Here is a 129,181-nt window from a genome sequence, read left to right as displayed (position 1 = left end):
TCCATAGTACAGGAGTAATTATTGCATGGTCTTGGGCACCGCAGCAACAATATTTTCTACCACATATTCTTGCACGGTCTATACACTTGATATTGGACTTCACCGAGGTGAATAAGATTGTTTGACCTGGATAAAATATAAAAAGACAAAAAAAGAAAAGAATAAGGCCCCATCCCATTCTAGAAACTTTCTTAAAAAATAAGCAGCTTATTTTATATTTTCAAATTCAAAAATAAAGTAAATGAAAAATAATTTTTCAAATTTTTTTTGCATCGTATAAAAGATCTCATCGAGATCTTCCAGAAAAGCTAAATATTGCATATTTTTAGATTTCAATAGGCCCATAATATTTGAGTTTGAAATTACCTTCTCAAAAAATAAGAACTTTTTTAGGTTCCGGAACGGAGCCTAAGAGTGTTGGACACCGCCACAGGATATCATGTGGCGATGCCCTAAAATCACAAATAATTTTTCCTTCCTCAAACCTTTTGAGAAGCACAACTAAAATCACAAATAGTTTTTCCTCCGTTGGACCTTTTGAGAAGCACAATTGTATGGGGATATTTTAGAGTACTGCTATGAGTACTGCCCGACCAGCCGTTCGGTGGCAGGAGACTACCCGGCGTGGCCGATCGGTACGATTTTCCTCCCCTGCCGTCGGTACCTATATCATTAGCGGATATTTTAACATCAAAGCTATTATGGGAATGGGTGATTACAATGTCTGTTTGAACTACTAAAAGAATTATTTCAAAATATTGTGGTGTCCCGTGTTATGTTCAATTCCCATTTTGTAGAATTGTCTCTGTCTCGTATCCATGTCCCTCATTGTAGATGGACTGAGGGACTGTGCTGCGTAGCGTGCTGTGTGGGACGAATCGTTGCCGCTCCGGTCTCAGTTTGATGATTGAAAACGTTCATTTCGTAGAGCTCGTCGAGCAGAACAAGTGTACCAAAAATCAGCTCATTCAAATATCATTAAGTGCTTTATCCGAACATTATTATCTTGAAATTATTAATGCCTTGTTCTCTTTACAATTCAAAAAGCATTTTTCAAATTTTTTTTCCTAAATTCCTCTTACTTTCAACATTTCTCTCTCTATCTCTCTCCACTTATTACTCCTACTATATCTATGATAACTAAATTCTCATCGAGGATCAAGAATTAGCTAATCCCTTTGCAAAGACAAGAATATACTCTCATAAACATAGAGGGAAAATAATACTATACCTGAGGACAAAATGAGGCCACACATGAAGCCTAACAGAGAATATGGTTCACTCATTTTCTGAAGGTAAGATCACAGACAAGTGATTCCATGGAAGGTATAAGACGAAACATGTTGAGGTGAACATAATAAAATGGATTAAACCAGGAAATCAATTAACCATATATAGTTATATATTTGTCAGCATGTCACACGTCTTACCTTTTCATCCAATTTTATGGATAGCAATCCAATTTTGACATCATCCCAAAGGGAAAAAGTTTATTACTTTACCAAACATTTATCTACACAAATCTATGAGTAAAGCTGCAATTTCTGTTATAAATATCAAAGGGTATGAATAATTCTAAACTCAATTCAAATCGCAATAATCCAGTACCTTCGTTAACTCATGAAGCTTCTCTTGAAAAATCCTTTGATCTGCTACCACTCAAAGGAGAAAGATGAAACAAAAACAAAGAGAGAAGATCCAATTACTAGCATCAGTACTACCACCATCAATCAGAACTAGAACCAAGGTGAGTCGTAACAAAAACAAGAAATAGATAGACTTAGTACGATACAAAGTATCGAGTAGATGAGGAATCTTTCCTAGTAATTGGTTTCTCGTATTTCCTCTACACGTCCTCCATTTCCATTCTTGTGCAGAGAGAAGCGAACAAATAAATTTCCACCGTCACATTTCATCAAACACTTCATGTGCGTGAACAAGTATACTCTCAAGTTAATTCAATAATTCAAATGCAGTAAAAGACGGTTGTGTGCGAATTAACGATTCCACACAACTCACACTAACATGACTTCCATCTCCGCCTTGTTTTCCTGATCAATCACATCGAGAAACACAGGATCAACCACCACATGACTATCAACGTGCACCTTAAACTTATGGTCCCACCACAAAACCTTAGCCGCCCCCAGAATATCCACCGCCGCGTCCAGAACCATCTCCCGCTGCCTAACGTCCGCGACAAACTTCGCGGCGTGGTGGGCCAGCTCGAGGCCGCTGAGCCTAGCCGGGAGCCGGAGGATCCGGCCGGACTTGGCCGGCTGGGAGCCGGCGTCGACGTGGGCGGAGCCGAGGAGGGAGCCGTCGTAGAAGATGGACATCTCGGTGGAGGAGTAGCGGATGGGAACGATGTTGGGGTTGGTGATGTGGATGGTCAGGATTAGCTCGGCGTCGAGGACGGGGAAATTGAGCTTGAGGGAGTTGAGAGTGATGGAGATTACGTGGAAAGTGGGGTCTCTTGGCTTGGCCGAGATTATCGCCGCCGCGGCTGTGGCGGATGCTGCTCCGACGAGGGCGGAGGTCCAGCTCCACATGATAATTACGCGATTATTGTGGGGGAGAGACAAGGAGAGAGAGAGAGAGGGTTAGCTGGATCCTCGCTCCAGCTTTTCTCTCTCCACATCGTCTGGAGCTTTTAACTTCAGAGTGCCACGACATTGATGACTTCATCTAAAGGCTGAGAATATGCCACCACAGAAATCAGTAGTAAATCTTACACGTGGAACGACGTCGATTTGTGTTCACACGAATCACACCGAAACTAGCCCGCCCTTTGACGTCAACGGAGGCTAGAAACATCCAATTGGACCACTTCTGCTACGAAACTGACCGTGGCCTTGCGTGCTGTCAGTAAGCACGATCGGTCTTCTCCGGTCGGCTTCTTTAGGCTATGTTTGGAAAAGAAAGAAAAATTAAAAAAAAAATTCTTCTACTATTTGGTTGGAAGAAAAGAGAGAAGAAAATAAAAATTTTAGGTTTAGTGAATAGTAATTTTTCCCTTCTATTTTCCACCATTTTTCTTTTCATTTTCTTTATTTTCCATATGTTCCAAATAGATCCTTAGATTTTTCGAAAAACATTCCTTCTTCCTCATTTTGCTCTCTCTATTTCTTTCCCTGATTTGGTGTGTGGATGTAAACATCAAGAATTCGTGACTTTATTGAGAGAGAATACAAGACGACTCATTCAAGCCCTAATCGTCATTTTCATAACCTAGAAGAAAAAGCAAATCCGGTGATAAATGGCAGGACTAATGCTAAATTAAGGACATAATCTTAACACAAGTAATTCTGTAATTGGATGAATCTATGCAAAGATTATGCATACTGTATTATGTATAATATATGTGTGTCCTATATTTTGTAAAATTAATTCTTCACGTAACAGATAAATCCTCTATCAATTGTTGCATTTCAAATATCGAAAACGATTTTTCAAGCACATAAGTACTTCATAACCCAGTACCATATCTAATCTGATCTACTCTCGAAGGCCCTATACGAGTGTTCCTGCATATGCCCTAAAATGGTATCCACACCCACCTTTTAGCACAAATTATCATGACCTGCAAAATATTAGTACTTGCTTGAGAGAAAATGAGAGTGACTTTCTTTACCAAGTGCATTAATTTATCTAGCTAGGAGAAACTTACCTCTGGTCCATTAATTAATACTCCCTCCATCCCAATTTACTTGTCTCAGTTATATTCTAACTGGATTAAAAAACTAATTATATCTTTAAAGTGGTAGTGAATTTTATATTCAATATGGATCTTGTTTGATAGATCTCGAATTGTTTTATAATTCAATGTTTTCAAAATCACCTAAAACATTATAAATTACAAAATATAATTAATTAAAAAGTGGCACAAACTCCAAAAAATGACAAGCAAATTGAGACGGAGGGAGAGTGTGAATTTCTAGGTTCTTGTACCGACCAATTATTGCATTCAACTGAAACGTTGAGATCCTTGTGAGGAGATCATGAAGAAAGATATGACAAGGGTGATATTGGTACGTAGGTATTCAATGTGGTGCAGTGAGGCAGGAAGGAGACCATCTACCTTCACGCATATAAATTTAATGTAGTAGTACTACTTTGGAATTGTATTTGGTCTTTTGGATTATTTTGTACACTACATAGTTGTACAAATCTTGATAAGGAGAGCTTGTGGTTGGGAGCTAATCTGCAACTCATGAATCTCTCTCTCTCTCTCTCTCTCTCTCTCTCTCTCTCATCAACTTCAGTTTGGTACTATTAGACTTTCCAACTACAGCTAGATAGTGCAAGTTTTGTGCCCAGAAATGGCTTGATCAGTACGTTCTTGATTTCTTTCGTTCACCAACCATTCGAGATTGGATTAAATGGCCTCAACAATAAGCTGCGGCTGGATCTACATTGTCATGAATACCGCAATTAAAAGTTGGGAAAGGCTACTTTACAAGTGCACACACCGCGTGATTTGTTTTTGTAACTGCACCGCAATAGTTCGTAATAGATCAACATATATATGATCAGCTTACCAAACACGTCCCAAAAACTCATTTTGCTTACCGGCCACAAAGTCTACTACAAAATCACTTCATAAGACCGCTTTAAAAATAAACTTGCGGGATATGCGCAACATTCAGTGTCATAAAAGACTCAAATATTGAAATCATTCAAAATGGTACTTGATTTTAGGATCTAGAGATGGTCATGAAACTTGCATGCTTCATCCTACAAGAGCTAGTTAGCATGACACAAATGGGTTGCTCTCTATGCACTCAGGAAGGCTCTTATCACTCAATTTACAGGAAAACAAACGTCTAAGAATACAATATCTACAGGTAAGGATGTGCAGTACGTATGAATCTTCGTACTGATATTCCCTGTTTTCTGCCAATTGATATTAGTAACTCAAGTGGTATAGATAGTTCTATGGTTGTCTAGACTATAGATTTAATTTATTCTCATAAAATAGAAAAATGAAAATGAAACCATAGTGGGAGGAGCAGTGGCAGATACAAAATTTCCAACTTGGGAGGGCCAAACCACGTGTATTTTACGAGTTTCTGACTTGGAGGGCCAGCCCACTCGTATTTACGAAATTCTGACAATAAAATTCTCATCCTTATGTATATTAGGCAAAAACAAGTAGACGTGTATATCATGAGGTAACAATAAACTGCAAATGATCATACTCAGCGATTATAGAAATGGACTGTACTTGTGGGTATATAAATGCTACTAGGTTGAGAGACATGCCCACTCGTCATGAACCCTACCTGCCCCGACGCATTAGACAATGGACGCTTTTCATTTATTCCGATTCTTTTCACTTATATATCTTTTGCCGCGGTTTGTGTTTTTTTTTAAACTACATGTAAGAACACCAGATAAATTAAACAATTTATATACAGTAGTGGGTGGTTGGGATTGAAACCTACCTGATCATGAATAGAATGTGAAGTTCCCTTTCTGCTGGAACACCCAGGTGATCAATTCAAGTCTCACCAAGGAGGAGCAAAAGATGGCAACAAAACCATGAACTCTAACGTGGGGTTGATAGCAAAATTCACATGGTGTCACTGGTTATAACCAAGTATATATGTGTGCTAGGGCAGACCCTGTCTTTCATCCAATTCGCGATTACCACCCGTCCCTTTAAAATCTTGCCATAAATGAATAGTGACACACATGTTACCTATGCATATATGGGGAGCTTTGAGAACTTTGAGATGCCAATACCAGGCGGTGCCAGAAATATTATTTTTTAGAACATCCCCATTGTAATAAGTAAATGAGTATGGATAAGCAAATTTAACAACAATGCTCAAAAAATATCTCACATTGTAATAAGTAAAGTTACAAGTCTTTTAGCAAATAACCAAATTTTACTAATTCCATAACCAAACTTAACAACTTTTACCAATAACCAAAACTCAATAATCAAACTCAATAACTCAAAAACACCCTACATTGGAATCGTCTTATCGAGACACATAATTTGGTGTGGCCGGGTGCGTGATTGAAACTCGTTTACGATTGGACAAATGTGCATTATGTATTGTGGGGGTTTTTTTTGGGTTAGGAATGCAAAAATAACCAATGTGGAGGTAGAGGTTGTTAAATTTGACTATGAACTAAATAGATAATCAAATGCTGACGTGACACATTTTGGTTATTGATTTTGATTAATTATTACCATTGCAGATGCTCACTCCTATGAAATTGTTGAAGCTTTTAAGTCCTCCCTCATTACGGGCTCTCAACAGGCATGCCTAACTCTTGGTCTAACCCAACTACAGGGAACATCAAGCTTAATACGGATGGCTGTTGGTATATACTCTATTCGTCCGAATTTAATTGTCCCTTATTCTATTCTAATCGACTAAAAAACTTGCTATATCTTTAAATTTGTAATGAATTTCATATCGAATATGACTCTTGTTTGATAGATCTTGTTTAGTTCTTTCATACAGTGTTTTCGAAATCACATAAAATATTATAAATTACAAGATATAATTAATAAAAAAATAACAAAAACTCCCAAAAAGGACCATTTCATTGGGACGGAGGGAGTATGAGGTTAATGAGAGAGGAGAATTTGGAGGCTTGTTCAGAGATCACAAGGGTGACTGGATTATGGGTTTTTACAGTATGAGAACATTTACCTCAAGATTGGAAGCGTACATGGGAGCATTTACAAGGGACTCAAAATCATTTTGGAAAGGAAGCTAGCCAATGTGACAATCGAATCGGACTCCCTTACAGTAGTAAACTTGATTACGGAAGGCAACCCAAGTTATCATCCACAAAGTGTGTAGATAAATGGAGCCCACCACATGCATCATGGCTCGGACCAACACCTTGATTGGCCTTACCTACCGTTCGGCCAACCAATGTGTAGATCACCTTGCCAAAATGGAAGTTGAACACACTGATGAGCTTGTGCATGTTATGGACATGACAATGCTATGAGAGAGTTTGTTATAAGGGATTAGCCTGAACATCAGGCAAGTGCTAGGTTTTATTATATCTTTGTAAGACTAATGATTATGTGTATACTTTTTATGTGGTACTCTGTTTTGTAATCTTTAATGAATTTTCATTTGACCGAAAAATATATATATAGGGGAGTCCGAATAGCACACCAACCAGGTCTACGAGCTAGTTTTGGACTCGCGAAGTCTGATTCAATTGGGTTTGCGCTTCTCTGAGGTTTCAAGGTTTGAGATATATGCTCGGTGAAATGGGGCCATGGGGGGGGCATGGTGAGGCAGCTTCGAAAGCTAAACAGAATAAATGTAATTGGCAAATTAAGTTAACCATAGAATATAAATACTTACGTACACGTAGGAGCTGATGTAATTTTCTCTTTGTTAATTCGAAAAAATAGTGGAAACTGGTGTCAAACACGGATGTACTAAACGAGTTGTTGTGTAACCACGTAAAAATCTCAGTGTCTTGCGCGCGTGCTTCTTTACGGTTTTTAATCGTTCTTCGTAATCGTGTATTTGTTAGTTTAACGATATTTCGCAGCAGCGACAACCACTGTCATTAATCTGTGTTAGTGAAATTCCATTTAATTTGATGCACATGGAACTCCTTAGATGCTCTACAGTTAAAACATTAACTGTTAGCAGTAGAACGTGGTAAATAAAACCTGTATATGTACCTGTGCAGGCTTTAATTCAATGATCAACAGCACCAACTACCAATTTCAGGCTTGTGGGGCCTTTCATTAACTGTATCCATACTACCACAATATTTCCCAATATTTATATCCCATTGCTTTGCCATCTTCTCTTCTCAACTCATAACTGTGTCTCTCTTTCCACTGGAATATTTGGCTTGATCCAATGGCGATTCATCATCTCCATCAGGTTGTCACAGCTCTTCTCCTGCTTGCTTTGGTTTTTGCAAGGGTTGAGTTCTCGGCATGCCATGTCTTGAAAGGCTCTGTCACCTGCCTTGACTGCAACTCCCTCTCCGATCTTTCTGGTTTTTTCCTAACTCTTCTTTTCTTTTGTCTGGACCAGGGACACGGGGATCCTGTAATGCGGGGTGCACTAGAGATGTAGTGCAACATCCCATCTGTCCATCCCTGTAATTAATGATTTAGATTTTAAAAAGTTTGTTACATGTAAAATATTTTTTTTTATCTGGACCATTGAAATTACGTTCAAACGGTTGAGATGGTGGATTACACCCCTGCACTACAGAGTCCCTGAATCCATGGACCAGTACTTTAGTCCTAGTTCGTCTTTCCCTTTTGCCTTTTTCTAGGTAATATATGATTTTTTGGGCTAGCTTACGCGCACTCGAACTAATCCCTACAGTCTCTCCATAGACGTTTCACATGCTTATTCGTGGGGTGGAGTGGCTCCAAGGGTTGCCTCTTGTCTTTTTGTTCGTTTATTTTCTCTTTTAGAAAAATAAGAAATCGAAAAAAAAAAGAGCAGCTTTTCTTTCATATCTTACCATTTTAGGTAAGGGAATAGGCTAATGTTTTGTGAACAGAAGTGCACATGATTTTCATACAGTATTCTATGGCTTTTTTAGGTCCTCTCATTTCTGACCATAGCACCTGTTATTGGCTAATTAAGTTTAAAAATGTACAACCGATTAATTGTTTTAGATGTAAAACTTTTCTGGATGCAAGTTTTGTTGGTAATTATTTTCCCAAGTACTTATGGTTAAAACTTTGTCTGTACAATTTCCAAATAGAATTCCTAAGATGTGGTCGGGTGGTTTTGACTTGAGACTTAGGAGTTTATTTCCTCTTGAGATCTGACCAGGTTCGATTCTTTCCGCCAGTAACTCTTAGACTTACCTCATCTCCACGCGTAAGCATGAGAAACGGATGTGGGATGGGTGGTAGGAATTAGTCTGAGGTCTGTGCAAGTTGGCTCGGAACACCATGCATTGCAAAAAAAAAAGAGAAGAAGAAGTCAATATTATTATAAATAGAGATAAGTACTGGGTACTTTATGTTTGAGGAAGAACGTAACCATATCTGCCCATACATATATAAATAGTGATTGATGTATCATGTAGAGTGGCTACTGTCAAAGACTTCATATTTTCTGACGGATAAATGCAAACAAGCCTAGCTCGGTCATTCCAAATTCAATTGTAGCATACCTCGATCTCTCTATAGTGTAACAATTAATACTAAACAGGCAAAAACAATTTCAACATTTTAAAGAAGCTATATATGGACTAGATCATTCCGGGTATGACTCACGTGTCACGTCAGCCAATTTCGACTTTCTTGGTGACGTAAAGAGTTCACGGTTATTGGATGCATAACTAGGAAGTACATGGTAACTACCTCGCGATTCCTTCTAATTTCTTCATCACATTTTGGCTTCAGACATCAAGGTTCTAGTGAAGTGCAGCCAAGTGAAAAAGCTGGCTGTGGCAACCACAACAGAAGATGGAGCCTTCGAGACCGAGCTTCCCTCGGACACTGCTACAGCAACTTCTCCTCCTCTCAATTGCCAAACCAAAATCCTCGGTGGTCCAACCCAGCTCTACGCCTCAAGAAAAAACATGGTCTCCGAAACTGCGAAAGCCCACGACTCTGCAGATTCCTACACCATCTCCGCTCCTCTGAGTTTCTACACATCGTGCCCCGTGTCAGGTCAGAAGGAGGACGCGAAGTGTGGGGCCCACAACGCGGACCTCGGCTCGTCCAAGACCGTCGACCTGCCTCTGCCGCGGGAGTGGGGCCTGGCCCCGTCGAGCTTCTATGTTCCGTTTATGCCCATCATCGGAATACCTTAGTTAATTAAGTACTGCATGTTGTTGCTAAGTTTAGTGGCATGTTGCGATGGGGGTTTGTTAAGTAAGTAAGTAAGTTGTGTGCTGAGTGCCAGGAAGAGAAGATGATGTTTAGTCTTGCTCTTATATATACTATGTATATGGTTTTGTTTGTAGGTTTGTTGTGTGGAACTGGGTTATTTTCCTTTATATATATATATGCTACGTCGTACCTTGGTTTGTTATGGTAAGTTGAGGTATCTCTACGTAATTGCTTATGCCGATAGAAAAAGCACCCATTCCTTCAGTAAAAGTAGTAATTACGTTTCTTCACGGCATGTTTTTCTTTAATTTCTTTCATTATTTCATGATCTTCGTAGTTAATTTCAATAGCTAAAATGAACATATACTGGGACACATTAGTTGCGTACGTGCATCATTGTAGTGCTTGCAATACATATGTATTCTGGACCAAGTGTCAGACGTACGGTCCAAAACACATCTGTATCCGGTTGCATTTGCATCAGGTAACCCCTTGACCTAAATATAGGATTAAAGAAGAGATATGATCGCAATACTCGATCTAATCTGCCTCCAAACTTATTTCGGTCATCGAAATATTCAAAAATCGCTCTAAACCATTGATTTTAGATTAAACAATTAAGAGTATATATTCAATTCGAAACCTTAATTATTTTACTATCAGAAATGCTCTGCGTACAAATCAGTTTGTGCGCATAGTTTTTTGTTTTATAATATAGTTTGTGCAACTAGTATTTGACAAGAATTGCCGATAATTAAAAAAAAAATAGAGTACTATTTTGACTAGAATATATTAATTTGTATTTTGAAACAAGAAACTCACGAGTTTACTTAACAATTAAGCCAGTTTTCCCCATTGGGCCATTACTCCTAAGACTATTGGCAGAAGAATAATCTAATTGCAGATTAGATCATCCCATTATATATTTACTTCGAAGACCATATATACAATGTTTTAAAACAAAACTGTGTATCTTTCGTCTGGATCAAGCTTACCATTGCATTAGATCGAATATATCTTTTATTTTGCTCCTAATTTTTTCCCCCTCTCTCCTCCACCCAAAGAGAAGCAAAGAAAAAAGACTAAAAGAAAGCTAATTAGTTTCTGACCAAAAAACTCCCAAGGTTGAAAGTATTGACAAAAGTAGCACCCTATCCAGGGAGGATAAGGTTTTTGGGATAATGAAGAAGAAAAGATAATAGGTTAATATTATTACATTGGAGCTGTAGTTAAAAAAGAGGGCTTTAATTAAGAAATGGCTTGTTTGGTAGTTGAAATGAACAGATAAAAGTGAGAAGATAAGGAGATAATGTAAGAGTTTACTTAGTTTTTCCTTGTAACAAAAATGCAAAAAGGGTTTGAAAAGATTTGAGAGGTGCACCAATTAATTATTTTGCCCACCCAGATAAGCTTATCCTTGGGGTGGGATGGGTTTTATATAAGAACCCTAACAAGGTTTTTGCTTATCTATGAATAAGCAGTTCGAGTGCAATGATGAGAACCAAACCAGATTAGAGAGGGTTCGGATTAAGTTATCTCCGAGGCCCTTATCCTCCTCTCTTTTCTGCATTTTACACGGACCGTAAGATTTCTGACAAATATACATTGTGAGAGCTCAAAAGTTCTAAAATACTATTGAACTTAGGTATAGACTTTCATGACACTTGCCCACGAATCAAACATTTGTTTAGAGAAAAAAATTTGGTGATATCATTAAATGTAAAAACGAAATGTTAAATTTTTAATTGTATGATGAATATTCTATTGGTGAGGACATTAGGCAATTTTACAATGCCTGTTGTAATATCTAATCATTAGGACTTTAATGAAATTATCATAATCCCAAGGGAAGGTGGTCGTAAATTACACAAATATCACGAAAAACTCAACGTCCTAAATTATCGTGGACTTCCCGGTCACATAGCGGCCTTTGCCGTCTCTTCTCTTCCCCACCACCCCCCCCCCCCCCCCCCCCCCCCCCCCCCCCCCCCCACACCCCGCTCTCTCTCTTCGATCAGTTCGATAAACATCATCTCTCTGTACAAAACCCTGCATAGACATCGAGAAACCCCAAAATTGACCACGATCCCTTCATGTCTACCCCTCGTCGATCAAACTAGAGAGGGATAGAGATAGAGCAATCTGAGAATCGCGAGGGAATGGCGATTCTATACGCGGTGGTGGCGAGGGGGACGACGGTGCTGGCGGAGTTCAGCGCCGTGTCGGGGAACACCGGCGCCGTGGCGCGGAGGATACTGGAGAAGCTGCCGTCGGAGGCCGATTCGAGGCTCTGTTTCTCCCAGGACCGGTACATATTCCACATACTCAGATCCGACGGCCTCACCTTCCTCTGTATGGCCAACGACACCTTTGGAAGTCCGTAATTCTCTCCGTCTTCCTCACTCCATATGTATCTGTACGCGTATGTCTGTCTGTCTGTCTGTCTGTATCTATGCGCTGACATGTCTTTCACGTTATGTATGTTTGTGTTTTATGTTCCCATCTTGTGATCGTATGACCTAGGGCTGCAAACAAGCCGAGCTCTTTGCGAGTAGATTGAGGCTTGGCTCGTTAGTAAATGAGTTGAGCTCGAGTTTTAAGCTTGTTTGGTGAACGGGACGAGCTCCAGTTTTAAGCTCATTTGGTAAACAAGTTGATCTTGAGTTAGTTGTACCTCTGCTCGTCTGTAGAGGCTCATGTAGTAGACGGATTGGGCTCGAACATGTTGATAATGAACGAGCCGAGCTCAAACAGATAAAAACTCTACTCGTTTGCAACCCTGATGAGTATCTAGCTACTATATATCTCTGCTTGTGAGGGCCGACGGGTAATGTTGAATTTTGAGGATGGTTGTAAACTAAGCCTAGGTTTTGTTAGAATTAGAAAAGTGAACACAGTTGAATTGAGTAGTTTCTAAGGTCGAAGTGATTCAGGAGTATGTTTCATGTCTTTCCAGTTTATGGGTTATGGAGGGGATATTTGAGATAGACAGATAGTTGGTTTTGATGGTATGTTTTGCATGTCAAATGCTTCTTGATGAGGTTATTGGGTTTGTGGCCCTCTACTTGAGGGCTTGGGAAGTCCAATTATGATTGTTGCAGGTAAGAATGGAGTTTCTTCGTGTATGGAAAAACCTAGTGCTATTTACAGTTGAAAAACTTGGAGTAGTTTAGATCCTAGATTTTGTGTGAGTACATGCTGATACATGGAAATCTGAGCTTCATGTATTGAATGGTATGTTTTGCTACTAGATCTTGGATGATGCACGATCAGTTGGTGACTGTCTTCTGGATGGTGGTGTTAAAGTTTTGGGAAGTGTCTTCAAAACTTAGTGAAAATGGGAAAAGGCGCTTGGCAAAAGAATGGCCGAGGAAGATCCAGTTGGATTACAATTTGGTCATTTCCACCAAACTACTGCTTTAGCAAAAGTATTCCTAAAATTCATGGAAGGTATAATGAAAAACCACTCAAAAGGTACTTCATAACCGAGAGCTAAAGTCTCTTTTATTGGGGTTGCATTGGAGAATAATTCGTAGTTGAAAGGTTTGCCTACTTGGTTTCACAATATGCTCTTTCCACTTGGCATTGGCAGTGACTCCACATTTTTATTAGATCCATATTATTAGAACGTCTATTTGATCTTGAGATCTATGAATGGTGGCAATAACAATAATTTAAAACCACCTAATGGCATCACAAAAGCTGATGTTATCAACTGGGATGGTGATGTCTGTAGGCTATGATATTCCAATCTTTCTCCATCCATTCTCCGACCAAGAATTCTCATTTTTGGTGACTTGCAGCAGATTTGACAAATACTAAGGTTGCCACACTGGAGAAGAACCAATCAGCTCTAATGAGTAATGAGTCATGATTGTGTTGCATCGTCCTCCTTTTTCTTTGAGCTGTTTTCAACAACTCAAGTAGATAGAATGTTTAGTTGCAGATGATTTTCTACTTGTTTACTGGGTTTGAGAATGGAGTTCACCACATCCGCCTCTATTGTGGTTGGTTTGTTTCTTTATCTGGGATATCCTCCTGTTTTGTCTTTATTCATGTAGTCTTTCTAGTCTATATCATATTCTCCCCAACATATAGTAATAATTACTTCTTGCTTTGCTCATAACTAGGCTAGCACTCGATTTCTAGCTCTCATTTGCTGGACTGCTAATTGTTCTTTTGATTGCATAACCAGGGAGAATCCCATTTTCATACTTGGAGGATATTCATATGAGGTTCATGAAAAACTATGGCAAAGTGGCACCCTATGCTCCTGCTTATGCCATGAATGATGAATTTTCTAGGGTCTTGCATCAGCAAATGGAATTTTTCTCCAGTAACCCAAGTGCTGATACTCTCAATCGTGTGAGAGGTGAAGTTAATGAGGTAGTGTCTGGTTCTTCATTTACTGGAAGTTTGGAACTGTCTTCTGTAGTAGTTTCTCCTAGTTTTTTCTTTTTACCTTGGATTACCCTATTTTTATCGTCTTATGGTGACATGAGAGGATGCATGAATGACCAAGATACTTATGACTAAGTTCCAAAATCCGAATTGGTTCTTATCTCAATATAAATGATGACACTTTTGGTCCTTTCATATGTTTCTGACCTTACCGCTTGTGTTCTTATTTTAGCTAATTTGCAATTGGAATTCTGTCTGGGCTTTACGGAACAATCATTCTAGGTATCAGGAAAACTTGATATTAGAAATTATCATTCTGATGCTATGAAGCAATGGGCATGTCTGAAACCGTATCATTTCCGGTAGTAGTTGTTTGCATAATTCTTCTGCCTATGTACATATGATTTTCCATCTCAACATGTCCCATCTTACCTGTACCCTTAATCATACCTATACACTTGCTCTGAAGTTCTGATGTTTCTGGATATTGGCCCATGTAACTAAATTTCCTTAAGCAGTTATATCAATAATGAACTGAACAGGTTCTTGATCCTGTTTCTGTTTTTTAGTGCCATGCATAGAAACTGTCATCCGAAAAATGCATCAAAGGGAGTGCTACTCTTTTTGCTTATGGTTAAACACCTGAGATTCTGGAAAGATGGCAATTTGTAACCATTTTCTAGATTTTTTTTTCTTTCAAGTCTTTTTGTTTCCCTTTATGTTAGTCATTATGTTTGTTTTATGATCACAACTGGTAAAATTAAATGCAGGTACGCACTATCATGGTGGATAACATTGAGAAGATACTGGAAAGGGGTGACCGAATTGAGCTTCTTGTCGACAAAACTGCAACAATGCAAGATGGTGCTTTTCATTTTAAGAAACAGTCTAAGCGTCTCAGACGTGCTCTTTGGATGAAAAATGCCAAACTCTTGTAAGTCCTAGTCTCCTGCTATAAAGTTATATTGCTATCTTGTTAAATTTGTCATTCCTGTTCCTTGAACTGCAGAAAGGTGAAAAATGTGAGGGAGGTTTCCTAGGGTGAATGAGTTACAGAGTTTGTAATAGAAATTCTCACATTAGAATCAATTTTGAAGCAAATACTTGGCATGATTAAAATATTAAAGTCCGTTCGTAAATAATGCAACTAGAGCAAATTCATTTTATTTGATTGAAGTTTAAAAGCAACAAGGGCAAGAGGATTTCCCTAGCATCCGCCTGCCTCTGGTAGCATTTGCGTCTGTGTATTGTTGGGTTTTTCAATGGAAATGCATATGTGATATGTAGATGGTATAGCATTAGATGGAGTTGAAGCAAAATAGGGGAAAACTTACATTTAAGCTCTGGGTGCAAATAGTCCTATCGAGCTGAATTTGCTTAAGATGCATGAGCACGACATATACTGTGTATTTAATTTTGTTTTTTAGTTAGTCTGTTAACCATGTAGTTGTCTGAATGAATTACGCCATATTCCCAATCTCGAAGCAGTTAAAATTTGGAAGCCTGGGCTTTTTCTTATTTCATGTGGAGAAACTTTAGCCTTTGTTTTATGACAGGGCCGTGTTGACATGCGTGATTGTCGTGCTTCTGTACATAATAATTGCTGCTTGTTGTGGGGGAATCACTCTACCATCCTGCCGATCATGATTTCCAACTTTGCCACTGTTCATTTCTGCTGAGACATGCACGTTGGACTTGGAAAATGATTTGCGCCTGATTATTGTGTCCCTTGGCTGTCTCATGGTCCAAGGTGTGTTTGATCTATATTCTTTCCATCTTTCAAAGGTCCCCTTAGGTTATTTCGTCGATTTTCTTATTCTTGTTGCAGTAGTTGGGCGGTTATTGTGGGAAGTCCGATGAGTGTTTATGATAGTATCGTACATCATCTCTGTATTCTGTAGGTACTAGAATTTTTCTTTTTGTTTTATTGATTGTGGTCTAAGCTCAGATTCTGCCTTCTGTAATATGATATCATATGTATGGCCATATAAGAGCAGCGATAATATCAAGATTTGATTCAATTTGTTGCCAACTCAATCTGTTCCATCTGTGTGATACGCAGGTGCATGAAAGCTTCTCTGGTTTCTATACTATTTTCCAAACATGTCTTCGTTACTCGCACTCCTTTTTGTCATTTGTTGATAATCCTTTCTGGTTGAACATAGATTGAAGGGCATAATTTTAGGGGTGTAATTGATTCTGGTCGGAATCGAAGATTGGACTTGTGTAGATTTCCGAACGAGCTGCATAGTTTCCTGATTATGTAGATGAGACCTCTATGTTTGCTGTGAGCCCTCCACTGATAAAAATAGTTTTTTTGTGTAGATTTGCAAAATTTAAAACCAAAGCAAATGAGACCAATAGAACACAAAAACAAGATTATGAAAGAACTGAATACTGTAGTCGTTATACTAGGATGAATTTCGAGAACCTAAACGATTAGGTCAATAGTGAGATCGGTTCGAGTTATCAAAAATAACAAAGGACGAATTTGCAAACATGAATAAAAAAACTTCCTTGCCTGAAAAATATGTTGAACTAAACAATTGCGAGCATGAATATTACTTCAACAATGTAAACTTACAACCCATAGATTCTGGGCAAACTGAACAGTCTATTCAACTGTACTAAGACAAATTTGGCAATACGTTCAAAAAATTCGCATTGAGCACCAACTTATGATATGGTCTGGAACGCCATCACCTGATATAGTCCTAAGTTAATTGCTATAAATCTTGATCATAGCAATCTAGTCTTCTCGAATTCTTCATGGACACAGCAGCTCTTCTCATCGTTCAAGATCGCTTCGAACTTGCTTGTCGGGCATGAAGGTATGGTTAACGGCCCCGCTGCTTGGATTTCCTCCTCGTACTCTTCAAGCAATCCCTTGAAATTTAACGACGAGGACAAAGCTATTGGAACTACATACTTCTTGTGTTCTTCACCCACGTACACGAAAAAAGAACCCTTGGGGGCTCTCTCGTCAGCTATATTATGCATGGCTTTCTTTGTGCGGCTGCTCTTGCAAATCTTGTTTAGGAGCGAGGGAATTAGTTTTCTTCCCGATACCGCCATCTTACTAGAGAAGCTAAAAGCTAGGGTTTGGGGGGAAACCTTCGAGTGCGAATGGGAAATTGACCACGATACAATAAGGCCGGAGAACAATGAAGGTTTCTGATTTTGGGTGTTGTTTGAAGACGAGACGTGAAAGAGGCTAGGGTTTGGAAAAAGCTTATGAGAGGATCTCTTTGATGAATGAACGATTAATGAAGAGACAGATTACGAGATTTATAATCCATTAGTACTTGTAATCCAAGGAAGTTAACTCAGGGATATCCAAAAATCCCAGAAAGCCTAGGAAACCATGTTGTTTTGAGATAACACAAATCCGTGTTTTGATCGTATTTTATTACACTTAGAAAATACGAGTTGTTTGTTAAACTACTTAGAAAGTGGTGGATGTTACTCAACACGTTGGATCTCACCTTGACGATCGGAGTCGTTTATTTTATATTGTTAGTATTTTTTAAACTATGTGTGCAGAAACTAGGTTCGATTGGATATCAACAAATGTTTGATTGAATGATGGAATTCTTTGTTCAAGATTTTTTTTTTATACCAAAATTATGAAGCACGACAAGTGTTATTCGATCAAATACTTGCCCATTATGAAAGTAGGTTGGTAGGGTAGAAGTAGGAATTTTATATGTTTTGGTTGAGAACTTACAGGGAATTAATGTGGTAATCTAAATAGAAGGATTTAGGATTATTGTCTTTATTAAAAAAAAAGTTTTGTTTTGGGCATTACTTTTTCCTTTTTGGATTTCTTTTGTCGAGACGAATTAATGATCATTAAAAAATTGACTAAAAATTAACAAAAACAAAAATAAAAATAAAAATAACCCACAAGAATTATTAAGCCAAATCACCCCTAACCTGGGAGGAGTTCGGGCTGGTTGAACTATGAAGACACCTACCCCATGGGTCTGGGTCTGCCCTTCATTTTGGAGGATTCAAAGTTCGGACACACTAATAGTCTTCCCTCAACATAGCAATCCATTTTCCACAACTATTTTTTTTTGTTATTACAAGCGAACTGGACACAAGTCTATAATCACATTAAGCCAAATTGGTAGCCCCATTAAGGACGACCAATAGGAAAAACTTTCAGTGATGGGTGGGTACCACGTGGTGCCCGCTCGGCACATCCGAGCCGTCCATTGCATTTTTAGACGGCTCGGATTTGGAGAGAGAAAAAAGAAAGAAAGTGTTGGGGGTGAGAGGAGAGAGAGGGTTTCAATCCGATCCGTCCAAAAGTGAAGTGGACGGACCGGATGTGCCGAACGGGTAGCACGTGGGATATACCCACCCGGTACCGAAAAATTTCTCGGACCAATAAGTATACAAAGAACTCTCATTTGGGAGAATGAAAATTTTAGACCTCTAAGTTAATAGGGAAAATGACGGCTAAGGACGTATTTAGATAATTAATACCTTCCAAGGACAAGCTAAGAACATTTGTTAATGCTGAAAATGTCCTTGGCGGGTATTAATTATCCAAACACGTCATAGGCCGTCATTTTCCCAAGTTAATAAATGTACAATGGTGATCAACTGAGCTAATCCTGTCAGTTTATTCCCACAGCCTTGGCATATGTAAATGGAGCAATTTCTATGGGCCCTGGTTTCATATAAATAGTGGGAAGATGACAGTCCATGACGTGTTTTGATAATTAATACCGCCAAGGACATTTTCAGCATTAACAAATGTTCTTAGCATGTCTTTTGCGGGTATTAATTATCAAAACACGTATTTGACTATAATTTTCCCTATAAATAGGACACATAGGCTTATCATAGTTAGGGTGTTCGGATAAATAAGCCAAAGTGGCTTATTTTTTGTCCTTATTCAAATTTTTTTCGTATCACATGGCTTATCCTCATTTTTTTGGGGATTATTGCATCTTCATGACGAAAGGAATCTAAAAAGTATAAAATTTTGATCGAAATCCAATATTTTTTGAATAAAGACGAAAAAAGTGACTTATTGGCTTATTTTTATTTTTATGTGGGTTTGTTTGGCTTTTTTTTAGCCGAACAAGCCCACGGGCCTGTGGCCCAATATGATACCCTTAGCCAGTAGACCATTAGAATCACCTGCAAGGTTTCCTAATAATTAGACCTCTATGTCAACTGGGAGCCCTAAGCTAATAAGAACGGTTTTTGTGGGGGTTTGGAATTGAATTGTGGACTTGTGTAGATTTACAATTAAAAAAAAACGATAATTTTTTTTTTTAATCGGCAGAGACGATGTAAGGATTAGGAGTTGGATTCTCTCCTGGCCACTTGATGCACGTTTCTCTTTTGAACCATTTATAGGCAACCTTCTCAAGTCCGATCGATGATTGAAATAGTTTAGTTTTGTTGAGTGCCAACCATAATGTTTGATTTGATTCCAGAACACACATTATATTGATTTATAAACGTGTTCCAATTTAGTATTGCAACCATTTTCTTACATATGTTCAGAAATTAGATCATACGATATCTGATGTCTTTAACATGATACATGTACTCAAAGAGCTTAAAAAAAAAAAAAAAAAAAAACCGAATAGTTCAGATCATCAAAGTCATAGAAATATCCATGCCGGAAAAAATATGTTGATCACAAAGCACCAATATCCGAATTGAAATCCAGAGCACCACCGTATATACTGTCTGCAAGTCATCATCTTATGCAGTTCCAATCAATCTTGATCACAAAGCAAACTCATCTTCTCAAACTCTTCATGGACACAGCAGCCTCTCTCAGCCTTCAAGATCGCTTCGAACTCGCTTGTCGAGCATGAAGGGAGCGTTAACGGCCCCGCAGCTTGGATTTCCTCCTCGTACTCTTCGAGCAATCCCTTGAAATTCGAGGAAGATGACAAGGTTACCGGAACCACGTACTTCTTGTGTTCTTCGCCCACGTATACGAAGAAAGAACCCTTTGGGGCTCTCTTGTCGTCGGCTGTATGCATCACAATATTCTTTGCGTTGCGCTTGCAAAACTTGTTTATGAGTGAGGGAAGCTTTCTTCCTGATACTGCCATCGATCGTAGTAGAGAAACTAAAAGGTGGGGACTATGGTTTGGGAAATTAGTTCTTTGAGAGGGAATGGAAAACTGATCACCGAGATCGATCGAATAAGGCCAGAGATCGAACAATGAAGGTTTCTGGTCTTGTATGGATGTTGTTTGAAGACGATCGAGAGGTATAGTAGGCTAGGGTTTGGACTACTTTAAGAGAGAGAGAGAGAGAGAGAGAGAGAGAGAGAGAGAGATGATGATGATGAATGAACAAGAAGAGACTATTACGAAATTTATGTATCTATTTGTAAGGGTAGTCCAAAGGAAAGGGGCGGTTGAACTCAAGGTTATCCAGAAGAAAAGCTTTGGTTTTCGCAAATTAGAAACCCCAGAAAGCCTAGGAAACCATGTTGGTTTGAGGAGAATTTTTGGATGCTGAGTGGGTGTCACGTGGTGGTCTCTGTCGGCGATCTCAACCGTTCAAACGTATTTTGAATAGCTTAAATCTATTCCCTCTCTCTTTCCTCATCCCACCACTCTTTCTTCTTTTTCTCTCTCTAAAATTCGAACCGTCCAAAACATGTTTGGACTACTGGAGTTGCAGACGGGGACCACATGTGTGGTACCCGCCCGACACCCAAAAAAACAAATCCGTGTGTTGATCTTATTATTACTGCAAGTGAAAAAATATGAATTGTTGTTTTGTGGAAACACCTAAAATGTTTATTTGCTTTGCATGGGGATCTACATGGAATCCGACTTTGATGATGAGCGCCGTTTATTTAATTTATTTAAAAAGTATTTGATCCAATAATTCAATTCTTAATTGTTACATATTTTATTCAAAAAGATACTTAGTACTTAAAATGATTTCATGGAAACGATCAAACAAAACAATTACCAAAAAAAGTAGTAAAATTTACAACCCGAATGCTTTGTGTGGAACGGACCCGGGGACCCTGCAGAGCAGCACCCCTGCCAAGCGGGTGCCGAGCAGCTAATCCGGCCGTTCATTTCGGAATCAACGGCCCGGATCGAAACATCTTTTTCCTTTTTTTTTTTTTTTTAAATCCGTTCGATACCTTTACATCTGGGCCATCCAAAACACTTTTGGACTGCCGAGATGTGCTCGGCACCCCTGCCAAGCACCCCTTCTTGGCAGGGTCTCCAGGTCCGTGTGGAACACGTGGAAAGGAAGGAAAATGAAGAGAAAGTTTAAATTTTTTCCCTAACTTTGTTTGGTTTGAGATGAAAGATGAGAGAAAAGAGCAAAATAATGTTCTAAGGATAATAAACATTTCCCCCTTCTTTTTCTCCCATTTTCCTTCTTAATTATTTTCTCTTCTCTTTTTTCACTTTCCACAAATTCCAAATTGAGAAAAGATTCTAAAGATATTTTGTCAATGTACACTAATGGTGAGTTTGGCTTAAATTAGCTAAGTATCTTTTTATTTGTTTTTATTTTTGAATATTTGTTACATTCACGTTTAAAGATTTTTTAATTTTTGAATTCACCACTTGCCTTAATGTGAAGAATCTATAAAATAAAAAATTATGACTAAAAAAAGGGATCTAGGGGCCCTGTAGGTTGTAGTCAACTATCCAAGCCGTACGTTTGTATTCATCACTTGCCTTTGTAAATTTGAGCCCGTTTGTTTTCAAGTTGAAATCTGAATCATTGATTGCCGAGACAGACAACTCGGATGATGCACTACAGCCCTAGTGCAACCATACTCCCCAAATCAATCAAAAATATGTTGAAACGAAGTATGTCATTAACATTAAGCTAGTTATTAACATAGGATCGATCTCAATATTAATATTTCACTAAAGTAATAAAGATTACAACCCAAAAGATTTTGAGCAACTTGGTTGGATAGTGTAATCACTATATTACTACTGTACAAATTAAAATCCGAAGCACCAACTTATATAGCCATACGGCCCATACGTTGCCAATTAATAATCTTGATAATTACAGTAATAAATTAGCAAACCCACCATCTTCTCAATTTCTTCACGGACACCGTTCTTCTGATCATTAGCCTTCACGCAGTTGGATCAATATCGCCTCGAACTCGCTTGTCGAGCACGAAGGTAGGGTTAACGGCCCCGTCGACGCTTGGATTTCCTCCTCGTGCTCTTCGAGCAATCCCTTGAAGCTTAACGATGATGACAACGATATCGGAACCACGTACCTCTTGTGTTCTTCGCCCACGTACACAAAGAAAGAACCCTTGGGAGCTATTTTATGCATGGTTTTCTTTGTGCGGCGCCTGCTGATCTTCCAAATCTTGTTCAGGAGTGAGGAAATTAGTTTTCTTCCTAGTACTGCCATTTAGAGAAACTATAAAAGGTAGGGTTTGGGCAAAAGATTATGATAGTGAGGGAGTTGATGAACAAATTAAATAATGATCAAGAGACCGATTACGAGGTTTATATGTATTTGTAAAGAGTAATCCAGAACTTGGTAGTGTATTAAGGAGATTACTAGCGCTATAAGGCACGCGCGATGTGTATGCAGACGGTCAGAGAACATTTGGAGTTAAAAGCAACACCGATATATCTATATTGAACAATTCAATTGCCTAAAAGGTTAGAAAAAGGAATCTTTGCATACAAATTCCAACCTCATACCTCTTCAACTTTATCCACAGAAATTATTGGGGGGCATATATAGAAGACCAGTTCAATTGCCTAAAAAAGTGAGCAAAAGAGAAAATGAAAGAACCAGAGCAATAGTATCGAATACATTGACATAAATTGCAGAATAATGCAGATCGCGGAAGTACTTTGAACGTGGGCGATCGATGAGATCGCTTATCTTGCTCCCGTACGTGCAGTTATTCGTATCGTGTCTCGATTATTAAACTTTATAGGGTCAGTTTCGGGAATCAGAAATGTATATATATACACAATCTCGATTTTAAAGGACGCCCAAAAAAGGGTAGCCTCTTTCTATATTAGAATGGGTAAGTCTCACAATTCAAAACCCAGAAAGCCTAGCTAGGAAACCATCATGTTTTTTGAGAGATTACAATAGGTAACAAAGTGATGGATATGATCTTAATTACAGTAGTTTACACGAGAGATAAGGATGACAACACTTGATTACTACTTGTTATTATCTGAACAAATAATAACAAATCCGGGTTTTGATGTTATCTAAAAAATAAGTTATTACCTTACCCAAAAAAAAAAAAAAAAAAAGTTATTTCGGAAACCATGTCGTTTTTAGTAACTTCGCCTTAAGTATTTAATATGATTTCATTAGTATAGTCATTTTCAAATAAGGAGGTCCTTATTTTAACTAAAATAAAGATCTTTCCATTTCTCCCATTTTCCGTTCAAATTTTGATAATCCGAGCCGCTCAATGTGTTCAAAACGTGATTTTGGATCAATCAAAACGGGATGAGTTAAGTTGGAAATGGGCTTCTGACAATTGTTTTTCAGTAAAATCAGTCTTCATAAATGGGAGCAATTGGGCTTCGCTAGCAACTGGGTTTTGGGATCGATTTGGAAGAATATTAGCCCCCCGAAGGTGGAAATTTTCTCGTGGTTGGCTCTTCAGGATAGAGTGGCTTCGAGAATGGTACTTCTCTATAGAAACTTGATTTCTGAGGGGCAATCGGCTCTGTGCCCTCGCTGCTCATTACACTTGGAATCGCCGGAGCACCTATTCTTACATTGCCAATTTTCTTGGGACGTTTGGTCTTTGATTTTGGATTGGTGGCATGTCCAGTGGGTGTGCCCTGCCTCCCTATTAGATTTGTTTACTTGGTGGCTCGGTATGGGTTTTAAAAATCTAGAGAAGTTTTTATGGGAAACAACCTTCCACGCCACGACTTGGTTGTTATGGTTGGTAAGGAATGATATTGTATTCAACAATGCGTCATGGCGGGTGGAGGATTTTGGGGAGTTAATTAAAACCAGGGTAGCAATGTGGGTTAAGGTGAAGTTTGATATTACGGTATACTCGGTGGAGGATTTTAAGGGTTATCTTGATAGTATGAGGAATGTCAAAGTGTAATTGATTTTGTGTGGGTGCTGTGGTTCAACTTTCGGTTGGACAGTTTCTTTGTTTTCTCCTTGTTCTAAGCTTGAGTGCTTAGCGAGTTTTCCTCGATGTACCCCTTTCGAGTTAATAAAATCTTCTTTTGCCGAGCAAAAAAAAAGAGTATTCTTAAGGAATCAGCAAAAAAAATGACTGCGAAGAGGTTCATCCGAGCAGTTTTTATTTGAATAGTTCGATAAAAAATCATCAAAAACTGCTCGGATGAAGCCTTTTCGATCATTTTTTTTTTCTGATTTTTTTGCAGGTACCCTTAAAATCACGTTCTGAACACATTGAGCGGCTTGGATCATCGAAATTCTTTCGGGAAATGGAAGTCTTCATTTTATTAAGTTAAGATAGTCCTTAGGAGAAGGGAACTCTTCATTAGTATATATAGATCGAGAAACTTTTGGTTGCAAATTGGGTGCCACGTGGTACCTTATTAGCGCATCTGAGCCGTTCAAGCTGAGCAACAAAAGGTCCCGATCGAAACAGTCTTTTCATTTTCTTTTTCCTTTTTTTTTAAAAATCCATTCGGTACCTTTGCATCCGGACCGTCGGTTGTATTTTTGGACGATCCGAATGTGTTGCACGGGTACCATGTCAGTAATACCCCATTTGCACCCAAAATTTCTTGTAAAGATCAGGCGATCAATAACTTAGAAAAACTTCATCATTTAATTCAGAAAAGAAAATCGCCATTTAATACGATTTCAACAATGAAAAAAACTTCCACTCTGGAAAAAAAATTCGATCTACACTTGGAGCGGGACGGGGGATGGTGCTGCATGTGAACATTTGGGTCGTCCATCATGGCAATCAATGGTCAGGATTGTCGAGACGGTTGGACGGTTGAAATTACGCACATCACCTAGCAGTCCGAACTATATTAATTGTCGAGACGGACGGTCTGGATGTGCACATCACCATCCCTCATTCGGACCATTCACATAGTTTTGTTTTGACTTTAATTGGAAGCCCTGCTAATGTATAATGAGATTAATCGCTCAAAATTAAGCGAGTTGCATGTAAGCTAGCCCGACACCTCAATTATCAAATAATGTAGTCACATAGATGATCAGTCGTTTATTTTGAAGACGATAAAATTAGTTCAATTAATTAGATAGATTCCGTTGAATGCTTGATTAGATTATTCAGTTTTTTTGCTAGAAATCTAAACTGCGCATTCTGATTAATAAATTGCTCAACCCCTTACGGCTAAATTAATTTTTAACAAAAGATTTTTGAACAAAAATATTATAAAATGAATAACTCCGATTATTTGTATGAGACTTAAGGTGGTGGGCCCACTCTCAACCTACGTACAACTTTGGTAGCCCAAATTCTTTACCCTTTAATTAGTTAGTCCAAAGAGTGTATGCAAATAATAATGAGTGCAATTTTATACATCGGCCTAAAATGATCGTGTTTTTTTTTTATCGAAATTTTTTTATATTAAAAATGGGGTGATGGGAAAAGAAAATCTAACCAAAAATTGGATAATACACAAAATGAGCCGAAGCCCAAACACCTGAGGTTTAACATGGGAGCCCTAAAAATAATCAATCAAGCATAGCCCAAAACCCAAATAAATAAATAAGCCCAAACAAAAACAAACGGGCCCAAAAAGGACCCGTCCAGCAGAACCAACACTCAAACCCTAACTACGTTTTCTAGCCGCTGCCGCAAAAATCACTGGAGACATCACCGCCCAAACAAGCACCACCACCCAACCAGCCTCGCCGTTAAGCAGATCCAACCACTCTCAAATGTAGCGACCGGCGGCAGGAAGGACCCCAATAAACCCACCAAGATGATGCAACCGGCCTACGACGAAAGAGAGGAAACACAGAGAAGGCCATGGGAATGGAGAAACACCCGCCAAAAACACCCGCCTCTCCAAAGACGCCTCAACCACCAAGACCACGATTGAAAACAACATCTGGAACCACTACCGCCAAGTCAACCCTTCGTCCGATCTACACCTCTGAGCGATCACTGGCCGAACACAGCACGCAAAGATGACCAGAAAATGCAAACCATTGGGGTCGCATACCCTTCACGACCATGCTTCAAAACTGCCGCCAACAACTGCAATCAACCTTCTGCCGATCGAGATGAAAGAACCTGCAGAAAACAAAAAGAAAACAAGAAAAAATCCCACCACCACACCTCCACACCCACGGATCAAAACAAACCTCAGCCGGCTTCCACCACAGGACAGAGCAGCACCAGCGGCGTGCGTCGCCGCGACCGCGACCCTACAAAGCCGCCAACACCACCCACAAACCACCACACCAAGCAAAATCAGAAACCTCCTTGCCGCCACTAGACATCACCCAAATCCTCATCACTAGGAACTGGAAGCCCATGCTGGCCGCCCTCCCCTCGCCATTAAGCAGAACCGACTACTCCAAGGAAGATGTAGCCGACGTGGAGGAGTGAACCTCGACAACTGATCGGGTCGTTTCCGTACCAAAAATAATTAATAACACGAAACAATTACTACTACTCAAATGAATAGTGATAAGTATTCCGAGTATCGCTCCACAGGGATTATAAGGTTGAGTTGCAGTTATTTCAATTAATTTCTATATTAATCCAAGAAAAAGATTGATTGTTGATTTCTTAGAACTATTGAACTGAAATTAAAGACGATAGAAAAGCAGGGAAAGAATTGATGGGAAAAAGTTCTAGGGTTTCGAATCCACTCTTCCCTTTCGTAACCTAAATATGTTTCGATTGTAGGTCATGTATTCGAATCAATCAGGATATCGTAGGATTGCAAGCCCTAGCGATATCTCCTAAAAATAATTTATGAATCACCAATCGGCATGGACTATCTCCGCCTAGCACGAATCGTCTTACTAGCACGACCCGTCTCAAATTAAAATTAAAGTACGGATCGTCTCATCGGCACGACGCGTCTTACGTAGTATAATCCATCCAATCGGTTATCATAAAACAATTAAAACTATTGTATGAACGTGTATAAAACCTAGGATTTCATACACAAGATTTGCTGGAAAGAAGTAATAGCATAAATAAATCCTTAAAAGTCATACAACAATGATTCGAATAATAAAACCTAAATCAAAACATAAAAGGGTTATTCAGAGTTCAAGTTTCATCTATACCCTAGAAAAAGGAGTTAGGTGGCCATCGAAGTGGAAGAGATCAAAGTTCTTGTCCTCTGTTCTTTGGACATGCCCGTCGTCGTCGTCCAATTTCCAAACCCTGTTCCGCAGCTGACTGCCGAAGTCAGTCAATTTCCATTATATAGGGTTTCAAGTATTAATTACATATAGGCCCTTAAACTTCGTGCTTTAATAGATTAGCAATTCAACTTTGAAGCTCTTTACACTTTGACCCCAAACTTCCATTAAACTCTTCGTTTTATCCAATATATTGGACAACGAGCTCGAGCAACCTATAAACAAAATAGAAGCAAAATAAATATCAAATAACAAATATAAATGACTAACAAGTATAATTTGGAGAACCAAAATATCAATATTTCGGCACTTATCAACAACCCAGCCGCCAACACCCTAGCCGTTAGGCGAAAACCAGGTATACTTGGGAGCAATACCAGCGGGTGACGGCAAGCCGATGGGATGTTGAAGATAGAGGGGGAATGAAAAGAGAATGAGGAAAAACGAAAGGGAAGGGGATCGGAGTCGGAAGAGATGCCCGGGGGAGGAGGAGGCCTCCTCCCCAAGCAAAAAAACCCTAGCCATTGTAACCAGAAGAGAGAGAGAGATAGGTAGAGAGAGAGAGAGTTAGCCGAGCGAGAAATTTTTATGTATACCGGGTATACCAAGGGAGTTTTTTTTTTTTTTGCTCGGCATATACTAAGGGAGTTGGTATCCCTCCGATCCGTTTCATATTTTTCGGCTATTTTCCAATCACATTTTGATGATCGGTTACATTCATTTTGTAGAGTTTGATGAGAACTTTATTCATACCAAAAATCATGTTCATTATACTTTATTTGATACATGATTGGCACACGTGAAAATTGCCAAAAAACCAAAACTGGGTTCTGATTCAGTGTGTTTTTGGACCTAATTTTGGTTTTCTTCAATTTTTACGTGTGCCGATCGTATATTAAATAAAGTTTGATGAACACGATTTTTGGTATGATTAAGATTTTTACCGAACTCTATAAAATGAAAGTAGCTGATCATCAAAATGTGATCGAAAAATGGCCGAAAAATGTAAAACGGACTGAATGGGATACATAAAAGTTTCTCTATGGAAGCTTATGGTCGTTTTTCCGGACTTGATTTCGTTGACAAACATGGTTTATCAGCTGAGAAATCATAGTTTTCCAAAATAATTTAAATGCAAAAATGGACAAAATTTTGCAGCTTAGATTATCAGTGTGGGACTCATGATAGGCCAACGGGAGTAGTCTCCAAGGTGCAGCCTACTTTGATGGGCTGGGCAAAATTGATTTTTTTATTTTTTTACCCGCTAATGGTGAAGGGCTTGAAATGTAGGAGGTTGCTAGTTCTTTCTCTTAATTTTAATTAAGTTCTTAGTTCGAAATCTCATTGGTGTTTTCAGTAAAGGTTTCAGTTGACATCTTACCTTCTTTTGAGGTTGATTTTTGAGTGGCTTTTTGCCTTCCATTTAATTTTTTTATCGTTTCCAAAGATTAATAAAATCTTTTTGCTTAGCAAGGAAAAAAAAATAGAGGTGTCAAACAAGCCAGGCTGGCACAGGCACGACACATTTAAATGTGGCACAACATAGGCCAGGCATCGGCATGATACGGTTCTAGACGGGCACGAAAGCGCATAACACAACAAATATTAAGTTGTTTGACACCTCTAGTAGTTATCAATTTCTTTGGGGCCAGTCCATACAAAGTTTTACTTCACTTCAAATTTAATTCGACACCCCACAAGTCGGCGATGAAATTGAACCGATCCTGGAATTAATTGAGGTATGCGTAAGCTGACCGAACACTTGAATTATCCAAAGAATATATATATTTTTTGTCCTTGGATCTATTAAAGTCAAGATGGATTCGGTAATCATATTTGAGAGCACATAACAACAAAACAGAAACAAAATATAGGTAATGCTCTTCCTTTGGAGTATTCAAATTGTAAAATTCCATTTTCCGCCAAGTGGAGCAAGACAACAACTCCTCTCTTCTATCCAGAGCAATAGAGAAGCATGCACCAACTCCTCTCTCTCTCTCTCTCTCTCTCTCTCTCTCTCTCTCTCTCTCTCTCTCTAACCCCTATATAAATATAAATAACCACCACCCCACATTGTCAATCCACAACAAGCTATACCTCACTTTTCTTCAAACAGTTCCATATTCTCTCCTTCCCATCCCCTCTCTCTCCTAAAAAATTCCCATGGACCATCCCAAGGACAGCGATGAAACACCAATCCTGAGGCAGGAGTCGAAATCCGGTAGCTCCAAAGCGGCAGCCGCCGCTCCTGTGGCTATAGCAGCCACCACAAGAGCTGCCCGATACGCAAGAGGAGGGTGGAAGAGGGGCGTCGCGATTTTCGACTTCATTCTCAGGCTGTGTGCCATTGTTGCTGCTTTAGCTGCCACCACTACCATGGGAACCACTAACCAAACCCTTCCTTTTTTCACTCAGTTCTTCCAGTTCCAAGCTAACTATGATGATCTCCCTGCTTTTACGTGCGTCATTAAATCTTACTATTACTAATTATTTATCTTTCTACTAATGGGCTAGTGTACAGGATTAATTAAGAACGTGCTCATTAAATTGTTAAGTTGCTAACTAGCTATCAGCTCATCTAAAACTTTCAATTGTTCCAAAAAACGAGAATTCCATCATTTATATCCGCGACATGCATATTTCACGTGTTACCAGGCTCTTTTTTATTAATAAAAAAAAACTAATCACATGCAGATAGTTCAATTATTAGGTAGGCTCTCTTTCAAATTTTTTTTTTTTGCCGAGCAAAAAAAATTGAATGCGGAATATTCTTTTGTATAGTATGATACAACATCATATTGTTAACTACCAATTCATCTACTTATAAAAGTTTAAAGGTTAGATCTACAGTGTGATATTGTTTGATATATATGCATACATGGATGGCAGATTCTTTGTGATAGCAAATGCAATAGCAAGTGGGTACCTGGTCCTCTCCTTGCCCTTTTCCATAGTCTGCATCGTTCGACCCCATGCAGTTGCGATCAGGCTCCTCCTCCTCGTCTTAGACACTGTGAGCTCTCTCTCTCTCTCTCTCTCTCTCTCTCTCTCTCTCTCTCTCTCTCTACATTCATCCACATACATGAGAATGATTTCCCTCCCATTGGCTGACTTATAGTATTTGTTACGGGAAAGGAAAATGAAATTATTTATGCACGAAATCTTGTATAGGCTGTATAGCCATTATACCCTAATCAAGAACGGATCGACGGGTGAATCAGCTCAGACGACGATGATTGCCCTATATATCCACTTTTTCAAATTCCATTTAAAATCATATTAGTTTCTATGATAAAAAATTTTAAAATTGTAGAACGTTAGTCCGTCCAACGTGTTTTTAAAATGTCTAATACTTGCCTGTCCGATTTGTTCTTGGAAAATTCCTAAGTTCCCTCCTATTTGTTTTACAAAAAATTCACTCTGCTATCTTGTACTATATATTATTTTTAGCGATATAGTATTATGTTAAGCAATACACTATTTTTTCCTTTTGAAGTAGAATTACAAGGGACCAACCTCAAATTGGAACGAGGCCCCAATTTTCTAAATCTCCTAAAGGGTAACGATTTTGCACTTCACTTTGCTATAAATGCACTCTCAAATTTGTCTTTTAGTGCAGTTATAAAAGAGTAGAGTGCAAGTTCAAAAATCTGCATAGGATGATCGAAAATATTTGTCACTATCGTCTATCTAAATAGCCATATACTATTTGTACGTAACATGACAAGTTAAGCATGCAACAAAGTAAAGTTATAGAACGTACTTCATTTTTACGAGGAAAAAAAAAAAAAAACCACAAGAGAACTTACCAATATAACGATGCGGTAAGCTGGCCGGTCCGAACGCCTGAGTTATAAAAAAACAAAATTGATACAACGATGTGTGAAAAATACATGCAGGTGATGGTAGCGGTAACCACATCAGCTGCTTCGGCGGCGGCTGCGATCGTGTACTTGGCACACAACGGAAATTCCAACACAAATTGGTTGGCCATTTGTCAACAGTTCAACGACTTTTGCCAACGTGTCAGCGGAGCAGTGGTGGCTTCCTTCATTGGTGCACTCATCTTCATGTTTCTGGTTGTGTTTTCTTCTGTGGCTCTTCGACGTTGAATGCATTTCTACAAAAGGCCCAATGCTGTATCGGGGCCAGGATTCTCGGTGCCGAAAATTTATGTGCTTTTGTGTCAAGGGGTTCTTCGGCCGTTTGATTTAAAACATAAAAAAAAAAAAAATCACACAATCCAACAGCTGAAAAGCCCGTCGCGGTACAAAAACACAAGGGTGTTCAGGACAGAGGAGATCGGACCCCAGCTATATCCGGCTTCCTTTGGCTGCCGCCAAACAGGGCGTTACCGTATTTGATTTGTTCCATCACAATTATGCTTTTTTATTTTTATTTTTATTTTTTATGTTGGGGTTTTGGGCCTTAATTTGGGTGTGCATAGCAATGGTACCAATTATGTCATTTGGTTTGTACTTTGAGGTATGTCGTAAATGTAATGAAAATTAGTGAATTTGTTTTGTTGCGTCTTAAGCTATCCTTTTTGGGGGAGGCGGGGGGCTGCTGCCCCAAGGGGGCAGCAGCGTGCTGCTGTCCCGGCTTTTCGGGCCCGCTCCGGTCTCGCTCTGATGATCTGAAACGTTCACTTTATAGAACTCGTCGAGTAGAATAACTATGTAAAAAATCAGCTTAATTGGATATCATTAAATGCCTGATCGGAATCTTTTTATCTTAAAAAGAATGAATCCGAAACACTGAATCAAATCCATTGTAACCCGTGGACCGAGAGTTATATGGGCTCCGATCAGTCACTTAATGATATTCAACTAAGCTGATTTTTTGCATAGTTATTCTACTCGACGAGCTCTACAAAATGAACGTTTCAGATCATCGGAGCGAGACCGGAGCCGGCCCGGAAAGCCGGGACAGCAGCACGCTGCTGCCCCCTTGGGGCAGCAGCCCCCCCGCCTCCTCCTTTTTGTTGGGTCAAAATTAATGTTACCATCGTTGTTTCGCTTTGATGAGAGAGAGAGAGAGAGGAATTAATTAATGTTACCATCGTTGTTTCGCTTTGATGAGAGAGAGAGAGAGAGAGAGAGGAATTAATAAGTTTTTGATCGACAGGAATTAATAAGTTGGAGACATTTTGAAGTGAATTGGCAAGACTCAAATCTTGAGGAAGATTACAAAAATAATCATCTCCCATAGGAAAATTTGGGGTGGCTGTCATGAACGCCCTTAGGTTTTCTACTTCCACAGTTAGCTGGGCCATCTCATCCTCCTCCTGAATGTTGGGAGAGTTATGATTTCGGTCTGGGGTGGGAATCAGAGGCTGGTTATCCATATCCCTATAATGTGAGTAATATGGTTCGCTCCTGATGTCAAAGCCCGGTATACTTTCTAGTATGTTACGGATTTCCCTCTTGAGATTAGCCCTTCTCCATGGGTTTGGATGTTGAGCCGTGTATACCTCTCTCTGGTTTGGCGAATTCACCCTCAGCTGCTGATACTGGCCGTACATAATAGGGAACTCAGCTGGTACGTAAGGGTCTTGAAAAGAGAAATCGAATCCTACAGTGTTTTCCAAGAAGTCTTGCAATCTGCTCCATTCATCGGCTAGTTGGTCTGCAAACGTGGGGTCCATTTAAAAAAGAAAATTATATTTATCGTTAGGTTTCGGTATATTTCAAACAGTGTCATTTTAAACTTGTAGTGAAATACTCAATCTGATGTGATCTACCCAAACTACCCAAGGCCGAGGGTTGAACCTAAGGCTCTGATACCAAGTTGTAACGCCCCGATTTTCGAAAATAAAATCGGAGGTTTTAAATATTGATTTCTAAAAATTTATTGAATTAAGATTTAAAATCCAAATCGGATAATTCACCCTAGAGTTTCGTTTATTACAAATTATTATAGAAATACTGAAAATAGTCTTTGTGATAATAAACTAAACAAAATAACAGAGTCATCTTCTAAGTTTGATACGGATCCCAAGCATACTCTGGCTCAGCCTCTGCCTCTGCCTCTGGATCCTTCTCACTATAATACTGCTCACCTTCGAGATTCTGCGCCTCTTCTGGATTTTCTGCAAAATCTGGCACGGAAGCCAGGCAATCCGTACATGAGTGAAAGAGTTCACCCCGTAGTATAATCCAACCCAACTACTCCTCTTACTTTACAGTTAGCAAGCAGCAGGATAATAGTAGTGCGAAAAAGCAAGACAGAATTTGTTCCACATAAACCAGTTTATTACTATCCATTAACTTGTTGTGTAATCTAAGATCTCATCCGCGGGATCTTTCCTCCCCAACCACTAGCCATGCTCGGTCCCATGAGATCACTTCCCTTTGCTGTCGCAGATGCACCTAAGTTATGTACCGAGTATACATCCCAATAACTACAACAAGAGGAAAGCTTATCATGCCTGAATCACGACTAGGGTTCGCTTATCTTATGTACCACTTCACAAACCACATCACAATCACCACTGGACACCCGCCAGTATTAATTCATCACTGGACACCCGCCAGTCTATCAATTTATCACTGGACACCCGCCAGTTTCATTTTCATCACATCTCAAAATCACGCCTGCATGCAATCTAAAAATAAAAACTTTCCAGTTTATCCATTATCTAGCATCGTCTAGATGAATTTTATTTCGCAATACCACCCCATGTCTCTAGGGTCCAATTTAGCATTTAAATCAAGTATCGGCACAATATGCAACTAATCAATAATAATTAAAATAATTAATAAATAATGAAATCACGCAACTTTTTATGGATGGGCCGTTGCCCTTAATCTTGTATGGTCACAATGTCAATAATAAAGTAAGAGTTTTAAATTAATTTAAAAGAAAGATTTTCTGGGCTCTTATTAATTAATTCTAAGATAATAGATTAATTAAAAACTAATTAAATACATTAATTAAATAAAAATATTAGAATATTTATCATGACCTTAATAAGAGTCCTAAAGGTCCTATACAACCAGTTGAGTGTCAAAAGTTGGGTTCGGAGGGCCCCGAGATTATTTTAAATAAAAAGATTAATAAAAGTTGTCAAAAGAAAAATAAATGGATAATAAATTATTTAATAAATAAGATAGGTCGAGGTTAACAACGTTTCATCTTTGGAAGGTAAGGAGTCTAAATAAAATTAGTCGAGAATTTATAATAAGGTTTATAAGGTCGTAAGGTAATTTTAATTGGAAACATTGTAAAAATAATAATAAATAGTAAATTAAATAAAAAAGTATGAAATTAACAAGATATCATCTTTGAGGTGTGAGGAATTTAGGAAAAATAGTTTGGGTGTTAAAAATATTATTTGGAAGGTCGCAAATATTTTTCGTTTACAAAATCTTGAAAGATAACGAATAAATAATTGATAAATATCTAAATAAATAAATAAATTATGAAATTAACAAGGTATGATCTTTGAGGTGTGAAAAGTCTAGGAAAAATAGTTCAGGGGTCAAAAACGATGTTCGGAAGGTCGAAAAGTCGTTTCGAACCAAAACAGAACCTGCCGCAAGGTTTGACCGAGTCAACCTTGCGGCTGAGCAGAGAACCGCAAACTCGAGCCTGGTTCTTGCGGCCCGAAGGTTGCGGCCGCAAGGTCGCGTCCAGAATCCGTTTTTTTGTCTTTTCGTTATGGTTTCGATGCATGGGTTCGTTCGGGCTATTGGGTTACGCATAAAAACACTTAATAAACGTAAAGAAGTGTTTGGAATGGATTATAATACCTTGGTTTGGATCGAATTGATTTTAAAACGAATCTTGAGTTTTTGGAGAAGACAACTTCGGTTTTGGCGATTGGGGGACCTTGGGCTCGAATTGAATGATGCTTGGGGTTGAGGGAAGTGATTGGTATGATCAATTCGGGTCTCGGTTGGTCGTGGCTATGAAACCCACTTTTCTCTCTCTTTCCTTCTCTCTAAAACTCTATGGATTGGAGCTTCGTTTTCTCCGAATTCTCTCTCTCTTCTGGACTGGTGGGATGTGGGGAGTGGCGTGGTGTGCCCTAGGGTCGGAGTTATGGGGTATATATAAGAGAATTTTTTTGATAAGGGTGATAAAATTGTGTTTTAATGGAATTCTAATTCTTGGCTTTAAGATGGACGGAATATGGACGAAAAATAGGGTTAGGGAGAAGGTAGAGACTCAGTAGGAGAGGGTGAGGTGGAAGGAAATTCGTAATTATGCATGCATGTAATTTGTAACGAAAGAAATAAAATAAAAATAAGGTAATTAGGATAAATTAATTATAATTGTATATATTTAATTATAATTGTATATATTTAATAATAAAGAGAATTTTATTATTAAGAATAAAGCTTTTCAAATACTATTATTATTGTTAAAAATTACGAGTTGTTATAGAGAACATAAAGAAGAAAAATGTGAAAATCATATGAACGATGTATAAAAAGTTTTATTTTCTGTGATTTCCATGATGTACGTTTGATTGCCTAGAAATAGGAAAAGAGGATGTTTCGGATACCAACCCAAGTACACAAATAGTACGTACCGACCATTCACGGGCCCACTCCGAACCCGTATGGATGATTCGAGTCGTTTAATAATTTTAAAATAAAAACCAAGTGGGCATTTGAAAATCAGCTCCATCCGTATGTATAAGTGCTCAATCCAATTTTCTCATTTTCATCTAATCTTTCCAATTTTTTTTCTTGATTTTTCAAAAATGGGAAGATTTGATAAGCACTTACACATATCGGATGTAGCTGATTTTTCATGGGCCCACTTGTTGTTTTTTTAAATTATTGAATGGGTCGGATCATCCGTGCGGGGCCACGAGTGGGTACCGTGTACCATCGATGGCCATGGTCGGTGTGCTCGGGTCGGTATCCATACAGTTTTTGAATAGGAAAAGGAATGTTGACTTTGATTTCGGTTTTGTACAAAGATTATATATGATTTTGGTTTTCATTTGAATAACGCCTTAAGGCCTTGATTGGATGCGGTATCCGTTGGGTGTATGAGGCAATTCGGGTGTATTGGCTCTTGATTGAACAGGTTTTGCTTTGTTTGGGATCATCTTTTCCTCCTGTATATCTTTATCCCCTTCTTCACTAACACCAGCTTCTGGGTACTAAATTATTGCGACCTCCGGAGATAGCAATAACTAATCCGGCGCAATACATGTGAAATCTTGCCATTTTTTCCCTCCTTAATGCCCCTCTTTATAACGACCCTGATTTTTGGTAAATAAAAATTTTGTTAAAAATTTGAATTTTATTTTTAATTACTTGGATTGCTTTTAAAATTTCTTTTTAATTTCTAATAATCCGTCATAATTAGATTTTAGTCCTTAAAATTTATATTTCTTGGCTAGAAGCCTACTTGGCTAGTAAAATTAGTTTCCAACCGATTACTTAGAAGAACCGGACTACCAATTCACCTAATTACATTTCTCTAACCTTAATTGGACTTTTTTTTAACCTTATGAACCCATCCAAATCCTAATTGAACCTTTTGGACTAAAGGATGTAATCATTGCACTTTCTTGACTAGTCAATTCTTGACTTTATTCTTCATCATTACATCTTCCTAGTGTAACTTTTCTCTTTACCAATTGAACGATAGTTGTTAAGGTAATTCTTATCTTTTGGGTAAAAGGTTTTGTTTCCAACCACTAGTTAGGCCAACCTAAGTACCAATTGACTTAGTTACATTTTCCTAGCATTTAAGAACCATTAGACAAATATAGCAATCATAATACTACCAAAAGTAGCACTCATAACCTACTTTAATCATGACTACTTGGCCATAGACTTACTTTTTAGGAAATGGTTAACCATTGGTCCATAATTGTTAGGAAAATCTTTATCCCTTGGATAATGGAAGCTAGACTTGCCAATGAATAGAAAGATTTGACAAGACAAATCATAGTCATCATTTTGCTTCCAAAAGTAGTTAACCTAGCCTTGCCATGCATGCAAACCTAGGATTGTAGCCTTAAACCTAACTATTCTAGGGTTACTTTCCTAGATATATACATATATGTACTTATATATATGAACGGGGCGGTTCAATGGACAACTATTTAGACACCTAAAAAAACACCCCAAATCTCAATCACATAGTTCCCGATCAAATTTTTACGATCCGAACCGTTCAATATGTGCAAAATATGATTTTAAGGGTGCCAGCGAGAAATTAGCCGAAAAAAATGATCGAAAGTGCTCGTTTTAAACAGTTTTTAATTGAACCATTCATTAAATTTAAGCTAAAAATACTTAGATCAAGCCCTTTTCGGTCTTTTTTTTTTTTACTGATTTCTCGCGGGTACCCTTAAAATCACGTTCTGATCACATTGAGCGGCTCGGATCATCAAAATTTGATCAGAAACTATGAGGTGTTTTTTTAGGTGTCTAAATAGTTGTCCATTGAACCGCCCCGATATATGAATATATATATATACATATATATATATATATATTTGTACATTGTACTAGGGAGAGAGAAGGAAAGAGAGAGGCCGAGGGAGGAGAGAGGCCGAGAGAGAGAGAGAGAAAAGTGCACGTGTGTGCTTTGAGGTTTGTACACTTGCACAAGCTACCTCTTTAGCCCTATTTTAGCCTTAGTCCAATTGACTTGACAACTCACTCTAGTCTTTTTCAAGTATAGAATCCTAGCCTTAGTCATCATAGATTTGCTTCCAAACTAGTCTTTAATCATCCTAGAAATTGACTACAATCTAGACCTATGAATGACTAAACATGAAAGACTACTCTTTAGCTTAATCAAACCCTACCCTAAACTTGTAAGACCTAGGCTATAATCACCTAGATTCATCTAGAAAGCCTAAGATCCTAGTTAGTTTATAGCCTTAAGCCTAAAAGGATTGGATAAGACAAGTCATGGAAGGCTTTCAAGCATGATTTGACATGACCATGGAGCAAATTCATGAGAGAAAAAGAGAGAGAGATATGGCCGGCCAAGAAGAGAGAGGAGAAGCCAAGAATTTTGCTATAAATAGGACCCCTCACTTGCCATTTCAACCCACACCTTCATCCTCCAACTTCTCTCTCTAGAATTCTTGCATTTGTTCTTTGTTCTTCTTTGTTCTTGAGTGTTCTTGGAGTTCTTCCTAAGTTCTTCAAAAAACTCATCCTAAAACCACCCTTTCGATCCATAAAGTTGAGTAGTTTTAGTCACAAAGTAGTTTCGAGAGAAACCTTTTTCTTTCAAAGTTACCGAAAGCCAACCGTAGGAAGTTACTTCGCCCGATCGCCAACTTACTTTCCGTAGTCGTCACTACCGCCAAGAAGAAAGGTAGAGTCCCATATATGCTATCTTTAAGTATATGTAGAGTCCCTTATTCACTAAACTCAACGTATAACGTAGAACCGTATGTTGGAAGTATAAGTAGATTCTCTGTAGATAAGGTCATCTATTACTTATGATGTTTTGAAATGCATGATAGTTAATAATTTATTTTCGCTAATTGAAGTATGAACATGTTGGAATAATCGACTTTTACCATAATAAACACATGTGTTGTTTTGAATTTCCCACAAAAGAAGAAAGAACGGTTTTGCAAAAAATGAGACATTATTGTTGATGAAAGTATTCGTATTTTGATCTTTAGATGGTTATGAGCATGTGTTATGAATTGTTTGCATTACTTGTCTTGTTGCAAAGCATAAGTGATTTTCACTCCAAAGGCGTCCGTACATGTGGCGTTACGCTTTAAGTTGTGATTTAAACATGATTAGTAATATAGAGTTGGATGATCTTGCTAGTTTAGTTTCAAGATTACAATGAATGATTTATGATTTCGTATGTGAAAAGTCCTACCATGGAGTCGTTGCATGAAAACGTGACACGGAAATCGATGAGGTAGAAACATGACACTTAGGGTGTGTTAAAGGCAATGTGTGAATTTGAAACCTCAACGAGGCCGGACTTGCCCATTGTGTGGTATGTGTGTAAATGAATGATTTTGAAAACCCAATGGGAACCCGGAGCGGCGGAACCATTGTGGTATACTCGAAAATCCGGAGCGGCAGAACCGAGGGATGAATTGTGTTTTTCGAAAACCCAAATGGGAACCCGGAGCGGCGGAACCATTGTGAGAATACTCGGGAACCCGGAGCGGCGAAACCGAGGGTTTGAATTGTGGATTGGTTATCCGTGGAGAGGAGCCAATGCCAAATTTCATATTTTTGTGTGCCAATATGAACCCGGCGCAACGGAATCATTGTGAGGATACTCGGGAGACCGGCGCGGCGGAACCGAGGTTGGGTGTGTAAAATGACGATTTTGAAAATGTTGATTTGGTAAATGAAAGGTGAAACCAGTGACATAGTCTACGAGATGTCGCGTAGGAGAAACTCAAAAAATCACGGACACCAACGTTAATGGATAGTGAATGTGGATGTGCCATTGTTAACTATTTTATCAAATATGTAGGAACTGTGTGCAAATCATTAAATTTATGATTGTTTGTTCATAAGTGTAAGGGGTAGAGGGTATGGGTTACTCTATTGAACCTTTGTAGCTCACGGTGTTACCTTTGGTGACTCTGACATATTATATTGGTGGCGACGCCGGTATAATGTGTCAGATCTTATAAATGAACAGGGTGAACTCTACACCTTGAAAGCCTTTGGAGCCGAAGAGCTAGTCAGGATGGAGGAAGAAGCAGAGCAGTAGATAGGAGCCCTAGTTTCCTTCCCTTTTGTAATGAAAGTACTCTTATGGAGATTGTGTTGTAATAATGAGTCAGACTCTATTTTGAAATTCAATAAAAATGTCCTTTTAACGTTCCCAAAATTCGGGGCGTTACACTCTTCATCTCATTTTTGCTTTATCTCCTCTTTACTGTACAAAAACACAGAAAACTCATGGGTTGTGTGGTGCAATTCTGGTGCGATCCGTTGAATGCATCCTTGCGCAATTCTGGTATGATTTACACTTTGTCTTAATTTCGATTTACACTACCATCTGGTGCGATCTGTTATTTATGATTTCTGGTTAGGATTTTGATTTTAATTTGCGGTTAGGGCTTCGATTTAAGTTCAATTTGTTTGTAATTGAATTTTAAACCCAGAAAAGAGCAACTTTTAACCCAAAAAATAACATGCAAATCAGAAAACAGAAGATCAATGGTATTTTTTGGTTATGGTTAATTTCTCGATATATGGTTAGGATTTCCAGAAAAGTTTCTTTTACTAGTATTGGATTTCATAGATATATCTATATGCCTGAAGAGTCTTAATTTCAAGATTTTGATTTTGTATAGAGGAAAGTAGGATAAAATCATAAAATGATTTGGTTATTGGACTTGCAAACTAGGGAAATAATGACTTGTTAAAAATCCGGAGATGTTACTAAAAATGCAAAGCAATTTACTTGATAAACCTCAAAGTGAAGAGGCAATGGTTGGAAGCATCTGGTTTATGCTGGAAAAACAATTTGAACAAATTACAGAGAACTAGATTTTGGTGGATAAGCCCCGTGGTCATTATGATCCAGGATACCCAATGAACTTGCATTAATATGTCCACGTTTCAGATGCTCAAACTGTGGATATGGTTTCTTTTTTTTATTCGCTATTGTGGATATGTTCATTAGATTTTTTTTGGACAACTATTGTTTGTGTCTTGAAGTTACATTGACAAAATTCTCAATGAGACAACTTCTATTGTGATGCCGATAGCACGTGTCTTCTGGATTATACTGGACTTCACCTTCTTAGCTCTATAATGGAGGACACAATAGAGGGTAAATAAGAAACTAGAGCTATTTCCGTTTGACCAAATAAAGAAATTAGATGGCTAGTTGTAGCATGATTATTGAACACCACATGGCATAAGAACTTTGTAATGGTTAAGTAATTGACAACTATGGAGTAATGTTGTAAGTAAGAACTTTGTGATGGTTGATGATGACATTGTCATGTATTCCTACTTTACTTTTGTTCACCCAATTTATGGCAAATATGGTTAAGTAATTACAATTATGTTGAATGACAGGTTATGGGTGATTCGATACCCCTAAAAGAGCGATGATGAAACAATTACAATTTAAATGAAGGTAGTGCCTTGGCCGGGTAACTTTTGTTGCAGCCATGAGTACCCTCATGTTTTTCCTAATACTTTTCTGAGTCCATTGGACAACATGCTAAGTTGCACTCCAAACTATAGTTTTGGACTTGGTTTTCTGTGCAGCTTTACTGTAGTTGAATGAATGGCTGCTACTATATTTGTGTGTGTTTAAATGTAGTGTGTGCTGCTGTGTTCCCTCAATCTATATGTGTTTAATTTAGGCAAGTTTTGCTGCCCATTGGAGAGCATGCTAAACTGCAGAAAATAGCATGCCAGACAGCAAGGGGTTGTGTGTGTGTGTGTGACCTGTTGGTGCAAGTTTGTGACTAAAATGCAGGTGCGTGTGTTTAATGGATTGAGCAAGCATTGTGTGTGTGCGTGTTTTTTTGAGAGAAAACTGAGTGTGTTTGGAAAACAGCATGAAAATCTGGACTTTGGTGGAAAAACATAACTGTGTGTGTTTGGAATATGCAGTGGTGTTTATTTATGGGCAACGATGAATCAATTTTATTATTAATTAAGGTAGATACATTGGCGGGGTATCGATTACAAATTTTGCACTGCATAAGGGCAAATGAATCATTTGACAACTTTTTACATTATACACCCTTCCTTATATGCCCAATTTATCCTCTATCCAAACTAAGTATTATTTTATCCCCTTTCTCTAATATATCATCCAAACCATCTACTTTTTAATACACTATTTATAAATGTCACATCAATGTGGGTTCTCCCTTCTTAACTAATACTCCGTACTATTTTATCCCCCCTTCATAAATAATACATCCAAAACACATACGGCATCCAATCGGGGCCTAATGGGAGTAATTTATGGGAAGAGAGAGAGAGCGCTTCATTTCTTTGATCCAACGGCTATAACCATATTACTAAGTACGATCGAACGATTGTAGATGCATCTATGTTTGTATATCTAGACATTTTTAAAGAAAATCGTTCTGTTTTATAATATAGATTACGATTCTCAACCTCCTCCATGGTAATTGTAGACTTTGGCCTGTACTTTTTACAAGGAATAGAAAATTGTAATATCAATAAAAATTTAAGCCCTAAAAATGATTTTTTTTGTGGGTATAGATTTATGGAGCAATCAAAATGTTTTAATAGGACGTGCATCAAATACCATCCAGCGAAACCACAACCATAGAAACGAGCTTGGCAAATCAGCAGGGGAAACAAAACATTGTTGAGCAATTTTAATCAGTTACTTTCATTGGTGTTTGGACTAATTAAGGTCCAAAATAAGAACTAGTGTGTTCCACTTGATTGTGTAACTAGACAAATTCGCAGTGTCCATTAATATGTTGGTCAAAAGATTTATATATCGATTCTATAAATTCATGAAAGCATGGCCTAATGATCCTTTAGACCGTAACATTAGAATGTTTTTTTTTTCCCGAAGGGGAGTGATTTTCACACTCAGCATTTTTGGATATCCATGCTCCCCTTTTGTTTTTTAGTGTTAAAAGCGTATGAATTTCCCTTTTTGAACTAGAAAATAGTTTTTGGATCTATGTAATTGAATTCTTTTTTTTTCTTCCTAAGAATATGGCAATTTGAAAAAGATTAGGGAAATGGATGCGAGATTAAAATCATCAAATGCAGGGTTTTTAGTTGCAAGACTTTACAATTTATTACTTGGTCGGCCATAAAAGTCAAACCCTAGAATCTTTTTGTGTATGTCTCCCAAAATTAACTAATTTAACATGTCCAAATACCATTATTGTTATTTTCTCATCACTCCAAATACCATTATTAACACCCCAACGAGTGAAGCTGAAATTCCAAAAAATCAAATAAAACATTGTTTGGAGCTTGAGGAAAGTGGGAGAAAGGAAGAGAATTAAAATTACTTCTCTCCTATTGTTTAGTTTGGAGAGAAAGAGGAGAGAAAACACTCCATCTGTTTTCAAATTGAGAGTCCGTTATTTTATTTGGGAAAATACGATCCAGGACGTGTTTTGATAATTAATACCCGTCAAAGACATTTTCAGCATTAACAAATGTTCTCAGTATGTCCTTGACGGATATTAATTATCAAAACAGGTCATGGGCCATCATTTTCCCATTTTATTTTGGGTTATTCCAAAATGATGGTCCTTTCCAAAAATGGAAAGAAAAATTTGGTGATTTTACAAAAATGTCATTCACAAATGAATATAAGTGTTATAAAATAGGTAGAATATAAGGAGTAATGATGAAAATAATAGGCATTGTAGGTGTAATCATTGCATGTCTCCTTAAATAGTTGAAATCCCCAAAATGGACTGTCAATTTGGAACGGAGAGAGTAGAAAAATCTAGAAGTGTGAATAGTAGAATTTTCCTCTCATTTTTCTTGGGCCTTCTTTCGCTAACCTTCCTTCACTTCCAAACAAAGCCTAAATGTTAAAAACTATAAATACGAGATGGTTCAATGCAAAAATCAATCTCACGCAATGGTTCAATGCAAAAATTAATCTTCTCTCTCTCTCTCTCTCTCTCTCTCTCTCTCTCCCGATATAAACACAGAGGAAGCCCATCCACGCGATAGCTTGTGAACCAGGAGCCTCTTTTTCCACTTAAACACGAGAGACACTCCTGAGATAACCTCAAATTCTAGGGTTTCTTTTCTCTCTCTAGAGCTTTTCGTGCGTAGAATAGAATGGCTCAAAATGGGAAATTGATACCGAATCTGGACCAGCAGAGCACCAAGCTCCTCAATTTGATCGTCCTTCAGCGCATTGATCCATTCGTTGAAAAAATCCTCATCACTACTGCAAGCCAAGGCATGATCTTGTGATTATTGGTTGGGGTACCAGTTAAGATGGGGTCCATTACTGGAATGCCCATAATTCTTGGGGTATCTAGTTTGGAGAGGGTGTGTTTGCGCAAATAATGCGAACGGGAATGCCTGTGAGCCACCATTGGTGGCCCCCCGAGGGCTGTTATGTCTGTGCATGCGTTCCAGTTGTTTATTAGGTGTCACTCTGCTACAAGAACTTGATTTGTCTAATGCCTCAATGATGGAAGCTTATATTTTCTGCGTATGTTAGATTGCTAGCTAGCTTATATATTAGGAGTTTGTTCCTAGTTCTTCTCCAACTTCACTAACTCAGTGTTCTACTTTTTCTAATTCTTCACCTACTTCTTTATATTTACATGTTTGATAGATGACTTGTATTTTCAGGTGCCAGCTATGCATATGGGGCAACCACCGCGGTCGAGTATATTCATCAGATAAGAAAGAAGGAATTTGTTGAGGTGTTAGTCAAATAAATTCTAGATGCGGGTGCAGGTGTGGTTGTGGGCTCTGGCGATGATGGGAAAGGAGGAAAATCATTCCTAATATTGGACTGGATTAGACAACTTTTGCGTGAGCCAATAGATGATGATGATCAGGTATACGAAGTGAAAAAATTTGTTTATTAGAGCAAACCAACTAATTATATTTAAACAAATAGGAACTGAAAAGTGGATTTCTCTGGCAGGTTGGCAACATTGTCAATTGCTTTGGATTGAAGTCAGATCTTCATCTCCAAAAAATCATTTTGGAATGTTGTCCGATAGTGGTTCAGTTTTCTGCCACTGACTATTTCTCCGAGAACAAAGGGGAAATCTATTACACTACAGAGAAGAACCTGCTAGATCACGATCTTGTTTTCACAGGATGGGGTACAAGTGCAGATGGGATCCATTATTGGAATGCCCAAAACTCTTAGGGTATAGAGTTTGGGGATGCTGGTTTTGCGCGGATAATGCAGATAGGCAGCCTTTGGTGGAGGCCTGAGCACTCCCCTGTCCGTGCATGTGTTCCAGTGATATATTAGGTGTCACTCTTGAACTTGATTTGTCCACAGTAATCACATGTGGAGAAGACAATGATGGTTTTGATGGCCAGATATACCCCTATAGTACTCTTATTTTTTTACTATGGAGTAATTACTATCAGATGCAAGGATCATTTATTTTTTTACGTTTGGATCTTTTTGTCTTATCTCAGATGTAAAATTTGGAAAACAAAAAATTGAACGTGTAGTTTAAAGCTATAGTCATAAAAATTCATTAACCAAGAGTTACTTGCAATCAGGTTAATTTCTCATTTCCTCAAAAAGAATACCGGTTGGTTTGGATTGAAGAGCTTCGTAATTTATTTTTTTGGTTTTATTTAAATTTTTTTGCATTTGTTTGTTTTGCGTCAAACTTTTGTGACTTATTGATTCGTTTCAACGAGAAGAATCAAATAAATAAATTTTTTTTTATCGAAACTCATAATTTTTTAAATAAAGACAACTCATTTAACTTTTTTTCTATAAATTCATGAAAGCGTGGCCTAACGATCCTTTAAACCGTAACATTAGAATGGTTTTTTTTTTTTTTTGAAGGGGAGTGATTTTCACACTCAGTATTTTTGGATATCCACACTCCCTTCTTGTTTTTTAGTGTTAAAAGCGTATGAATTTCCCTTTTTGAACTAGAAAACAGTTTTTGGATATATGTAATTGAATTCTTCTTTTTCCCCCTAAGATTATGGCAATTTGAAAAAGATTAGGGAAATGGACGCGAGATTGAAATCATCAAATGCAGGGTTTTTAGTTGCAAGACTTTCAAATTTAGAACTTGGTCTGCCATAAAAGTCCAACCCTAGAATCTTTTTGTGTAAGTCTCCCAAAATTAACTAATTTAACATGTCCAAATACCATTATTATTATTTTCTCACCACTCCAAATACCATTATTAACACCCAAACGAGTGAAGCTGAAATTACAAAAAATAAAATAAAACATTGTTTGGAACTTGAGGAAAGTGGGAGAAATGAAGAGAAAATTAAAATTATTTCTCTCCCATTATTTGGTTTGAAGAGAAAGAGGAGAGAAAACACTCCATCTGTTCCAAATTGAGAGTCCATTATTTCATTTTGAGTTATTCCAAAATGATGGTCCTTTTCCAAAAATGGAAAGAAAAATTTGGTGATTTTTCAAAAATGTCATTCACAAGTGAATATAAATGTTATAAAATAGGTAGAATATAATGGGTAATGGTAAAAATAATAGGCATTGTAGGTGTAATCATTTCATATCTCTTAAATAGTTGAAATCTCTAAAAGGGACTGTCAATTTGGAACGGAGGGAGTAGAAAAATCTAGAAGTGTGAATAGTAGAATTTTCCTCTCATTTTTCTTCCATTTTCCTTTCTCTTTTCTCTAACTCTTTTTTTTTTGGATAGGCCTTCTTTCTCTGGCCTTCCTTAACTTCTAAACAAAGCCTAAATGCTAGAAACTATAAATACACAATGGTTCAATGCAAAAATCAATCTCTCTCTCTCTCTCTCTCTCTCTCTCTCTCTCTCCGCGATATAAACAGAGGAAGCCCATCCATGCGAAAGCTCGTGAACCAAGAGCCTCTTTTCCCACTTAAACAAGAGCGACACTCCTGAGATAACCTCAAATTCTAGGGTTTCTTTTCCCTCTAGAGCTTTTCGTGTGTAGAATAGAATGGCTCAGAATGGGAAATTGATACCGAATCTGGACCAACAGAGCACCAAACTCCTCAATTTGATCGTCCTTTAGTGCATTGATCCCTTCGTTGAAGAAATCCTAATCACTGCTATGAGCCAAGGCATGATCTTGTGATTACTGGTTTGGGTACCAGTTAAGATGGGGTCCATTACTGGAATGCCCATAATTCTTGGGGTATCCAGTTTGGAGAGGGTGGGTTCGCGCGAATAATGCGAACAGGAATGCCTATGAGCCGCCATTGGTGACCCCCGAGGGCTGTTATGTTCATTCATGCGTTCGGTCATTTATTAGGTGACCCCCGAGGGCTGTTATGTTCGTGCATGCGTTCCGGTCGTTTATTAGGTGTCACTCTGCTACAAGAACTTGATTTGTCTAATGCCTCAATGATGGAAGCTTATATTTTCTGCCTATGTTAGATTGCTAGCTAGCTTATATATTAGGAGTTTGTTCCTAGTTCTTCTCCAACTTCACTAACTCAGTGTTCTACTTTTTCTAATTCTTCACCTACTTCTTTATATTTACATGTTTCAGGTGCCTGCTATGCGTATGTAGCAACCACTGTGGTTGAGTATATTCATCAGATAAGAAGGAATGAATTTGTTGAGGTGTTGGTCAAAAAAATTCTAGATGCGGGTATGGGGTGTGGGCTCTGGCAATGATGGGGAAGGAGGAAAATCATTCCTAGTATTGGATTGGATTGCAGACAACGACATTTTGCCTGAGCCAATGGATGATGATGATCAGGTATACGAAGTGAAAAAATTTGTTTAATAGAGCAAACCAACTAATTATATTTAAACAGATAGGAATTGAAAAGTGGATTTCTTTGGCAGGTTGGCTAACATTGTCACAATTGACAATGTCGAGTGCTTTGGATTGAAGTCAGATCTTCAACTCCAAAAAATCATTTTGGAATGTTGTCTGGTAGTGGTTTAGTTTTCTGCCACTGACTATTTCTCCGAGAACAAAGGGGAAATCTACTACACTACGGAGAAGAGCCCGCTAGATCTCGATCTTGTTTTCACGGGATGGGGTACAAGTGAAGATGGGATCCATTATTGGAATGCCCAAAACTCTTGGGGTTTAGAGTTTGGGGATGCTGGTTTTGCATTGATAATGCAGATGGGTAGCCTTTGGTGGGGGCTTGAGCGCTCCTCTGTCTGTGCATGTGTTCTAGTGATATATTAGGTGTCCCTCTCGAACTTGATTTGTCTTTTCTTTCTCACGTCTAATATTAGGTGTCACTCTCAAACTTGATTTGTCTTTGCTTTCTCACATCTATGTCTAATTAGTTGTTGGATATTGGAAGGACAAAATATTTACCTCACCTGTTGTTGTTAATTAAAGTATAGAATACCTAAAATCGTGGCTCCACTCTGTGAAATTTCACTACTCCTAAACTTCACCAACTCCTCCTTTATTGTTATTAGTGAAACTTGTGAAATATAAATCCCACAAAGATGACCAAACCCAAAAAAGGAGCAAAATGATTTTCCGTGGAGTCAAAAATACAAAATACCACTTATATTCAACCTGTCAATTATATACGAGAGGCGGCCCTACGTGTATGAAAGAGTGGTCACTTGACAACAGCAACAAAGTTTTTTGGCTTATAGTTTATAATACATGTCAAATTTTAGATTAGTCCTTTTTTAACATCCATTACAAATATGATTGAACACCCAGGTTCGGAATATGAATGAACATCCACCCAAAAAAATGTCCATAAATAAATCTACTCTGAATAAGCCAATAAAGCCCATTACAACCCAAAATAGCCCATAAAAAAATAAAAAAAAGTAAAGAGACAAAATGGAAAAAGGGAGTAATCGACTGCCTATGGTATAAATGTCCATATCCAGTGCCGATGGTATAAATGTACTAAAATACTAATATAAAATCTGTCGGGCCCGGAATTTACCCTCGGCCGGGTCTCGCCCGTTTCCCTCCCGGGGGGAAGGAGCAAGAAGGGGCTAGATAAGTGATTCGTTTCCCTCCATGTGATTTAGGGAAATGACCCTTTTTAGAAAGGGGAACGGTGGACTGTGCCTTGGTCAAAAGGTTGCCTAGGTATTTTCAGAGCGGGATAATTCAGGTCCGCGTAGTTCTGGGTCTCTTGTTTAATAGATCTCAATGAAATCTATCAAATTCTGTAAAAAAAAAAAATTTCATAAAACCATTATTTTTAAGTTCAAAAATAAATTCTTACTTTGTAAATACTTATTTTAGAATGTGAAAGAGGGCCCAAAACTACGACAGGAACAAGGTTTCAACAATGAGGAAACTCAAGTATGTTACTGTAAGGTAGTCAAATATAGAAATAGTCAATGTGAAAACTTGCTTAATTCAGAGAACCTGGCCATGCGCAAACCATGAATTGAATGGCAATTAGTATAATGCAAATGACAAGGCATCAATTATGATTCTCAAGTCGCAACCTCCTCCCTGGTAATCGTAGATTGAGCAATCAAAACGTTTAAACAGGACACACATCAAATGGAGTCCCTTTCTACTATCCAACGAAACCACAACCATGTATGGAAACGAGTTTTGCAAATCGGGAAAGAAAACATTGTTGAGCTTAATCAGTTGCTTCCATTGGTGTTTGGACTAATTAAGGTCCAAAGCAAGAACAAGTGGGTTCCACTTGATTGTGTAACTAGCTAGACAAATTCGCAATGTCCATTAATATGTTAGTAAGAAAGACTTATATATCAATTCTATAAATTCATGAAAGCGTGGCCTAACGATCCTTTAGACCATAACATTAGAATGTTTTTATTCTCTCTTTTTTTTTTCAAGGGGAGTGAAAATCATTTCCCTTTTTGAACTAGAAAACAGTTTTTGGATCCCTGTGGTTGTAATTGGCTCCATTTACACTATATACTTTCTATTTTGTTCTAACTTGGTCCAATTACTAACCGCCGTTAGTCCTTTTAATTGCAAAATCAAATGGCCCCTTTTTTGGGGTTTAAAATAGTAATTCTCTCATTCCCCTCTTGCCCTAATATTAGGGGTGTGCATGGGTCGGGCGGTCTGGTTTGACCCCCGAACTCGACCCCGACCCAACATGGCAGGTAACAAATATTTTAGGCTCGTAAACCGAACCGAAAAGGGGTAAGAACCGTCCCCAAGCCTGATTCTTTATGTCGGGTCGGGTCCGACTAAAAACCAAATTAATCTTTATGAATTGGTCGGGTCGGGTAAGAAACGCACCAACCCGGACCCCGAACCAAAATCTGATTTTTAACAGAAAATGAACCCGTACCTGTCTGAAGCACATGTTCAATCCCACCCGGGATCCTTCGGGTCGGGTCCGCGGGTGGACGGTTTTTTTGTACAAACCTACCAAAACATAGCTTATTCTTCCATTCTCCATTGATAAGGAGGCACCTGAGATGAAATTTGGTTATAGTTTTTTGCAAAAAGTTGCCCTCTAATTCAACATTTTCATGATCAGCCATGAGGCAACATAACCTCTGGTATTGTTTACTTGTTCAACTTGTGAACAAATACTGAGATGCCTTATTTTTTTTGCATAGTACTGAAAATGCATATAGAACCATGTCCAAAAGTCACAACATGATATAGATTCAAAAGTCACAACATGATAACGAACCATTTCCAAAAGTTAGAATATTACATAAACTTAGGGGTTGTTCGGCTAAATAAGCCAAGTGGCTTATTTTTTTGTCTATATTCAATTTTTTTTTACGCATTTGTTAGTTTTTTTTGTCAATTTTTTCGGGATTATTGCTTCGTCATGACGAAAGGAACTTAAAAAGTAAAAAATTACCATCGAAATCCAATTTTTTTGAATAAAGACGAAAAAATTGGCTTATTGGTTTAGTTTTGTCTTTATTGGCTTATTTTTATCTTTATTTAAAAGGATTAACGGCGGACTAACGACAGTTAGCAATTGGAACAAAAGGGAAAGTACATAATATAAATCGAGCCAATTACAACTATAGGGACCAAACTGACACAAATATTTAACTACATGGACCATTTCGGTTTTTTTCCTTTTCTTTTTTTTTTCCCTACGATTATGGCAATTTGAAAAAGATTAGGGAAATGGGCGCGAGATTGAAATCATCAAATGCAGGGTTTAGTTGCAGGACTTTCAAATTTAGAATAAATGTCCAACCCCAGAATCTTTTTGTGTAGTTCTCCTAAAATTAACTAATTAATTTGACATGTCCAAATATCATTATTATTATTTTCTTATCATTCCAAATACGATTATTAACACCCAAACCACTAAAATAAGTACTTAATAGTAAATAATTAGTTTTTTTAATTAAAGATAATTTATTGTGAAAAAATAACTTATTTTATAAAATAAAAAATAAATACTTAAATAATAAGAACCTTAACGAAACGGGACATGAAGCGGGAATTCCAACAAAAAATTCAAAAAAACAATAAAACAAATAAATGCTGGAAACTATAAAGGCGCAATCGTTCAATCCAAAAATCAATCAATCAATCTCTCTCTCTCTCCGATATAAACAGAGGAAGCCCATCCACGCGACAGCTCGTGAACCAGGAGCCTCTTTTCCCACTTAAACACCTGAGATAACCTCAAATTCTAGGGTTTCTTTTCTCTCTATAGAGCTCTTCGTGGGTAGGATAGGATGGCTCAGAACGGGAAATTGATGCCGAATCTGGACCAGCAGAGCACCAAGCTCCTCAATTTGACCGTCCTTCAGCGCATCGATCCCTTCGTTGAAGAAATCCTCATCACTGCTGCTCACGTCACCTTCTACGAGTTCAACATCGACCTCAGCCAATGGGTATGCTATGCATATTTACGTGTATCTGTATGTTTACTTATGTGTATATATAAAGATTGCTGATGTTTGTTTTTTGTTCATTCGATTGTAGAGTCGCAAGGATGTAGAAGGATCTCTATTCGTTGTTAAGAGGTGAGATTTAGGTGGGGGTGGTTTCGAAAGCTTTTTTTAGTCTTTATGTAGCATAGTGTTAACATCCATTGTGGAATTTTGTTCTGAAATGTTTGTTGATCACTTCAGGAATGCTCAACCCCGTTTCCAGTTTATTGTTATGAACCGGCGGAATACGGGTTAGTAGATTTGTTTTATATTGTTGTTATTATACTGTTGATGCTCAATTTTGTAGGTGAATAAATGCAAGTTTGATTCTCTCTCAGTAGCTTATTCAACTTATATGTTATTTTAGATCAGCATGGACTTTAGCTCGATGTTACAAGTTATTAAGTTTCCTAAAACAGTATGGTAGACTGAAATATGGTGACCAGAGACAAATAACTCAACCCGTTGCCCTGAATTATTATAGATATAGTGGGCTAGGAGGAAGCCAGCACCGGAGAATAGGACGTAAAAGGTACTAAAATTGATCTTTTGATGGACATTACATGACAGAACTTATAGCAAGTTTATTATTGATTAACTGGGAGAACGTAGATTTCACTAGTTGTAGTATGCTTGTTCTTTTTTCTTTTTCTTTTTTGATTGGGGGTGTTTACGTTTTTTTTTTCCTTCAGTATTATGTTTCTCTCAAGCAATATTATGAAATTCGGTTCTTGAGTTTGTGACCATTGCAAAGGTCGTATGAATGAACTGTGAAACATTTATGAGCAGAGAATTTGGTGGAGAATCTCTTGGAAGATTTTGAATATGAAGTCCAAGGCCCATATTTGTTATATCGGAATGCTGCCCAAGAAGTAAATGGTATATGGTTTTATAATCGACGGGAATGCGAGGACATTGCTAATCTTTTTAGCAGGTATTGTCGTTTCCTTTGAAGTGCACGTATATGGAATGTTACTTTTAAATGCCTTGTACTCATGGTATTTATTCCTAGTACATTTTGAGTGCGCGTGGTTTATTTATTCTTGAGCTGCATTTTTTATTATTGGCGAGCTTCATATGCTCAGACGTGGGGTCCTAGACATAAATTCGTCAATCTCACTCATAATTATGCACACGCAAGTTCTGAGAGTGAAAATTCTTTGGGCCTAAATTTTGTCATGTTGGTTGGTTGACTAGAGGGGGAATAGCCTAAAGTCGGTTGCTTATGTTACTACCCTGCTTCCATCTCTATAAGGCAAGAGAAAGTTCAAAGAACCTTCATATCTACGAGAATCTTCAGGTCCCAATAGCCCCCAATCCCATGCTTGGTTGATCTTTGTGATTCATTCAGTTGGTCATCTATGTTCTGTGGAGTGCTTAGTCGTTTTCCAAAAATCTAGTTTTCTTTCACTGTACCTAAGAACTATTTTTTGGTCCTTACAGCATTTCTACATCTTATAATTTATAGGAGAGCCATTTTTTGTCTAGTCTAGTAGAGGTTTCTTGTTCAGCAAAGGAGGTTTCTGTTACGCATTCCTTTGTCCCTTGAGTACTCACCTACAAATTAAGACTTAAATGTCTTTGGGGGCATTTGAGTTGAGCGACTATCAAATAATATCTTTATTTTGGTAATTGACCATTTTATTGGAAACCAAAAGAAAGAATCCTTAAGAGGTACAAAGAATCCAACACATGAGCCTATACCAGAACTGATTAAACTAAAGCCTATCAAAGAGAAACAACTATAGAGAAATGTGCCAATTCTGGCCGAGCTGAGAGGATAAAGTGGTAGGCTTCATATTCCTCCTTTGGGAATCTTTTATCCTGACTTCAAAGCTGACCTGCCCAATACAGCTGAAAGAGACTTGTGAATTCCTCTAAAAATTCTTCCATTCCTCTCTTGCCATACAAAATAAACTGCAGCAGTTAAAGCAAGCCTCCTTAGAAGATTAGGGAAACCCTTCCCTTTGAAATTAGAGCAGAACTAGGCAATCTTACTCTTTGTGCTTGTGCTTGTGCATGTGCAGGATACTGAATGCATACTCCAAGGTGCCTCCAAAGTCGAAGATACCATCAGCGAAAAGGTAATGATCTCCACTGTTGCTCTGCGATTCTTCTCCTTTTGAGGTGATTATTCTTTGACTTCGTTTTTTGTTAGTGCTTCATTGGAATTCACCCAATTCCACTGAATTCGTCGGCCTAGTTCATTAGATTGTCTGGGACCAGGTCTCGCTGTTTGAAAGCTACTCTTTTTCTCGTAAAATTATGCCTTAACTCTGTGCTGTCATCTGCTTGAATTTCAATGTCTTCTATGACGTACTTTGCTCTGTGGCTGTAGCCATGACAATCTTACCTTCATTTTGACATGTGGCAAAATTTTAATATGCAATTGCTGTTTACCCTTTATTTATTTCCATTAATCCCTTGCTGCAGTGAGTTTGAAGAACTGGAAGCAGTCCCCACTATGGCGGTAATGGATGGTCCTCTAGAGCCATCTTCGTCAACTACATCCAACGTCACAGATGTTCCTGACGACCCTTCGTTTGTGAACTTCTTCAGTGTATGCAGTTGCTCTCTTCTTAGTTACATAACTAAGACCCATCAATTCTCCTTTTTCTTAAAATGGTGAATACTAGTTATAGGCATTGTTTTGGTCATGCATAACTTATAAGAGCACAATTTCTCGATAAAAATGTATTCTTCTCACTTTGGGCAGCTTCAAATGAAGATCATTGACGTCCCTATCTGTGTATGAGTGTATCTTACACTGTCTGGATCTTACAATTATGTGTTTGCAGGCAGCTATGACTATAACAACTGCTTCAAATGCCACCATGACTGCACAACCCTACCAGAATTCTGCAGCAACCCTCCCCTCACATCCACCCAGTGTTCCTCTGTCTGTACCAACCATCCAGATGGCAGCTGCTCCTAAGTCAACAACCATTTCTTTAATGCCGCTCCTTGATGGCCCTGAAATCAGCAACAATAACAATCAGGCCACAAATCTCGTAAAGCCATCTTCGTTTTTCAGTTCTCCTCCTTCCTCTTCTGCATTGGTGATGCCATCAGTCCCTTCATCTATGCCTGCTTCTGCTCCTCCACTTAACCCTTCAGGGAGTCTACAACGCCCCTACGGTGCTCCTTTGCTTGCTGCTCCTCCACTTAACCCTTCTGGGAGTCTACAACGCCCCTACGGTGCTCCTTTGCTTCAGCCATTTCCTCCACCCACTCCCCCACCGTCCCTCACTCCAACTTCTGTCCCCGTCCCACACTATGGTCCTGTTATTAGCAGAGACAAAGTCCGCGATGCCCTTCTGGTGCTTGTTCAGGTATGTCTCTTCTGACCTTCATAATTACTTTTGGCGGTGCAATTGTTTATAAGTATTTCTTCTTGCATCAAGGCAGGACAGTTTTTCCGGCACAATTTGTTATAGTATTTTTTTCTGCAATTAGGCATGACAGAGAGGCAAATTGTTTGTTAGAAGTTGATTTCTCGTCTATGGACTGGGAGATAAGTACACTTATTGGACGTTATGATCATATATGGTCAGTAAATGCTTTTCTGACGATAAAAGAAAAATGCTTCTGCTGGTATGCTTTGTGTTTTGTCAAAACAACCATTGGCTAAGAATGAGATGTTGCCATATTGTACAACACGGAGATTTAGAGATGGCTTCCTAAGTAACTAGTGAGAAGCTGATCTCCACTCTAAGTTAGTATAACTCAGACATGTTGAAGCATGCATCTAACAACAGTCCACAGTTTTCTTGGAAAAAAAATAATTTCTACGGATTATGACAGTTCAGTTGGAAATCAAACATTATGCACAAGGTCTTCCTTCTTATCCTAGGATTTTAGCTGGAAAAAGAAGTAAGACATGATGGACAGGACACAGCATGTAAGTAAAAGGGCATTTTGGAGTTGGATGTCTTGGGGATCAGTTCTTTGTTATCTATTGATCCTATAACGCGAATCTCTGTCGTTTGGGGCATTAATTGTCGTACTAGAATGGTTAGAGCTCATGAAGCTTTTCTTGATAGCTAGAATAAAGAAACAAACACTAGAATCAGATTATTTGAATGTCTTGACTCAATCTTATTACCAGTCCGCAGTTTTCTTTAATGCGCATTGTATTGTTCTGATTGATCATCAGGTAAGGAATGCGGAAGTTTGGTGTAGATCGCTAAGCGTAAACATGTTTTCATGGTGGTAATCAATCCTCACTTTTCGTATTTCTCCAATCTAATTAGCTGTCTTTTATGTGGTAGGACAATCAATTCATTGACATGGTTTACCGGGCACTGCTGAATGCTCATCACTCCTGAAGACCTTGCAGTATCTATTTATTTGTTTGATTTTCTTCCGGAGAAGGGGAAAGTGGTTTTGTATTGTGTAGTTTTTGAACAAACTTTCTTAGTAGCTATTAGTTTGTATATGGTTTCACTCACTATCATTGGCTTGGATGATGGGGAAATACCCATTTCTCACATATATAGTTTTGTTGGAATTAATTTGTGGAGCTGGAAAATGCAATTGCTTTAGTTCTGCCTGTCTACTCGTCAGTTGTTTTGTAGCTCCTCATTCTGCTGCATTCAGGTTACATCTAATACTGAAGATGTAGGCCATCTTGTTTCGATTTCATTGACCTTAAAATTTGTAATTTTCATCTACTCAGTTAATGCTTTGTTCGTTTGGAATTCCCAAAACCAACCCCCTCTTTATCAACACGGTTTCCAAAATCTCACTCCACTTGTTACTTTCATCTCTCTGTTTCTCTCTCTACACTCGTTATCTAAAAAATCCCGTCCAAAACATTTACCAAACAACCGTTGTTCCTTACAATTAACAGGAAAAGTAAACTTTCTGCAATTTGACAAGGCATACTTCTTCCTCCAAGAAATCACAATTAAAGTACCACGAAGCTAGATTTCATGCATCTGATGTACATACCGAATTGGAAAAACATTTGAAGCCTCAACGTCCAGTTGTTTCAGACTACCTGAACTTTCTGCATTGGATTGCCAGTATTCTACTACAAAGCATTAGGCCGACATATGTAAACTGGTGTTACTGCATACAACGATGGACAAGTAAATGCTCATACACAACGAAGATTACAATGCCAGCCAAAAAAAGGAGGGCACAAAATTACAACGCTAATGAAAGAAATATCTCAACAAAATTTTCCCGGGCAGCTTAATTGTTCTCTTTCCAGGAATGCAATAGAATATCTTCCTAAGGTGAAACACCAAAATAAAAACTCGTGAGAATAAATTAACCTGCAGAAGGTAAGAGGGCACGAGGAACTCAGCCAAATACTATCCCAGTATAAGCTACATGGGATATAAACAGCACTATCGGAACAAGAAAAGGCCTAAATATCCAGCACGGCAACCATCAAGTGCTTTTTACTTTACGCGAGTGAGGGCGGCGGAATAGACTGATAAGATCATCAAGACCCTGTTGAGCAACATGAGCATGTTTATTTTATGTGCACAGAATTGGGGGCCAAAAAATTAGTGATTGAACCTGGCAATTTGAAAAATAAAGAAACAACTAATAATATGCTAGCAAGGTCAGAAGTCGTACCCTGGTTGTGATAACAAGAAAACTGAAGAGGATTATCAAGTACGATCCCAACACTAGTAGCAAAAGCAGGTCAAATGTAACACTGGCAACCTGCAACACACATACAAACAATCAACTCCTTTTACCATGGACTGTTGTCTACTTACTTTCTTCCAGTTTTATAGCAATATTACCACGGGTGGCTCTAACGCCACAACATTCTTTAGGGCCACGACATCTTCAGCTGGAGGACATTTTTACCATCTATGCAGGTGTTCTTCACTTTCTCTGTCCCTATCTACATTTTTTCTCTCTTCCTTCACACGCTCCACTTTCTCTCCATCGTTCTCTCTCCACCTTGTTGACATAAACTACCATTTTCTCTTTCTAATCCCTTCCACTTCTCTCTCGTCTAATTACCATTTGGTGGAGACAACTAGAAAAGCCTAGGATCGGGTCTAGTTACCATTTCATTAGGTGGAGACTTCTAGAAAAGCCAAGGATCGGGTCTGTTCTTAGGGCCTGGTTTAACTTTCATGACTATATCCGCGTCGCCGATATTAGTCACAACAGTGACGGTGCTATACTCCATTAAAATCCAAGACCTGATCAATCAATCTTCTTTTATTTGAATCTGGATGTCACTCACATGAAAATGGGGACCTTGCAAAGAGGAAAAGAAAATTAAGATAGAAATGAGTTGTGGTGATGGTGGATTTAGTGGAACTTTATCATTGGAAGAGGTTTGTCTGTCCCAAAATTGAAAAGAGAAATGAGGTTTGCATCTGTCTTTGAGTGTGGATGAATAGATTGTGGTTGAAGAGAAATGGATTGTTGGATGGGTAGCTATGTCCGTCTGCATGACATCTCTGCATCCCGCGAAGTCTTGTCTCACTATCACGCCTTTCCCTCTTTTCGCCAGGACTCCATTATCAATCAGTAGCAAGTTGACTTCATCCCAGGCCGCGCCAACCATGTACAGTGCACACAAGAGTTGTTGCCCACTCTGAAACAAGACCTCAAGGTGCCAGCTGCATCGTAACACAAGTCCTCCCACCAGGCCACAATTCATTTGACGGTCTAAACTCTTGACCATACCCTAATCATAGATTCTCTGGTCTAAATGGGACGATGATGACATATTGGAGAGAGAGAGAGAGAGAGAGAGAGAGATGCTCTCATTGAGGAGGAAATGGGTTGCTCAGTAGTAGCCGTAACAATAGCGAGAGAAAACAGAGAGAACAGGAAAGCAAATTTGGGGAGCATGACATGAGGGTAGCATTGTCAGATTGCATAAATTGTCGTGGCAGGACAAAATTAACTCATGGCATTATCATTAACCTATTTCCAAAGATACCCTATGCAGCTAACTATGACACTTCGGTTTTCATTTTCTGAATGGATGGGTTAATGCCCCATCAGATGAGAGTAAGTTGAATTGTAAATGGGCGGCATTCCCTTAATGCCTTGTTGGTAATATAATCTTTTACTTATCAAAAAAAAAAGAAAAAAAGAGAGTGAGTTGTGGAGGGGTTTGGGGGTTACATAAATAGGAGAACATCTGGATGATTTGGGTAAAATAAACTGAAAAAGTGACTGTTGTCTAGCTCAAGATTTTAAGTTCACAGAATTAAAAATCCAAGAAAGCCAGTTTTGACTTGGATCAGCAAGTTTTGCCTCAGAAAACTGGAAGAGATTAATCTTCCACAACAAAATAAGATGTGCTAAACCAGCCAACATTCTTCAATCGACTATACTCAACTATGACAGAACTGTAGACATTATGTCCGTACATCTAGAGAAGAAAGAAGACACAGGAGAAAACAGCAACAGATAATAGAGTATCATTGGCACCTGATAGATGTTAAGCCTGCCTCTTGTTGAATCGTAAAACGTGAACATCCCATCAAGCATCTCATTCTGTAAACTCACCTCAACTGTATGTTCGGCTAATTCCTGCCAACAGATTGATCAAACCGTGTCAAAATAATACTACTTTATTCATTTTAACCTTTCAACTTTTGTCTTTTTGTCATATAAGTTTTCGCCTGTGTAGATACCACTATTACACAATCATAAAATAATGTTTTAAGGGTCTCTTGGGGCTCACAAATAATTTCATCCTGCAATTGTTATGTGAGCTAACAAAGTATGTCATTCATGGAAAATTTTGAAAAGTCTCATGGATGCTCTAATAAGCATGAATGTGTGTCAGTTGCCAGTGTAAAGCAACACTCTCGGATACTCCTAAAACCTTGCCCGACACTTATTCGACTTCTTTTTATCAAACCATCAATTTCACAAGGAAATATTATTTGACAAATATCAGCAAACAATGAATTTCAAGCATGTCACAGGCACATCGTGCCTGCCGATTTCAAAAATGCTTTGTAGGTGTGTTTGTGTAGTGTTATGTGTCGGCTACTAGGATAAAAACTAATTGATCAAGAAAAGAATTGGATGGGCTGCTCCTCTTGGCACTTGGTGAGGTAAGAAATACAGAGTGCTCCCCTGGGCCCTTTTTTGGATTTCCTGATGAAAGAATTGACACCATTTAAGTTATTTTGAAAGTTTTCATCACATAAGTTGAATGTACCAAGGCTGCACCTTCCAAAACCAATCCCGTGGTTGTCTTCGAAAACAAGTGAAAAAACCAACATAAAAGTACCAAGAAATACCCGAAGGAGGACATGACAGTTTGCCCAAATATCCAACGGATCCATCAAATCCATGAGAAAAGAGTGTACAAAAATACCATAACCTTTTCAGTGCGATGATAGTTGTGCCATGCAGAAATACAAAATATGAGCAGCATACAAATCACTAGTAACAACTAGCACAAATGATCATTCCACAGAATAAACAAGATAGAGGAAACATACAAACACCAGTACCTTTTTCAATGCCGTGATTATTGGGTCATTCTTTGACAAAAATGGTGCCACTCGAGGAGTTCGTGACAAAAGATCCAACCAAGATGTTATGTAAGAAGGATTGATAGCATAACTACTGTCGTCAGCAAATATCTTGAAATTCTTTCCTTGGTGGCCATAGATGTGCCTCTACACATAAGAAAGTGACGGGCGCATAAGAAAGTGATACTAACATAAGACAGTAGCATTTGCAAAATTCTAATGGGGATATCTGGCAACAAGTTTTCAGATGCCCGCAAATTCATGCTTGTCAAACATCAAAGTTCTGCTTACTATTTACATTTGTGTATGTGGTGCAGCAAATATAGGCACAGAAGTATTCGTGACAATTTCTTTGTAAATGAAAAAGAAAATGGGTGTGATATCAGGAATAATGACATTTCAGAAGGGGTCTAACAGCACAACTTCATCAAATGCTAGCCTTGTCATGTCCTACCAAGGCTATTACTACTTTCAATGCTAATAAGTATCATAGATTCTTATCCGACAACTAAAAAGCAAATTCGAATTTTTCTAAAACTAAAAAGAAGACACATTAATAATGGATTCAAACTTCCAGATGACATGGAGAAAAAAAAACAGCAGCCAAAGAAAGTGTCAAGATCCACAATCCTAAAGAGATCCATATGGACAAGCATGTGCATAATTCTTTCGGCCTTGTGAAGTGTGAACGGAAAAAAATTAATAAATAAAAAGAAGCAAAAAGTCATGAGAATTTCTGCCTCAACAAGATGTCAGAGTAGAACCCTTACCGCTAGACTCTCTGCAACCAACTTGACAGTTCTAGTAATCGCAGCTTCGTTCACAAAATGTCTGTAAAAAAAAAAAAGAAAAGAAAAGCAAAGTTCATAAAAACTAGAGAACTGGCAAAAAAGAAGCTCGAGAAGGTCGTGTAGTTCCAAATAATTGACCTGTTATCGAACAGACCACCAGTGCTTTCTAGCAATTCAGGTGCAACAGACAGTTCAGAAAGGGTAGCTGCAGTAACTCTCAGCCTTGAGAACTGTTCATGCTCCCAGGCTACCTACAGCAGGTTAACATATTTAGCATCTCAGCTAAAGAGCTGAATTTCAATGCACAAATTTTTTTTTATGGGCTTATAACTACAGAAAAGGTGGCATTTTATATTCATAATTACAATGGTCGTTACAAGCAAAATGAAATAGGCCATGGTTGATAAATTTATAGAAAGGACGTGCGTCGTCTTCCTATATTAATAGTACCAACAATGGAGGAAAACGCCAACCAACCAATAGCAATCTCTTGGTTATCTCCCATGCCAAACAGACCGAATATCAGACAAACTTTTTTTTTTCTCGAGATAAATATACAGAGAACATGAACTCCAGTTAATGGACCAAGCATTTAGATAGTAGAGGTTTAATAGTTTATGTTTTGCACAAGTTCCTCCAGAATCCATACCTATATATATATATATATATATATATACACACACAAACAAAGAATGCCATTAGACATGAAAAGCCGAGAAGGGTGCAACGGCCAAAAGTAGGATAAGACCAAATGACCAATTTATCTGCAACGTTTATGGCTAATTTTTAATTGTTTTAGTGTTAGAATGACGCAAATTTATGTCATTGTGATGATTTACACACTCTATACTTCCACGCATATCTCCTTACTCGAGGGTTAGAAATATTTATTTTCTTGTGCTTGAGACCAACTTTAAGCCCCAATTCTTCTGCTACATTTGAGAAACCCTGCACAAAATTCCATCTGTTACAACAGAAAACACTGCATTGCAACTTCATAAAATTGAGTACTGCCGCTATTTCTATGTGAAAACAAAATGTGATTACTTCAAATATCTGTTTTATGTAGGCATTTTCCGGAGGCTTAGACACATGAATCCACAAGTCCTTATCCAATGAGCCGACACTATTCAAGCAGATGGCATAATCAATACTCTCACGTAAACGTTGATCGAAACTTCGAAGCCACTGCACAAGGCAAAGCAATCAACTGAGTGGATGGGACAAAAAATCCAAAAAAAAAAAAAAAACGGAAATAAAGGTGAAAATTCTAGTTCAACGAAGAAGCTAGCACCTTATGAGTTCCATTATAGTTGTAAGGCCCACCAGATGTAAGACCAAAAAGCAAATTGTATCTTCCTCTTGTCTTAGGATTCGAGTATAGAAGGGAAAATAACCTAGCAATTTCAAGAAGCACCACAACACCACTTCCATTGCTATCGCTTCCCACTGATAAAGCCTGAAAACATTTGAAATTAAAAGAAAAACTCAGATATCTCCACACAAAAAACAAAAATTAGTTTGATATTGAAATAATCGACTTGGATACCGGTGCCGCCCCGAAGGTGTCATATGATGCCACTATGGCAATGGTTGGTAGTTGAGTAGAATCTCCATCTGTTTTCGACCCTGGCAACCATCCCTATCAGCACAACAGGAAAAATTATTAAACATACAAATAAATTCCAAGCCACAATTACTATCATTAATTCTTCCAAAGCAGCATGTGTATCAGTATCCATGCCACCAATCCCCTAATGTACTTAACGGCGGCTAATGCGAAGAAATGCATTCTTGAGCTAAAATTGAGGATTCCACAATTAAAACAGAAAAAATGAGCTAAAAACAACAGTAATGTGTTCCTAACAACAAAAATTCAACAATTCCTCAACATGCATATTTTTGGTGAAAGTTTATCGATGAGAAACCAACTCAAATACTCTGGACAACTTAACAGGAGACTTGCTGCAAAGAGGCAGTATAACTTAAGTTCTAAAGAACATGATGATAAAATCGCACAACTGTTGACAAAGAACAAAGAGAACATGTCTATTAAATGCTAAATGAACTTTCAGGTGAACAAAGATAAACTTCTTCACTAAAATTCTAATCACTTTGTGTATGTGTGTGGGTGGTGGTTGTGGTGGCGGTGGAATGAGAAGAGCACACCTGAATATTTGTGATTGTCGGAGATGCAAGTTTCCTTGGTTCCGGTGCTGAAACAACAAGCTTGTATCTGCATCATTTTAAGAGCAAAGAAATGTCAGAGTGCAACCATCAATAACGATGACCCACGACCCTAACATCTCCACGGGGGAAAACAGACACACAAATTCACAACAAAAAAGTATGATGAGTAGGAAGACATCTACATACATGTTTTTTTGGGGTAAGTAGGCAAGTATATCAATATAAAAGATAAACAAGTGCAGCCATACAAGGATCATTCCAAAGGCGACTACAACGAAGGACTGAGACCATCTTAATCAAGGATAGATACGAGGCATCCTCACCACCAAATATCTATGTAATGATAATTGCACAAAAAAAAAGGGTAATAATTTGAATACACATCAATAATAGATTAATAGCCATACGACAAAGCAATAATCCTGCTAAGAACTTAAAAAAGAAACCCTATTTTTTTTAAAAGAAAACCAGCTGCTGTTAGTGAAGAACATCACCACAAGCTAACCCCCTGATAGCCAATCTCTACTAAGGTTTCATAATTTCCATAAAATTCATAAAAATTTCAAGTCAGTCCAACTAGTTAAACTTCTTTGAAAACTCTCAATAGAAGTGGTTCAAATAGGGAAGATTCCAAAAAAAAATCAGCAAAACTAAGATCCATAATTTGAAAAGAACAGGCCTCAACATCTATTACTAGTTTGAACGTAAATTCAGCTTACTGAAGTCAGTTGGAATACATGGATACAGTTATAGTGTTTTTCGTTTTCGGGGTGGGGGTTGTTTGTGACATTCAGGAATATTCAACCAGACTTTAAAAAGCTTAAAGCTTCATAATTTTAAGTTTGGCTGCAAGCAGAAAAATGGGATCACAGATCCAGTTGGCAGTCGTAATCAACTGAAACCTGTGAGTTAAGTACTTAGAAGTCACAAGACTCACAACACTAGGAAACAAATTACTATAAATTCCACACAAATCATTCCCTACAGTAGCACCATATACATAGCTTACCGATTTCTTCAAGTTTCTTCTCACTTCTATACTTCATAAACTTTGATAACTCCAGCAATACTTTTACTCTGCCCCATTGCCCAAACAAGATAGACAAGCTATCAAATTAGGAAATGAACCAGACACTCAAACACCTTAGGACAAATTCCCTATTGTTGATACTTAAGTTCGACTAAAAGTTATTTGTCAAAAAGGAACACCAAGATGGGGCATTTTGGAGACTAGGTAGAATGGTAGTATGGTACTTTCTGGGGCAGATTCAGATACTTTTATCTCCAACAATGGGCGACATGTACGACTACTAGTTTAATGAAGATATGTGCATCCGAAACTCTCATCCATCCCGAAAAATGTGAAAATGGAATCAAATAAAGAGGAGGCAGACAGACATATAAAATGGAACTTGAGATTTGATCCCTTCGAAAAAGAATAAACTAGGCAAGGAGGCAAGACAAACCTCCAATTCACAGGAGACATGTCCTACAAATGGTAAACTGGCCGAAATGGAAAAGATTTGAATGAAAGGCTATATTTCCACAAGGACAGAGACCTTCACCTTTACGAATTTGCTCTCAACGGAAGAGGCTTAGGCAAATGTGAGACTATGTGACTCTGGCAACAAAAGTACAAGGGCCCCGTTTTTAATTGAATGATCATGTCAGGAATATGCCATGTTCCCTTGATAAAGTTCGTGTTACCCCACTTTGATGAAACAAGCCAAGATAAGTTGTAATGGAATCACTGAGATATTGCCAAGCTGGAAATTTAAGTTCCATAAAACCAGTACATGAACATACATCTTCCATGCGTGGTTGATGATAATGCCCAATCTCTGTCAGACACCATATAGCTTCATAGAATATGAAACATAGGAGAACTAAATATTTGGTATCAAAATAATCATCATACTGCATCAAGCTAGCAGATCCTTGTTTTAGATTACTCTAACATGCTGATAATACTAACCCTCCAGTGGTTGCAGTGGCAGGCTGACCAGTAACATCATTCCTCTTGACATCAGCTAACACAGCGTTGATATTGTCATCCTCGAAAGCGAAATACACAGGATACTGTGACCAAAGATAGCATCATCAAGATGGTTTCCAATACAATCTCTAGAAATATAGAAAGTTCACAAAATAATTTGCCACATTTCCAAAAGAAAAATTCATAATTTTCGGCATGAAAAATATTGACTAATGAGTAGAACAACAAATTGGTACATGAGAGAAAGTTGAATGTGTCCTAGATAGGGGTGGCAAATGGGCAGGTTTGGGCCAAATTGGGTAAGTTATAAGTGGGTTGGGTCTCTAATGGGTCATTGACCCATTTAGAACCCGTTAGTTATGGGCTCAATTACCCATACCCAATCCGACCCATTTATTTAAAATTAAACCCAACCCACCCATTAACCCAATTACATATACATTAAAATTTAAAATGACTAAAATACCCAAGTACATTGAAATGACCATATTACCCTTTGTACATCTAAATGACTAAAATACCCATGTACACTAAAATTACCATAACCCCTAGGTTCGGGAGTATGTAGCTCAGACCTCAGTGGTTTTGTATTTTAATGCAAATGCTTGAATCCTGGACTTGAGAAAGGAAACAATCAAATTAATGCAAGGAAAATATATTTACATGAATTTTTGAACGACATGATTGGTGCAGGTTCATTGTTACATTAGTCTGTTGGTTGTGTTCTCCAGAAAAGAATTACAGTAATATAATTCAACAACTGCTTGGATTTTATTGAAGTCTTTCTTCGTTACTTTTCCGGAGACCATCCTCTGCTAGTTCTTCGTTTGCAGTATCTTTCAAGAAAGTTGCAATGTCTCAAAAGAAGCCATGAGTATTTATTGGCTCAAGCTGAAGACATACGAGCAGACCAAAGAAAGAAGTTGGAGTTTGGCTCAGAGATGTGGAACTGTTGAAGGCTGATGTGCAAAGACTTAAGCAAGAACGAGACCCAATTAACAGAAGTCAGATGTGTGTGTGTGTGTGTGTGTGTGTGTGTGTGTGTGAGAGAGAGAGAGAGAGAGAGAGAGAGAGAGAGAGAGAGACCCAATTCACTGGGCGAGAGAGGGAGGAGAATCAGCAGATACTTATGAATGGTTTATTTTAGTGGGTTATGTTCATGACTTATTGGGTCATTTAAGTTGACCCATTAAAGACCCAATTAATAAATGGGTTAGGTGGGTTGGACCCATTCTAACCCAATTAATAAATGGGCTGGGTTGGGTCTATTTTCTAGCAGGTGGGTTTGGGTTTATTAATGGATTTGGGTTCAATTTGCCACCCCTAGTCCTCGACAAGCAATGGATTCCAAGAAGGCTAGAGCTATGTAACAAATGTCTCCGGAAGGCATCTGGAAGCCAGGAACAAACACAAGAATTTGACGTTGACATTCCGAATTTTTTTCCAAATATGCTTTTGAGATCAAAATGAGGTATCAACCACATACTAATCATTCATTCACAATTATGCAATCCAAGAGTGACAAATTAGATATTCAAGTCAGTGGAAAGAATTTGCGCTAGAGGGTGTTTCTTTCTCTTCAACACCACAAAGACAATCTGTACCCTTGGAACTTGAAGACTTGTCCTCTCCATTGTGGAATATTAGGAAACACAAACTCAAGATTTGACATGCTTCAATCAAATAAAAAATTAATAGAAATTATTTGGAGAAAAAACGAAGAAGAGAAAAACAAGTAAACAAAAACACCAGCAAAAAGAAACTACTGAAGTTCTATGAAAACAAATTTATGCAGTCAGCTAGGACGCCAAGGAGAAAAGTTTTTAGAAAGTAATGATATCATGGTTTTCATAGACATCACTTTTACTCGGTCAAGAGACAGGAAAGAAGGAAAGTAAGGAATTGTAAAGCAGTTAGTGCTAGTGTTAAAGAGTGACAAATTCGGAATTACCAATCATAACAAATTAATAAACCAATACGAACCAGTAACAGCAGTGGTACAGCATGGGATCTGAAATGGATGGGTTGTTAGGTGGATTACTGGATTGGTTCTTACTATTGACTCAATGAAAACAAAAATGGACAAACAGAAAATAAAGGGGAAAAAAAACAAGTAAAGTCCAGATGCAAAAACAGAGAACTAGATGACGGGAAAGGCATAACCAAAAGAGTTCAGAGTAAAAAGACTAATCTTTACTCACAGGAATGTTGGCATATAAAAGAAACCGCTCCAGTTCCACTAATATGTTCTTCATCAGCTCTTTACCAGGATCTTCATCACCTCCATACTTAACGTCCTTGTTTTCAGGACTAAACATCCGAGGGAGTAAAAATATTAAGCCCCCTAATGGCTGTTTCTGTTCAATATACTCTGCAATACCATTGCCACATGCATCAAAATCCTGATCAGGTGCTAAAGAATAACAATAAAACTTAAGGTAGACAGAAAATGGGACGTAGTGAAGGAGGATTAGAAGACAATAGGCGCACCCATGTGAGCCAAGTGTTATGAACACCGAAGAGTGAAAGAAGAACATAAAATGGCTGTATCATGTGCTCACATCCCTGGAAAATGTCATCAGCTAAGAAAGTTTTATGCCATGAACTCTTTTTCTCCGGCTCACATGGGAAGGAGGAGAAAGAAAACATTGTATATCCTTAGATGAATCGAGGATTCGAGTTATTCTACTCCCTCCGTTCCAAAATGAGTGACCTTTTTGGGAAAGCGTGTCATGTTCAATTGCTTATATCTTTCAATACGAATGTTAAAAAATATGCAATATTGATCTTGTTTGATAGATTTTAATTAGTTCTATTAATCAAAGTTTTCAAAATCACATAAAACTTCATAAATCGAAAGATATAAGTATTTAAAATTACACGGAGTCCCAAAAAGGTCACTCATTTTGGAACGGAGGGAGTAATCAAGTACAGCAATGAAAGAAAGCATATTAAGTTTGCAAAACACTATCTAAAACTAATATCAATATTTTACCTTTCTAAGTAACAGTGTGCCATAATTTACCACACATACTCAACATCAAAGATCTATGTCAAAACTCTCTTCCTGGTGTGGGTCTTGAGAGCATCTCTTGCCCTTACCCTTTTTATTTACTAAAACTCAAAATCTGAGTAAAAACCCTCTTAAAATCCACTCCACTCCTCCACTCCAAACCTCTACGGCTATACCAAATTGAGGTTTACTCAATCAAGGGAGACCCAAATTTTCATTCAAATTTCACACAAGGCTAGTTTTTCCCTTCCAATATATATATATTTTTTGTCAATCGATAGGAGAGATCATTTACATCATGCATGAATATCAAGTGCGATAGTACACGAGATAACCAAGCCCAACAACTCGACCAATACAAGAAATAAGCCCATCATAGGAAGAAAGAAAGAAAGAGCCCCTTTAAAGGAAGAACACCCACACGTTGGTAGGGAGATTCGAACTCCTAATCTCCTAGTGAGATGCAAGAGTCCAGGCCATTAATGGAGGTTTTACCCAAATTTGTGCTTAGATTTAGGTTTGCCCATTGGAGTCATTCATACCATATAAAACTTTGCTTTGTTTGGAACCAAAGGAAAAGAAAGGAAAGGAAAATTAACAATTCCTCTCCATTGTTTGGTTTGGAGAGAGAAAAAGAAGAAAATAACAACTTCAAGTTTTGTGAATAGTAACTTTTCCTCACATTTTCTTTTCTTTTCTCCCATTTTCCCTAACTTCCAAACCTATTACTCAAATTTGAGTAAAATAAGAAAAAGACTAATGTAAGCTCAATGGCATGGTACCCGTTGCCATTTCAATGCTCGCCTATTCCGCGTCATCTTTCTCTCAATTGCAGTTTTGGTGTCGTATGCCGGTTGTGCCTAGCTGACAGGCAGGTATGGGGCCAAAGTAGAGGTACGGGACGGGAAATCAAGGTATAGGTGCGAGTGAAAGTCAGATATGAACGAATGGGCTTTCAAGTATGAAAGGTGAAGGTCCAGAGTCAACTCACGTGGCAAGCTACTTCCTCGTAAGGTTACTACACCAGCTTTCTATGAAAAGAGAGTCGTTCTACAAAGGTATCAGAAGATATTGAGCGTAAATGTCTTTCCCACCCCATTCAAGGAATACTTCTCAATTCTTGCGTACCTACACATGGACATATGCCCCTTGTAACTACAGAAAATCTACCACGTATTCTTCAGTCAGGCATCTCATCCCTTACTCAAACTAAATTCCATAAAACTAACTTCATATATCAGATTGAGTTATTGTCAAAATGGAAGTATACCTCGAATGAAAGTGATGTTGAGTTCAGTAACAGGAATCATGACGACAGTGCGGGAGAGATCGGCGCCGGGAGTGAAGAGAGAGGAGCCGGCGTGGTGGTTGAGGGAGGCGAGGCGAGATCCGAAGGGGACGCCCCCGATGTCGTACTGTATGAGGCGGTAGACATCGACGACGGCGACGGCGTCGCAGAGCTCGACGCAGGTCACCAGTATGAACAACAGCGCCATCGCCGAGTACACCGACTCGTTCGTCGGAATCGCCATGGAAGCGAGAGTGAGCGAGTAAGAGAGAGAGAGAGAGAGAGAGGTGATCTCTAGGGTTTTTGCTGGTAGTTGATTTGATCTTGAATATGATTATTATATTATTATGGAATTAAGATATGGTTTATGTGATGCAGTTTGTTTTTATCATCATCGTGATTGTGATGCCGTTTGTCGGACGGAGAGCTTCTGCAGCGTTTTGAATTTCCATCCTTTTTCCTCGCTCCACTAAACCAATACTGTTAATCTTACTGTAATCAATTAATCATTTTCTATCTACTCTCTGATTTGGAGTATTTAAGTGTATTCTACCGATTAAAATATGGAGTACTTATTTTTTAAATAAGTACTTATTTTTTTACTTAAAGCAAAAAATAAATACTTAAAGAATAAAAACCTTAACGGAACATGACCTTTCGCAGCCTCTCCTCTCTTTTTTATGACTCATGACCGATTTACGGACCAACTAAACTAATTTAATGTGGAGTCCAAGGTCGCTTTAGAATATTTTTTAATCACTAAGAAAATAGTAGAATAAATTTAAAAGAAATTGTCATCTTATTATTAATTACTACCACTACTATATAATTTGATGAAACGGGGTAATTATATAAACGAATAAGCTGAGGTTAATTTAACCCTCATTTTCCTACTCCTATATTAGGGAAAGTAGAAACATGCGGATAGCTTCATATATTAGGGTAAAGTCTTCACGCACATATTTGTATGCATATATTCGAACACAGACTAATGAGTGGCCCCGCAAACTAACGAGGGGCTCAAGTGATTGTATAATCCCAGAAATCTCTAATACTGTAAATCTGCATACGAAGCATTGCTCTTTACATTATTAAATCATCTCTCACAAGTAATAATAGAACCCACGTTTCTTTAGTAAAAATGTTTGCACAATTCACAGCCATGACATAACAGCCCTTGATGAGAAAAAATCACATGCTCAAATCAAGCAAGAGGAGTGGCCAAAGTGCACACCAGCTTAATCTTGTCAGTGGAACACCAATAGGGTTTAAAACACACCTGGAAATTGTTTTCTCCGAACTAACCGTACTTTGCAAAAAAATTATTTCATGATCGAACCGAAGAATTTTCTAGCTGATAACAAACCAAGCACATCTTCTTTGTCGCAAGGACGAGGTTCAACTCTACGGCATGGCAAATGTGAGGCTATTGTTATTCACCGTACATTAGAGTAGATTATAGCAGGCTAACAGAATTGGAGAGACTTGGATCTTGTTTAACGCTGAGAAACAGGCACACGGTCTGGACTATGGCATGAAATTGGAGTTCTTCGCCTTTTGCCACCCAAGACTTGAATTCTTATTTCGGTTCAGCATTCTATTCTGCTCCTGCAAAAAGAACAAACCTCTAGTGAAGTAGACGATATCAGGACATTATGAAAACCCAAGCCTAAAATCAATTAGATTTTTCGTGTTTGAGTTATTTAGATTGGTCTCTCCACTCGTAACAGCTCAAGTATGCCCAATCAGAGAAAAAGAAAGTTGAATGTATGACCTAAAGGACGAGTACTCTTCTGGGGGAACATCCACTTCCCCATTTTTGAGGTCAAAAAACCAAATGAATCAAATTTGAGTAATTCTAAAATCGACCCTTCAGTCACTTGATTCTTCCCCATTGTCCGGGAAAATCAGTCGCAGGTCTTCATTGTCTCTATAAACCTGCACCAAAGCAGCAGCTTTGTAGGCAAACATCCCAACCATTGCTGGCACAAGCTGCAAAGAACAAAAACAGAAACACATAAGTGACAAGAAGGAAAAAGTTAGTTTCTATTCGTAATGATTTTGCATGAGATTTTCAAAATAGTTTTGAGAAAATGGGCTACCAGATAACCAGAATATGACAATTATCTTCTTGATGTGCTTTTAAAATTTGATTCACTTAAATGGAAGACCGTGTTGATCTCTGTTGGACAGGCGTTGGAGAGAACTGAACAGACAAGTTTCGAAAACCGTCAGCCAAATAAGTTTTCAATGCTTTTTTGGAAAATGAATCCAGAAAACAGATTCTGAAAACTACTATGTTCCAATCTCCCTACCACCTCTAAGAATTTGTACTTTCAAGACAGAATATAGCACCACCTGGAAATCAAAAAAATCACTGGCAAAGTGTTGAGAAAGGCCCCAACATCCATATATTGCAGCTGGGATTACAAGCCTTGGAGATGAAAGAGCAATACCAGAACCTTGGACCAATCTTTCAAACGCATCCTCCAGGTCTTGGCTCCTTGTACCAATTCTGATTTTGAGAAAATGGAGGCCACTTTTCAGAACGAGAAAATATTAAATTCATAGATTCAAAACTGGAACACACAAATTAGAGAAAATATTTGGAAGTACTTCTTTGACTTCTTTTGCCTGAAAATCTGTGGAACTCTTTCCTTGGAGAGGTTGTCCGCATGTTTGTACAAGAGCTGAACGTACAAGCAACTACATTGGGAACAAAAAAGAATGCCACAAAAGCAGTTTCAGCATCAACCAAAGGAGGTTTCAAAGAGAAAAAGTCAAGTCCCTACCCCTAACCCATGACCATTACTAAGGCCTTAGTTAATGATAACGCATCCAGGTGATGCATGTTTCACCAAGTGAAGAACTAACAATTTTGTGACTTCAATATATGAGGAATGGAAATCATAAACTAACCTGAAAAGAACTCCTGCCGCATAACTCAAAGCAGCCTATGCAGTTCATAAGCTATGTCAGTCACCAAGTACATGAGCAAGTTACTTCCAGAAACATCTCTAACTCAAGTGGGGAAAAAAAGAAGTGACATTTTCACACTACCTTACTTCATGAAAAAAAAAAAAAAGCCTGATGAGTTGGGTTGAACAGAAGAGAGCGAAAAAGAAAAGTACCTTAAGGTTTTGTGATTATTCTAAATTCACAATATTCAGTCCGATAATGAATTGTGCGTAGTGTAAAACAAAGACATCCTGATAAAGGCTGCCACTGGTATTTTTGTTGTTTGAGTTGTTTCTATGTTCTCTTTTCTTTCTAATTTCCCTGGCAATAAGCTTTCTCTTTGGACATGAAACAGTACATAGAGTTGAATCTTTTCCTTGTTTTTGTACAGAGTGACAAAAGCAAAAAGAAAAAGATACAAAAGGCCTGAAAGAAAATTTACGGCCCTCGGTTTTCCATATATGACTGATCAAAAGGGCTATAATAGTTTCTATGATATACCTGTACAGAGAAAACTACCAAACAGTATCCACTGCATACAGTTCCAATGCCTGCTGTTAGAAGCATCATTTCCCTCTTGAGCTGCAAGTGGAAGAATAGAATGATACAATTGAAAGTCTGATAGACAAAAATGGTTTATTGCAGTTTCCCTCTTAAGTTTTGTCATATTGTAAAATCAAAAGTTGCGCCTTCATCAAAGTATACTATTTTTTTTTTTTAAAAAAGTTCATCATAGTATACTAGGTAATCCTTTTTCTAATACCTTCCAAATTGTTTTGATTTTAGCATTAATGGCCAGTATCAGATGCTTAGTATTTCGACAACAAAATTAATGTACTTATGCATTTGAATTCATTTCATACAAGCTAATACTTTAGAAAAAAAAAAATCCACAAACTATCATTTCATACTAACTACTTTCTTGGTTTTTGTTATATCATAGTAGCCATACGATACATTATCTGTAGTCCGGATCCCAATCCATGCTTCGTCGCTCCTATCTATATCCCTTTCTCCCTATTTTATCAACTTTTTTAATGTAGTTGGATACATGAATAGCAAAATTGAAGTTAATCCACCCACAATGAACATTCAGCAACACAAGTCAAAATGATATTCTGTCACTTCAAGCGCCTAAGTTACATGTCCATTCAAAATAATAGTAACAATCAACTATTAAGAGGAATCAAAACCGATGAAAGCAAATGAGTCACCAGTCTAACAAGGAGGTATCATACAGCTTCATATCTAAGAAGGTTCAGCATTTTCGTTCTTTCTCTGTCATTTTGCAATTCCTGTCATTAGACGAATGAATAATTAAAGCTCATGCAAAGTATCATCTCCTAAAGATTTCCTTTTCTCGTCATTTATAAAGAGAAGCAAATGAGTGGATAGAGTAGCAAAAAATTAGGATCAAACTTGATGAAAGAAAATAGAATGGGGATGGCCAAGCAAGGCATACCATAGCAGTCATTTTCTTATTAACGGGTGCGGAGTTGTCACCTGCAATCCACTCAAGGGTCCTTGTCAGTTTCAGAAACCCACCCTCATTTTCATCTTCCAAGACCTATCAAAGATTATAATTATCCACTAAATTGACAATTTTAATAGAATAAAAGGTTACTAGTATCTTCTCCACAAAAATTAAAACCAAAACCACTGAAAACATTTACTGATTTTATACCGTCAAACCAGCATGATTGCTCAACCAGTTCAACAAGAAAGAGAGAGCCAACATCTATTTGTTGCACTAGTGACCTTAACATAACTGGGACAGAAACAAATATGCACCTAGTTAGTGTAGTAATTCCTAACTCTTTTTTGGGTAGTCACAAACTCACAAGCATCTTCTATTCATTTGCTGGTCTCATAATGCCTGTTTCTGAACCCAAAATTTGCAGCTGGTGATGCCAACAATCAGATTCCAATTCGCATCATTCAAAACAAAAGTGCTCTTTGCAAGAAAAGAACTACAGAATATACCTGATTACGAAGTTCCTTTGACCTTTCAAACGTGACCCTGATCATTTTCTTATACCAAAAGTATATACAAACTACTTTTTGTCGCAATAGACACATGTAGGTACAACCATACAAGGTCCAATCGGTGGCCTATGTCCACTCACAAGCCATTACGGTATACATTTTCTCCTTGATTGTTGCTTAATTTGTTTGCAACAATGACACCCATCTATGCTTTGGATACAGTACATCCGACATTTCTACAGCTGATTAAGGGCTAGAGATGTGGATTCAGGAAGACCAAGAATTTGACATTCCTAGATAATATAATAAACTCGTTCCAATACATTTCTGAATAAGTAAAACTAAAGAATTTGGTTAGTTTGTGTTTAGAGTCTTTAGACAGTACCTTTCAATTATTCTCTGAAGTTCACCAAAATACTTCGATTTAGGATAAAGGGTTTTAGTTCCTAAATACTAGGAGCCATTACATTCAACCATCAATGAAACCCACATAATTAGGGGTTTGGAATCCAACTCTTTTGAAACAAATTCGGATCTGCATGTTCAACATCTCAAAGAATAGAAATCGCTTCTGCCCTTTGTGCCTTCTGAAGAGATGAAAATAAGTAATCCAACAAAAAGAAGAAAACATAGATGGTTTTGGGGAGGCTAACTCATAAGTTAACTTCTGAAGATTTGAACTGTTACAGTTCTAATAAAGTCAAAAACTGATAGGCAAAAAGAAAAAATATATATAAATATTAGTAAATAAAGACAATGATGCATATTAAGTTCAAATCTTGATACCTCTTGTGGTTGTTGAGTAACATCAGCCTCTGCATCATCAAGTCTAATAGCATTCCTCAACCAAAGTATGTCAGAAACTTTCGATATGATGTCTCCATCCAACTCTCTCTCCTTCAAAAATGTTTGAAGAATATCCTCTTCTGCAAGTTCACTCACTGGGCAACGTAAAAGAAAAAGAACGATAGACTATCAGCCAACAATTTCTGAAGCTTCAGTAACATTTGCGTAGACAGATTATGTTTGAATTCTCTGATATATTGGCAATGGATAAAAATGTTAAGGACTCACGCATCATAGAAGAGTGATATATACAGGGGATATAAAAAAAAAAATGGCATTTTCAACAAAGGTTCAAATGGAACTTTTACACAAGTACATGAATAGTACCATGATGAAGCACATTGGCACATCACCTAAGTGGGAGTGTGTGTATAAAACGCAAGGCCAACTAAAACATTGGGATGCATGACAGAGGAAAGGATGAGAGTGAATTTGCCTCTTGTACACCAGCTCAAAACTAGTCCGAAAGCAAACCTTTACTCGCATTTGATTCCTAAATTTTAATCCAAGTACCATGCTCAAGCCAATCTTAATTTAGTTTCACTATCAAAATGGGTTCTATAAACACCTCGGTGAAGTTAAATGAATTCTATTACTTCGCATATTTTACATCTCTGGCTTGGACAAGACAACTTAATCTCCTTTACAACAAATCTTTCTGGCATTCCTTCAAAAAAGCTTTCCGCAAATCCGTCCTTACCATTTCCTAACAAGTATTAACTCAATTCATTTCGTTAATTAACTCCCAAATTCGAACTCATATCATTCAATACCTTCCCAATTCCAAACAAATGCCACTGTGCTTTTTACTCCAATTTTCGACCCATTACAATAAATCCTGAAATTCTTCAAAACCCTCTAAAATATGACAGTTAATTAACCAAATTTTAATGAGCAATGCCATGGTGACCACCATTTTTTATACCATGTGACTGTGTCATCACTGCATAGGTAGAGTACTTGACAACTGATTTATAATGGGGGCATCTAAGGGTTTCCCATCATACTTCTATTGGGAATGGGAACCAAACGAAGAAGCTCACCTGGAGGAGGGCTTCTCAAGGCCGAGGCCACCGCTGTAGGGATTCTGGGATAAGGGTGTTGAGCACGACGACGTACTGGGAAGATTTTTGTGGGCAAAAGTAGGCAGTGATTGGGAGAGAATTGGAAACTGCTACAAGTAGCGAGCCACCATCGGATTGCTCTGGGTGAAGAACCCATTTCCAAAAATCTTTCAACTTTTTGCTCCTCCTTCAATCCTCTCTCTCTCTCTCTCTCTCTGTGATTCGCGAAGAGTGGTGTGAAGTAGGCGGATAAATAATGAAATATCTCTGGTTTCCCTGGTTGATTTTCGGTTGAAACGAATAGGATCAGGCTTCCCTGCAATGGAACTGCAGTGGAGCCTTTTTTTACCCTCTCAAGTCTCATCCCATCTGTTCAATTCAGCCAGTATTTAATCGTTCAAAAAAACCTATAATATAAAAAATAAAAAAAATAAAAACACCCTCACGTAAAGAAACATTCTTCTCACAAAGAGCCTTTCCACAAATTCTAATCATTAAATTTTGGGTAAACTATAGTTAACCCCCTCTAACTAAGCCACACGAGCACTTTGTCCCTTCTAACTTTTTTTTTGACACTCAACCCCCTCTAACTAACTGAAATTCAAATGGTCATAACTTCAAACGGTCATAACTTCTTTGTCTAAAATCGAAAACCTGCAAATTATATATCAATTTCGAGGTCTTGAAGTCAGTTTTCTAATGACACCAAAATCACCTTGTAGAGAATCTTTAACAATCTTTTTTGAAAGTTTGTGTCATTTTTTAATTAATTATATATTATAATTTATTATGCTTTATAGTATGATTTTGAAAACATTATTTTACAGAATTAATCAATATATATCAAATAACATCTATATTGGATAAATCATTCCTGATTTAAAGATTAGAAAATTAGAAGTCGCCCCTGTTTTTTAGGTTTGGTTTGAATCCAACCCTGAAATATTTTACCGAAGCTGAAAGGCTCGGATATATTGCATACTGACTTTTGTGCCCCTCACCCTCACACACTCTCTATTGTACTCCTTTCAACCCACCTTGTAGAGAGAGAGAGACGTGAAAGCAGTGGACTTCAAGCCGCAGGACGAGTCGGACGACGATCTAATGGACGAGGACGGCGCCGTCGACGCGCTCTCTCTCTCTCTCTCTAAACCACTCCGAGCAACTTTCTGATTGACGGATGTCCACGGCCACAACAGTCGTTTTTTCCGGCGACGACCGCGACCGGTGTATCAGATCACCAGTCATACCTTTCTTCTCCGGCAGATCACCTCCTCTGTCATCACTCTCTCCTGCCATTCGACGATGACGAGCTCCACCTCAATATACTCTCTCTCTCGGCTTTCAACCTTCTCGCCAACACCGACATTAGATCCACTGGTCCGTTCCTTGACGACGTCCACTTCATCCATGTCACCAACATCGTCCTCTTAATGTGGCCTCCCACAAAAACCATGGTGATTCGTTTGAAGATCTCTGATGCTTTTAAATTTGTTTTTCCCTGCTCGAGTTAGATGGATCTATTACGATTGGTAGGACTGATAGATACAAGTTTGAATCTATGTGTCTGTTTGTGTGTATAGTTTGTTACAGTTTTGGTTGAATCTAGTTATTGACTACGGCAATATCAAACTCCATGACGGCGAAATCGATCTCGACGACGACAACGAAAAAATCGAACTTGAGTGCCATGGAATATTCGAACTGCTAGATGACGACAAAATCGAACTCAACGACGATGAAATCAAACTTGATGATGATGAAATCGAACTCAACGACGGTAGAAACAAGCTCCGATTTCAGTGCTGAGAATCAATCTCAGATGCCGTTACCACCGATGCTGTGGTTGTTTCTTTGAGAATCAATCTTAGGTGCCTTTATCGAGTTTTTTCCTTTGATTTTTCTTTTATGTTTTCATTTTATTTTTTGTGATGGTAAAGTATATATATAAGTGGATTTTGGAAATTGGAATATCTTTTTGTGATCGTAAAGTTGTTTTGGTGTGGAGTGAGACTATGTGAATCGTATATTTTTGTTTATGTGAACTGTATAATGAGCTATGTCGACTATGTATTGTGGAGTTATGTGAACTATGTATTTTTTTATGAGAATTGTGTATTTTTCTATGAGAATTGTTTATGAGGATTGTGTATTTTCTATGAAAATTGTGTATTTTATATAAAAACTGTGTATTTTCTATGAGAACTGTGTATTGTCCATGTGAACTGTTTATGAGAACTATGTTTTTTCTATGGAAACTGTGTATTTTTCTATGAGAATTGTATATTTTTCTATGAGAACTGTGTTTTTTCCATAGGAATTGTATATTTTCTATGAGAACTGTGTATTTTCTATGAGAACTGTGTATTTTTCTATGAGAATTGTGTATTTTATGTGAAAACTGTCTATGAGAACTGTGTATTTTTCTATGAGAACTACGTATTTTTTATGAAAACTGTTTATTTTAATGTATGGTAAGACTATGTGAACTATGTGATCTGTGTATTTTTCAATTCTCCTAGTTCAGTTCTCAAAACCAGTTCACAAAGCCAGTTCTCATAGAGAACTGTCATTTCTCATAGTCAGTTCTATAAAACTGACAGTTCTCATAGAACTGATTATGAGAATTGGCAGTTTACATAGCCAGTTCTCATAGCTTAATTCACTTTTCATAGCCAATTCTCATAACCAATTCTTCTCATAGCTTAATTCACATAGTCACTTCTCATAGTCAATTCTATAAGAATTAACTACGAAAATTGACAGTTCTCATAGAACTGACTATGAGAATTGACAGTTCACATAGCTAGTTCTCATGGCTTAAAATACACAGTTGTCATAGTGGCTCATAGCTTAAAATACACAGTTGTCATAAAACTGACTATGAGAATTGTGTATTTTATGTGAAAACTGTCTATGAGAATTGTATATTTTCTATGAGAACCGTGTATTTTCTATGAGAACTATGTATTTTTTATGAGAATTGTGTATTTTATGTGAAAACTGTTTATGAGAACTGCATATTTTTCTATGAGAACTGCATATTTTTTATGAGAACTGTGTATTGTTCATGAAAACTATCTATTAGAACCGTGTATTTCCTATGAGAACTATATATTTTTTATGAGAACTGTGTATTTTACATAGTTCACATAGCTAGTTCACGTAGTTCAATTCTCATAACCAGTTCAGTTCTCTATAAGAATAATCACTTCTCATAGCCAATTCTCATAGAACTGACTATGAAAACTAGCAGTTCTCATAGAACTGACTATGAGAATTGACAGTTCACATAGCCAATTCTCATAGCTCAGTTCACATAACAAGTTCTCTATGAGAACTGAGCGGTTCTCATAAAATTGACTATGAGACTCGGCAGTTCTCATAGCCATTTCACATAGCCGAGGGTATTTTTCTCCAAAATAATATGATTCAGGAATTGATTCTAAAAATATAGCTCTCATAGCCCCAGTTCTCATAGCCATAGTTCAGGGGTATTTTTGTCCAAAATAATATGTTAACTTGGGCTATGTGAACTGGCGGGGATATTTTTGTCTGAAATATTATATTAACTAGCTATGAGAATTGGCAGTTCTCATAGTTAGTTCACATAGCCAAGGATATTTTTGTCTGAAATAATATGTGTCAGGAGTTGATTCTAAAAATATAAATTTTACTAAAAAATGGACATGTACACAAAAAATTAAGAAGAATGGGCAAAATAGTAAAAATGCATTAAAAGTAAAAAAAAAAAAAGGACTGAAATAAAGAAAGAATATTTTTGTCAGAACTAAAGTAAGTCCGAACCTACTTTTTGGGGCCGGCCTAAAAATTCCCCTTTAAAGATATACTAACTAGTTTAGGGAAAATTACAACAACAACAACAAAACAAAAAAAAAACATAGTTTCATTCCCAAACAATTGAAACCCCGGAGTTTCCAATTGTTCAAAATAAACCCTGGAGTATTAAACTCGTTTAAATGAAAATTCAGAGTTGAGTGTCAATATGACTTATATACGGTAATTTGAATTGACTGAATTACATTATCTACAAATTTTGATTATTGAAAAAAGTTACTAGTTTTGATTATCCAAAATTTAATTATTTCTACGGAAGTTACTAAGTTTGATTATACCATTATGAGACATCTCTTTGCACCAACATTGTTAACTTTAAAAACAATTGACTTTTGATTATACCACTGTAGATGGCCTTATATGCTTAAATTATATAAATTTATTAAATTACATTACTCTGTCATGTACATGTGTGAAACTAAAGCAACCAACAAGATGATTTTATAAAAAATCTACATTCATCCATCCCTCCAGTAACAAAAGTGTGAATATTAAGGTTAAATTCGGCCTAACTTATTTATTTTACTTTATTTTTTGTTAATTTTGTATTAATTTTGTTCAGATTGTTTATTCGTCTCGAAGAAAGAAACTTTAAAAACAAAATACTATAACCAAAAGTATTAAAAAGCACTTCACTATAGAAAAAACAATCCAACATAAATAGTCTTTTATAAATAATGTTTGTTTTCTTAAATTTTTTCCAAGTTTGATTCATGTTTGTTTATCTTTCAAAGTCCTCTCCTCAGACCAATTAAATGATTTAAAGTAACATAAATTTATAAAACTAGAGAAATTAGTAAATGGTCAACTTGTATCGTCTCACTTCCCGGCCGGCAATTAAAAGAAGGGGATAATTCGCTGAAGACTTTTTCAAATTTCATCCAATTCAAAGTCTTCTTTCGCATAGTTTTTCTAGAGTGTGTTTTATTAATTAAAATAAGTATTTATTTTTATTTTAAAGTAAATGTGATGTATTATGAGAGAATAACATGTTTTATAAAAGCAAAATATAAGTCCTTAACAAATCAAAACCTTAGCGGAACAGGGACCGTGCTGCGCACTTTCGAGCCGTCGAATCATGCATCCAACGGCTCGGACCTCATCTCGACAACAAATGATTGAAAGTCGTTCATTTTCGAAATGAGATCCGAGCCGTCAGATGCACGCTCTGACCGCTCGGAAGAGTGTAGCACGGTACTGCGCACATCATTGCACAGCACCATCCTCCAATTCCTTTGGATTAACGTTTACATCACACTGTTTGTCTTGATGAAGTTGAAAAATGTTCATATAATTCAATAAAAAAAAATCTGAAAGGCAATCAACATTATTAATTAGTATATCATTTGTCTCGATGAAATTGGAAAAAAATATTATACAACATGACAAAAAAAGGCAAAAACACACACCTTGTTTGGTTCAACATTTTGAAAGTTATTTGATGTAATGAGTAAAGAAAGATAGAAAAAAAATGTATTAAAAAACGTGTAGAAAAAAAAAATGAAATAAGTTGAGAGTTGAACTAAATAAGGTGACATAATTTTGACTGCTAAATGATATTGTAAGAACTTATACAAGAAGGCCCAAATACCCTGTATAATCATCACATGGGTTGACTGCTGATTTTCAACGCTGGTGGCCTTAGATACGTTCTCTTCAAACTCGAGCCATAGATGCCCAAATAATACAAGTGTATACATTGAAGACTATTCATAGAGCTCTGTAAATAAATTTTTACGGAGGTAAATTCAAACAGTCTAAAAGTGCTTTAGACGATCTGAATTTTAATAAAAAATTTCGAAGAAAAAGACTTTCTCGAAAAAATTTCATTAAAATTTAAATCGTTCAAAATCGAAATAAACGAGCAAAATCGCGTGACTATGTGAATAGCCAAATGTCAATCTCTTTGACATGTGTATATAAAACTGCGTGCGTGTATATTCATACATGCCCAAAACACTAATAACATCCTACCACATAGTGGCAATGGAGAAAGAAATGGGTGGGGACGATACTCCAACCAGCCCCGCCCCCGGCGATGCCACGACGATCTCCGCCGTCCACCCCGACATCCTCCAGACCCACATCCTCACCCGACTGGACGGCCCAACACTCGCCTCCGCCGCCTGCGCATCGTCCCAACTCCACGCCCTCTCCACCCAAGAAACCCTCTGGCAACAAATCTGCCACCGCACCTGGCCCTCCACCACCGACCCACGCGTCCGCCGCCTCATCTCTTCCTTCCCCTCCGGCCACCGCTCCTTCTACTCCGACTCATTCCAATATCTCGACGGCCACCGCCGGTCAAGACCCAGTCGCCGTCCGCCGCCAGCCTACATAATCTCCGCAGTCGACATACGCTACCAAAACCAACTAATACTTTCCAAGGTCCACGTGGCGGAAACCGAGTCGGACCCATCGCTGCCGTTCCGGGTCGATTTGCTCGGCCCGAAGGAGGCCGCGCCAATGCCGGTGAATTTGGACATCAGGGAGGACAAGTGCCTCTCTAATCTCGAAGAGAACTTGACTCTCAGCTGGATCCTGATCGACCCCACCCAAACCCGGGCGGCGGACGTGTCGAGCTGGCGGCCCGTCTTGGTCAGGCGGAACTGGTTGACCAACGACGTGGAGCTCCGCTACGCGACGGTTCTCTCCGGCGGGGAGCTGGTGCAGTGTTTGGTGGCGGTCACGTGCGGGGGAGGGGGGACTGGGTTGGCGGTGGGTGAGGTGAGGTTAGACGGGGAGGATATGCAAAGGAAGAAGTTGGGGTGGAAGAGTTTGGGGGCGGCCGTGGAGGGTGGGAGGAAGAGGAGAGAGGGGAAGGGGGAGGAGAGAGTGAGGTACGAGGGGTGGTGGAGGGAGGAGAGAGAGAGGAGACGGAGGAAGCGGAGGAGAGAGAACAGGCGAGATACGGTGTTGTTTGCCACCACTGTAGTCATTCTATTGTCTGTTTTGGTGTCTCTTTTGCTGTTTGTTGGGATTAAATTCTTGCAGTTACTGGTTTCACCGTTCAATGGGTAAGGCTCCGTTCAGAAGAAAAAGTCCTTATTTTTTAAGAAGGAAATTTAAGCTTAAAAATTATAAATTTATTGAAATTTAAAAATATGTAATATGAATCTTGTTTGAAAGATCTTATCTAAATCTTTTATACGATGCAAAAAAAATTTAAAAAATATTTTTCATTTATATTATTTTTGAGTTTGAAAAATGTAAAATAAATTATTTATTTTTTAAGAAAATTTCTGAAACGGGACCTAAGTAGTCGATCGAAGCTCCTCCTTCAGTGTATTAGTTCAAGTCTTTATAGTTGGTTGGTGAGAGGAAAACTTATTCCGGCTCCACGACTTGAAAAGTGTGATGATACTTTAGCTTCGACGAATAAAGTGCGGTATTAGAATTCTCCGGTATATGTTTCGAGTAAAACAATTCTTTGTATCTCGATGGTAATGTTTGCATCTTTGTATGTCTATAAATTGATGAAATGGTCATCCTAAATTGAAGAAATTTTCACATTCTCATGATGTGGTCCTATCTTTGAAACGATCGAAAATTTGGCAAAAAAAACTTAATTTTAAGTTTTGATGACATATATTATAGTTAACTAGGATTCACATTCTCAAATTAAGTGAGAATCTAATCTCATTTCGCTGTGTGGTAATCAAAAATTCATAAATTCAATATTAGGAAATAAAAAATATTGATCTCATTTAATTTTCCAAATAAGTAGTAGTATTATATGTCGATAAAATCGGTCAACTAATCCAATCATTTGAATGAAAAATGCATTCAATTTCAAGGTACTTTTTCGTTTGGTGATCATCCGATAATCATTCCTACCCAAGATGCCAGCAATCAAGCATTGTGTAATTATGAAATTCGGTGGTGATGATCCACGTCATCATTCCTGGCCTACCCAAGATGCAGGCAATCAAGCATGGGGAAATTACCGGCAGGTGGTCTTGACCGGGAATAATACCCAGTTTGATGGTGCGAAGTTTCGGAATTACCAAGACATGGCACCAGCAAACAATATTACCCATACATGGTAAGAGGTAAGAAGCATGATGACACTGGACAAAATTGCCCTTTCATAAAAACAAAAACCCTTCGTCCCAATCTTCCCCTTTTTCCTTTTATCTAATTTTTCTCTAACTATCCAGGTATTCCCTCTCTCTCTCTCTCTCTCTCTCTCACTCAGCCTCTGGCATTCTCTTCTCTCTCCTCTCCTCTCCTCTCCCTTCTCTGCGCTTTCCCCTCTCTCTGGCTGCTTTGATGGCGGTGGTCCTAACCATCTTCCCTCTTGTCGGAAGCTCTCTCGCAGCCTAAGAACCAGCTCCGGTATCTCACCAAATTTCTTCTCCAAATCTCAAATTAACCGAGGGATCTTGGAGCATTCTTCTCCTAGAGTCAAGTTCTAGCCTTTGATCGCGTTGGAAAGCTCGGAGGAGGTGTTTTCGGGAGAGGTTTTGCCTGGAGATTCTTGGGGTTTTAATTTCAACCTTCAAGGTAGGGATCTCCTGACTTCTTTACATGTTTAAGTGTTAGTTTGATGTACAAGAATCAAGTTTGATCATTTATTTTGAGTCTTGAATGAATCTGGTATATGCTGAAAATTTCGTGGGTTCTGGAAATCTGTCTTTTGGGAGCCCTTTTGCCAGGAATCAATTTTTGGTGTCTTCATAACAGTTAAAGTACGTTTCAATACGAAGATTTCGGTACCAAGATAATGAAAAACCGATAATCACACAATTAGTTATGAATTTTTGAATACCGGCTGTTTCCTGGATGCGCGAATCTGTGTGTGGCTGTCTTCTTTTAATTTTCTGGGCATGATGAACATTTTGGGTGGCTTTGGGTCTTTTACAGGAGCTGCACATTTAAGTTAAGAAGGGATTGGCGTTGGAATCAAGTGATTTGGTTAAGTATACAATTTTTGGTGAATTTCTAAAGCAGGGTTGGTCGACTAGGGCGAAAATGGTTGCGAATCTGTTTTTCCTTTGATTGTTGGGTTAATCTCCTCTCGTTTCTGAACCTGGAATTTTTACTGAGTGTAGGAATTGTAGTCGTGCAACTTTTGGCGTTGGTTCCAATATTTTTGGGTTTAAGATGAAAGAGTTATGATTTTTCAATCAAATTTACTCGTTCCCGTCCTTAAATTCACGTTGTTTAATTGGATATAGTTTAATGTGGATGATTAACTTTGCCAATTTGACATGTAGGGATTTTTCTCCTCCTTTATATGTTTATGAGTTGGTTTGATGTGTTTAAGAATGTTTAAACGTCCGTATTTGTTGTTGGGAGAAATCTGTCGAAACTAGAAATCGTACGCTGAAACACAAGTCGTACCGGTAGGAGTTTTGGCCCTACCAGTAGAAATGCTGTCCAGTAGTGTCTATGTTTGTGAAATTCTGGTCTTTTACCGGTAGGAGGTTGTGTCCTACTGGTAGGGAATGAATAATCTGCTTTATTTTAAAACTTCGGACGATCATAACTTTATCATCCGAAATCCGTTTGGTGCATATTATATATTGAAGTTGATGTATGGAAAATCTACTTTGTAATGGTGGTAGTCTTATAATCAAACTCTAAACCTATAAGAAGTTATAGTTAAAGTACGGTAGGTTGGTTGTTAGAATACATACCGATTTTGGAGGTTATGTCGTATTTGGATATTACGGGTGATTTGGTACATTCCTAAGTGTTCGAGGTAGAAACGTTATATGCATTGGGCATTCTTTGCCCTTAGAATCATTTGAGTGAGACACGAATGTTCCTAGGTGCGTTTAACTATTTGAATGGTCTACCGAGCCTTAGGGTAGTAGGCTAGCACACTTGGGAAAAAGTTTGTCGACACCTAGAGAAAGTAGGAGGTTGAGTGGTTGATTGTATATTAAAGTTGGATCGGGAATATTTGAATGACGATGATTGATTATATTGATGAAATGAAAATTTGAGTTACAACTATTAATTTCCTCTTGAACTATAAATCGGAAGGTGAAGTCGTCGTTTGTAGCTACTTGCATGAAGTTGAGTTTCTGATCAATTAGTAAATACTTGGTAGTATAGTAAATAATATCCAGTTAGCATATTCTAGAGGGTGGTTTTAAATATCTTCGATGTGAGAACCGGAAAAGTGATGAGAGATTCCAAGGGAAGTGAGATGAGTTTGCAGTTGAAGGTGCAGTAAGCTGCGTTTCCTGGTCTATTTTCAGGTAAATTCAAAATATCATTGATTTGTATGAATGCTTTGTGGCTATTATTATTAATTCTTGTCTCATGTATGACTATCACTGTCATTTACAGATGGGGTGGCGGAAAAGAGGATAAGTATTTTGCCCAAATTGGTAAAATTATTATCTCTGTCTATGAAACAGACACCTTTACTCTTATTGACAAGAAATCTATAAAGGTTGAAAACGTTAAGGACATTAGTTGGTCGCCTACTGATCCCATTCTTGCACTCTTTGTTCCTGAACTTGGAGGAGGAAACCAACCTGCAAGGGTGAATCGAGCTATTTCATTTCCATATTCCCTTTTTTTTATATAATTTTCTTTGAATAGTGGAAGTTTATTAACTTGGCATGCTTTTCTCAGGTGAGTCTCATTCAAATCCCTGGCAAAGAGGAGTTGACGCAGAAGAAACTTTTCAGTGTTAGTGATTGCAAAATGTATTGGCAAAGCAGTGGAGAGTACCTTGCTGCGAAGGTTGATCGGTGTACTAGTCACCAGCTGGACGTTTCATCTAACTTGCAGGGTTGAAGGGCTTCAATGGACAGTTAGAGTTCTACAATGTCGATGAGCTTGAAACCATGGCAACATCTTAGCATTTTGGAGTGGAAGCGATTACACGAAGAAGAGAAATCAGACAGGCAGTGGCTTAGCATGAATCTCTTGCCTTTGTTAAAAGCACGTTGTATTATGTCTGTAGCATGAATGGGGTTTTGTTGTTGCATTGTTTGTCAACCTGTTTTCTTTCAGATATTAACGGATGAACAAGAATAAGGGATGTCTTCTCCAATCAAGAGTTGAGGAGCCCATGTTTTATCTTTTTTACTTTCAAAAAATATCCACATTTTTTTTTATTACTTTTCCACCTACCATGGTTTGACCATACACTGTTAGTCTGAACACTACCTGGATATAGAGAGAGATGGTCTAATTACCATACAAAAACAACAACCAATACTTCAATTTTAAAAGGTCTAGTACAAGCAAGTAAAGGAAAGCCGCATGTTCGGATGTTTAACAGGTGTGGTGGAAAAATATGCTACTAGCATTTGGCATAATCGCAGTACCATCTACTTTAACGCAAAAACTGACTTTGCATAAGAATAACTACGACACAATCTTCATGCATTTTTTTAGGTCTATGAGTCTAGTTTCAAAATCAGAAATCGGATCGCAATTTCATCGCCGGAGCTCAAACTTATGGCCGTTTCCTTAACACGTGTCTTTGCAGTCAGCACAGTCCGAAACTGCGCTGCAAGGTCACGAATTTTTATAGAATTGAATACTTTGAGTCTGACCCTGAAATTTTTACCATAGACAAAAGACTCATAGAGGAACTCTCCATAAAAATCTTATGATTTTTGGAGTTTAGGATGTGTCCCAACAAAAATCCCCAAAATCAGGGCAGACACAAGGTTTCCAATCCTGCAGATTTTCCAGAAAAAAACGCAGCTTGTTCCTCTCTCGATTTCTGACTCCAAAACCTTTCAATACACTTCGAACTCACACAAAAACTTCACTAATCATGCTCAAACTCAAATATATTAAAGAGCTATTTTAAGAACATCGAATCCATGCATCAAAATAGGTTTTAAACACTCAATCTAAACACTCAATCCAAGGGATCTCAAATTAGGTTCTTAAGTTCCTTAAGAATTCAACCCTAAAACTCAAATTCATACAGATATAGAGTGTAGTCTTTTTGCAATATAGACTTGATCTTGGTCTTGAAAGAACCACCACCTAACTTTTTACTTATCACTTGCCAAAAAATATGATTTGCTCTTTATACAATAAACATGTGGTCCACGCAGACATAGAGTGTAGTCTTTAGACAATATGGACTTGGTCTTGAAAGAATCACCACCTGTCTTTTTACTTATCACTTGCCAAAAAATATGATTTGCTCTTTATACAATAAACATGTGGTCCACACAGATATAAAGTGTAGTCTTTGGGCAATATGGACTTGGTCTTAGTATTGAAAGAACCACAACCTAACTTTTTACTTATCACTTGCCAAAACATATGACTTGGTCTTTATACAATAAATATGTGGTCCACACAGACATAAAGTGTAGTCTTTGGGCAATATAGACTTGGTCTTGATCTTGAAAGAACTACCACCTACCTTTTCACTTATCACTTGAAAAAAAACTTGACTTACTCTTTATACAATAAACATGTGGTCCACACAGACATAGAGTTTAGCCTTTTGGCAATATGGACTTGGTCTCGAGTAAGTTAAAAATTTGGTCGTTAAAGATAAAACATGTAATTTTTAGGAACCATAGACTGTCTTTCATGATGGTGTAATAGAAAGTATTTTCTATCTTTTTAATTGCCCTTTTTGGCCCAAATAAACTTGATTGAGGTTGAATGGAGGATAGGTCCCATTGGAGAGACGTAAAAGGCCGGCAAGGCTTTTGAGGCATTCGGAGGACCGTCGGGTTGCCAGGGGATCGTCGGGTGCCAAGAAGAAGGCCAAAAGCTGGGATTCTGGAGGAATCAAGGTGGTATCGATACAGGCATTTCTGCTGTCTCAATACCGGTGCAAGATAGAGGGATTGAAGAAAACATCAAAAGATTGATGTATCGATACAATTATTGGGATGTTCTCTTAACCTTTTGTAATTCAGCTTCATCATTAATAATAATTCTTTTTTTGCCGTTCAAAAAAATAATCTTCTTATTTTTCCTTTTCTGTGTGTGTGTAGAATATTTACTTATCAGGTATTAGATCATAGTTTCTCTTGTGTCAATGTATCAGTTTAGAACATGGTATCATCATTAAATAAGAATAATTTTTGCCTACTTCTTCGATCATAACCAACTCGGCAAAGTTTTGGAAATGCTGAAGCAGAGGTACCAATTGCAAAATGGAAGGCAATTTCTATTGTTAGACAGAAAGACAAGAGGAATGCATGCACCCAGACACAGTCAGGGTGAAATCAACATCCTCATAAGACAAAACAAAAAAATGACTTAACAATTGAACAAATCATCTTGCATAAAGAAGTAAATGACTACACCCTCAACCAAGTTTATTTGGGCCAAAAAGGGCAGCTAAAAAGATACAAAAGACTTTCTATTACACCATCATGAAAGACCAGTCTATGGTTCCTAAAGACTACACTTTTTATATTTAATGACCAAATTTTAATTTACCCGAGACCAAGTCTATATTGCTAAAAGACTACACCCTATGTCTATATGAACCACATGTTTATTGTATAAAGAGCACATCATATTTTTTGGGCAAGTGGTAAGCGTGGAAAGTTGATGGTTATTTCAAAACCAAGACCAAGTCTATATTGCTAAAAGACTATACCCTATATCTGTATGGACCACATGTTTATTGTATAAAGAGCATGTCATATTTTTGGGCAAGTGATAAGCGTGTTTTGTTGTTGGTTCTTTCAAGACGAAGACCAAGTCTATATTGCTAAAAAACTACACCAGAATTGATTTGAGGTATAAAAGACCAAGTAAACCATCAGAATTGATTTGAAATAATTACTTCGACCCGAATTGATGGCTTTGGTGTTACTTAAATCCATATAGCACTGTATTTCCCAAAATTGAATTGAATAGCCAAGAAAAACAAAGTTTTTTTGTATAACCAACATTATCAACCAAACGGAAGGCTCAACGAGATAGCCTTCAGGATCCACTACAAAACCACCTGATTAACACATACAACCAAAGCTACGAAAACCAATGAGTAGAACAAAATGACTAGCATTACATAGAAGAAAATTAGAGTACTACATCCTTCCAAAACATCCGTCTATCCCAAAAGTCGAGTACAAGCCTTGTCAAAAAATACCAACAAAAAGGCTTCAACCAAAATAACTATGTATCTCAAAAGTGGAGTACAAGCCTTGCCACCAAAATATCAACAAAGAGGGTTCAACCAGCAAAGAGTCACAAAAGAACTTCTATTCTTTATCAGCCCATGAACCTACATATGGTAGAAGCAAACATTTAATTTGATGGAGCCATAAAAAATTCAACTAAACAAAATTTATAGACAAAGGAATAGAACAAATCATATTCCTTTTTGATATGTATATAAGTGGGGAAAAAAAAAAAGCATTACCCTGGCTTAGAGTCCATAAGAACCTTGTCAGCAGGCCATGCAATAGTACTTCCAACAACTTCGTCAACGTAAAGCATATCACTTGTAGACCTCCACAAAAACACTTCGGGCTAAAACTATCCAAACCACAAAGGTTACAAATGTATAGCCTAATCCAAATGTTACAATTATGGCTCTTGTCCTCATAAAGGAAGATAATGTTGATATCCAATTACAACTATGCTGTCATTGGTGCAGGGGTGGGAAAGGGACAACCTACTTATTTTATTGTCTCTTCTATTTTTGTATAAAACTCAAATCTCTTTCCACTACAATCGGGAAAACTCCAATTCTACCTCCAAGCACTAGCGTACTAATGAATCAAAAAGTGCAATCTCAAATCAAATTAAAGGTGAACAAGAATACAATACAGGTATTCCAAAGGAAGAAGTTGGTTCATCATCAAAATTAGGCATAGCCAGAAAAGACATCATGCAGTTCAATACCTTTCCGGATGCCTTTTCAAATGCATCTACCATTTCCAAAACGGATGTTCCTTTGCCAGTTCCAAGGTTGTAAGCTTCACAACCTGCAGTGAAAGCAATAATCATGTTTCGGTCTTCAACAGGGCAGCGTACTGGAGACAGTTTCTCTATTACCACTAGCTTATGCACACATCTTAGTAGCCCATCTAACATCTATGGCTGTATGCCATGCATTAGTGGAAACATTACGACTTCATCCACTCAGAACCACAAGGAAAATAAAAAATAAAAAAATCAGAACACAGACCTACAGAAGGATCAGATAATTTGTTCAGTGCAGCAATCTGTCCGTCAACTAAATCCACAACATGAATGTAGTCACGCACCTGAACAGCGAAACAAATAAGAACCATCAAAATACAGCCTTAACTAGCAATAGTATACTGTATATCTAAAGGAAAATACAACACCAACCCACTCAGATCCCAGATTTTGCGATAGTGCAAGAGAGTTGAGTGAGTTGGTGTTGGATATGGATGGCTATTAGCCATAACAAAAGGTTAAGCATACTTGCCCATAGAGTTTGATGTTGGCAGCCAAACAAGCAAAGGAAAAAAATGAAATGCTAAGAATGAAGGAACCATACCCCTGTACCATCCTTTGTGGGGTAGTCAGTTCCGAACACCGAAAGCGCAGGTCATCTACCAACAGCCACTTGTTGCACGAAAGGCATAAGATTGTTTGGGATACCACGAGGGTCCTCACCAATGTAGCCACTAGGATGTGCACCAACCGGATTAAAATATCGCAGCAATATGATTTTCTATTCGGTGTCAGAGAGGTGGATATCACGGCATATTTCTTCATTTGTTTTTTTTAGGTAATATTAGCGGATGGTACAAATGCACGTGCTTATTAAATTTTGAGAATGAGATAGGGAACAAAATGCAGAAGATTCTAATGTGGTTGCACAGTAATGAAGTCAAGAAAATATCATTCAAGTTCTTTATTTCTCATATGCAACCAAATACAGTTTCTTTGGTAACCCAAGTTCTCAGTTCATGTGAATGACCTTGGTTCGTCCAAACGGGTTAGCTGCAGCATTAGTAATAGTTACTACACATTTTCCAATACCGATAGTAATAGCGGCTTCTTTTTCTTTAATAAATCAAATTTCAGGGGTCCGGACCAGCTTACGGACACCTCAATAATCCCTGGGGATTAATCCCGGTCCTCTCGCGGAGGGCTTAATTGAAGTCAGGGCAAAGATCCTTGTAGATTAGCCCCACAAAAATTGTGTTAAAATTGATAACACAAGGAGGTTCAATAGTAATAATAGTTACTCTCCATTTTGAGCCGGGGGAGGTCATATCAACTGATCAGGTGCACGTAGGCAAACAATTACTATCCAACCCAGAAATATAAACAATCACGATTAGAATTATCTGGAAGCACAGAATCACCCAAACCGACCTCACAAAAACAAAAGAAAACAAAATTTTCAATACAAGGACAGTAAACATATTGGAGAGCCAATTAATTACTCCGTAATAAATTACTCAACTATAAGAAGGCAATCAATAATTCAACACAGAAAATAAAAAAAACAATCACGATTAGAATTATCTGGAAGTACAGAATCAACAACCAACCAAAAAAAAAAACTGAAAATTTCAATTATAAGATAGTAAACAATACCTAATTAATTAGTATACGAACCTGATGGAAGGTAATGTTAGGGCCATATTCACCGGCGAGTTCCTGCACTCGGTCAATTGCAACGGCAGAGGAGTTGTCGAGGTTATCGATCACCACAGCCTTGTACCCTCCCTGCAATGGTTGAAGCACTGTGTGGCTTCCTATTTAACCGGCTCCTCCAGTCACCAAAATGTTTTCCCCCATAGCTAGAGGTTTACAATTACAAGCTACGTACACACTGCAAATATATGTTGAGAGAGAGAGAGAGAGAGAGAGAGAGAGAGAGAGAGAGAGAGATGGAGATGGAGATGGAGATGGGAGAGTCGGTGAGAGGAGGTTCCCAGGAGACATTTGGGATTTGGGAGGAAAATGAGTGTTAGGGTTTTTTTACTGATATATATGGGAGGGTATAATCGTCAATTCAACTTCACACACCATGTGTTGGTGAATATTTTTTCTTGTGTCATCAGGGTGGTAATTTGGAGAGTGGAGTCCATGAAATGGTGAATAAGGCTGGTCAACTCCTCTTACCGGTAATTTTCCCATCAAGCATTGTGTAATTATGAAATGACTAAAGCTACAGTTCCCGACCGGGGAATCCCGATTGGAATCTTGACGTCCCGTCCGGCCCACTCCGGCCACCGGACGGCTGATCCGAGCCGTTCAAAAATTTTAAAAAAAAAATCTGAGTGGGCACGCGAGAATCAACGGTATCCGACGTGTTTAGGTGACCGATCCAAACACTCCATTTTGTGTGTGTATATACACAAATATACACACAAGGGTGAGATCTTCTTCTAACTTAATTGGCTAGAGAATTATTCAATTGGGAGCAATTATTAGCTGGATTATTTTGTCAGATTCAATTTCCAACGGCTCATGGAAGTTCCCAAGTTACAAATGTCTCAGTGGCAAAGAAATGGAAACTACAATGGTTGATTGGTACCTAAATTGATTCTAACGGCCAGTGCAAAAGAAAAGGAAACTACATGCATGGGATAATTTTCCAAATATGAGGGCGTGCCTCTAACGTTCAATTTATTCTTCTTGGTTAAGAAGAGAAGTCTGACGGAGGAAGCAATTGACAAGAAGTCTTGAAGAAAATACTTGTAAGCTATCACTTGCAAATCAGTCAATCAACTCAACTCTTTATCTTGATATCTATACACTTACGTGAGAGAGTTTTTATTTTAATCTTTATTGTAAAAGGGATTGTACACCCTTATTATTTTGTGAGATTCAATTTCCAACGGCTCATGGAAGTTCCCAAGTTACAAATGTCTCAGTGGCAAAGAAATGGAAACTACAATGGTTGATTGGTTCCTAAATTGATTCTAACGGCTAGTGCAAAAGAAAAGGAAACTACATGCATGGGATAATTTTCCAAATATGAGGGCGTGCCTCTAAAGTTTAATTTATTCTTCTTGGTTAAGAAGAGAAGTCTGACAGAGGAAGCAATTGACAGAAGTCTTGAAGAAAATACTTGTAAGCTATCACTTGCAAATCAGTCAATCAACTCAACTCTTCATCTTGATATCTATACACTTATATGTGAGAGAGTTTTTATTTTAATCTTTATTATAAAAGGGATTGTACACCCTTATTCATACTCTTGAGAGAGATTATCTTTTTGTGAGTGATTTTGGAGAGAAAATCACTTGGAGTTAGGTGTTACTAGCACCGGAGTCAAAACTAGTTGGGTTAGGTGTGACTAACACCGGAGTCAAAAATAGTTGGAGCGATTGGGGATAGATTGCTCGTTGTAAAGGTTGTCGAGCACCCGCGAAGCTAGAAGGATTATAACTATTGGAGATAGTGCAGCAAATCTCTAGTTGGACACTTGGGGAGTAGACTAGGCCGTGAAGTTGCGGACCGAACCACTATAAATCCTTGCGTTCGATTCTCTCTTCCCTACTCTCTTTACTTTCCGTCTTGCGTATGAATATTGCATGAGTAGAATAGTATATCATTGAAATTGGAATTGTAGTTGAATAGATTGCAATTAATTTTTTAAAAATTCCGTATTATATTTGAGATACCTAATTCACCCCCTCTTGTGTTGCTATTTGGACCAACAAAAGAGTTACATAGAAGTCAAAAGAGTTGGCGAAGAAGTGACGGTGAAAGAACGGGATCGATTCGTTGCTTGATTGTAAGTTCACGCAAGGCATAAATCACCTACGATTAAATTTTTTTTTGTTTTTTTTTTTTGTAGAATATATATAATTCAACATTACTATTGTTAACAGGAATTATGTGGCCGTGATATGAATTTCAAATTTCAGAATTTGTAAGTTAATTAAGCATCGTGATTGGTTCTTCGTCTTAGTCACGAGGTTGCGTCCCACCCTAATTTTCTTCAAAAAAATCAGTCGACACAGACAATCTGTGCACAGATCGCAATATGGAGCTCACCACGGGCTCCACACAAAAGATCCAAAAACATGAATAAAAAGTTAGATGATTAGATCAGATCCCACACAAATGATCAGAGTCGTTCATTAAATTTAAATTATTTTTTCAAGGCTACCGCGAAAAATTAACTCAATCAGATACCTGTAAATGTTCATTTTGCATAGCTTGTTGAGAAAATCATATGTTGCCATAAATTACGTGTTTGTATGGCGTTTTAATCTTTTACTCCAATTATTTGTCTTCTTCAACTCTTCCCAAAAAAGTTTGGAAGCGTGATGAATTTAGGGGCCGTTTTCACTAACAATAGGTTTGTGGATAACAACAAAAATGTCAAGTTATTTCCATTAATTCATAAGTTGTGAGTTAGTATGAACAACTTGTCAAAATGCAATAAATTGTAGCCCCTAATTGTTAGCGGAAACGTCCGCTAGGTTACGCTCTTTTGTGTTCTTTCCTGGTGATTTGGTTTACGCTTGGAGGCGTGCAAGTTTGAGTTGCGCCAAACTGGGGTATGATTTCCTGGTGAAGCAATTTGATTTGATCTAGCACATGGGTCGGAAGACCCGGGAACAACTTCGGTTGGGCCTGACCCGTCTTGCTATCAGTTGGGTTTAGGCCTCACGACCAATAAACCAACCAAACAATTGTGGATTCTAGCTACATGGGTCGGAAGACCCGGAACAACTTCCGTTGGGCCTGACCCGTCTTGCGATCAGTTGGGTTGTCTTACACGTAAGTTGAGATGGCATCAAGAAACGTTGACAAGAATCCAACGTGAGACCTAGAGGTAGCAAATCCCTATTTGATGTGAATGCCAAAAGCCCCCCCTCCCCCCTCTCCCAAATCTTTGTTTTTTTTGAAAACGCAGTGTTCCGCGTTAGGCAATCAAGCATTGTCTGATTACGAAATTAGGCGATGATGATCCACATCATCATTTGTACCCAAGATGCAGGCAATCAAGATTGTCTTATGAAATTAGGATCATCATCATTTTGTACTCATTTGTACCCAAGATGCAGGCAATCAAGATTGTCTTATGAAATTAGGATCATCATCATTTGTACCCAAGATGCAGGCAATCAAGATTGTCTTATGAAATTAGGTGATGATGATCCACATTAGTCTTCTACGTTGAATAGTGTAAACTTTGATTAGTACTGCAGTAGCAACGGAAACATCATGTGGGATGTGGTTGGGGTGTGTGTATATAGCATTACTGTAGAATATTTTTCGGTGAAATAAGGGTCTAAAAATCTTTAAAGGGATCAACACATATAATTTCTTTCTTAGAACAAACAACTTATTTCGTAACTATGTTTTTTTCCTCTATCAAATCTATAGCTTTTCACAGTACTTTCTTACTTTCCACCCCTTATATATATATATATATATATATATATATATATATATATATATATATATATATATATACTAGCGAATGCTTGTGCCTGAAGGCACGGTTCGAACATTCAGCACACGCAAATTAAAATTGAACAACAAATTTAACCAATTAAGACGCATAGAACAAACTCAAACGCATAAATCTTGATCAAATAAAAAAAAACACCATCCAAAACATCGATGAAAATAAAAAATGATATATATTAATGAAAATGCGTGCCTCGAGGAGACATCTAAAAAGAGAACATGAAACATGTCAAGACTAAAAATCTTCAAGCATATTGATCCTTTTGAGTTTCGAGGCTTCTCGATCACAACTCTAAAAAAGAATGATATGTCAACAGAAGCTCAGTTAGTATGCTAAGTCATTTATTTAAGGGATGATATATGATAACAAAGGAAAATTAAATTATAATATTTTAAACTCATTGTACCTGGTATGATAAAGCAAACTACAACAGAACTTCAGGGTAAACAATATTGGTAGTAAAATCACTACTACAATAATAGATAAATATCACACTAAGGAGGTTTATAAAGATCACAGTTATCAGTGAAAGTGTGATAAAAAGTTGTAGACTAACTTTTTAATCTCAGTTTAAATCAAAAGCTGAGATAAAAAGTGGTGCTTAGCCAGGGAAAGGAGCAAGATAATAGATCTCACTCTTGCGACGAGATAAATTGAAAAAGACCTCACCCTTACAGTGTGATAGAAGACTTTAAGACCTCACTCTTGCGGTGAGATAAAAAAAAAAAGACCTCACCCTTGCGGCGTGATAAAAAACTTTGGCACAAAAAAGAGCGAGATAAAAGATCTCGCTTTTGTGGTGTGATAAAAGACGGTGATAAAAACCGGAATTTTTGCGTGGGCACTGCTTCTCTCATTTAGGCGCGAATTGAAAAGTTACGTGCTCAAAACGACGTCATTTCACATTAGCCCAAAATAAGCCCTAGTTACCCTCTCCACTCACCCATTGAAGCTCAGTACTCATTCTCCTGGCCTCTACAGTACACGTTTCATCTCCATCCCCATTCTCACCCGCCGCCGCCTCTTCGCCCCCATCCTCACTCGCTGCCGCCGCCTTATCTCTCTCCACCACCACTGTGAAGAAGAAACGGCGCACTCCCTCTCGCGAGTTTGTTATCAGAGAGAGAGAGAGAGAGAGAGAGAGCGATCTTCAAATGGAGAAGTCGATCAATCGAAATGGAAAATTCCTAAACCCAACAGGTATTGTTCTTCTCTCTCTCTAAAGATTTTCTCTGTTCTTTGCAAATCAACAGGTATTTATGCAGTTTAAGTGTTTGCAAGCATTTTGGTTTAGGTTTTTAGTTATTGCTCTTGAAATTTTTTGCTCCGCTTGAAGTTTTGGCTTCCCCAGTTCTTATAGATTTATGGTGTACTTAAGATCTAAAATACATATTAACAACTTGACAACCACGACTTGGAGATTACGATTGTTGTGCACTTTAGGTTTATGCCCATCCTCATTTACTATCCATTTCAAGAGTGTGTTTCGTCCTTGGGCGGCTAATCAAGCAACCAATGGTGGAATCCGTATAAAAAGTTAAAAACACCCAAATGACCAAACCAAACCCTCAACATGCATAAGACCTAGTAAAAGATATGGAAAAAATACAAGGAAAAGATTGAGTGGTCAGTGATATGGTGAGGTGGTGAGTAAAGCTCCAGAGTCAAGAAAATGATCAATTGAGCAAATGGGAGTGCTTAATTGGTTAGCGAACCATAACTTAGTCCTAAACTTGCACTGATATCCCGGATTACTTTCTTCAGACACTCAGAGCAGTATGGAGGGAAAAAAACACGAGTGAAGATGCAAGAGTGCACCCAAATTGCAGCAATGCATCAAAATCCTTATCATGATTGTAGTGATCAATCAACAAAATCTAGTACTTATGTTATATTTCTTGTATATAGTTCTATAACTAAGAGAAAGCGTCCGTTTATAGAAGTTTTTTGTTCTAGTTTTCATAGTTGCTTGTAGTTTGATTTTTTTGGGTCGAGATTATATTAGTGTTCATTCCCCTCCCGAATGAATTCTTTGTGGAAAGGCAAAAAGGGAGAAACGGATAAACATAGAGATCGGTCCTTGGTGTTAAGTTCATTCTCTTGAAACAAATGGTAAGTTCTCTTTCCGTGGATTTTTGTTAGCTCTATTCATTCATGCAAATTTATATCCAACAAAATTTAAACATGAGTTATTGTTTTCAATAGAATTTTTTTTTTCTGGCTTTCTCTTGTCACCTACTTCTTCCATGTGCTTTTAAGTACTGACATGTACTGCGCAGTTGAAACACTCCATCAGTAGTGGCTGCACCTTTGTTATCACCCAAAAGTTTCGAGTCTAAGCTCTTCTCCGCGCTTACGCTAAGTTGTTTTGGAGTATTTTTTTTCTTTATCCGATAACTCAAAGTATCTTGGCCTGCTTATACGCGTTTCGACTGACCAATCCCACAGTCCTCTTTCTTTTGGAGTATCTAGTTGTTGCTTGGGTGGAGAGATAAGTCTTTCCAGTGTTACCACACAAGAAAAGAAGATCTCTCTAGGATCTGTTGACTTAGTTCTAGGGTTCTTATTTGTGCTTCTATTGTCAGCAACTCCTAGAAAAGGAGCAATGCTGGACATGGTATAGCCTCAGTCTTGGGATTAGGTCTTGTTAGTATTGTTGTTGTCACTGATATGTTGCTCTCATGCTCTGTACTGATGTAGACTTGTTTCTGCCTAATAAAAACATATAACATGTAGGCACTTCATCCACGCTCTGTGATGTGCTCATAGACCTTTTTCTGCCTAAACAGACCATATGAAATGCAGGCACTTCATCCAAAATCGATCAAAGTTTAAACATAGTACAACCAAAAAATGATTATGTTGATATAATTGGACAGTGTGGACTACCGCCACTTTTGTGCGATCACTGTTATTTTTGTTCCCTGCAGTTATTGTCTGATCTAGTTCCTAATAGAACGCGCTGAAGAAACTTTGAAAAATTATCATAAGACTTTTTCTGTCAATGTGACATAGTGAGCCGCAAAGTTCCTTTAATCAAGTGTAGTAGTAAAATTGAGAGAATTGCAAAAAATTCTACCTGTTTTATCTGGCTCGATTGTGAATAACTGGTTCTCTTCTGCTGGTTTACTCGCTTCTTAGTAAATCCAATGCAGAACATCCTTAAAGTGTAGCTGTCAGTTGTTTTCACATCCACATGAGCCTCGATCAATGTTTGCAACTTGCGTACCAGAGACCTAAGCTTGTCTGTTGTAAAATCCATTCCCTAAGATTGCCAAAATAGTTATTAGTATATAATTATTACCAGGCATCTTGGAAGTTGGGAAACCATTCAAAAAACAAGGGTATAGGAAAATCCATTAAACAACATATGAACACTAATCGTCCGTCTTTACTTCATCAATCAATCAACTCTTTAATTTTAACCTTGATGTTGCTAAATAGTGGCTAGCTCAGTGGGATAGAAATGGTAGGTATAAGATCTTGATATAAGCTGATTAACTAGAATTTTCTGTATCGTCATGTCGATGTCCTTAGAGAGCTTCTGTACTTTGTTCCTTTATTTGGAAAATGGTTTAGTGGAAGAACATACAATAGTGTGGCACTATCGTAGCCTGTCCCATGATTCATATTCTTGCTTTGAAATATCCAAGTGTCAACTAATTTGCGAATGTAGAAGATGGAGTAAAACATTGTGCCTTGTAGTCAATTATGTGTTCATTGGACTGTTTGTTCTTATGCTTAAGAAATTTGTTGTTACTGCAGTTTATTTAGTAATCCTAACACCTTCAGAAATTTGTTGTTACGGGGCTTTGTGTCGGCTTTAATTGGAGCCCCGGCTAGATGATTAGTTCTCATGCGTTTGAATGGCTGAATCCACCTGCTATTTGTTTCAAAACGTGATCATACTCATGCAATCGTAAAGTCATGTTAATCCCTTTCTCTCGTACTCACGTGCACGCAATCACTTTTTGATCTATTCGGTGCCCATGTCTACTATGTGGGTTTGCTCTAATGTTTAACTATCAATTTTTTAAATTGAAGCACTTGACCAACAATATGTTTTTCTACATTCAGAGACTGTGAACTACAGAATTGTGCATCAGTCAGCAAATTGATTGTCGCCAAAGAGCTCCTTTCACTCCAAAGACCTTGGTAAGCTCTCTATGTGTTCTTTTCCAATTTGGTTCCCTACATTATGTGTTCTTTTCCAATTTGGTTCCCTACATGACAATTTTTGTACGAGGCCTTCCTAGTGTATTGATTCAATTGTGTCTGTGTTTCCCAACATGACAATTTTTTTACGATTTTTGTACAAGATCTTTGTAAATGTGTTTCTCTTTTGTAGTTATATATTGGGATAGAAAAATCCATCCAAGATGGATAGATCTTGGATGCTTAAGGACCGGAGATCAAAAGACTATGATGATGGAGTTGAACAATTTCTGAACTTTGCTTCCATTCATGCTAAGGATCTTGAATCTATTCGGTGTCCATGTATACAATGTGGGAACTTAATAAGACAACCTATTCCAGAGATAAGAAATCATTTGTTTGTAAATGGTATTGATAGAAGTTATCGTACATGGATATGGCATGGAGAACCAGTCACTGGTAGGGCATCACTGAGTGTAAACACTCGAGATTTTTCATATCCGGAAGTCAATTCACCCCCCTTAAATGATGCGCAAGAGGCAGTAGAAATGGTTGAAGCTGCCTACAATGATTGCATGGTTGACCCTAGGAAGTTCAAAAAGTTAATTAAAGATGCAGAAAAACCATTGTTCCCCGGCTGCACAAAGTTCACAAAATTATCTGCCTTGGTCAGATTATATAAATACAAAGCTAACAATGACTTGACCAATAAAGGTTTTGCAGAGCTTCTGCAAATGGTTGGTGACTTGTTACCAGATATCAATGAACTGCCGTTATGCATATACGAGGCTGGGAAGACTATGGCTGCATCAAGGATGGAGTATGAGAAAATACACGCATGTCCTAATGATTGCGTACTTTATCGAAAGGAGTTAAAAACTGCGACTTCATGTCCTACATGTAACACATCAAGATGGAAGTTAAAGAAAAATTTCACCGAAATAAGAGATGGTGTTCCGGCAAAAGTTTTATGGTACTTCCCCATAATCTCAAGGTTCCGAAGGATGTATCAGTCAGTAGAAACAACAGAAAACTTGACATGGCATGCTCATCAAAGAGAGTCTGATGGCCAATTACGTCACCCAGCAGATTCCCCGCAATGGAAGTTAGTAGACCATCTTTGGCCAGACTTTGCCTCGGAGCCAAGAAACCTTCGGTTAGCTCTTTCTGCAGATGGGATAAATCCACATAGGTTCCTTAGCAGTCAGTATAGTTGCTGCCCTGTTATTTTGGTTACGTACAATCTACCACCGGGATTATGCATGAAGAAGAAATTTATGATGTTATCACTGTTGATTTCTGGTCCACACCAACCTGGTAATGACATTGACGTGTTTTTGGAGCCACTAATCGATGACTTGAAATTGCTATGGAAAGAAGGAGTTGAAGCATATGACGCTTATAAGCAACAACATTTTAGGTTGAGAGCCGTGCTATTATGGACTATTAATGATCTTCCAGCTTTTGGGAATTTGAGTGGTTGCACAGTGAAGGGATACTATGCATGTCCAATTTGTGGTGAAGGGACATGTTCTTGTAGATTAAAGCACGGTAAGAAGAATAGTTATAAGGGTAATAGAAAATTTCTTCCTCGCTACCATCCATATCGAAAGCAAAAGAAGGCATTTAATGGTGAGCAAGAGTTTGGGGAACCTCCATCGCCATTAAGTGGGGAAGAGGTGTTAAAGGAGGTAGAAGGGATAAAAACCATTTGAGGAAAGGCAAGCAAAAAGAGGTCGTCAAAGGTTGGTACGAAATGTTGGAAGAAAAAATCAATATTCTTTACGCTTGAATATTGGGTGTTCTTGTATATTCGGCACTGCTTGGATGTTTTTCACATTGAAAAAAATGTATTGGAAAGCATCATTGGTACATTGCTTCAAATACAAGGAAAAACGAAGGATGGAATTAATGCTTGTTTGGATCTCTTAGAGAGAGGTTTGCGGCAAGAGTTAGCACCTCAGATTGGGGTGAAACGAACTTACCTGCCTCCAGCCTGTTATACATTGTCTAGGGAGGAGAAGATAAGATTTTGTACGACATTGTCAAAACTCAAGGTGCCAGATGGGTACTCTTCAAATTTGAGAAACATTGTCTCCATGCAAGATTTGAAACTATATGGTTTAAAGTCACATGATTGTCATGTATTGATGCAACAATTACTACCTGTGGCTATACGATCTGTATTGCCTAAAGAAGTGAGATATGCTCTTACGAGATTCTATTTCTTTTTCAATGCCATTTGTAGCAAAGTGGTGGATGTGTCAAAATTAGACAAAATTCAAAGTGAGCTGGTAATCACATTATGTTTGCTTGAGAAGTACTTTCCACCATCATTCTTTGATATCATGGTTCATCAGACGGTGCATCTTGTTAGAGAAGTCCGACTTTGTGGACCTGTTCACTTTCGATGGATGTATCCATTTGAAAGGTTCATGAAGGTTTTAAAGGGTTACGTTCATAACCATAATCGTCCAGAGGGTTGCATTGCTGAGAGATATATTGCAGAAGAAGCTGTTGAGTTTTGCGCAGAATTTTTATCCAAAGTAGATGCAATTGGGGTTCCCATTTCTAAGAACATGACCGCTGATGATAGCATCGGAAGACCTTTACCAGGGGATAAGGTTACTGCTATTGATCGTGAATTATGGGAGCAAGCACACCTCTATGTATTAGAAAACACAACTGAAGTTCAACCTTATATTGAGTAAGAATTTTAGCTGTCTCCATTTCTCTTGGCAATTGTATTTGTTCATAGTGGTTTGGCATTTTTGTAACTATTTGTTTAGGACTTACTTGATCCTTTGATAGGGAGCACATGGCTTTGCTGAAAAGACAGTATCCTCATAATTCAAAAAATCAAAAGTGGCTACAACTTGAACACAATAGGACATTCATATATTGGCTTCGTGGGAAGGTAATAGAACAATCAAACATGAAATCTTTTTCTTCTTGTTTGTCAATAAAATGTATATCTACTAATAATTTAATTTTACATAGGTTGTAGAAGAATTGAGTGCCCAACATAATATATCTCACAACCTGAAGTGGATAGCCCAGGGACCTTCCTTGGATGTGATAAAGTATTCAGGCTACATTATAAATGGTAGTCGTTATCATACAAAGGACCGTGATAGCTCACGAGTTAGCCAAAATAGTGGCGTTAGCTTAGTGGCAACAGCAATGCAGGTTGCTAGTTACAAGGATAAGAATCCTGTGTATGCGGAGATGAGCTTTTATGGGGTTATTACTGAGATATGGCACCTTGATTACAATCTGTTGAAAATTCCAGTGTTTAAATGTGATTGGGTTGATAGCAAAAAGGGCGTAAAAGTGGATGAGCTTGGTTTCACACTAGTCGAGCTTGGAAGGATAGGCCACAAGTCTGATTCTTTTATTCTAGCTTCCCAGGCTAAGCAAGTTTTTTATGTAGAAGATCAACTTGATTCAAGGTGGTCAATTGTCCTTGAAACTCCTCAGCATCGGTATCTGTCCAGCGTGGATGATGATCTCAATGATTGTTTTGTCGAGCCTCAGGGATTTGATAGAGTATTGCCAGAAGTTGAATCATTAGATGAAACCGACGATCTTGTGTTACCTCCTGTGCGGGGAGATTGTGAAGGAATGTGGATCGATAATTAGTGATTAGTAGTCAAAATATCTCTATCTTTTTGTAGAGGACATATGAGATTATTCTATGTTGTTCTTTAATTGTCATAACTTGGTTTTCTCCCCCTCTCGCTATATGTTTGTTGAAATGCTAAAAGTTAATTTCTAATTTTGTCAACTTGGATAGAATTACTATAGATGTCTGTGTTTAGTTTTTGACTGTTATATGCTTTTAACTTATGCTTGTACTTTTTGCTAGTTTCTTTTATTATTGTCTCTATAATCATCATATCTTATTTTCTTTCAATTTCATGCAGGATGGATTCTGATGATAACCATCCTAGTAATGAGGACAATACTACACCGTCCTCGACAGACCCGAAATGCAAGAAAAGAAAGGGTCGAGGTGCAACAAGACTACCATATGTCATAAAAGATAGAAGTTCAGGCATGCGAAAAGTCATTAAATATGACCACATGGGTCGGCCAACAGGGACTAATAGAGCAAAGTTCGCGAGTTATCTTGGAGTCCTAGCTCGCACTATGATCCCGCTATCTCACATATTGGTCTGAAGTGACGGACGATGTAAAAGAAAGACTGTGGGAAACTGTATCGGTAAGGATGAGTTATGTTTATGCCTCTCAATTCACCATCAAGTTTCATTGTATAATTTGAATTCTTTATTTGGTTAGGCGACATTCGATGTGGACCTAAGGAGTAAAAAAGGCGTTTTATCTTCTATCGCAACGTGTTTAAGGACATTTAGGAAATATCTGACCAAGCATATATGCTAACAAATCAAATCCTATCATTCTCTCAAAACCACCAGAAGCTTATAGTTTTCTAGAGCAACAAGAATGGGATTCATTTGTCAAACGAAGACTTACCAAAGAATTTGAGGTACATCAAGTTAATTATCTTTTAGTTAGAGGTCAATGTGATGCAATTTAAATTATATTCCTATCTTATTTTGGTAAAGATTTCCTCGTGTTTTTGAAGGAGTTTCGTGGAGTGCAACAAAGTAGACGAAAATGCAACTTATATGACCATAGACTTAGCCGAAAGGGTTACTCTGGGCTTGAAGAAGAAATTGTAAGTGTTTGTAGAACTAATTATTACTCCTAAACATATAATGTGGCTAATGTCATCATATGCACTATGTGTTTCAACCAATGGTCTTTGTAGGCTAATAAATCTGAAGAGGTGGTTATGAGTGTGGATAGGAGTATTTCGTGGAAAAAGTCTCGCCAAAATAAAAATGGAGAGTATGGTGATATCAAAACTAAGGAAAAAGCTGTGGAAATTGTAAGGAAAACTATGTCGCACTATCTTTAGAAGTTTTAAATGATTGAATGTTATATTGTTCATTTTCTTACATACTAATATACATTACAGGATGAGATAGCCAAACAGGTAGAAGATGGGACATTACAGACTCAAGGAAGTAATGACATCCTAACCATGGCATTAGGTGGTACTGAACGTGGTTGCGTAAGAGGTGTAGGAGGAAAGGTCACTCCAACCATGTACTTCCACATGCCTAGACGTGGAAATCATTCACGCTGTGAGGAGAAGCAAAAGAACCTGTTGCAAATTGTTTCTCAAATGCAAGTTCAGCTTGATGCAATAGCACAACACATGCCTCACACACCAAAATCTGATAATATTGGTTCAAACTCTTTTAGAAGTGACAATCTCGGAAGTCCCACAAGTTAATAATTTTGCAATGGACAATTGGGGGAGAACCAAGGAGGACATGTCACCTCCAAACCCCACACCAAAAGTCAAGAAGGTGCAACTTTTTATTAGCATTAAGTGTATTTTTTACCTTGTTCATGCGTTGTCATTTTTTGAATAGTGTCTAATTTCCTAACTTGTTTATAGGGCAAGCAATGTAAACTGGCAGTAGGATCCATCAATAACATTGTTGCTCTTGGCACGGCGTATGAGAAAGCGGTACCAAATGAAGAAGTTCATATGGTACCGCTAGAGAAGAGCAATCTGCGCGTGTCAATTGATGTTAAAGTAGGAGAGGCCTTTCTTCCTATACCTATCCCTGAAGGGCTGCATTCTGTAGGGGCGGCTACTGTAGGAGAGGCGGTTGGGTTTCATGTAGCATGGCCCAAAAGCCTTATATTGTTTGCCCCTGAGGTATACATATTATTATGGTTTTGTACATGTTGAATTTGAATTACTAGACTACAAATTAATTAGTATTGTTACTTATGGGGAAATGTTTGGATTAGGTTGGTTCGAAAAAACCTGGCATGTTTGGAGATGAGGTACAACGTGCTCTCCTAAAATTAAATTGCCTTACTTGGTTTACTATGGAAAATCTTTAACTTAAAGAGCTTTACTAGTATTTTTCTTTTAATGTTAAAAGTTGTTTATCCTTGTGCACTCTGTCAATTTTTAATGTAGGCGACACCAAAAAACCAAGATTGTAGAAATAATTTGGAGTTACCAAACATCAATAAGGTGCAACTTTATTACCATGAAGTTTATTTTTCACATCGTTCATGCATTGTCAATTTATGATTATTGTGATCTAATTTCCTATCTTTTTGTTGTAGAGCCAGCAATGTAGACTAGCAGTGGGATCAGTCAATAACATTGTTGCTCTTGGTACGATGTTTTGGAAGAGTGGACCGAATGAACTTCTTCATACAGTACCACTAGGTGAGGACCATATGCGCGTGTCAATTGATGTTGTGAAGGTAAATGATGCCCTTCTTCCTATACCTATCTCCGAAGAGGTGGCTACTGTAGGAGATGCGATTGGTTGGTTTGTAGCTTGGCCCAAAGACGTTATATTTTTTGCCCCTGAGGTATAATATCATTATGCTTTTTTCCATGTCGAATTTGAATTACTAGACTACTAATTAATTGTTACTTTATGAAAATGTTTGGCTTAGGTTGCTTCAAAAAAACCTAGCATGATTGGGAATGAGGTATAACGTGCTATCTTAAAAGCTTTATGATGATTTCTTTTTATAAGCTAAGTTGGCATACATTGGTTTTCTTTTTGGGAAATGTTTGGCTTAGGTTGTTTATAAAAAACCTCGCATGACTGGAAATAAGGTATAATGTGCTATCTTAAAAGGTTTATAATGATTTCTTTATGCGATTTAAGTTGGCTTACAATGGTTTACTTTGGAATTCCTTTCACGTAGAATGCTTTGAAACATCATGGAGTGGTTGGTCGTAAAGTGGTCGGCGATGAGGTAAAAAGTAACACTTTAAACTATTTATTACTATTTTTCAAAAAAAGTTGAGAGTAATTTGTACTTCTGCATTCTGTCCAATATGACTAGGTGACTTCAAAAAATGTGGAGTGGGAAAGTAATTTGGAATGCATTGAGATATTTACCACATTGACCAAGCACACCGATAAGATGGAAGCTTTTCAAATTCCTATAGATGATGACATATTTGGTGCGGAGGTTTATGCTCAACTGCAAAAAGTTGACATGGAGTACATATGTCATATGAAAGAAGTATCTGCTACATGCATAATGTTATACATATGGTAAGAGTTATTGAATACATCTTTTAATGGTTGTAGAAGTATGTAGTGGTTATAAATTTTGTTTCATTCTTTTCCAGGCAACTCTATTCGGGTATCAAGGTTTCCAATATGGATACAAGATTTGCATTTGTTACCCCTTGCTCACTTAGTGAAAATTATAAGACTAGTGAAGCTTCAAAGCTCGGAATGCTTGCAAGTCGACTTGAAGATGTCAAGAATGACCAATTGCTTTTGGTTCCTTGTAATATTGGGTAAGTTTCACAGATCTATACATTGTTCCTCTTAATTTGCTTTTGTTTTGTTCTGTTTTTGCTTTTAGTATGCTTGTCTGGCTCTCTATTTCTGCTGTGTCTGTAGCAAAGCAAGAGTTATTGGTCATAGCTAATTATGTCTTGTTTCATATTAGGGTCCATTGGGTATTGTGCGTCATTGATTTGTCTTCTTCAACAGTGTACTACATGGATTCAATTAATAAGGAAGTCCACTCACCCCTTAAACTCTTGATTAAGACATAAGTTTTTGGACTTTGAGCATTATTGTTTGAGCTCTTTTCCTAATCATATTATGTTGATAGTACTTACAAGTATTCCCTCCTTGAAGTGCATTCAAAATCTATGACAGCAGTAAGGGAGTACGGAGTAGTCGAATTATTAATTGGAAAACAGTCGAGGTATCAATGCAATCTCTCTCTTTTTGGGTTTTTTTGGAATTGTTTTTATGTTTTTTCTGATTGAAATTATCGTATTTGTCTATAGTGTCTGAAACAACCTACAAACGTAGAATGTGGGTTCTATGTAATGAAATACATGAAAGATTTGATTAGAGATGAGAGGATCTTAAGCAGAGGAAATGTAAGACTTATTTTTAACTTGTATTTCTTTATATTGCTTTATGAATAGAACTATTAACTTGTAAGTATTTTTTTTTCAATCCATTGCAGTTTAATGGAAAAAAAACTTACACGAAAGCCGAAATTGATGAAGTGCGAGACGAGTGGATAAAGTCCGTCATGAACGAAATATAATCAGCTTATATGTGTAAGTTAGGTCTTCATTTATTTGAGTTTACCGTGTGCTTGCTCTGCTATCCAGTTCTGAATTGTGACTATTTGTGATGGCTATTGTTCCTATCTGCTGTTTTTCTATGGATTCTGTTCTGCTACTGCTTCGGTTGTGGCACTAGTACGCTTAAGCTTAAGCGACTGTTGCTGTTGTTGTCATAGCTTTTGTTGCTGTCTACTGAACAATGGCTCCCGATAGCTACTGCTACTGTTTTAGTTGCATGCAATCTGCATGTGGCTTCTGGTATATGCTAGAATACTTAATGAGTTCTACATCTGTTTTGTTGCTGATGTTTCTATTGTGGTCATCATGGCAATAGTTAGCTGCTGCTGTAACGTTCTGTTTGGTGCTGATCAGTATTGAAATGTTCTGGTATATGTTAGTATAACTGGACCTGTTGTTGCATTTGACCATGTGGGATGCTAATAGCTATAGGAAAATGAGTGAGACTAATTACCTGTTATGGGAAATTGAATTGTATCATACGCATTACCTATAGTTGTCTTTGTTCCACCTTATTTTCTTGTAGCATTTTTAAGAACCCTGACCTCATCTGATAAGGTGTTGAGTCTTACATCAGAAGTTTACATGGAAGATATATCTTGGGTTTAAAGTAGGAGCAAAGATCGTGATTTTGGGGTGGGGGTTGGAGTTTGTAACAACCGTATCTGTTTTGGAGTGTCTGGTCGCTTGGAAGCATGCACTTTGGATTTTGGGTATATAAGTAAATTTTTTAACCTTCAGCTGTTGCCATTGTATGAATTCTCCGGGTAGATGTCATTATGTATTGCACCTATTAGAGGGGATGCTAGTTAAGCTTGATAATTCAGATCGTTAGTTCTGTTTGTGGCTGTAATCAGTCAGTTGGGAGTTGGTTAGAGAATGGGTATATGGACAGCTTTATTTATATGAGGTGATAACTAATAAATTGAGTTATTGATCTATTGGGAATTCAGTTGATAAAATTTTTTCCTTTAGGTACTGTGTGTGTGTCTGTGTGTAGGAATCCATTCACCTGTTGCTTTTGTACAACAGAGATGTCATTCTGGATTTAGCTGTTGCCATTACCTAGGCAATGTTACTTGGGACAAATTTGATCACATTTGTGTTCTAAATTTCGAGGGTAGGTTTTGCAAAAACGGTTCTCCCGTTTTCCCTTGCCTTTTTATTTTGTTGTGTTATTGTTCCTTCTTCTTTGCTTTACACTATAAGCTTCTATCCTAATTTTGGTGACACAATTGCCGGTATAACCTTCTATGTAATTTTATGATCAACTTTGTCTGCCACATCTCTAGGCGCATTTAGTGACCACTGCTTTACTATTAGTCTCACCTGTGCAGTCAAATAACCATCCTAATGGTAGTACTGAGAACTTCAAGGTTCAGTCAGTTGCTCGAGTTTGGTTCTAAAGATGTGTTTTCTGCTACTTTTTTCTTGGAGTTCTTGTTTAGTTCACATGGTGATCACCCCAGCATATGCGAGAGTACACCTCATTGTGATTCCTGCTGTTGGTCACCAACCATATCTAGTCATGAGCAATAAAAGTGTGCACCTACTGTTAACCTTTTGTGTGGGTCGGTATCTGGGTACGTTCATCCCATTAGGGTCACATTGCAAAGTTATGTTTCTTAATTCCATGAGTGTACATGTTCTGAAGATGTGGAGTGTTATTATAGTGTCTTATTGCAACAATTACATACACTTACGAATTATGTACAATTTTTCATGACTTTGCTGCAACAACGTGAAATTAAACAGGGATGAACAACTGGATATTTTACTCGGCATAAAGTTTTTGAAAGCTCTATATGAGGCATATTTAGTGTTTCTCGTAGGATATATGGGGATTTCTAATAATGGAGTTCTTCGTTTTACCCACATAACTAACTTTAGGTCTCTAGATGGTTTGCTCCCTATCCTTGCCCTTGTCTTCTCCTATGGTTGCAGAAGTTGATGTTTCTTGTACAAATCCATTGTCTTGTTGAATGTCAACTTCAGATCCCAGTGCTTTATGATATTGTAATGTTGAGTTTCAATTTGGCTAAGACATGATTTAGTAAGAATATAAACCCAGCTTGCGTGGTTTAGTTTCGGTTTAGGTTGGTACAAACAAGTTTAGTTTAGCCGAGGAAACTTCAGTTCTTGGATTAGGTGTTGTTTACTAAAGCTTGGTTTTAGGCTATGGAAACATGGACATACATGAATATACTTTGCCATACTTGAATGTATATACAAACATATGTATGATGTTTGATATGTAGCCATGCAGTAAGATACTTCATAGAAGGGAGAAGTGTCTTAGAGAGGCAAGCGTGAGGCGTGTGCGTCTCATGAAGGCCACCGATTTTGTAGTTTGTGATGCTCTATTTCCAATATCTTCTATTGTTCAAGTAGCAGATTTCTTTCGGTCCAATATCTCACCATTCAGTACTTAGCCAAATATGTATTGTGAGTTCTGTTGATCCTATCGTTGGCCAATGCGATCATGGTTGTCCAGCTTTATGATTTCATTGTGAAATATGACAAGGCTACTTTATGCCCGGATATGTGTTTTTATGAATGGTAATTTCAAGATCTTCTCTTGACTGCAGACTCGTGCTTTCAGTATGCTAATGTAGTTAGTTATTTGCTTTTTTGTTTTTTGCTGGATTTAAGCATTGGAATTCTTGATGTTCCTACTTTTTGTTTTCTGGTGGATTTAGGCATGCTCTGAGGGACGAAGTGCTTGAAATTGGCTTCAGAGAATGAAGAAGTGCTTGAAATTGGCTTCAAAGAATGAAGAATTCGTTGTAGCTTAGGACATAATTCCGTGCTTGTGGTTCAATTAGTTTTCCTTGTCCTTTTTATTGTTAAGCTTTTGTTCTGCATTTTTTATGCATTTTCAGAAATTTGATTGACGGTAGGTTAATTCAAATGTTGGCTTTCCGGCACGATGTTTCTATCTATGACCTATTTTGTGCAAGATGCAATATCAGTTATGCATATTTCGTATAGCAATGTCTTTTGTTTTGGAGAAGATAGCTACAGGTTGAATACATATTTTACGTGTATTTATTATTGGTTAGAGATTCGGGCATTCGGGCATTTTTTAAATGCACACAAAAAAAAAAAAAGATAGCATCTTTCAATCACATTTCTAGACTGTGATGATAACAACATTTAATCACGGTTTTAGACGAAAACCGTGATCTAAAAAATAGAAAAGATCACACCTAACTATTTTCCATCTCATTTTTTAGACATGAAAGATCACAGTGTTTGGTGGTGATTGTTATCTACATATAATCATGGTTTTTTAGGAAGAGTGTGATCAAAACTCGAAAAAAACACGGAAATGAGTTTCATCTCGGTTTTTCCTAGAAACGATCACGCCTTTTGGGTGTGATTGTTTCTATCTTTCAATCACGGTGTATAACCGTGATAAAAGAGAGTGACTTACAATCACACCCAGATCTATCACGGTAGGAGGAGTATGATAGAAAACTAACTATCACTGTCAATAACTGTGATTGTTATGCTTTATTGTAGTAGTGAATCTATTTCTTCTTCGGGGAGAAGGACAGTTATACGGTCAAAAGACGTGCACCTTAATAATGCCACATATAGTTGTCCATAACTAAATACAAGTGTGCGCAAATCGACTCCAACGAATTTGACAGATTGTCCTTGTGATTTGTTAATAGTCATAGCATATGCCAAGCGAACTGGAAATTGATGCTTTGTCATACGAAAAGGAAAATCTGAAGATGACGGTGATAAAGATATTCTTGGTTTGAAGGCCAATTTGCCTACGGTACCGAAGTTCGCTTTCATAGTTGATTGGTGGGCCAGCTTCTCTATTTTGCTCTTCAATTGGTACTTGAGCATCACGTGCATCTTTACTCTTCAGCCACTGGAATCATATTAATATCATTATCACGTTTTATCATGTTAACGGGACACACTAAACTCGATTGGTACATATCATTATTACACTCAATGCATACCATTTTTTTCTTTATCTACTTCGTGAGCACTGTCATGCAAGCGGCTTATTCCTTCATCTATACATATAAATAAAAGAAAGTCTGTATTGTTATTAGTATACTAAAAAGCGCAGTTCAGACTAAGGTCAAGTTCCGAAATTTAGTATTTGTAATTAGAAGTCTTACCAATTGGTGGGTCAATTTTCCATGTTTTGATCTTCAATAGATGCATGAGCATCCTCATGCGTCTTGACTACGCTCACTGGTAGCATTTCATTGTCACGATTTATCATGTAAACAGGAAACAAAAAACTCAACTGCAATTCAATATTACCACAAATGCATACCATTTATTTCTTTATCTTTTTCGTGAGCACTCTCATGCTGACAAATGCTTCCTTCATATTATATAGATAAACAAAAGAAAGAGCAGTTTAAAAGTCTTACCATTTGGTGGTTCAATTTGCATATTTTGCTCTTCAACTGGGTCAATTTGCATATTAATTTCATTCGCATTATTCATCCTGCAAACAGGACACCAAAAAAACGAAGATGGGTAACTACGTTAGTAAAAAATAAGATTGACATAACTGTGTTCCTCCTTCTATGTTATTTAAAAAAAAGATTCAAACATTTTTCTCTTATTTCTACGTGTGAAGATGTCCCATAAGTAGGAACACATTATTGCATAAGGAAATAATTTGAAATGATTTTTCTTATGTTGCTTTCCTTATGTCACTACCAAAACGTAAGTGTAGTGTAGAAACGTTTTGGGAAATTTAGTGTAGAAATTCATTACTGAAAATAATAGTATTAATTAAGCTTTCAAAAATCAACGCCAATCTATCCCATTACCCAATCAAGCTTTCAAAACTTATTACCAAAAATCGGCATTAAAAATTATACCCAAAAAAATCAGCAGTCAAAGAGAAGCAAGATTGAAATCTGTCATTATAGATTTGTCAATCAAGCCAATCAAGCTTAAAAAATTATTTCCAAAAACTGGAAAAATCACTCTCACCCATCAGATGAAATCAATTTGAGTTAATCTACGGTATCTACCTATGGAAACTTCCGGATTATTAGTCAGATTGATTCATTAAAATTTGAAATTAGATATAATACTTGCTTTGAATTTCTCCAACTAAATAGAAACAAAGGAGAATACTCAAATTCATTGGCAGGAAAGTAAAATTTCATTTGAAACCCCTTTTTCATCCATGCGGTCAAAATATTTCAATTATTTACCTTGTCAAAGCACAACCACCACACCTTCAAGTTGACTGGTAAACTACTATTATAAAATGATAATAGAAATAGCTACTTTTTCATATTTTTTCTTGAAACCACTGGAAAAAAAATCATGCGCACCTATGTTCACGAATCATGCGGTTAAAATTCTTACCATGTGGTGCTCTCCATCAGTACTTGAGCGATACGCTCCCTCGGTTAAGCGTTTTGTTGAAAAATAAGTATTGGGTGGTGGATATTAGTACCATCACGAATAAGCTTTTTGTTGTGTAGGACTCCTAATCTAACAACGGCGTGCTTCTTTGGATGTTTCAGTATTGGTGTGACATATTGATAGTTTTTGAAAATTGATTGCGTCGGAAAATATTAGGATTAACATTCCCACTCTTCATCATGTGAACGGGACACCAAAAAAATGAAGATATACTTACCCAAAAAAAACAAATGAAGAAGAAGAATGGAACCGAAAATAGCGGCAGTGCTGCGGAACAATGTCAAACCAACTAACCTGAACCGAAAATAGCGGCAGTGCTGCGGAACAATGTAAAACCAACTAACCTGAAATGGTTGGTAGCGGCAGCGTCGGGTAAGTATCTTCGAAATGATGGAAACTACCAGAGGTGTGCTTCCGAAGATGAGAACTATCTTCGAAATGAGGAGCGCTATGATCTCCAAATTCATTAATACAGAGCTTAGCAACAACGTCGGGTAATTAGGAAATGATTGGTAATTAAATGATTGGTATCTTCAAAATGGTTGGTAATTACTAATTAGGAAATGATTTACCAACCTAAAGTTGATTTAATGTAATTGAATCTTTCAATCTGTTTTCCTAATGAATCTTTCCTTCTTCCTTTCTTTTTTTTAAATTCCGAAGTTTTGTATATGAATGTAACAAAACCATGCATAGCAGCCGCGTCGGGTAAATCAAATTTAATGTAATTGAATCTTTCCTCCTTCTTCTTCTTTTTAATTCAGTATTAAATGTGTTGGCATTTCCTAATCAGTCTTTACAATCAACAGTAAGTCTTTACAATCAAGTCTTTAATTCCACCCAAATCAACTACAATCGGCAATTTCAGAAATTTAAAAAATCATTACAATCGGCAAATATGGATATTTAAGTCCATAACTGAATAATGTCCAACCAATCAACTACAATAGGTAATTTCGGAAATTTCGGAAATCATGTAAACGGGGACTCTCATGCAGGAAATTTTGGAAATCATGTAAACGGAAATTTCGGAAATCTTTAAGTCATTACAATCAAGTTTTTTTTTTTTTTTTTTACCTTTATAACAAATCAGGATATCAGGATTTGGTAAAAGTTTAATTTATCCCTCGGTTTTCTACCATGTAATCTCAGCCGTAGAAAAAATGTGTACTGATCCTAGGGTCCAAAATATAGGAGGAAATTTAGGGATTCAAAAACTTCTCTGTCATATTATATAGATACTAGTGCTAGCCCTCGTGTCTACGGCACTACACATTCCGGTTGGAAGGGAATGACAATTGTGTGATTTAGGTGAAAACCATGGGCACTTAAACCGGGAAGTGAGAGGATGCACTACAGCCTTTGGATCAAATAAATTTAAGTCGTTCCAACAAATTGTCCCTACACCCTTCTATTTTATAGTAGAGATATATTAAGGGGTGGAAAGTAAGAAAGTACTGTGAAAAACTATAGATATATATATATATATATATATATATATATATAGAGAGAGAGAGAGAGAGAGAGAGAGAGAGAGAGTCCGGATCTCCTAAGAGATCCTGCACGGTCTTACGGAGCGGGACTCCTCTTTTCCGATCGAATTGTGATGATCCGAGCAGCTCAAAGTGATCAGAACGTGATTTTAAGGGTGCCCGCAAAAAAATCAGCAAAAAAAATAATCGGGAAGGGCTTGATCCGAACAATTTTTTATTGAACGGTTCAGTAAAAAACTGCTTGGATCAAGCCCTTCCCGATCATTTTTTTTTCTGATTTCTCGCCGGTATCCTTAAAATCATGTTCTGCACATTTTAAGTGGCTCGGATCATTGCAATTCGATAGAGAAAAGGGAGTCCCGCGCGGTAAGGCCATGCGGGATCCCTCATTGGATCCCGAGTGTGTGTGTGTATATATATACATATATATATTTGTCATTTTGCATGTAAATTGATAAAATTATCCTTTCATATGCACGACTTTTCACACATAAATAGTTATTACTTTAGATTTCATGGAAGAGGACGAAAAGTGAACGTGGTCACAGGAAAACACAAATCCTTAAAAAGTACTATTTTTCTTCAGCAGTTTAGAATATCTGGACCAGTTTACATATATCTTAACTAATTCTTTTTCCGATTCAATCAAAGGCAGGCCTTTCATGCTGAGACTAAAGGAATTCACAAGAAATTAGTACTTTTTTTCGGCCTAACTCCAAGAATCGATCCCAAATCCATTGTGCTGGGAGGAAACCCGCCGACCAACCGAAGTGCCTAAATCCTTAAGGCCTCGTTTGATTTGCGGATTAAAAATGATGGGATTAACAGTCTTGGGATTAATAGTCTCAGGATTATTTGTCCTGGATTAATTTCATCCCTAATTTCACCCAATTCCATGTTTGATTCGCGTGGGATTAATTATGGGATAAGGAATAGGATTTTTTTTTTAAATTTAAAAACATTTTTTGAAAAAAGAAACTTTTGAAAAAGAAACATTTTAAAACAAATAATTTTGTGAAACATTTTCATTACAAAACAATTTGGGAAAAGTATTTTTTTTGAACTAATTTTTGAAAAAAAAAATTTCTTAAAAAAGTTGAAAATCGATTTTCTGAAAAGAAAAAAAAAACTAGTTTTTGAAACTTTTTTTTGAAGAAAAAGGTTTTTTGAAAAAAAATTTCAAACAAAATAGTTTCTGAAATCATTTTTTGAGAAAAGAAAGTTTTAAAAAACATTTTTCGTATTTTTTTAACAAAAATAATTTCTGAAAACATTTTTGAAAAACATGAAAGTTTTGAAAATAGTTTTTTTTTTTAAGTTTTTGTAAAATATGTTTGAAAAATAAGAAAGTTTTGAAAAAATATATTTAAAAAAAAGTTTTTTCAAAACAATTTCTGGAATTAATATTAAAGAAAATAATTCTGAAAATACTTTTTGAAATCAATCTCAATATCATCGAAATATTTTTGAAAATAATTCCTTATTTGTTAATCCTACGTAATCCCATCTCCCCCCTAAGATTATTTGGTACCCCCCATATAGGAATAAAATTAATCCTGGGATCAATAATCCCGAAAGTCATTTCGGGAACCAAACATGTGAATCGTGATAACTCAGGATTAAGTACATTTAGTCCTATCCCAGACAGTTAATCCGTGAATCAAACGAGGCCTAAAAGTATGTCGGAATCCAGCAAATTCATATTCTAACTCCAACCACAGGCCACAAACTCAAAGCCACATAATATCTGTACAAGGCCAGGATCACACAGCTTATAGACAATTACAGTTCTAATTGATGTGTGGTTCCATCGGGGTCCCATCCGGATCCTACTTGTACGATCCAAGTCATCTATCTTCATCCACGCCATAATCTTGATCTGTTATTTCTGAAGCATTTGATCTTGAAAAATATATAATGCCGGAATTATATATAATTGTCTATTTTTTTTTCAAGACAAATGTGATTATAGGGCACGTAGCCCACGCTAAGTAGTTGTAAGGTATATGGTCCATTAATAAATTCATTTTAATTAAAGTCTTAAGGTTCTTGAATTGACAGAAATATTGTCTCCGTGATGTACAACGATTGCTATTTATTTACTCTCTCCCCAAAATTGAATTGAACCATCTCCTCTCCCTCTGGTCCCCCCTGATCTCTGATCCGTCGGTGGCCGGAGTTCACCACCTTCGCATCCCGGAAAACCAACCGAAGTGTCCGTACGTATTAGGTTGCTTATACCCGACTAATTCTAAAATCTAAAACTTAACGATCGAACAATCTTTCAGTGGCCTCAATATTTGTAAAATGTATTGGTCAAATTCGGATTGCTTCTTCATTAATTGGATTGAATTTGGAACACATCCTACTCGATCGGAGTGGATTGGGTCGTTGTTGAAATATTGAAATCTGAAAGAAGAATTGGTTAGTTCCTACGTTATTTTTGGGTGACAGAAATTCGATCTGGTGAATCTGTTTGCAGGCGCCAAACCGCCAACATAATTTTTCTATGCATCAGCATATTTGTTTTAGCAGAACGAGTGTTAACTAGAATCAGTCAACTTGATTAGGGGAGTGATTTTCTATTCCGGGGATATTAATAATGAGGTGAAAGACATCTTGCTGTTTTTTTATCAAAAAAGAAGAAGAAGCTCACCTGGAGGAGGGCTTCTCAAGGCAGAGGCCACCGCTGTAGGGATTCTGGGATAAGGGTGTTGAGCATGACGACGTACTGGGAAGATTTTTGTGGGGAAAAGTAGGCAGGGATTGGGAGAGAATTGGAAACTGCTACAAGTAGCGAGCCACCATCGGATTGCTCTGGGTGAAGAACCCATTTCCAAAAATCTTTCAACTTTTTGCTCCTCCTTCAATCCTCTCTCTCTCTCTCTCTCTCTCTCTCTCTCTCTCTCTCTCTCTCTCTCTCTCCTCACTCTGTGATTCGCGAAGAGTGGTGTGAAGTAGGCGGATAAATAATGAAATATCTCTGGTTTCCCTGGTTGATTTTCGGTTGAAACGAATAGGATCAGGCTTCCCTGCAATGGAACTGCAGTGGAGCCTTTTTTTACCCTCTCATCCCATCTGTTCATTTCAGCCAGTATTTAATCGTTCAAAAAAAACTATAATTAAAAAAAAAAAAAAAAACACCCTCACGTAAAGAAACATTCTTCTCACAAAGAGCCTTTCCACAAGTTCTAATCATTAAATTTTTTTTAGACGGTTGAGATTATCCGGACGGCTCTCTGCAGGCCAAACGTAAGTCACATTATACACGAGCGCGAGCGTAAAATCGTTATTCAAACAATTAAAATTCGTGAGTGTGATAATTGAGAACAATAAAACAGGTCCTTTTAAAAGTAAGGTATGAATACAAACATGCAGCAACCATTTCCATACGAATTATACTCCTAGCTACATTCCGATTTAACAATATTTTTTGAAAGTTTGTGTCATTTTTCAATTAATTATATATTATAATTTATTATGCTTTATAGTATGATTTTGAAAACATTATTTTACATAATTAATCAATATATATCAAACAATATCTATATTGGATAAATCATTCCTGATTTAAAGATATACTAACTAGTTTAGGGAAAATTACAACAACAACAACAAAAAAAGAAAAAAACATAGTTTCATTCCCAAACAATTGAAACCCCGGAGTTTCCAATTGTTCAAAATAAACCCTGGAGTATTAAACTCGTTTAAATGAAAATTCAGAGTTGAGTGTCAATATGACTTATATACGGTAATTTGAATTGACTGAATTACATTATTTACAAATTTTGATTATTGAAAAAAGTTACTAGTTTTGATTATCCAAAATTTAAAATTTAACTATTTCTACGGATGTTACCCCGTTCCGGAACGCGAAATAAGTACTTATTTTTTAAGAAGGCAATTTCAAGCTCAAAAATGATGGACTTATTGAAATCTAAAAATATGCATTATGGATATTGTTTGAAAGATTTCATTGAGATCTTTAATACGGTGCAAAAAAAATTGAAAAATTATTTTTCATTTACATTATTTTTGAGTTTGAAAATGTGAAATAAGTACTTATTTTTTAAGAAGGTGTTCTGGAACGGGCCAAGTTTGATTATACCATTATGAGACATCTCTTTGCACCAACATTGTTAACTTTAAAAACAATTGACTTTTGATTATACCACTGTAGATGGCCTTATATGCTTAAATTATGTAAATTTATTAAATTACATTACTCTGTCATGTACATGTGTGAAACTAAAGCAACCAACAAGATGATTTTATAAAAAATCTACATGCATCCATCCCTCCAGTAACAAAAGTTTGAATATTAAGGTTAAATTCGGCCTAACTTATTTATTTTACTTTATTTTTTGTTAATTTTGTATTAATTTTGTTCAGATTGTTTATTCGTCTCGAAGAAAGAAACTTTGAAAAAAAAATACTATGACCAAAAGTATTAAAAAGCACTTCACTACAGAAAAAACAATCCAACATAAATAGTCTTTTATAAATAATGTTTGTTTTCTTAAATTTTTTCCAAGTTTGATTCATGTTTGTTTATCTTTCAAAGTCCTCTCCTCAGACCAATCAAATGATTTAAAGTAACATAAATTTATAAAACTAGAGAAATTAGTAAAAGGTCAACTTGTATCGTCTCACTTCCCGGCCGGCAATTAAAAGAAGGGGTTCGCTGAAGACTTTTTCAAATTTCATCCAATTCAAAGTCTTCTTTCGCATAGTTTTTCTAGGGTGTGTTTTTATTAATTAAAATAAGTATTTATTTTTATTTTAAAGTAAATGTGATGTATTATGAGAGAATAACATGTTTTATAAAAGCAAAATGTAAGTCCTTAACAAATAAAAACCTTAGCGGAACAGGGACCGTGCTGCGCACTTTCGAGCCGTCGAATCGTGGATCCGACGGCTCGGACCTCATCTCGGCAACAAATAATTGAAAGTCGTTCATTGTCGAAATGAGATCCGAGCCGTCAGATGCATGCTCTGACGGCTCGGAAGAGTGCAGCACGGTGCTGCGCACATTATTGCACAGCACCATCCCCCAATTCCTTTGGATTAACGTTTACATCACACTGTTTGTCTCGATGATGTTGAACAATGTTCATATAATTCAATAAAAAAAAATCCGAAAGGCAATCAACATTACTAGTATATCATTTGTCTCGATGAAATTGTAAAAAAATATTATACAACACGACAAAAAAAGGCAAAAACACACACCTTATTTGGTTCAACATTTTAAAAGTTATTTTTGATGTAATGAATGAAGAGAGAAAAATATATTGAAAAATATGTAAGAAAAAAAATGAAATGAGATGAGAGTTGAAGTAAATAAGGTGACAGTATTTTGACTGCTAAATGATATTGTAAGAACTTAATACAAGAAGGCCCAAATACGCTGTATAATCATCACATGGGTTGACTGCTGATTTTCAACGCTGGTGGCCTTAGATACGTTCTCTTCAAACCCGATCCAAAGATGCCCAAATAATACAAGTGTATACATTGAAACCTATTCATAGAGCTCTGTGAATAAATTTTTACGGAGGTAAATTCGAATTGTCTAAAAGTGTTTTAAATGGTTTGAATTTTAATAAAAAATTTCAGAGAAAAAGACTTTTTCGAAAAAATTTCATTAAAATTTAAACCGTTCAAAATCGAAATAAACGAGCAAAATCGCGTGGCTCCCTGAATAGCCAAATGTCAATATCTTTGACATCTCTGTTATATAAAACTGCGTGCGTGTATATTCATACATGCCCAAAACACTAATAACATCCTACCACATAGTAGTAATGGAGAAAGAAATGGGTGGGGACGATACTCCAACCAGCCCCGCCCCCGGCGATGCCACGACGATCTCCGCCGTCCACCCCGACATCCTCCAGACCCACATCCTCACCCGACTGGACGGCCCAACACTCGCCTCCGCCGCCTGCGCGTCGTCCAAACTCCACGCCCTCTCCACCCAAGAAACCCTCTGGCAACAAATCTGCCACCGCACCTGGCCCTCCACCACCGACCCACGCGTCCGCCGCCTCATCTCTTCCTTCCCCTCCGGCCACCGCTCCTTCTACTCCGACTCATTCCAATATCTCGACGGCCACCGCCGGTCAAGACCCAGTCGCCGTCCGCCGCCAGCCTACATAATCTCCGCTGTCGACATACGCTACCAAAACCAACTAATACTTTCCAAGGTCCACGTGGCGGAAACCGAGTCGGACCCATCGCTGCCGTTCCGGGTCGATTTGCTCGGCCCGAAGGAGGCCGCGCCAATGCCGGTGAATTTGGACATCAGGGAGGACAAGTGCCTCTCTAATCTCGAAGAGAACTTGACTCTCAGCTGGATCCTGATCGACCCCACCCAAACCCGGGCGGCGGACGTGTCGAGCTGGCGGCCCGTCTTGGTCAGGCGGAACTGGTTGACCAACGACGTGGAGCTCCGCTACGCGACGGTTCTCTCCGGCGGGGAGCTGGTGCAGTGTTTGGTGGCGGTCACGTGCGGGGGAGGGGGGACTGGGTTGGCGGTGGGTGAGGTGAGGTTAGACGTGGAGGATATGGAAAGGAAGAAGTTGGGGTGGAAGAGGTTGGGGGCGGCCGTGGAGGGTGGGAGGAAGAGGAGAGAGGGGAAGGGGGAGGAGAGAGTGAGGTACGAGGGGTGGTGGAGAGAGGAGAGAGAGAGGAGACGGAGGAAGCGGAGGAGAGAGAACAGGCGAGATACGGTGTTGTTTGCCACCACTGTTGTCATTCTATTGTCTGTTTTGGTGTCTCTTTTGCTGTTTGTTGGGATTAAATTCTTGCAGTTACTGGTTTCACCGTTCAATGGGTAAGGCTCCGTTCCGAAGAAAAACTCTTTATTTTTTAAGTAGGGAATTTAAGTTAAAAAATTATGAATTTATTAAAATTTAAAAATATATAATATGAATCTTGTTTGAAAGATCTTATCGAAATTTTTTATACGATGCAAAAAAAATTAAAAAATATTTTTCATTTACATTATTTTTGAGATTGAAAATGTAAAATAAATTACTTATTTTTTAAAAAGATTTCTGGAACGGAGTCTATGTACTCGATCGAAGCTCCTCCTTCAGTGTATCAGTTCAAGTCTTTATTGTTGGTTGGTGAGAGGAAACTTATTCCGGCTCCAGAACTTTGGAAAGCGTGATTGGACTTTAGCTCCGACGAATAAAGTGTGGTATTGGAATTCTCCTGTATATGTTTCGAGTAAAACAATTCTTTGTATGTCTATAAATTGATGAAATGGTCATCTTAAATGAAAGAAATTAACGAGAATGTGATTTCACATTCTCATGATGTGGTCCTATCTTTGAAACGATCGAAAAACTGGCAAAAAAAAAACGTAATTTTAAGTTTTGATGACATATATTATAGCTAACTAAGATTCACATTTTCAAATAAAGTGAGAATCTAATCTCATTCCGCTGTGTGGTAATCAAAAATTCATAAATTCAATATTAGGAAATAAAAAATATTGATCTCATTTAATTTTCCAAATAAGTAGTAGTATTATATGTCGATAAAATCGGTCAACTAATCCAACCATTTGAATGAAAAATGCATTCAATCTCAAGGTACTTTTTCGTTTGGTGATCATCCGATAATCATTCCTACTCAAGATGCCGGCAATCAAGCATTGTGTAATTATGAAATTAGGTTGTGATGATCCACGTCATCATTCCTGGCCTACCCAAGATGCAGGCAATCAAGCATTGTGTAATTGTGAAATTAGGCGATCGATGATGATCCACATCATCATTTGTACCCAAGATGCAGGCAATCAAGATTGTCTTATGAAATTAGGCGATGATGATCCACATTAGTCTTCTACGTTGAATAGTGTAAACTTTGATTAGTACTGCAGTAGCAGCGGAAACATCATGTGGGATGTGGTTGGGGTGTGTGTATATAGCATTACTGTAGAATATTTTTCGGTGAAATAAGGGTCTAAAAATCTTTAAAGGGATCAACACATATAATTTCTTTCTTAGAACAAACAACTTATTTCGTAACTATGTTTTTTTCCTCTATCAAATCTATAGTTTTTCACAGTACTTTCTTACTTTCCACCCCTTATATATATATATATATATATATATATATATATATATATATATATATATATATATATATATATACACACACACACACACACACTAGAGAATGCCCGTGCCTGAAGGCACAGTTCGAACATTCAGTACACGCAAATTAAAATTGAACAACAAATTTAACCAACTAAGACGCATAGAACAAACTCAAACGCATAAATCTTTATCAAATCAAAAAAACACCATCCAAAATATCGATGAAAATAAAAAATGATATACAATAATAAAAATGCGTGCCTCGAGGAGACATCTAAAAAGAGAACATGAAACATGTCAAGACTAAAAATCTTCAAGCATATTGATCCTTTTGAGTTTCGAGGCTTCTCGATCACAACTCTAAAAGAAAATGATATGTCAACAGAACCCAGTTAGTACGCTAAGTCATTTATTTAAGGGATGATATATGATTACATAAGAAAATTAAATTCTAATATTTTACAACTCAATGTACATGGTATGATAATGCAAACTACAACAGAACTTCAGGGTAAACAATATTGGCAGTAAAATCTATTTCTTCTTTGAGGAGAAGGACAGTTATACCGTCAAAAGACGTGCACCTTGATAATGCCACGTATAGTAGCCCATAACTAAATACAGGTGTGCGCAAATCGACTCCAACGAATTTGACAGATTGTCCTTGTGATTCATTAATAGTCATAGCATATGCCAAGCGAACTGGAAATTGACGCTTTGTCATATGAAATTAAAGGAAAATCTGAAGATGATAGTGATAAAGATATTCTTGGTTTGCATCCCTAACCAAAAAAAAAAAGATATTCTTGGTTTGAAGGCCAATTTGCCTACGGTACCAATGTTCGCTTTCATAGTTGATTGGTGGGCCAGTTTTTCTATTTTGCTCTTCAATTGGTACTTGAGCATCCACGTGCATCTCTACTCTTCAGCCACTGGAATCATATTAATATCATTATCACGTTTTATTATGTAAACGGGACACACTAAACTCGATTGGTACATATCATTATTACACTCAATGCATACCATTTTTTTCTTTATCTACTTCGTGAGCATTGTCATGCAGATGGCTTATTCCTTCATCTATACATATAAATAAAAGAAAGTTTGTATTGTTAGTATACTAAAAAGCGCAGTTTAGACTACGGTCAAGTTCCGAAATTTAGTATTTGTAATTAGAAGTCTTACCAATTGGTGGGTCAATTTTCATGTTTTGATCTTCAATAGATGCATGAGCATCCTCATGCGTCTTGACTACGCTCACTGGTAGCATTTCATTGTCACGATTTATCATGTAAACAGGACACAAAAAACTCAACTGCAATTCAATATTACCACAAATGCATACCATTTATTTCTTTATCTTTTTCATGAGCACTCTCATGCTGACAAACGCTTCCTTCATATTATATAGATAAACAAAAGAAAGCACAGTTTAAAAGTCTTACCATTTGGTGGTTCAATTTGCATGTTTTGTTCTTCAACTGGGTCAATTTGCATATTAATTTCATTCGCATTATTCATCCTGCAAACAGGACACCAAAAAAACGAAGATGGGTAACTACGTTAGTAAAAAAAAAGATTGACATAACTGTGTTCCTCCTTCTATATTATTTAAAAAAAAGATTCAAACATTTTTCTCTTATTTCTACGTGTGAAGACGTCCCATAAGTAGGAACACATTATTGCATAAGGAAATAATTTGAAATGATTTTTCTTATGTTGCTTTTCTTATGTCACTACCAAAACGTAAGTGTAGTGTAGAAACGTTTTGGAAAATTTAGTGTAGAAACGTTTTGGGAAATTTAGTGTAGAAATTCATTACTGAAAATAATAGTATTAAATTAAGCTTTCAAAAATCAACGCCAATCTATCCCATTACCCAATCAAGCTTTCAAAAATTATTACCAAAAATCGGCATTAAAAATTAGTGTAAGTCTTGACACAGACAAAGCGTGCGCAGATTGTGCACAGATCCCAATGTGGGGCCCACTACGAGTCCCACACAAAAAATCCTAGCCGTTCATTAGATTTAAAACATTTTTTCAAAGGCTCCCGTAAAAAATCATTTTGATTCGATATCTATAAGTACTTGATCTAATCATATAAGTTTTCATTCAGTTCAAAGTTGAATGAAAAGTTAGATGATTAGATCAAGTATTTAAAGGTATCGGATTGATTTGATTTTTTGTGGGGACCCTTAAAAAATGATTCAAATTTAATGAACGACTCGGATCATTTGTGTGGGACCCATAGTGGGCCCCACATCAAGATCTGTGCACGATCTGTGCCCCCTTTGTCTGTGTGAATAGCACCTCTCTAAAAATTATTACCCAAAAAAATCAGCAGTCAAAGAGAAGCAAGATTGAAATCTGTCATTATAGATTTGTCAATCAAGCTTAAAAAGTTAATTCCAAAAACTGGAAAAATCACTCTAAACCATCAGATGAAATCAATCTGAGTCAATCTGCGGTATCTACCTATTGAAACTTCCGGATTATTAGTCAGATTAATTCATTAAAATTTGAAATTTGAAATTAGATACAATACTTGCTTTGAATTTCTCCAACTAAATAGAAACAAAGGAGAATACTCAAATTCATTGGCAGGAAAGTAAAATTTCATTTGAAACCCCTTTTTTATCCATGCGGTCAAAATATTTCAATTATTTACCTTGTCAAAGCACAACCACCAAACCTTCAAGTTGACTGGTAAACTACAATTATAAAATGATAATAGAAATAGCTACTTTAATTTTTCATATTTTTTCTTGAAACCACTGGAAAAAAAAACATGAGCACCTATGTTCACAAACCATGCGGTTAAAGGTCTTACCATGTGGTGCTCTCCCTCAGTACTTGAGCGGTACGCTCCCTCGGTTAAGCGTTTTGTTAAAAAATAAGTATTGGGTGGTGGATATTAATACCTTCACGAATAAGCTTTTTGTTGTGTAGGACTCCTAATCTAACAACGACGTGCTTCTTTGGATGTTTCAGTAGTGGTGTGACATATTGATAGTTTTTGAAAATTGATTGCGTCAGAAAATATTAGGATTAACATTCTCACTCTTCATCATGTGAACGGGACACCAAAAAACCGAAGATATACTTACCCAAAAAAAACAAATGAAGAAGAAGAATGGAACCGGAAATAGCGGCGGTGCTGCGGAACAATGTAAAACCAACTAACCTGAAATGGTTGGTAGCGGCAGCGTCGGGTAAGTATCTTCGAAATGATGAGAACTACCAGAGGCGTGCCTCCGAAGATAGGAACTATCTTCGAAATGAGGAGCGCTATGATCTCCAAATTCATTAATACAGAGCTTAGCAGCAGCGTCAGGTAATTAGAAAATGATTGGTATCTTCAAAATGGTTGGTAATTACTAATTAGGAAATGATTTACCAACCTAAAGTTGATTTAATGTAATTGAGTATTTCAATCTGTTTTCCTAATGAATCTTTCCTTCTTTCTTTCTTTTTTTTTAAATTCGGAAGTTTTGTATATGAATGTAACAAAACCGTGCATAGTAGCCGCATCGGGTAAATCAAATTTAATGTAATTGAATCTTTCCTCCTCCTTTTTTTAAATTCGGTATTGAATGTGTTGGCATTTCCTAATGAGTCTTTACAAATCAACGGCAAGTCTTTACAATCAAGTCTTTAATTCCATAATCAACTACAATCGGCAATTTTAGAAATTTAAAAAATCATTACAATCGGCAATCGGCAAATATGGATATTTAAGTCCATAACTGAATAATGTCCAACCAATCAACTACAATAGGCAATTTCGGAAATTTCAGAAATCATGTAAACAGGGACTCTCATGCAGGAAATTTTGGAAATCATGTAAACGGAAATTTCGGAAATCTTTAAGTCATTACAATCAAGTTTTTTTTTTTACCCTCACAACAAATCAGGATATCAGGATTTGGTAAAAGTTTAATTTATCCCTCGTTTTTTACCATGTAATCTCAGCCGTATAAAAAATGTGTCCAAAATATAGGAAGAAATTTAGGGATTCAAAAACTTCCCCATCATATTATATTATATATATAGATATATATTAAGGGGTGGAAAGTAAGAAAGTACTGTGAAAAACTATAGATATATATATAGAGAGAGAGAGAGTCCGAATCTCCTAAGGGATCCTACACGGTCTTACCGTCCGGGACTTCCCTTTTCCAATCGAATTGTGACGATCCGAGCCGTTCAAAGTGATCAGAACGTGATTTTTTAAGGGTACTCGCGAGAAATCAGCAAAAAAAATGATCGCAAATGGCTTGAACCGAACAATTTTTTATTGAACGGTTCAGTAAAAAATTGCTTGGATCAAGCCCTTCCCGATCATTTTTTTTTCTGATTTTTCGCGGGTACTCTTAAAATCACGTTCTGCACACTTTGAGCGGCTCGGATCATCGCAATTCGATCGGAAAAATGGAGTCCCGCGCGGAAAGGCCATGCGGGATTCCTTATTGGATCCCGGGATTCCTTATTGGATCCCGAGTGTGTGTATATATATATTTGTCATTTTGCATGTAAATTGATAAAATTATCCTCTCATATGCACGATTTTTCACACATAAATAGTATTACTTTAGATTTCATGGAAGAGGACAAAAAGTGAACGTGGTCACAGAAAAACACAAATCCTTAAAAAGTACTATTTTTCTTCAGCAGTCTAGAATATCTGGACCAATTTACGTATACCTCAACTAATTCTCTTTCCGATCCAATCAAAGGCAAGCCTTTCACGCTAAGACTAAAGGAATTCACAAGAAATTAGTACTTTTTTTCGGCCTAACTCCAAGAATCAATCCCAAATCCATTGTGCTGGGAGGAAACCCGCCGACCAACCGAAGTGCCTAAATCAAAGTATGTTGGAATCCAGCACATTCATATTCTAACTCCCAACCACAGGCCACAAACTCAAAGCCACATAATATCTGTACAAGGCCAGGAACACAGCTTATAAACAATTACAGTTCGAAT

At 37.5% G+C, this 129,181-nt stretch overlaps 13 protein-coding genes and 1 pseudogene across 22 annotated transcripts; 10 read left to right on the top strand and 4 right to left on the bottom strand.

Annotated features, from left to right (window-relative positions):
• Nucleotides 1-1,550: 1,550 nt before the first annotated feature.
• LOC131327857 (uncharacterized) lies at nucleotides 1,551-2,776 on the bottom strand. The gene has a single exon (XM_058361011.1). The coding sequence runs from the start codon at nucleotides 2,550-2,552 to the stop codon at nucleotides 2,016-2,018; it is 537 nt and encodes a 178-aa protein (XP_058216994.1). The 5' UTR covers nucleotides 2,553-2,776; the 3' UTR covers nucleotides 1,551-2,015.
• A 5,012-nt stretch (nucleotides 2,777-7,788) lies between these two features.
• LOC131327657 (uncharacterized) lies at nucleotides 7,789-95,260 on the top strand. Of its 2 annotated transcripts, XM_058360866.1 has the most exons (3): nucleotides 7,789-8,004; nucleotides 9,380-9,820; nucleotides 95,250-95,260. In XM_058360866.1, exons 1-2 carry the CDS (start codon nucleotides 7,863-7,865, stop codon nucleotides 9,790-9,792), a joined length of 555 nt encoding a protein of 184 aa, XP_058216849.1. In that variant the 5' UTR covers nucleotides 7,789-7,862; the 3' UTR covers nucleotides 9,793-9,820; nucleotides 95,250-95,260. The 2 variants fall into 2 exon arrangements, with proteins under 2 accessions (XP_058216849.1, XP_058216805.1); XM_058360822.1 differs by lacking the exon at nucleotides 95,250-95,260 and having other exon boundaries at nucleotides 9,380-10,019.
• On the top strand, nucleotides 11,712-16,244 carry LOC131327517 (vesicle-associated membrane protein 714). Its single transcript, XM_058360698.1, has 4 exons — nucleotides 11,712-12,187; nucleotides 14,007-14,197; nucleotides 14,983-15,146; nucleotides 15,769-16,244. Exons 1-4 carry the CDS (start codon nucleotides 11,971-11,973, stop codon nucleotides 15,857-15,859), a joined length of 663 nt encoding a protein of 220 aa, XP_058216681.1. The 5' UTR covers nucleotides 11,712-11,970; the 3' UTR covers nucleotides 15,860-16,244.
• Nucleotides 29,620-32,073, top strand: LOC131327597 (casparian strip membrane protein 3-like). The gene is made up of 3 exons (XM_058360767.1): nucleotides 29,620-30,009; nucleotides 30,440-30,563; nucleotides 31,450-32,073. Exons 1-3 carry the CDS (start codon nucleotides 29,714-29,716, stop codon nucleotides 31,660-31,662), a joined length of 633 nt encoding a protein of 210 aa, XP_058216750.1. The 5' UTR covers nucleotides 29,620-29,713; the 3' UTR covers nucleotides 31,663-32,073.
• LOC131327218 (mRNA-decapping enzyme-like protein) lies at nucleotides 51,636-56,538 on the top strand. Its single transcript, XM_058360298.1, has 8 exons — nucleotides 51,636-51,947; nucleotides 52,039-52,079; nucleotides 52,188-52,237; nucleotides 52,776-52,920; nucleotides 54,014-54,070; nucleotides 54,420-54,546; nucleotides 54,785-55,318; nucleotides 56,258-56,538. The coding sequence occupies exons 1-8, from the start codon at nucleotides 51,789-51,791 to the stop codon at nucleotides 56,312-56,314; spliced, it is 1,170 nt and encodes a 389-aa protein (XP_058216281.1). The 5' UTR covers nucleotides 51,636-51,788; the 3' UTR covers nucleotides 56,315-56,538.
• On the bottom strand, nucleotides 56,933-70,155 carry LOC131327141 (uncharacterized). The gene is made up of 14 exons (XM_058360191.1): nucleotides 69,733-70,155; nucleotides 67,651-67,820; nucleotides 65,429-65,532; nucleotides 63,433-63,499; nucleotides 62,813-62,905; nucleotides 62,558-62,722; nucleotides 62,311-62,451; nucleotides 62,134-62,211; nucleotides 61,402-61,514; nucleotides 61,243-61,303; nucleotides 60,452-60,619; nucleotides 59,412-59,513; nucleotides 57,579-57,668; nucleotides 56,933-57,449 (listed from the first exon to the last, which is right to left on the bottom strand). The coding sequence occupies exons 1-14, from the start codon at nucleotides 69,992-69,994 to the stop codon at nucleotides 57,387-57,389; spliced, it is 1,677 nt and encodes a 558-aa protein (XP_058216174.1). The 5' UTR covers nucleotides 69,995-70,155; the 3' UTR covers nucleotides 56,933-57,386.
• LOC131327287 (uncharacterized) lies at nucleotides 70,803-76,966 on the bottom strand. Of its 5 annotated transcripts, none has more exons than XR_009200263.1 (10): nucleotides 76,584-76,966; nucleotides 75,481-75,635; nucleotides 74,171-74,275; nucleotides 73,947-74,003; nucleotides 73,210-73,290; nucleotides 72,670-72,704; nucleotides 72,367-72,456; nucleotides 72,109-72,265; nucleotides 71,525-71,742; nucleotides 70,803-71,358 (listed from the first exon to the last, which is right to left on the bottom strand). XR_009200263.1 is itself a non-coding variant. In XM_058360553.1 (10 exons), the coding sequence occupies exons 1-9, from the start codon at nucleotides 76,759-76,761 to the stop codon at nucleotides 71,623-71,625; spliced, it is 978 nt and encodes a 325-aa protein (XP_058216536.1). In that variant the 5' UTR covers nucleotides 76,762-76,960; the 3' UTR covers nucleotides 70,803-71,358; nucleotides 71,620-71,622. The 5 variants fall into 5 exon arrangements, 3 of the variants coding, with proteins under 3 accessions (XP_058216536.1, XP_058216607.1, XP_058216471.1); XR_009200272.1 differs by having other exon boundaries at nucleotides 70,803-71,352; nucleotides 76,584-76,954; XM_058360553.1 differs by having other exon boundaries at nucleotides 71,620-71,742; nucleotides 76,584-76,960.
• LOC131331466 (F-box protein At2g27310-like) lies at nucleotides 82,449-83,483 on the top strand. The gene has a single exon (XM_058365422.1). The coding sequence runs from the start codon at nucleotides 82,449-82,451 to the stop codon at nucleotides 83,481-83,483; it is 1,035 nt and encodes a 344-aa protein (XP_058221405.1).
• Nucleotides 84,614-87,553, top strand: LOC131327780 (eukaryotic translation initiation factor 3 subunit B-like). The gene is made up of 2 exons (XM_058360933.1): nucleotides 84,614-86,964; nucleotides 87,057-87,553. The coding sequence occupies exons 1-2, from the start codon at nucleotides 86,701-86,703 to the stop codon at nucleotides 87,219-87,221; spliced, it is 429 nt and encodes a 142-aa protein (XP_058216916.1). The 5' UTR covers nucleotides 84,614-86,700; the 3' UTR covers nucleotides 87,222-87,553.
• Nucleotides 90,416-93,262, bottom strand: LOC131331460 (UDP-glucose 4-epimerase GEPI48-like; annotated as a pseudogene).
• Nucleotides 95,261-97,265: 2,005 nt separating the features above from the next.
• LOC131326971 (uncharacterized) lies at nucleotides 97,266-112,217 on the top strand. Of its 5 annotated transcripts, none has more exons than XR_009200164.1 (19): nucleotides 97,266-97,998; nucleotides 100,876-100,953; nucleotides 104,880-105,178; nucleotides 105,256-105,463; nucleotides 105,563-105,655; nucleotides 105,749-105,868; nucleotides 105,959-106,355; nucleotides 106,448-106,714; nucleotides 106,810-106,845; nucleotides 106,985-107,041; nucleotides 107,137-107,391; nucleotides 107,479-107,514; nucleotides 107,609-107,644; nucleotides 107,737-107,787; nucleotides 107,878-108,092; nucleotides 108,170-108,343; nucleotides 108,499-108,943; nucleotides 109,033-109,129; nucleotides 111,856-112,217. XR_009200164.1 is itself a non-coding variant. In XM_058359981.1 (17 exons), the coding sequence occupies exons 7-17, from the start codon at nucleotides 106,290-106,292 to the stop codon at nucleotides 108,605-108,607; spliced, it is 1,302 nt and encodes a 433-aa protein (XP_058215964.1). In that variant the 5' UTR covers nucleotides 97,266-97,998; nucleotides 100,876-100,953; nucleotides 104,880-105,178; nucleotides 105,256-105,463; nucleotides 105,563-105,655; nucleotides 105,749-105,868; nucleotides 105,959-106,289; the 3' UTR covers nucleotides 108,608-110,286. The 5 variants fall into 5 exon arrangements, 1 of the variants encoding a protein (XP_058215964.1); XR_009200174.1 differs by lacking the exon at nucleotides 111,856-112,217 and having other exon boundaries at nucleotides 108,499-108,762; nucleotides 108,848-108,943; nucleotides 109,033-110,286; XR_009200148.1 differs by having other exon boundaries at nucleotides 108,499-109,129.
• Nucleotides 101,178-102,668, top strand: LOC131331452 (uncharacterized). The gene has a single exon (XM_058365398.1). It carries the CDS (start codon nucleotides 101,178-101,180, stop codon nucleotides 102,666-102,668), a length of 1,491 nt encoding a protein of 496 aa, XP_058221381.1.
• Nucleotides 102,868-104,871, top strand: LOC131326888 (uncharacterized). Its single transcript, XM_058359828.1, has 3 exons — nucleotides 102,868-103,660; nucleotides 103,765-103,870; nucleotides 103,954-104,871. Exons 1-3 carry the CDS (start codon nucleotides 103,053-103,055, stop codon nucleotides 104,593-104,595), a joined length of 1,356 nt encoding a protein of 451 aa, XP_058215811.1. The 5' UTR covers nucleotides 102,868-103,052; the 3' UTR covers nucleotides 104,596-104,871.
• Nucleotides 112,218-121,840: 9,623 nt separating the features above from the next.
• On the top strand, nucleotides 121,841-123,399 carry LOC131326809 (F-box protein At2g27310-like). The gene has a single exon (XM_058359723.1). The coding sequence runs from the start codon at nucleotides 121,845-121,847 to the stop codon at nucleotides 122,916-122,918; it is 1,074 nt and encodes a 357-aa protein (XP_058215706.1). The 5' UTR covers nucleotides 121,841-121,844; the 3' UTR covers nucleotides 122,919-123,399.
• The last annotated feature ends 5,782 nt before the right edge of the window (nucleotides 123,400-129,181 follow it).

The sequence above is a fragment of the Rhododendron vialii genome, chromosome 1a (genome assembly GCF_030253575.1).
Source record: "Rhododendron vialii isolate Sample 1 chromosome 1a, ASM3025357v1".
Classification (NCBI taxonomy): domain Eukaryota; kingdom Viridiplantae; phylum Streptophyta; class Magnoliopsida; order Ericales; family Ericaceae; genus Rhododendron; species Rhododendron vialii.
This window is presented reverse-complemented; position numbering and strand designations above follow the sequence as displayed.

Bases quoted from the DNA above. Each gene is read 5' to 3' on its own strand.
- LOC131327857 (XM_058361011.1), bottom strand. From the start codon at position 2,552: ATGTGGAGCTGGACCTCCGCCCTCGTCGGAGCAGCATCCGCCACAGCC.
- LOC131327657 (XM_058360866.1), top strand. From the start codon at position 7,863: ATGGCGATTCATCATCTCCATCAGGTTGTCACAGCTCTTCTCCTGCTT. The intron at 8,005-9,379 runs GTTTTTTCCTAA...TTTTGGCTTCAG, and splicing joins CTCCCTCTCCGATCTTTCTG to ACATCAAGGTTCTAGTGAAG.
- LOC131327517 (XM_058360698.1), top strand. From the start codon at position 11,971: ATGGCGATTCTATACGCGGTGGTGGCGAGGGGGACGACGGTGCTGGCG. The intron at 14,198-14,982 runs GTAGTGTCTGGT...AATTAAATGCAG, and splicing joins TGAGAGGTGAAGTTAATGAG to GTACGCACTATCATGGTGGA. The intron at 15,147-15,768 runs GTAAGTCCTAGT...GTTTTATGACAG, and splicing joins ATGAAAAATGCCAAACTCTT to GGCCGTGTTGACATGCGTGA.
- LOC131327597 (XM_058360767.1), top strand. From the start codon at position 29,714: ATGGACCATCCCAAGGACAGCGATGAAACACCAATCCTGAGGCAGGAG. The intron at 30,010-30,439 runs GTGCGTCATTAA...CATGGATGGCAG, and splicing joins GATGATCTCCCTGCTTTTAC to ATTCTTTGTGATAGCAAATG. The intron at 30,564-31,449 runs GTGAGCTCTCTC...AAATACATGCAG, and splicing joins TCCTCCTCGTCTTAGACACT to GTGATGGTAGCGGTAACCAC.
- LOC131327218 (XM_058360298.1), top strand. From the start codon at position 51,789: ATGGCTCAGAACGGGAAATTGATGCCGAATCTGGACCAGCAGAGCACC. The intron at 51,948-52,038 runs GTATGCTATGCA...ATTCGATTGTAG, and splicing joins ACATCGACCTCAGCCAATGG to AGTCGCAAGGATGTAGAAGG. The intron at 54,547-54,784 runs GTATGCAGTTGC...ATGTGTTTGCAG, and splicing joins CGTTTGTGAACTTCTTCAGT to GCAGCTATGACTATAACAAC.
- LOC131327141 (XM_058360191.1), bottom strand. From the start codon at position 69,994: ATGGCGATTCCGACGAACGAGTCGGTGTACTCGGCGATGGCGCTGTTG. The intron at 65,533-67,650 runs GTGAGTAAAGAT...CTTTGGTCACAG, and splicing joins TTTTATATGCCAACATTCCT to TATCCTGTGTATTTCGCTTT. The intron at 62,723-62,812 runs GTATCCAAGTCG...AAATGTTTTCAG, and splicing joins ACACCTTCGGGGCGGCACCG to GCTTTATCAGTGGGAAGCGA.
- LOC131327287 (XM_058360488.1), bottom strand. From the start codon at position 76,761: ATGGGTTCTTCACCCAGAGCAATCCGATGGTGGCTCGCTACTTGTAGC. The intron at 74,276-75,480 runs GTATCAAGATTT...AATCTTTGATAG, and splicing joins TTACTCAACAACCACAAGAG to GTCTTGGAAGATGAAAATGA. The intron at 74,004-74,170 runs GTATGCCTTGCT...GTCTAATGACAG, and splicing joins ATAAGAAAATGACTGCTATG to GAATTGCAAAATGACAGAGA.
- LOC131331466 (XM_058365422.1), top strand. From the start codon at position 82,449: ATGGAGAAAGAAATGGGTGGGGACGATACTCCAACCAGCCCCGCCCCC.
- LOC131327780 (XM_058360933.1), top strand. From the start codon at position 86,701: ATGAATGCTTTGTGGCTATTATTATTAATTCTTGTCTCATGTATGACT. The intron at 86,965-87,056 runs GTGAATCGAGCT...TGCTTTTCTCAG, and splicing joins GAGGAAACCAACCTGCAAGG to GTGAGTCTCATTCAAATCCC.
- LOC131331452 (XM_058365398.1), top strand. From the start codon at position 101,178: ATGGATAGATCTTGGATGCTTAAGGACCGGAGATCAAAAGACTATGAT.
- LOC131326888 (XM_058359828.1), top strand. From the start codon at position 103,053: ATGCAAGATTTGAAACTATATGGTTTAAAGTCACATGATTGTCATGTA. The intron at 103,661-103,764 runs GTAAGAATTTTA...ATCCTTTGATAG, and splicing joins GAAGTTCAACCTTATATTGA to GGAGCACATGGCTTTGCTGA. The intron at 103,871-103,953 runs GTAATAGAACAA...AATTTTACATAG, and splicing joins TATATTGGCTTCGTGGGAAG to GTTGTAGAAGAATTGAGTGC.
- LOC131326971 (XM_058359981.1), top strand. From the start codon at position 106,290: ATGGACAATTGGGGGAGAACCAAGGAGGACATGTCACCTCCAAACCCC. The intron at 107,645-107,736 runs GTATAATGTGCT...CCTTTCACGTAG, and splicing joins CTCGCATGACTGGAAATAAG to AATGCTTTGAAACATCATGG. The intron at 108,344-108,498 runs GTAAGTTTCACA...GTTTCATATTAG, and splicing joins TTGGTTCCTTGTAATATTGG to GGTCCATTGGGTATTGTGCG.
- LOC131326809 (XM_058359723.1), top strand. From the start codon at position 121,845: ATGCCCAAAACACTAATAACATCCTACCACATAGTAGTAATGGAGAAA.